Source organism: Dipodomys merriami, unplaced genomic scaffold (assembly GCF_024711535.1).
Source record: "Dipodomys merriami isolate MVZ:Mamm:240054 unplaced genomic scaffold, mDipMer1.0.p SCAF_114, whole genome shotgun sequence".
In the NCBI taxonomy this organism is placed as follows: domain Eukaryota; kingdom Metazoa; phylum Chordata; class Mammalia; order Rodentia; family Heteromyidae; genus Dipodomys; species Dipodomys merriami.
This window is the reverse complement of record NW_027202427.1, coordinates 804789-921581: the sequence shown is the minus strand read 5'-3', so window position 1 is coordinate 921581 and position 116793 is coordinate 804789. Positions and strand designations below refer to the sequence as shown.

The following is a 116793-nucleotide window of genomic DNA, read 5'->3' as shown; positions in this document are numbered from 1 at the left end:
TAATGTCCTCCTTGCCACCCATGCCCTGCTGGTCACCAGGTTCTGTGCACTGTGACCACCAGCAGTAGCTGAAATCCATCTTCACTGCGCTCCTCCTCCAGGGAACAGTGCTGGACAAGACAGACTGTCGTCCCCGCACCCCACCCCCAGGGTTCCAGGGCAGGTACAAGTGCTGCACCTGTGGCAGCCACCTTTGCCACACTTCCAGAAGAGAGCAGAACCCAGAGGGAAAAAGACAGACTGAGTCCTGATGAATAATAAGTCCCTACATCCAGCCATGCCTGAAGACAGACAGGCTCAGGCATCCAAATCACCAGCTTCCTTTTTCTTCTTCTTCTTCTTTTTTTTTTTTTTTTTTGCATGTTTGGATTCAGTTGTGTTGCTCAAAACCAAAATAGTCCTCATGAAACCAGTGTTGGCTTGAGAATTCGGAAGCATCACTTATACAAAAGAATAATAATATAGAACAGTTCCCGTCGCGCTCTTCCTTCAGTTCTCTCTTCCTCTCCCTCCTCTTCTTTCTCTCTTCCCTCCTTCCTGTTTTCTTCCCCTCCCTCCCTCTCCATAGCTCTCCAGACTTGTTTTACCTGCCTACAAGAAGCCATCGCTAGCTGTCAATTCAATTTCCCAGCTGACCATCTGCTGTCTGGATTTTCTCCACAACGCTGCCTGCTCTCCACCTGCCCCCTGTACTCCAACCCCTCGTTGCATCTCTGTGACAGGGAGTCTCTTATCCCCAACTATTCCATCAGCAAGGGTGCAAATGAGAAACTCAGCCTGGCAATTTCTAGCACAGTCTTTAGGGCAGTGGAGCTTCAGCTAAGGGATACGATTCTGTGGAATTGAGACAGCTACAGACAGGGCCTCCATGTCCTTCCAAAACTCCTGGGTCCTAGTCTTTCCAAGGACTCCCAGGCCTCCTCATGCCCTGGGGTGGGGGTCCTGCAGCACAGCAGCCCCCAGCTGTAGACTGCTATCTTCCTCAGAGTGGGAAAATTTGGATGGAAAAGCTCCTCTCCCATGCCCCACTGCCTGCTGGCACGTAATCCCTCTCCCAAGCAGAGTCTGATGCCATGTTAGCTAAGCCCCAGGCCCCCAGCCTCGGCAGAAAACAGTTTCTGGAGCACATCGAATGCATTGCTCATTCGTCCTTGTGTTTATTTTCATGGAGACCTATTTCTGGCAGGCAATATTGGTCAAAAAATTTCCTTTTGAAATACATTTATTTAATCTAAAAAAGGAAAATATTTAAGTAAATAAAAATAGACAGGGTATGCAGATTTTTTTTTGCCAACCCTTGTGGCTGGTTTGCAAATGACTGAAGTTTAAGTAGCTTAATTTAGAGAGATATTTCACCCATGTGTTCATTGACTCAACAAATATTTATTGAGCACATGCTATGTACCAGACACGGGAGAGGGCGAAACCAACAAAGAGACACCATAGTCTGTGGTTGGAGCTTTAATGGGGCTTGGATATCACATTAAAGAATTGAGATTTGACCTTGAAGGGCACTGGGATCCTCTGAATTCTCAGGATCTGCTGAATTCTCAGGCACCAGAGGAGAGGAAGGTAGGAGGTAAGAAAGGCGGGACTGGCCAAGTGTGCAAGATGAAGAGAAGAAGGAAAGACTGAAAGTCGATGATGGCCTGGCTGGCGAAGGTGAGGAAGGCCTGGCTCCTAGCTGAGCTCCCAACACACAATATGTGTTCTGGTTTTATTGATTATTTATTTTGTTCCAATACAGCCTAGGCACTGTTCTTTCTTCTCAAGGCTGATGCTCTCTGACTTGAACCACACTTCCATTTCTGGTTAATTTTCTGGTTAATTGACAATGAGAGTCTCATGGACTTTCCTGCTTGGATTGGCTTTGAACCATGATCCTCAGATCTTAGTCTCCTGAGTAACTAGAATTACAGGTGTGAGCCACTGGTGCCCTGGCTTGATAAATATTAACCACAATCCTCTCTGGAAATTGAGGAAATTAGGAGTAGACTTGGAGAAAATGTAATGAGTAGTAGCAGCAGTAGTGGAGGCTATCAAAGTAAAGTGAGTTTTATATAATACTTTGCTGAATCCTTTGACACTTGATTATAGGCCCCTTGGAGGGGCCTAACGTACCTGAGGGTTTCCAGCTCTTCAGTGGCAAAGTCAGAAAGATGATGAGTGCTTAGGATGCCAATCACGAACACATGGGAAGACTGAGGCACAGAGAGGTGAAGTCACTGACTTATTAGAGACCCACAGAAAGAGAGGAGCAGAGTTGGGATTCCAGCTTAGGCCTGGCCACCTCCAAATGCAGGCTGGGGGGTGGGGCAGTAGCTTGTTAATGCGCCCCAGTCACCAGACTGCTGGACACAGAGCTCAGGGTAGGCCTACCCAGGATCTGCCCTTCAACCCTGGTCAAGGCCCCCAGTGCAGGACCCCCATCCACTGTCCAGGCAGACTTGGTCTCCATGACAACCCATGATTCCATCTTCCAGGCTCTCCAGAAATAATAACCAGGAGAAACCCCTCCCAACAGAAAGGCAGCTTTGACCTTAGCCACAGCTCGCCCAGGCCCGGAATTCCCACAGTAGGGAAAGACTCTGAAGTAATGTGGGTAAGCACTTGAAAAACCACAATAAACCTCCAGGAAGATAATGGGCCAGGAGCTCTTCTCATTATCCCCATCCCTGAGTCACACCGGGACAGCACTGTGGGCAGAGGCCTCGTGGTGGAATGCTCAAATGTTCGTGCATGTAGGACCTGCAGGGATCAATCACTAAACACTGCCACAGAAGATGGGGCGCCCTGAGCCTCTGGTTCCTTCACCCTCCTCCCCAGTGGCAGCTTGACAGTTCCCCAAGGCAAGCAGTACTGGGTGGGGAGCATGCCCCGTTTGGAGCTGGTCAGATCTTGAGCACGTGAGGCTACCTTTCTGGGCCTCAGTTTCCTCATCTGTAAAATGGGAATGATGGTTGTGAATTTGCCCCCAGATGGCTTCGGGAAAGGCTGCTTGTGCTCAGGAATGTGGTACACACTCACTCTGCTACTCCCGCTTTGGTGACTAATTGGACCGCTGAGCCTCAGAGCCCGGCAAACAGTGGGCTCCATTCTTGATGGTCTTTGCATTTCTGTCCTCCGGGATACACTGCCTACGTCCAGCCCTCACATGCTGTCAGCACCCTGTAAGATCTGCCCCCCCTCCCCCCAAGCCCTCACCGACCCTGTTCCCTCTGCCAGGATACCATTCCTGCTTCCTCTTCCTGAATCTGTAGCATCAGCTTGGCTGCCACCAGGATGTCCCCAACCCTCGGGGCTTGTCCCAGTTCCCTGGCTGTTCCTCTTCATATTTTTCCTAGCACATTGAGGCTCACATTGGCTTACCTGGATTTTCCTCCTCTCTCTCTTCTGCTTGACCTTAAGCTCTGGGAGGCCAGGACTCGGACGGCCTCTGTGTCCATCAGTTAGCAGGGTGTGTGGAGCAGGGCAGTTGGGAGATGTGAAAATCCTGGACTTTGCCAACCCTGTGCACTGCCAGGTCCTGGAGAATAAGAGTTCTATCTTGGGTGAGGTCACTGCCTACTGCTCAGGACGGAGCCGAGTGTCACCTGTCACCCGTGGACACCCAGTGACCACCCAGACCCGGTGTGAATGGCACTGAGGGGGGCGAGGGGCTACGCTGGAGGAAAACAAGGCCTACCTGGGAGGGACAGAGAGGCTGCTGGTACTGTGGGAAGAGCTGTTTGCGGGTAGAACCCCCAACCTTATGCTTTACAGAGGAAGGCCAGCTTGGGAAGATGCGCAGCGCATCTGCTTAGTGCCGGAGCCCTTCCCCAGGAATCTGCATGACTGCCCTCCCAGGGGCTCCAGCAAACCAGTGGCGCTCCCCCGCTTCCCAGGGGACACTGAGGCTCTGGCCACATACTGTGGGTGAGCTGCGGAGCCTCTGTGAGTGTGGGATCTGGCCATACAGGATCAGCACAGGCTCACACCCAGAGCTCATGCCACACCACAGGGATCCATACTTGGAATGATCTCCTGCAAGCCCTCGGGGCAGGATGAGCCTCTTCTCCTTCTGAACAGAGGCCCATGCCCAGGAGCACACCCAGGGGTACCAACCCGAGATGTGGAACCAGGCAGCTTTGCATGGGCTCCGACCATTTTGCTAGAATAAGGAAAGTGCCTGCACATGTCAACATTGTCACAGGGACGCGGCGACGGCTTCCCTCCTGTTTATGGAGAACAGCTTGAGCGTGAGTGCTACAGTCAGCTAGGAAAGGGTTGGCATTTGGTCCTGACCAGCCTGACCACAGTGCAGTCTACTACCTGAACCAGGACAGCTGGGAGCCTGGGCTTCCTAGCCGGGAGCGCTTGCTGGGCCTGGGCGCAGCCATGACGGCCCGGGCCAGATGCTGGCAGGTGGAAGCTTTGGGTGGCTCTGAAGACCTGGTGTGGCACGGACACCTGTCAGGGCAGAAGTGAGCACACGTCTCTATCTTAGGAAATCGGGACCAGGAAGCGCGCCCTACTCTCATTATCCACCACCAGAATGGCATTAATCACAATATCATCATTTATACGAATAACAGACTCAGCATTTTTATTCCTAACGGAAGCTATTGACATTCCTAGAATAGCCACCAGCAAGGGAAGCCCACCCTCCACAGTTCCATTAGAAACAATTTGCAATCAGTGGGCCGGCTTGGGGCCAGAGATGTGGTCTTTTCTGGGTCTCTTGAATAAGAGGAACGAAGCCTTCGACTGGAGGCTGGAACTGGGGAGGAGGGCGCCAGGAGACAAATTCAAACCTTCATGGGAGTCAGGAGCTGGTGGCTCAAGCCTGTAAACCTAGCTTCTTAGGAGGCTGAGATCTGAGGATCATGGTTTGATGTCAACTGTGGGGAAGGGAGGGGACAAGTGGACAAGTGGACAAGTGGACAAGTCGGGGGAAAAAAAACCATGAAATGCTTATCTCCAGTTAACCACCAAAAAGCCAGAGTGGAGCTGTGATTCAAGTGGTAGAGTACTCAGGCCCTGAGTTTAAGCGCCAAGCACTTGTACTCACACACAAAATCGTAATGGCAGAGAAACCCCTTGGAAGTCTCCCCTCTTCCTACTCCCTCTCTTTTCTTATTTTGTTCTCCTTCAATTTTCTTCTTTAAAAATATCATCTGTGCAAGCACTGCAGGCATGAGCACCACCTCAATGTTTAACACAAGTTGCCTACTGCACTTCACCCTCTGCCAGCCCTCTCCCTGCCCAGAGATATCCCCCCTTTCCAGTTCACTGCCCACTCTTTTGGAATGTTCTTTCCATTTGCACGTTTATGCACATCTGGAAAGCGGTGATGCTGTTTTTGGTGTTTGTGTGCTGATACAAAAGTGTCATTGGGCTGGAACCGTGATCCTCATATTTCAGCCTCCAGCATAGCGAGGATTACAGGTGCAAGGCACCGGTGCTCCGTGTGCTCCTTCAAGTAGCTGTTCTCAGGTATTTCCTAGAGATACAAAGCAAGCTCACACAGCCCTCACACACTAAATTCTTAGGCTGTGATACAAAGGGTTTTAGGTCCTGATCTGCATTCATCTCACAGCTTCTTATGATGGGATGTAGAGCCAGAGAAGGGCTCCCCTAAAGGTGGCCAAGGCAGGACTTGAACCTCCCTTTCCAGCTCCTGGCTCTCCTTGTCCTCAGACACGGCCTATCCTGAAATGTCCCTGTGGGGTTTGGTGTATGTGGCAGTTAGCTCACTCTGCTCCGCCTCCTCCCCCAGCCTCCCTGCGATGCTCCTGGGGGAATGGATGCAGAAGCCAGGAGCCTGAAATCATCATCAGGCTTCACACTCTGGCCTGTCCAACTCCAGTCCCCCAGGGCTGTGCTCACTGGAGCTGCAGCCAGAGCTGATATGGAGTCAAGTGTCCTATTTGGGACTCTGTCCAAACCCCACAGACACCCGCAGGCCGTGGAATCTGGACCTGGAGGAAGGCCCAGCTGTGAAATGCTTTCTCCAGCTTCTGAAAGAGACAGGGCAGGGGTTTGAAGATGCCACAAAGAGGGGCCAGAGGGGGATGGGGCCTGGGTGAGGCACAGGCAGTCTGAAAAGGAGGCCCTGCGGCAGAAGCAGACGGGAGCAACGTTGAAATAAACGTGAAACCCTTGCAGCCTCCTGGAGCACTGCGCGGCCCAGTGAGAAGGGGCACACAGCGCAGCCTCTGCTCCTCCCTCCGGCCGACGTGCGACTCCCATGGTCCTCTGGGCTGGTGAGGTGAGCTGTCTCCTGGTTTTAGGGTAGTTCAAGGAGACACATTGTCAAGTGCTGGCCACAGAGCCTGGCCCAGGGCCATCACCATAACCCGGAGCTTCTGCAGCACTATTGGGGCTTGTTCTGGGGGCATGGCCCTTTAGGGAAGGAGGGAAGAGGAGGGAGGAAAGGGAGGTTGTTGGGGTTTCGGGGAGTGTGGGGCACTCAGGAGCTCCCCAGTCCTCTATAACTATGTCACCTCCTCCCCAGTGGGTGGCTCCCAGTGTCAGTACTGATACCTGATGGGGGCAGGGGCATCTGTAAGTTGGGATTGAATTGAGGCTGAAGCCGCAGCGCAGGCAGGTGGAGACAGCAGCACTCAGAAGGTAACAGATGGCCACAAATGAGGGGTGAATGAACCTGCTAAATGATAAGCCGGGAAATTGAGCATCTCGCTTCCCATCTGCAGGAGCCGTTCCCTGTGGAAGGAAGCATGTGCTCAGGCGGGAGTGTGGGGCCGTCCGTGTGCACAGACAGGCCCGTGTGCACACATGAGTACGTGCCTAAGGGGGTGCGCACAGCACAGAGGCACACCTGTGCCGCTGACCACACACACCTCCCATCAGAAACACACTCACAGCTGTCCCCCCCCCCCCCGCTCTTGCACACTGCTCTTAGGCATTCTCTCATGAAGGCCAGCTCACAGTGTGCACACCCAGAGGACTGGCACCCCAGCAGGAAGCTTTGCACCCCAGCATTTGCTCTCACAGACCCATGTGAGGAAGCCACATGTGCTTTCTCCTATGGAAATGCCCATACTGGAATTGCTACTTCACCTGCCTGGAACCCAGCAGTGCAGACTCTGACCTCTGTGCAAGCATCCCCGGGCCTCCCCAGGAGGGCCCCCCACCTTTCCTTTTGCTGGATCGAGCTCAACCATGGGTCAGTGCTGGCCTTGGTAGAGCTGTGTGCTACTCCTTAAAGCAAGAGCTTTGAGAGCGGCTCCTGCCGGGCGCCGGTGGCTCATGCCTGTCATCCTAGATACTCAGGAGGCTGAGATCTGGGGATTGCAACTCAACACCAGCCCAGGCAGGAAAGTAGGTGAGACTCTTATCTCCAATGAACCATCAGAAAGCCAGAAGTGGCGCTGTGGCTCAAGTGGTAGAGCGCTCACCTTGAGCTGAAGAGCTGAGGGACAGCGCCCAGGCCCAGAGTTCAAGCCCCACAACTGACAAACAAAAAAAAAGAGTGGCTCCCGGCCACTCCCTGTGCTCTTTGCCTCTGTCCCGGTGACCAGCAGCACCTGTGCGTCCATGCTGAGTCCTGGGCTGCACTCAGCTGGGAACAAAGCCGTACGTGACCTTCAGACTCACATTCTGAGGGAGATGCTTGTGACTGCAGCGAAACTCAGTCCCAGCTGACAGAACCGCGGCACACACTCCACCCCCACCTGCGCCCCACTCAGTCACAGGCCAGTGGCACAGGTGAGTCTCCAGCCTCCCATAAACACCAGGGAGGCTGGGCCAACAGACATGGGATGGGCTTGTCAGCCAGGAGGCAGACCTCAGCCTTACTGGGGGGCACGTCCTAGGGAGTCCAGAGTCAGGAAACTTGGGGCTGGCCCTCCATGGCCCTATGACATTCCCCAGCCTGTCCATTTCTGGGAGCAGGGACGGCTCTGAGCCCGGGAAGGGACGCTGGGAAGAATGGCCAACAAGCTGGGAGCAACGAGGGCTTGTGGACGGCCTCATCCTGGCCCGGGGTCAGGCACAGGACCATGGCACGGATGACACCACGCCTCCGAGGAGGAGGGGGGAGGGGGAGCGCCTTGGCAGTAGCTGCAAACCTTACCCTGCATCTTGGGGTGTCTCCTGAACTGGCAGCTCCCACAGGGCTGTCAGAACAGGACCCAGCTCTGGGCTGCAGAGGCAGGCCAAGACAGACAGACAGACAGAGAGAACACGCAATGCTGGCCTGAAGAACAAAACCCCCAGGGGGGCTTTCTAGCATCTGTCCGCCACATTGTTGCCAGCACCTCGCCCGGCCCCTGCTGTCTCTGGTCTCCTCTCCTTCCGAGATGGGGTCCTGCACGTGTATTGTCATTTCAGGACCTGGTGCTGGTCCCCCTGCTGCTTTGGCTCATGACGCCTGGTCCCAACAGCTGCCCCTGGGGGCTGGAGGGAGATCAGAGGGCTGCTGGCCTCCCCTGCCTCTTCAAAGTCGCCCCCTGGTGAAAACACGGGCTGCAGATGTCTGACTCTCCGTGCGGCCAGCCTTTCATGTCCGCACTCACACCAGCTCTCCTGGGGTGTGCTTGTTCTGCTCAGGAACACGGTGGGAGCGGAGTGGGGGGCAGCAGCGGTGAGGCCAGGGGCTTCCCGCAGGGCCCAGATGCCTGTGGGTTGAGCCAGAGGCCCACACTCAGCGCCAAGTTCACGAGCCTTCTCCTCGCGCCTGCACTCCAGCCCCTCTCCCCTGCCGCCACCCCACAAGTGTTACGACTCATCTGTGAAGAGCACACTCCTTCGACTCACTTGCTCATTCATTCATTCAACCCAATGTGGTTCTCTTCCTACTCCGTCACCTAGCAGCTCTGTTAACCATGAGTTAGAGCAGCTCCCCGTGTGCTCAGAGCTGCAGCCCTGCAGGGGCCAGTGCCTGCCTCTACCATGTCCTTCGGGACCCTGCCAGGTCTGCCCGCAAGCTACTCCACCCCATGTTCTGTGAGGCTCAGCCACTATCTCAGCCACTCTGGGCCCTGTTTGTCCTGGTCTCCAACTCTGGGCAGCTTCTTGCTTCAGTGCTGTTTTTTGTGCCTGGAACTGTGTACCCACAGTCCACCCTCCCCCCATGGTCACATGAATTACCCTTGTCTGCTCACTTTGTGTGTGTGTGTGTGCGTGCGTGCGTGCGTGTGTGTGCGTGTGTGTGTGTGTGTGTGTGTGTGTGTGTGTGTGTGTGTGTCATGGGGCTTGAACTTGGGGCCTGAGTGCTGTCCCTCAAGGCTAGCTCTGCACCACTTTGAGCCACAGCACCACTTCCAGTTTTCTGCTGGTTAAGTGGAGATAAGTGTCTCACTTTCCTGCCCAGGCTGGAAACCTGGGCAGGACCATGATCCTCAGACCTCAGCCTCCCGAGTAGCTAGGATTACAGGTGTGAGCCACCAACCAGGGGCTTGCCTGCTCACTTCTGATTGCTGTAGGGGAAAGGGTGGCAGAATAGGGAAGTAATCTACTCATCCTAGCAGGAGTGGGGGGGGGCAGTTCTTGTCCTGTCTACCCAGAAGAAGAGAGGTCTGAGCTCTAGAGAAAAGGAGGCCTCCATGGCCAGCTATTTGGCTGATCTCTTGAGAGGGAGAGAGGGAGGGAGTTAGAGAGCCAGAGCAGACAGAAACTCCCAGGGTACAAGGCTCGGAGTCCATGGGCTTGGACAGGAGGTCTTCAGGACAGTCTAGGTCCCAAGCTTCACTGGTTGGTGGTGGACACTCCACAGAGTGGAGCACTTTTGAGAGAGTCTTGTGTGAGGGCTGGGAGGAGCAGGAACTTTGGGCGCTTGACTTCAGGGGCTGGATAACCAGTAGCAATGGATGGTGAACTTTTTACTCCATGTTAGGAAAATGGAGGAGAAAGGAAGGAGACAGGCTAGGACTGTTTTGTTGCTGGCGAGGGGCACAGACCTTCCCACGGGGGGGTGGGAGGTTGTGTGAGGGACTGGATTTGGGGTCAGGCTTCTATGGGTCTTAACAAGGAAGCAGAAAATAAAAAATGGGCCTTGGTCTCAGAGCCCTTGGCAGGCACAGAATGGAATGCTGTATCTGGGTTGGGGGCCAAGGGTGGGCGCTAGGCTGTCATCTCTCCAGAGCCAAGGGCCTCATCCTTGTAATGCTCCCCTCCACCCCCGCCCCCTCCCCCAGGTGAGATGGCTTTCAGCTAAGCGCAGGTGGGAGCCATCTGCCTGCAGACAAGCACGTGAGCGTGCAACTGGTGTCTTGCTTGACCTGAGGGTAAAGGGCGGGGGTCAATCCTTCACTCAGTGTGCACTGCAGAGTGTAGGCCTAGTGCGCTGCTACTTAATCTTTCCAGGACTTCCATGAGAGAGAGTAGGGCAGGTTGCTAGCAGGACAGATGGGGAAACAGACAAGATTTAAATGAGAGAGGTACCTAAGACCGGCAACTGTGGATCTAAGCAGGCCACGGGAGGAGCTAGACTCAGAGCAGGGCTAGGGTAGCTCTGGGACTGCAGAGACACAGCATGGACCCCACAGAGGACAGTGGCGGGGCTTTGACAAGGAATGTGGCTGACCCACAGGGACCCAGCAGAAAGGGAACTGGAGAAAGCAGCCACCGTGGGACGGGTGGAGGCCTGGGTCCGGGTGGAGGCTGACTTGCTGGGCTTCACACGGGCCCAGGGCTGGCGAAGGAGAGTAGATAGCTTCACACGGGCCCAGGGCTGGTGAAGGAGAGTAGATAGCTTCACACGGGCCCAGGGCTGGCGAAGGAGAGTAGATAGCTTCACACGGGCCCAGGGCTGGCGAAGGAGAGTAGATAGCTTCACACGGGCCCAGGGCTGGTGAAGGAGAGTAGATAGCTTCACACGGGCCCAGGGCTGGTGAAGGAGAGTAGATAGCTTCACACGGGCCCAGGGCTGGTGAAGGAGAGTAGATAGCTTCACACGGGCCCAGGGCTGGTGAAGGAGAGTAGACGGCTCCACCAGAGAGGGAGGCAGACACTCAGTAGATGGAGGGTCCATCGTAATTACTGTCATACAGCCTGGCTATGTGATTTGAAGACCCAGCAAAATAATGGCCAGGCCACTGCTCAGAAGCATGTCAGGACTGGTAGAAGAGCGGATCACGTGTCCATGATGCCAACCTTGTTGCCAGGAGACCGATGAAGAAACCCTAGCACTAATGCCTGGGCTTTGAGGTTCTGCCCCTTGGTCAAGGTGGAACCTCAGAGAAATCACCATGCAGACATACAGAAGGACAACCTAGAACTTTCGTGTGTGCGTGCGTGCGTGTGTGTGTGGGTGGGGGGGGTGTGGGTGTGTGTGCACGCGCGCACGTTTCAGGATTCACACTCTGGTTTGGTTTTTTTACTCAAGGCTGATGCTCTACCACTTGAGCTGCACCTCTACTTCTCTGATATGCAGAAGGGATTCAGGACATCTAACCCATGGTAGAAGCAGAGGTGACAACAAAGGGGTGAGGCTGCACAGGGCGGTGCCTGCCTGTAATCCCAGCTATGTGGCAGGATTACCAGTTCTAGGCCAACCTGGGTAGAATTAGGGAAACCCTATCTCAAAACAAAGACAAAAACAAAAGGGGTTGAGACTTGGTTCAAGAGGCATGGTGAGCACATGCTAGATTTGAGGTCAATCCCTAGCACTCAAAAAAAAAAGGAGGGGGGAGTTATGAGAGGAATAGAGCGGCAGGTCAGCTCCCGCCCATTGCCACCCCCGAAGGCGCTGTCCGCGGTGCTGACTGCGTCATCCCTGGGCCCCGGGTCTCAGGGATGCCGGAGTGGAGGGAGACTGTTGAAATAGCTTGCCCTTTGCCTCCTGCCCCTGTGGACCTGGTGAGGATCAGGGTGTGGAGATTCAGAAGTGCTGTGCTGAGCTGGAGAGCGGGTAGGAGAGCCTCGCGTGAGACAGTCGTAGGGTGGTGTGGACGCCCTCCATCCGGCCCGCAGGCACCGGGGCAGCGGGCCCCTACCCTGTGCTCACTGCACCGGGAACGACCGTGGCGTCTCCCTGCCACGTAGGGCAGCAGCCTCACTGGCAGGCTGCGTGAGAGAAGAGCCCTGACGTCATGGCTGAAATCACTGGATTTTACGTCCCTGGGGAGCAGCCTGAAACCCACACTGGGTGGGATTTGGATGAAAAGTTCCAGAAGCTTCTTCACCTGTGGACTGGGGAGGCTCTGGGGGAATCATCCACATGGTTGCTCAGCACTCCTCTGCAGGAGGACTCTGGTGTCCACAGTGGGACCCGGCCGGAATACACAACCTCTGCTGTCTGGCTTGGCCCCCGCCCCACCCCAGACACTTTCTGTTAAAGCTGGAGTTTGGGGTGACCAGGGTCTGCAGCTCTGACAGCCCACGGCCTGTGCCACACAGGCTGAGGCCCGCGGGAAGTGACAGAGGTGGCAGCATGCCACGCTCACGACTGCGTTAGAAGACACTAACTCCCTCCTCTCACCTCTCTTCTCCCACATCTCTGTCTGTCAGTCTCTCTGTGTCTGTCTGTCTGTCTTCCTCTGTGTGCATGTGGTCTCCACTCGATCTAGGGAGAGCTGGCTTCCATATGCATGAAGTCCCTGTGGTGAGGAACAAATCTCAAAGCACCACACAAGCCACAGAGTAGAGGCTTCTCCAGCCTCAGCCAAGCCTGAAGCTTCGGCCGGGTGGGGGGTGCGGTGGGGGTCCTGAACCACCACCGCCCAGCTGAACCATCTGATTCCCAACCCCAGAAACAATTAGATAAAGTGGCTGCATTCAGGGGTAACTAGCTCAGTTTCTCACATGGCGGTCAATGTTTCCTGGGGTCACTTTCCAGGCAAACTGTTCAAACTAGAATCCTCATTTCACAGACAGTGTCTAGAAAAACTCAAATGGACCCTTTGTCTGGGAAACCTGGGTTTGAACCCAGAGCACAAAAAGGGCCTGCTTAAGAGCTAGCGTGGTAGTGTGGCAGGCCCTCCGGGCTCCGGCCTGCCAGGGTTGGCTAGAAGGCGGGGTCTTGCTCCCACTCAGCACCCAGCTCCGGACCTGTCCACAGATGCTCCGTGTTTATCAAGCTCCCTCTGCGTCTTGCCCTTACGATTGGTGCTTGGCTTTGCAAACCTCACACTCCTGCGTTGAATTGAGGTGAAGATCATCAACTCTCATCTAAGCTTCTCATATTCCAGCCCCGCTTCTAGAAGTCACTAGCAGGGTGACATTGGGCAAGAGGTTGAACCATTTCCTGCCTCAGCATTTCCCTCTGCACCATGGGTATAATAATGGCACCTGCCCCACAGCATTATGGGAGGGTTAAATGAATGGATGCGTCCTTTATCCCATTCCCGGTGCACAGCGAGTTTACACACAGGCGGCTTTACTACGGCTATTTTTCTGGGTGTTTTCTCCCAGAGGGACATCTCCCTGAGGCCATTACTGGCACTCAGTTCCCAGAGCCCCCCCCCCCCAGGACTCGTGTGAGAATCCATCCTTGCCTTCAGGAGTGGGGAAGATGGGTGCGGGGAGGCGGGGGACGAGGAGTTGGCTCTCTAAACTTCAATGCAAGCTTTTCTTTTTCTCCCCAAGCATGAATCCTGGCTGCCTTCCCAGCAGGTGCGCAGTAAATACACATCAAAGGATGGGTTGGAAAAATGCCAAGATGAACATTGCTACTTTGAAAGCAGGGGTGCGTTTCCCATAAAATATCACACTTCCTGGGGCACTCACACATTTCCTGTCCTCTTCTCCTCTTCCTTCGAGCTGCCGGCCGACCCCTAACCTGGCTGTGTTGTTTTCTCCACACTGACGGGGCAGGTGAGGCAAACCTTACATCCAACCTCCCAGGTTGGTTAGGAATCCTGGTTCATTTAGTCCCTGATTATGCTAATTAAGTAGGTTTTTTTTTTCTTAAAAGTGTCAATTATTACCTCCAGTTTGACAGTTTCTACTGTCATTAGCAGTCACAGCTGCCTGCATTGTTACCTGATTAGTTACCTGAACTGTGGAAAGACAATTGCTATAGTGTGTGCCCTCTGCAGTGGAGGGAGAGGGGGTGCGGAGGGCGTGCACCCTGAGCTTTCCTCCGTGAGCTGGAGAGCGGGAGCCGAGGCCCTTGCTGGCAGCTCTGGGGTTCTGGTCCTGTGTGCACAAAAGCAACTGTGGCTGGAGCCAGATGCCAACGGACTGACGCCAGACAGCTGCGGACTATGTTCCCAAACCAGAGGCGTCCTGGTGGCAGGAGGCGCGTTGGGGGCGGGGCACGGTGCTCCCCGCGAGGGAAGCCTGGCCACAGAGCCGGCCTGGCTGCTTTCCATGGTCCTGAAGTGCCCTGTGCCGGCCTCCCTGGGCTCTGAGATTCTAGACACTCACAACCCATTATTCCCGCAGCTCGAGGGCATTTCTTTGTCTTGTTGGTTGTAAAGACATTTTATCTTTTGATTAGCATTTTTGGGGTCTTTTTTTTCTCCTACTGTCACGTACCCGTCGGGCCCGTGACGTTAATAATTCGGGAAAGAGCTCGTAAACCTTTGACGGTTCCAGCCTGCCTCTGACAGGTACACACTCTATTTTTGTCTGAGAGAGGCTGGGAGGGGCTCGGGTGCCGGATGTGGCTGCTGTGATCGGTTTGCTGCTGCTGAGTGGCGGGTGCACTGGGGGAGAGCGTGGAGGCGGCCCAGCGCTGCTCCACCGCAGGGAGCCAGGGGCTGACCAGTGCCACCAGACAGGGGTGAGGGGAAGGTGGAGTCTGGGCCCCGAGTCTCAGCCTCCCTCTCTCCTCATCTCAGCTACAATCACAGCCCTCGTTCAGAACCTCTTTCTCTAGGCCAGGGGCTGGCATAAAAGCTGTAGTCTCACCCCCACTGCCACTTAGAAATCCAAGGGGAAGAGCCAACACAGTGGCTCGTGCCTATAATGCCAGCCACTTGGGAGGCAGAGAACAAGAGGACTGCAGTTCAAGGGCAGCCTGGGCAGAAAAGTCCGAGGGAAGCTGGGTGCAGTAATGCTCACTTGTGAGCCCAGTGATGTTGGGAAGCTGATCAACAGGTGGACTGAGGCTGAGACATGCAGTGAGACCCTAACCTGAAACAGTGAAAACCAGGGCCAGAGCTTTGGCTTAGAGGTATTGCCCTGGTCTAGAAAAGCATGAGACCCTGAGTTCAAACCCCAGCTCAGCAAAATGGACAAAAAAAGAACCCTTAAATGGGGGAGGGGGGAAATCACTGCTCACTGTCCTGCTTTGCAGATGAGGATTCCAAGACTTCAAGACATCAAGGCCTGTCCTAAAGCACATGTGTGGCTGAGCTGGGATCTAAGCTTGAGAGTCTGCAAACTCCTCCACAGCCACATTTGGCCACTGGGTCTACAAAGAGAGGAAGGAGCACGTCAGCCTGCTGAGCAGCTGTGCTGGGATGAGGGGATGGGCTGTCCTGAGGTCCAGACTGCTTTCTGCTACTCCTAGCAGTGGCCTACAAGAGCTCCGGGTCCTGGCCAGCACCATCAGGAACTATCCGGAGGGTGAGTAAGTAAGAGGTGCTCGCGGGCAGCCACTCCCCAGGCCTCATATCCAGGCCCACATCCCCTCAGGAGGGCTGAGGGCTGGAACACCCAGGTGAGGTCCCAGGTCCTGTGGGACCGCTGCTCGCTGCCGGGGGAGGTGGGGTGAGAGGTGAGGAGGAGGCAGGAGGATTTGCACTAAGGTCAAGAGGCAGCACGAGGCCCTCGGCCTGCCCGGAGTCTCTGTGGAGCCTCACCTCCCAGGGCTGGTGCTGGGTAAAGCACCTCGCAGCCTTGTGGTGCCACAATGATGGCGCAGGCGCACGTGAGACGCGGCCGCCCCGATCCAGCGGCCTCCGTGGCTTGATTTCCAGCAGCTGCAGCAGGAGAGTGGCTGGGTCGTAAATAGCCGGAAACCAACCACGAAGGGTGGTTGATTGCTTCGGAAGGCTCCTTGCCTGGAAGTCGGGGCCTCCATCACTGAGGCTGACAGAGCTGTGGGTGCACTGGGGATCTGGTCTCCCTCCCCAGCTAGGGATCTAGGGTCCAGTACCCTCTTTTAGACCTCTGTGGGTGGGGGCGAGCAGAGGGCCTGGCTGTTGAAGGACATACCTCTCAGCCCGATGTGTGTGTGTGTGTGTGTGTGTGTGTGTGTGTGTGTGTGTGTGTGTGTGTGTGTGTCTGTTAGTTGTGGGGCCTGAACTCTGGGCCTGGGTGCTGTCCCTCAGCTCTTCAGCTCAAGGCTATCACTCTACCACTTGAGCCACAGCGCCACTTCCAGTTTTCTGGTGGATCATTGGAGATAGGAGTCTCACGGACTTTCCTGCCAGGCTTTGAACTGCCATCCTCAGATCTCAGCCTCCTGACTAGATATGATTACAGGCGTGAGCCACAAGCACCTGGCCATATATATATAATTTTTTTTTTGGTTGGTCATGGGGCTTGAACTCTGGGCCTGAGCTCCATCCCTCAGCGCTCTATCACTTGAGCCACAGCGCTACTTTCAGTTTTCTATTGGTTTATTAGAGATAAGAGTTAAGAGTTAGTAGGGGAAAAACAAAGGAGGAGACAACAATGCTTGATAAGAAATGTACTCATTAACTTTCTCATGTAACTGTAACCTCTCCTCTGTACAGTATTCTCACAATAAAAAACTTATTTAAAAAAAAAGAGTTAAAAGTTTCATGGACTTTCCTACCCAGGCTGGTTTTGAACCATAATCCTCACATCTCAGCCTCCTAAGTAGCTAGGATGACAGGCTTGAGCCACTGGCAGCCGCTGGCCCAACATTTTTATGTATCTAAAGATGGAATGGGAGGACTGACTCCACCTTATTCCCGCAGGTCCAGCAAAACACCGGTGCGTGCTCTCCTGCTTGTGTGAGGGCCAGTCACTCCAACCTTGGCTTACCTGAAAGCCCCTGACCCTGGGTGGAGCATTCCATTCTGGGCCTGGCCTAGGACACTGTCCTTGGCTCTCCAGAGACCATAACCTGTTTTTAATTTTCTTCCTCAATCCAGCCCCTTGGGAGGGTGCCCCTTGCCCGCAATACATTCTCCTAGCCTGCTGAAGATCAAGTCCAGCCTATTCTTTTTCCATTCTCCTCCATTTTCCTCACAGACGTCACACAGGGTCCTGGGACACAGCATTCCTGCCAACCTGGGCCCCTGTCACAGCTTTCTGGGGCCGGAGCCCTGTGCCTCTTCTTCCCAATGCCCGCTGACAGAAAACCACGACGCAGTTCCCACGGTGTCACTGCTCCTTAGAGCAGGCTTTGTTACGAACCTGCCTGGGATCTGGAGATTAGCAGTCCCCGGGGGGAGCAGCTCCTTCCTCAGAAGGAAAGTGGCTGGGTTGAGGGCAGAGCCAGCGCTCTATGGCCAGGTCCCAAGCCTGCTGGCCTGCCTCTGCTCCCTGCTGCCCTGCAGCCCCCCGCCCCCCCCCGCCCAGCAAGCGCCAAGGAGGGGCTCAGTGAGCACTGTCTCCCTGAACCTCATGAATGAGGAAGCAAAGGCTGGGAAGAAACCAAGGTGTCTTCAGGAGGCCACACAGCTTGGAAGTGGGGCGCGCGAGGGGGGTCATTCCAGCCTACACCATTTTGGCCAGCAAAGTGCATCCCCACGCCCGGTAATCCCTGCTCTGAACAAAGTCAGGAAGGGGGGCAGGCGGCTTTGCCCTGGCGTGGCGTGCGTGGTGAGCCTCCCTGCGGCCGAGGGCCGCGCGCCTGCAGCACAAACCTCCCTCTGTCCGTGCTGGTGAGAGGTGAGGCAGAAAATGGGGTGGAAGGCCCAAGCAGGGGCGGGGGGGGCAGGGCATGACAGCCCCATGGCTGCGGGCCCGCGGGCAGGCGGCACTGGAAGTGGGTTGGCGTCCAGGGTGGTGCTGACCCAGTTTGCGGTTGTTTTCTCTCTGAGCCTTGCCCCGAGCCTGCTGCCTTCCTGCCAGGACTGGGCCAGGGGCTGCCCCCCTCCCTCCCTCCCCCTCTCCTTCCCTCCCTCCCTCAGGGGAGCTGGGGACAGGGGCGCTCCTCTCTCTCTCTGTCTCTTGGCCGCTGCTGGAGAGAGCAAGTGCCCGGTTCCTTGGGCCAGGCCAAGGAGACCTGCCGGAGAGATTCCCACATGCCCGTCTGTGCAAGAACCAGGAGCCGCTCTGCCAGTCCGCCCTGGGAAGTGTTCGGAAGCTGGGGCTTCCAATTTGTTTATTTGTATGTAAATATCTAGAGGACGGATGTACCTCCCAGTGCTCGCTGGAGATCTTGGTACAACTAGTAAATAGATTCCTTGCCATGTTTTGGGGGAACTGGGATTTATTTTCCATTAAAGAGAAGGCTCAGAGAGGTTAGGCGACTTCCCGGGAGCTGCACAGTGAGCCTTGTAGGATTTCCCTGGGCTCCTGTTCCCCACTCTGGTCTCCTCCAGGGCCTGCTCCTTTCCAGTCCCACAGGAAGCTTGATAAGAAACCCAGATTGCTGGGAGACTCCGGGTTGGCAGATCAGGGATGGGGTCTTGTGAGCCTCAAGTCTTTAGAAATCTCTGGGGGAACTGGGAGCTCTGTTTAAGGGGGAGCCCGACCTGAATACGAGAGGAAGCACTTGGGGAGGGGGTGTGAGGAGCCAGGACTGGGGGGCCGAGCCCTTGGGGATGAGCTCCGAGGGCTCTAGGCCTCTGGAAAGCACCCCTGCTTCATCCCGGAGTGAGGGTGCAGCTTAAGCCACAGCCCGCCTGGGCCTGGGCCTCCACGGGAGCATGGTGGGGTCGTCTGCAGCTGCAGCTTGAGCGCTCCGCCCTGGGGCTGGGCTGCTCATGTCCCGGTTCCAGTCCCAGACTCCTAGAGAACTCCTCCTAAGCCATGCAAGTCCTCTCTTCCTCATCTGCACACTCACTCTGGCTCCGGGAGGCCAGAACACCAGGCTGGGCCCGGTGGGAACCTGCAAGCAAACCTTCCACGGGCTCTGACGAAGCCCCTCCTCCACGCTGGGAGCTAGGGTGGCTGGCCAGCGGCCGGGCAGAGCAGCCCGCAGGATCCCCGGTCACCCACAAGACGTCAGTCCTGGCCCCACACAGCTGACCACGGGAGGGCTCGGCACCCGCCTCTCCTCTCGGCTGTGGACATCCACCGTTCCCGTGGTGGCTCGGGTGTCCTTGGCCACTGGCACTCAGCCCGCGTTCCTCGGCTGGGTTGGAAACAGTCTCACGTGATCCGATCCCTCAAGACAAAGGAAAGATTTCAGGCACGGACAACACCCAACGGCTGCACGAGCAAAGTCAGCCTGTTTACACGCGGGCACACGTGTGGGGGTTGCAAGTGCTTAGTCCCTGCATGCGCTCATCCATCACACGCATGGCACAGACATGCGTGGTGTTGCGTGTGCTGCACGTACAGGTGTATGTTGTATATGTTATGTGCACTGCAACGTGTGCTACCACGGCACATAGGTGGTGCGTGTATGTGTGAAGTACATTGTGTGCACGGGTGTTGCATGACACCTGCATGTGTCACGCATGTGTATGTGTACACCTGTGTGTGCACACGCCTTCCCATTTCCAAGCCTGCCTGGCTCATTAGCGAGTGTCTGGAGGAAGCCCCCGCCCCCTCTCCACGCCCTCCGAGCTCATCTCCCTGTGTGACACACAGTGTGGCCCCAGCGAGGTGTGGGCCTGGTGTGGCCAGCTGCGGAGAAGACTGGGCTCTGCCCTCGCCCTCGCCCTGTCGGCAGCTGCATCGGGGCAGAGGGGCAGGTCCGGGGATGTCAAGGCTGTTCAGATGCTCCCGTGTGGACTTGGAGGAAACTGAGGCCTGAGTTGTACGGCCAGCCAGGGGTTGCCCCACATCCGCGTGTCTCAGACGCCACCACGCAGACCTCGCCAAAGGGGCCCAGACGGGACACCGTGGGCCGTGCCCGGCTCTGGGCCGCCGCCCCTCCTGTGGCCTGTGGGGTGGCGGGCTCACTTATGGGCACTCTTACTGGTTCTCCCCTGGGAGCAGTGGCGGAGCTGGGGAGGGGTCTGAGCAGAGGGAAGGGGAAGAGAAGGGGGAGAGACGCAGACTCGCAGCCCTGCTGCAGAGCGGCAGACCCGCCGGGCCGCTGCGCGGCCCGCCTCCTGCCTCTCCTCATCCCATCTGCCCTCCACTGCCTTCCCTCCTTCTTCCCACCACAGCAAGGGCCCCGTGAGCCCCCCCCCCCCACCTCCCTCACCATTTGCTGGCCAGCGTCTGCCCGGACCCCGAGCAGCCTGCCGGGCAAGAGGGGAGGAAGGTGGATCTTGGGGATGGCGGTGCCCCAGCTTCAGCCTGGCTTGCTGTGAGCCCTGGAAGAGACAAGGCAGGACCCCTCGGAGCCCTCGCAGCGGCTGCTGTGCCGTTCTCACGGAAAAGGCTTCCTGTCACGAGCCCTGTTCAGCCCTGTGTTCAGGCTCAGTGGCACAGGGCTTGCCTACAGTCACGCACCAGGCTGGTGCAGAGCTGAGACCCGAGGCTTCTCATACACATCTGCTTCCCAGGGCCCCAGTGTCTCCATCTTAAAGTGAGAGACTCAGAGCAGAAACGAAATCACAGTGTCAGCCAGCTGTGTGGCCGCTGTGTCTGAGACTCCTGGCTGGGCTGGGCAGGTGTGCATTACTGAGGCCGGGACCTGGCCATGTGTGCCCTAGGCTGGGGAATTCCGAGTTCAGGCACAAGAGTTCTGTGCTAGCCGGCCTCTCAGGAACCCGCTGGTTCCTGGCGATGTGGAGCTACGCTGCGTTCACGGCCTGCTCCCGCTGTGTTCCGCGGGCCTCACCGTGCCTGACTTGGGGGCAGCTTCCGCGGGGCCTCTTTGGGAAGGGTGGAGCCAGCTGCGGCAGCCTCCTGCTGCTGGTCCTCTGCGGGTCCTCTCGCAGTGAGCCACTGTTGCCTAGCAACGGGATGGGGTTGGGGGACGGGGGAGGATGTGCTGAATCCTGGGATCTGGGTGAACTTCTATCCAGGTCCCACCTCCACAGCATGGGTTCCGGAGGCAGAGCTGCCGCGCCGGTCAGTGAAGGTCTATGGGGCTGGAGCTCAACACCTGGTTAAGCAAAGGCTTCGCGGCCAGACCTTGATGGACATCCCCTGAGGTCTGGGCTTGCTGCTTGAGCATCAGCTTCATAAATCATCCCAGGCCCATCCTGAGGAAGGTTATGAAGACAGGAAGACTGAGATGCACGGGGGACTGGCCTGTAGTCTGCTCTGTCCACCTCGACGGGCAGAGAATGGCCCAGATGTTCACCCGGCTCCCCAGATGGGTGGCCAGGGGCAAGGCTAGTCCCTGACAATCTCACCCCTGCGTGCTTAGCCGGGCTAAGCATTGAGTCTGCATTTGTTCTTTCAATTCCTTACGACAACCCCAACTGGCAGGAACGGAGGCCCGGAAAGGTTAAGTGACTTGCAAAGGGTCAACACAGCCAGGATGTGGCAGAGTCAGGATTTGAACCCAGGCATGTGTTCTTGGCCTCTGGGGACGTGTAGCCTCCGGTCTCAGGACCTGCTCGTTGCCTTGTCCCCAGCCCCTCAGATCCGCTCTAGAACATCAGGGAAAACATTCTGAGGGCTGCATTTCCCTCTGTCCCTGGAGGCCTGCCACTAGAGCCCCTCCTTCCCCGAACAGAGAAGTTGGAGGCTTTGCAGGCGGCAGCGCAGGACGGAGCCGGCCGGCGGGCAGAGGCCTGGGCTCTCTGGCTGCTGGTGGATCCCGTGTGTTTAGTCTTCTTGGGTCTGCTAAACAGGCCATGAGATACGGAGGGGGGTGCTCAGATGACTTGGGGTGTGGGGAGGGAGGGTGCAGAGACAGGAGGGCGTGGAGGAGGGCAAGGCAGACGGAGAGAAGGATTAGAAGGGAGCAGAGGGGAGAGGATGTGAACCGCGGGGGGGGGGGGGAGGGTGGCCAGATGGGGTGGGGTGCACGGCCGCGAGGATGCGGAGATTAGAATGAGTTGTGTAGAGCAAGGGGGACCAAGAGGAGGATTAAAAGGGAGAGGATGAGAAATGCTGACGAGGGTGTGGGAGGGGGTTGGTGGTTAGGGGAGGAGAGGGCCGACTGCCTCCTCCCCAGAGACCCGGTAGGCTTTTGTGTTCTGTTTGTTGAAGAGAGGAGGGAGGGAGCTCCACCCAGGAGGAAGGACCAGCTGTGCAAAGGTACTGTGGTGGGTGGGTGCAGAATGGAACAGGATCTAAGAAAAGAGCCAGGGTTACAGGGGGAAGGTGAGAGTATAAGGTGAGCTCCGGGGATGGCTGGGAAGGTGGCTCAGTGGTAGAGTGCTTGCCTGGCATGCATGAAGCCCTGGGTTCGATTCCTCAGCACCAACCATATACACAGAAAAAGCCAGAAGTGGCGCTGTGGCTCCAGTGGTAGAGCGCTAGCCTTGAGCAAAAGAAGCCTAGATAGAGGCTAGTCTTCCAGCGCCCGGTAATCCATTGTGCCACCTTTCTCCCGGGAGCAATGGGGAGCCTTTGTGGTTGGGGACCAGGGGGTGATGTTCTGACTTGTATTTTCACCTGCTGGATAAAAAATGGGCCAGAGAGACCCAGAGTGGCAGCTGGGCTCCTGGGGGGCGGGCCTGGGCCCTGATCTAGGTGCGGGATGAGAGGGGAGTTGGGAGGGAGGCAGGGGAGGTGCAGGGGAGGCCCACGGGCAGCAGACAGAGCCTTGCGTGGCACGGTGGGTCAGGGCAGCCCTGACAGCTGTTGGGACATCTGCCTCGGTGCCCTGGCGCCGTCTCCCTCCTGTATGGTGTTGGGAAATGCCGACCCCCAGCCCAGCCCAGCCTAGAATTGGCATTTGGAAATGCGCTTCCAGGTTAATCCCATTATCAGCCTCCCGGCAGGCAGTGGCCTGGGGTAAGGCCGCCATCTCCGTAGCAGGCCCCGTGTCCTTCTGCAGAAGTGGGTTCAAAGCTGACTGTGGCTGCCCCAGAGGTCCAGGGCAGAGCTCCATCCTGCCTAGGGCGCCCACCAGAGGTGCGTGCTGTCTGCGTGCACACGTGTGCCCATGGGGAACACATGTGTGAGCCGGGCTTATGTGCAGGGGCCATTTTGAGGAGCTTCTCCTTGGGACCATGCGCCTCGCACAGGCTCTAAAGCCACTGTCCATCCCCACCCTAGGTGATCGTATTTCATTCAGAGGAGGGGAGGCCTGCCAAAGTCCTAGGGGTGGGAGGGGGAGGGCAGCCCTGCCCGCTGTGTGCACCCCTTCTTGGTCTAGTGGCTCCTGAGTGGCAGCAGACGGGTGGTGATTGGGGGGAACAGGAGCCCCCCCCCCAACACAGCCTGGAGAGGGGGCTGGGCGATGCGGTCTCTGCCATAATCAAGGCGCAATCAGCGCTAATCAGCGTGTTCTTGAAATAGACCCAACTGGATGGGGGAGCGAGCAGCCGCCTGGGTTTGTATAGCAGCAATCAGAGGGAGGCAATTTTAGATCTGCGGGAACAACGGCTCTTTGTCCCAGCCCAGGGACTCTGCCCAGTGCGCCTGGGAGCCCAGCATCGTCCCCAGGGCGAAGCTACAGCTGCCCAGGCCTGGAGGGGGCGCTGGAGGGGGCGCTGGAGCAGTGCGTCCAGCTGTCTCCAGGGGGCGCTACGGCACCTTGGCCGAGCACCTACTGTATGCAGAAGGCAGGTGGAGATGTGAACATGTGCCTCAGTCTCCTCACCTACCCATTGGACCAGGTTCCCCGCCCCCCCCCGGCCCCCTTCCATGGGTGCAAGGACACCAGGACTTGGCCCACTGAGAGCCATGAGCAAGGAGCCTCCTCGCTGTTTCTTTCTCTCTTCCATCATGCCCAAGGAGCCTCAGACAGAAAGCCACAGAATGGCCCACAAAGCCACCCTGCCTCAGCTCCTTTCCAGCATTCCCAGGGAGGCTGGCTTCCAGGCTTCTAGAACATTCCCATGGGGTCCCTGACCAGACCTCCCACCCCTCACGCTCCCTCTTGCCATTTCTATCAACCACGGCGGTCCTATTTCATTCTCCACAACCTGTGCTTGTCACCAACCTTTTGGTGGCCAAGAGAGGATTAAACAAAAATAAACCCCAAACTCCATTGATTTTGTGCTATCATGTATGAAAGCAATAGATGTGCTTCATGAACAATTAGATGGTGCGGGAAACAAAAACAAAAAAAGGAGAAAACAAAAAGCAGCCCCGGGTGGCGGCAGTGGTGGCCGCTGAGCTGTGTCTGCCCACACTTGCGGACGTGGCTGCACCCGCGGGTGAGAGGTAGACTCAGCCCGAGAGTGAGGCAGAGGCCGGGGCACGGCCAGCGGTACCGAGGAGGGGCTGGGCTATTCCGGGGGGCACGGTCCAGTGCCAACGGGCTGCCCTGTGCTCTGCATGCTCCATCAGCATCTGTTACCACACACCAAGCTCAGAACTGTGGTAAGACTATTTCCAATGCTCTCTTTCCTGTTCATTTCATAAAATAAATGCCATGGGAATAACCATAGCTAAACAGGATGAATGCTAGTCCTCCTCCTCCTCCTCCTCCTCCTCCTCCTCCTCCTCCTCCTCCTCCTCCTCCTCCTCTTCCTCCTCCTCCTCCTCCTCCTCCTCCTCCTCCTCCTCCTCCTCCTCCTCCTCCTCTTCTTCTTCTTCTTCTTCTTCTTCCTCCTTCCTCCTCTTCTTTCTTCTCACAGGACCTTGTACTTGCTAAGCAGGTGCTCTACCACTTGAACCACCTCCCCTTAGCCTTTTTTTTGCATTATCTATTTTCCAGGAAGGATCTTTCAACTTTTGTTGAGGCCGGCCTCAGATGGTTAGCCACCTACCTCTGCCTCCCAAATAGCTGGGATTTAGGCACCTGGCACCAGGCCTGACTTATTTGTTGAGATAGTTCTTGCTACATGTTTGCCTGCTAATTACAGGGGTGTCTGCCAGGATAGGGTGGTGTCTCGGCATCATGTTTTGCCCCTCCCAGGAGGACATTCTAGACCCTTAATCTCCCAGAGGGTCTCTGCTCCAGGGAAGGCCTCACGGGCCTGGGTTTAGCAGCAGTGCCACCTGGTGGCCTATTAGCTGCCACCTAGGCAAGTGTTAGCCCAGAACCCTGGGTGCGAGAGCAGTGAGATGGGCACTGGAAGCTTGGGCGAAGCTGGGTGTGAGGGGCGACACTGGGGACTCTAGGTTGGATAAGTCAGCTTTGAACCGAACATTGGTCCGCACGGGGCCGGCCAGCTTCTCTTTGCTTCCGGGAGCCTGTGTGTGGTACATCTGGAGCTGGGGGCCGGGCCACAGTCTCAGCAGTTGAATGGAGGCCTGTACATCCACAGGCCCAGTGCCCGCTGGCTTCCCCCCCACTGAACCTCCTACCCCTGGAGGCTCCAACTCCTGCTCTGGTACAGCCACTCCATCTCCTTGGGAAGACGTTCAATAGGTAGGTGGAGCACATTTCCAGGATAGGAAACGCTGTGCTGTCTGGACCTGGGAAAGAATGTCCAGGAAACTGAGGACCCTTACCTGCCTAGGAAAGCCAAGTTCACAGAGTCCTTGGCCCAGGCCAACACACTCACCAGTCAGTGGTAGAGCTGATGGCTGGGCCTTCCCATGCTGCCAGTTGGACACTCATGTTTGCTGGACTCCCGTTTTGCCTGCCTCCAAGAGCACCTCCCTTGTTCTACCACCGCTCAGGCTTTTCCTCTGCCCCACAAAACCTCCTACCTGGAGGTGCAGCTGATGCTTCCCATCCAGCAAACCTTGTTCCAAGCCCTCCTCCATCACCCCGCAGGAGCCCCCATAGGTCTGACTAGAGTTTCACTGGTCAACTTGTTTAGTTTGTAAGTTTAGTCTCCTCAGATGGACCATGGGGTTACAAGCACCTCTTAGATTTGCTGTGGGTCTGAGGAGGTCAGTCAGGCACAAATCCAGAACACAGTAACTGCCCAATAAACAGTTACTTGGCTCAACCCTGGGCACTCAATTCCCTAAGTACCTGGTCCTTCCTACACTCTGCCTTGTGGTGTCTTCAGTGTGGTTTTGGCTCCTGAGCTTGAGTGAATGCTCTGAGAGTGGTGTGTGTGTGTGTGTGTGTGTGTGTGTGTGTGTGTGTGTGTGTGTTTGCATGCATGGTCCTCTTAGTATCCTACAGAGCAGGCCTTAGACCTTGCTCAAAAGGAAAAGGCAGAGAAATTGCATCTGCCACAAAGCCTTTTCCTGGCTGAGTAATGATGGCCCATTGCTTGGTAATGGGGTGAGATGGGGCAAGGATCTGGTTACAAGGAGAGAGTACACTGGAGTTCTAGGGGGTCTTCACCCAGCTACCTTCCTCTGGGTCTCATTTTGGTGCAGGGAGGCAGGCAGACTAGTTCAGAGCCATCACAGAGCTGGGGAAGGCTAGGAGCAGGAAGGCAGGATGGGTCCATCTCATGCACTTACCTGCATCCCGATGGCTTTGGAAACCTCTCCTCCTTACTAAGAAAAGCCTGTCCTATTCCAAGTCCAGTGATGCTTGGTATTTAGTAAAAGCCAGCTGAATGCATGGAAGGACTCATGTTCCCAAGGCTGCAGTTCTCAGCAGAATATTTCATCTCTAGTGTCTAGTCTCCTCCACCACTGCATAGGAAAACTACTTGGGACAGGTAGGCGTTGTCCAAGGTTCCCTCCTTTCTCTGCTTAAATGCATTGTCTAATAGAGCTAGGTTGCAGAGCCTGGGTTTTGCCAGCAGGGGCCGCCAGCACACACTACAGTCCAGTGGTCTAGTGGTCTAGTAGGCAAATTCATTCCTCATGTCGGCTCTGAAATCTGCAAATTATACTTTCTGGGAAACACGGAGACCGATATTTCTGTGTTAGCCTCTTTTTTTGTTGCAGGCACCTACTTAATACACAAGGACTTTGTAAGGCCACGAAAGGTTCACACAGACTGAGATAGGGGATTTCAAGAAAGGAGCTGACCAGACAGACAAGAGCAGATGGTGTGAGATAATTTTACTGTACAGGACCAAACACACTTGTGGTCTTGAACAGACATTCAGAAACCTCACATACAAAGTTAGAGATGGTGTGTGCGTGCGTGTGTGTGTGTGTGTGTGTGTGTGTGTGTGTGTGTGTGTGTGTGTTCATCCTAAACAATGCCACAGATACTCTGGAACCTCAGGCACTATTCATTCAGGATGAGGATATTCAGGGAGAATCTACATCTTCACCATTGCCACTCAGAGCTCAAAAGACCTTCAGAATTACCCTGCATCAGGTAACGGGAGCTGTGAAAGCTGAGGCTGGCAGGGCAGACCCTGAATCCCTCACCTGGGCTGACAGCCTTCCCACTCATCTCTTCTACTGTTCCTGGGGTCCACCTACCAGAACAGGTACCTGAACTTCACAGAAGCCATCTCTGCCTCTATAAGGTGGCAGTTCCTTGGAACACAGGAGAAAGAAAGGCTTAATGATTAAGGAATACAGGCCAGGTGGGTCTTGATTCTTTCTGGTCCCACTGTTGACTAGATGTGTGACTGGGAAAATTGGCTTCTCAGTGGCTTAATAGAACTGATCTGTAAGATGGGAGAAGTATAAACAAATATAGTCATAAATAAGGTGGGGCCATATATTGTAAAGACCTGCTGTGAGGCGTGAAGAGAATAGTTCATGAAGCATCAAAGAAGACACTGGCTTTCATGAAGTGGCTTGCAAATGCCATATGAACAGCAAACACATGAAGGAAAGGAAGCAGAGTGCATCTCCAAAATACAGTAGCTTCCAATGGGTTTCTAACTGATAGTGTTCATTGGAGATGACAGCCTCTAAATATGAACCACAGTGGCTTGGCAGGCATGCCATGGGAATATTAGATCCCCCTCCCCCCCAAAAAAAACCCAAGCTGGGCAGTGATGGCTCATGCCTGTAATTCTAGCTACTCAGGAGGCTGAGATCTAAGGTGGCAGTTCAAAGCAAGCCTGGGAAGGAAAGGCCATGAGACTCATCTCCAATTAACCACCAGAAAACTGGGAGTAGCACTGTATCTCAAGTGGTAGAGCGCTAGCCTTGAGCTGAAGAGCTGAGGGACAGAGCCCAGGCCCAGAGTTCAAGCCCTATAACTGGAAAGAAAAAACAAAACAAAACAAAACAACCCCAATGAATGCTACCCTGCTAGGCATAACCAGGCTGGAGTTTGCTCATTTAAAAATGAGTAAGCAGACAATCTTGTACCCTTTGGATCCCCAATAAAGGTGTTCATAGTGCAAAACAGTACAGCCTTTTTTCATTTTTTAATAATACTGTAAATATCTCAGAAAGGATGTATTGTTTCTAATGAATATCAAAAAATTCATCACAATGACACATTTCCCTGCCCCACGCAGCCCACCCCAGCTCCCCCCTAAAGTTACCCAAATCCTAGTAGGAAATTAAAAAAACAACAACAAAAAAGACCAAAAACAAAACCCAGAACCACAGCTTCCCTCCTCCTCCCCCGTGAGTAGTGTTAAAGTGTCAAGGGTTAAGGGCCACATGTACGACACAGCGTCCTTTGAAGACCTCAGGAGCCCGTCCGTCCCTCTGTCCAGGAGGGAGTCGGTGGTGAGGACCCATAGCAGCAGTGGGCAGGCCCCTGGGGTGGGAGGATAGCTGGCAGGGACCAACCACCAGGCAGGACATCTCAGGGAGACGCTGGCCTTCCCTACCTGAAATCAACTGGGCAGACCCAGGCTGGGGCACCCTGTGCAGCAAGCACAGGCTTCCCGTGGACTGAGGACGGGGAGGACACGGGATGGATGGGACACACACGACCGTGACAGGACAATGCAGCCTTGGCTTGGAGAAGGCTCACAGTTCTATCACACGAAATGAGAACCAGAAAGAGGAGGAGCACGAGCAGGCCCGGCCCAGCCTAGCACGAAGGAGCCAAATACAGGCTGAATGGAAAAGCCAATGAGGAGGGAAGAGAGCTTGGCCAGAGAGGTCTGAGGCCAGGCTGGAGGTGCCATTCAGCTGCCCATGAACCCCAAGTCCCCCCGGGGAAGAGCTGGGAGGGGGGACCCAGCTTTCCCCACTCTGGTGGAAGTCGAGGCTTCCTGGGCCCTGATGACAGAGACATGGCCGGCTCCATGCAGGGGCAGGCAGGATGGGAGAGAGGAGGCAGGCAGGGGGCTCCAAGAAGAATAAGAGGTGGCTAGGGGACGGAGCGAAGGGACCTTAGACTGAAACCAGGCCGGGGCCTTGTCCCTGCATTTCCTGAGCCAGGGCAGCTGCAAGGAGGGAAGCTGGCCATCTCTCAGTCCCCCAGGCCACCCCAACCTCTGCCCAGGAAGGAGGGGCCAGCATCCAGGGAGGTCAGCCAGGAGGGCCAGATGCAAGGAGACCCTGCCTCAAGAGCTGGGGCTGGCCGACCGGGCAACAGAAGCGAGGTCAAACTGGTTTCGGGGAAAGCACACATGGCCACAGGCAGGTCATTCTGTGACAGACTGGCTTGAAAAGAAGCAGGTGGGGGTGGGGCCAGCGGGGGAGGGAGGCTGAGAGGATGCTCTGGTGCCTTTAAGAAGCAGCCAAGGTCATGGGAGTTCCCAAGGTCGAAGGCTAGAGCCTCAGGGAGATCACCCATTCCAGTCCCTCCTCCAAGTCGGGAGGCAGGGAAACTGAGTCAAGGGAGGGGCAGGGCAGGGCTGGGCTCACTGAGTGATCTCAGAGGCCAGAGGTGGGTGGGCATTTTCCTTTGCTGCCTGGGACCTGGCTGTAGGGAAAAGGAGGGGGTTCAGCAGAAAAGCTGCCCCTGGGCGCAGGGCACGCAGGGCACGGGGAAGGGCAGCTGCGGGTGGCTGGAGACGGAAGAGGAAGGCGCGGCTCCCAGCCCACCCGCCACAGCCCAAGGCCAGATGCTGGACAATATGACACAGGAGCCCTAGAAAATGTGGGTTAGGACCACGCCGGGACAGGGACCCGCTGGCTGGTCATCGCACGGAATCTCCTCGCTGTGAAAGCTGTCCACGGTCACTGGGGGGGGGGGGGGGTGAGGTGAGGGTGTGGCTTCAAACCAGAGTGTACAGTGGCTGGCTGGAAATTAACATGTTAATAACATCCTGTGCAAAGGAGAAGCCCCTACCATTAGGTGAGATTTCAGTTCTTCATTTACACACGTGGGGGGGATGGGGAGGGGGACGGAGGGGAAGGGAGGGGGAGGGGGCAGGGGCATCCAGGAGGCGGGCAGCAGCTCAGAAGTGCGTCTCCTTCTCTGTGATGGTGGAGATGGTGCCGTCGCCCTTGACCTTGGCCTCACAGTCATTAACCAGCATCGTCCTCGGGCCCGCCCCCAGCTTGCCCCGCATCTTCAGATCTGCACTGGGGATTGTCAGCTTCCGGAGTTTCTGAGGGTGGAGAGGAGAATGAGTGAGTGGGCTGGGCTGGCTGGGGATGGGAGGGGGACCATGCAGCCTGGGGCACAGTCTGGGTCTCCCTGCCAAGCTGTGCCGCTGGCCCTCACCTCAGGCAGCGTGGGGCGCAGGGCCCCGTGGGGCCCCCCTCAACCACTGGCCCTCACCTCGGGCAGCGTGGGGCGCAGGGCCCTGCAGGGCCCCCCTCAACCACTGGCCCTCACCTTGGGCAGCGTGGGGCACAGGGCCCCGTGGGGCCCCCTCAGCCGCTGGCCTCACCTCGGGCAGCGTGCCCTCTGTCTTCCACAGCTTGACGCAGACCCAGAGCGGGATGCACAGCATGGAGGACAGGGCCATGAGCCAGCCGATGCCGTAGCCCCAGGCGGGGTAGGTGTACAGGTTGTTGTACTTCAGGGGCCTGTACTTGACCAGGAAGAAGATGAAGATGCCCTGTGCCGAGAGAGGAGAGCCGGGCGGAGTCTCAGGGCTGGCCTCAGCCCTGGCCGGACAGGCCCAGGCTTCCCCACCAGGCTGCCCTACGCGACTGGGACCCGAGCCTCAGCCTCACGGAGACCAGCCTCACCCCAGCCCCTGCCCTGAGAATGTAGTATTTCCCTAGCTACTTCTGGCAGCTGGCTTTGATCAATGACCTTTAACGGACTCAGTCAGTCTCCGTGCCAACAAGTGCACCAAGCACTGAGGGTGTTTTCACCCTCCCTTCCTTTCTCCCTCCCTCCCTTTGGTACCAGACTGAACTCAGCACCCGAAGCTTACAAGGCAGGTGCTGCACCACCTGAGCTATACCTCCAGCCCCCTTTTGCATTGGTCAGTTTTGAGGATGGGTCTTCCTTTATGCCGAGGCTTCCATCTTTCTATTGTGCGACCCTGCCTCACTATGGATTAGTACGCACCCCTGAGCCTAGCCACCATGCACCTCTGTAGCTGGGGCAACAGGCATGCACCATGGCACTCAGCCAGTTGTTAAGATGGAGTCTCTTGAACTTTTTGCCCAGGCTGACCTCATACTGCAACCCACACAATCAGGCTCATAGGAAAGAGCTGCCCCATCTGGCTTCCTTTCTTTTCTGTCTTTTGAATTAACCATAGTTTCACCAAGACCTCTCTGTGACCTGGCCCCAGCTCTGTCGTCTTCTCAGTGATACTTTTTCTCACTCCTAGAACCTTGGTCCCCACGGACGGAGGAATGCAGCTCATGTGTGTGTGTGTGTGTGTGTGTGCGTGTGCGCGTGCGCGCATGTGAGCGCCCACATGCACAGAAGCTGAGACCCTGAGAAGATTCGTTCACGATCACCCTTAAAAATGGCAGCAGAGCTGGGACCCGAGTGACCCTTGTTGGGCGTCGGGGGCCTGGGGAACAGGGGTCCCGGAAGGGCCTGTCTCCACCCGGGGGGGGGGGGGCTGTGGCTCAGAGGAGGGGGCAGGGGCTAGAGGTGGTCCTGAAGGACTCACCGCACAGATTCCGGGGGTCACCACCTTCCAGCACCACTTGATGAGTGACAGCGGCCGGTAGCCAATCATGTCCTCGATGTTATCATAGAACCGGTTGCTTCCTGTGCCGTGGAGGAAAACACAGGCAGGAGACTGAGCGGAGGTGGCCAAGCTCCCGGGCCCCTTCCCGACCCCAGGATCTTCTTCAACACCCCAACTTGCCGCAGCTGAGCCCAGGGCTGTGGTTTGGGTCGGAGGGTTCTGGTAGGTCGGCCTGGAAAGGCTTGCTCGCCTGGGCGGAGCTATGGGGTGAGGGGCATTAGCAGGCCATGACAGCACGGGGGGCCGTGGAAAGGGGCCCAGAAGTCCCTGAGGAGAGGAGGGAGGGGCTACGGGCTAGAGGTCCCCCCAGCCCCCCCCCCCCAGGTCCCAGGAGCCCGGCCGCCTGACCCCCGCTCACCGTACACCCAGCCGATGCACACGCACTCGAAGATGGCCACGAAGAGGAGGCACATCCCGCTGGCCGCGTATGAGTCGAAGAGCTGAAAGATGTACATGCCGCCCTGCGGGGTGGACAGGCAGATGGACACATGGGACAGCCTCGGGGAGGGCCCCTGCTCTGCTCTGTGGTTACCGTCGGCCGGGGGCCGAGCTCTGCAGAGCCACACCCGGGTGCCCTGGTCCCGGGCCTCTGGGGTGGCCTGGGGACAGTGGCAGTGGTCTCCCATCACACGCCTGTCCCCGGCCAGCTGCCCAAGGTCGAGAGGCTATGTGGGAACCTCTCTCCTGGACAGATGGCTGTGGGCCTCCAGCCTCCGGCCTCCCCTCCCCAGTCCTTCAGCATACCAGCCTCCTGAGAGCCCTTCCTGCCACACCACTCTCTAGTGTGCAATCACCACTGCTCCCCTCAGCCTGGCAGTCAGGTCATCGTCTTCCTCCCTTCCTGTTCACCCCTGCTCACCAGCCACCTGCAGCAGATGCGGGGCGGGTGAACCTCGCACGGAGAGTTCCTTCCGAGCCCACAGGAATGCTACCGTCTCCAAGAGGCCCTCCCCAGAAGACTTGCTCTTTCTTTGTGTCTTTAGAGTGCAATGTCTAGCCTCTTAAAAAAAAACAAAAACCCCAAGTGGCCCTGGCAGCTGGCCTGCTAGCTCCACGCTCCCTCTGGGCAGGGCAGGCATAGAGTAGGTGCACAATTAATCTTTGGGAGGTGAAGATGGCCCTCTGTACTAACCTCAGCTTGAACACATTTGCACATAAACACAGCATCTATACCAGCACCTGTGCTATATAGCCTTGTGTCTTTGTCCAAGAACTTCCCACACAGCATGGTACAGGGACTGGTGCTACTGCATTTCCGCTGTGTTCCATGGTGAGCCATCCAGAGATGGTGTGAGTTCATGGGAGGACCTTGGTTGTATGTAAATGCTGCACTATGCCGTGTGAAGGCGGGAGCGTCTGCAGCCTTGGTGTGCAGGATGTCTTGACTGACTGTATGTGGAGGTGTGTATACAGGTGTCTGGGCTCTGTGAGGGATCTGGCAGCTGTGAGCTTGGCTGATGGGCTGAGCCAGGAAGGGTGTCTAGGAGGATGGTGTCTAGGAATTGGGGGTGGGGGAGGAGGGGGGAGCTGAGCTGCAGACACAAGAAGAGCCAGGATCTGTACTGGAAATCTCCATCACACACCAATGGGAGGAATGAAATGAAAGCAGCAGGAAGGATCTGATGGTGGGCTAGGCTGCCTGGCCCCTCGTGAGCCTGCCAGGGGGGCTTACTTGGAACACCCCCTGCCCCATCTTCTATTCTGCATGGGCAGCATGGCCTGGGATCGTGGAATAACGGCCACAGAGAACACAGGTGAGAAAAGGGGGCGTGGCGTGACTTCGGCTGCCGACCAGAGGGCGCAGGCCCCTTGGGGTCCCACAGACCTGATCCACGGCTGTTGGGGACACAACTCTGAGGCCCGGTCTACAGACTTTCTGGAAGACACTAAAAACCCACATTTTCTTTTTTTCTTTTCCTTTTTTTTTGTCGGTCGTGGGGCTTGAACTCTGGGCCTGGACGCTGTCCCTCAGTTCTCCAGCTCAAGGGGAGCGCTCTACCACTTGAGCCACAGTGCCACTTTTGGTTTTCCGGTGGTTTATTGGAGATAAGAGTCTCACGGACTTTTCTGCCCGGGCTGCCTTTGAACCGCGATCCTCAGATCTCAGCCTCCTGAGTAGCTAGGATGAAAGGCGTGAGCCACCGGCGCCTGCCTAAAATCCACACTTTCATGGGAACTTTTTCTCTAAGTGTTGGCAACTTTTTCACCTTCTTAAAAAGCACAGTGGGTGGAAGTGGCGCTGTAGCTCAAGTGGTAGAGCGCTGGCCTTGAGCTGAAGAGCTGAGGGACAGTTCCCAGGCCCAGAGTTCAAGCCCCACGACCGACAAAAAAAAAAAAAAAAAAAAAAAAAAAAGCACAGTGGGTGACACGCAGCGGGCCCTGGGCCGTGCGGGACTTTGCCTGTGAGAACTGCCGTGGGCACAGAGTCTTGAGCACCGGGGCTCAGCTGGCATACCCCTGGTTTGGCTGAGTTAAAACTCATCACTGCTGGGCACCAGGGGCTGAGACCCATCATCCTAACTGCTCAGGAGGCTGAGATCTGAGGATCGCATTTCCTGCCAGCCTGGGCAGGAAAGTCAGAGAGACCCTCCTTCCTAAGTAACCACCCAAACAGCCAGAAGTGGTGCTGTGGTTCAAGCGGTAGAGCACTAACTTTGAGCACAAAAACTCATGGATAGTGCTTAGGCCCTGAGTTCAAGCCGTAAGACGGGCACAAAAACGAACGAACTCAAAGTAGGCACAGACTCCATGATCCTGGTTGGCAATCAAGAGGATCAGAGCTCAAGGCCAGCACAGGCAGACAGTGAGATCCCATCTCAGAGAACATAAACCGGGGTGTGTGTGTGGTGTACACACCTGCCATGCTGTTTGGAAAGCGTGTGGTCCAGGTGGACCCCAGAAGATCCTAGCTGAAAATCCACTCAGAAAGGGCTGAGGATGTGCCTCAAAGGGTAAGGCACCTGTCCAGGAAGCACAAGGCTCTGAGTTAAACCTCAGGGCTATAAAATACACACCAATGTTCATCCTACGAACGTTGTGCATTAGAGATAGAACAAAGAAACCTTTATGCAGCGCTTCACTGGCTTGTAGTGTTTGGTCAACACGGGGCCCGGGATGGGATGGAAGTCTCCCGGGACTGTGCGCCCAGCGACCTTGTAGTGGTCAGTACTTGTGATGTTTGCACAACAACAAAACTGCCTAATGTGAGCCTCAGAACGCATCTCTGCCGTTAAGGGATGAAGCCTGTCCGGGTATTGCTTTAACCGCTTCCTCCGTCCTAATCCCCTCTGATCCTGCCTGGAGTGATTAAAGGCAGGCACTGGGCGATCCAGCCAGCAATTACCAGCAAGGCCGAGGCTGACGTGTGTGGTGTGCGGCCCATGCCTGGGTCCTGATCCCTGGGGGCTTGGCTGGCACACCTCTGTGACAAGTGACACATTTGGCTTTCTGAGTTAAAGCTCAAAGCTGTGGGGCGCTGGTGGCTCACGTCTGTAATCCTAGCTATTCAGGGGGCTGAGATCTCTGGGGATCTTGGTTCCAAGCCAGCTTGGATGGGGAAGTTTGAGAGACTCCTATCTCCAATTAACCACTACAAAAGCAGTCAAGGGAGCTGTGACTCAAGTGCTAGAACGCCAGCCTTGAGTGGAAAAGCCCAGCTAGAGAATGAGGCCCTTGAGTTCAGGCCTCTCAGTACTGACACACACAAAGCACACCGATTATCTCTGTGTACACGAGGAGAGGTGACAAATGTCACCTTCACAAGACACCTAGGTGAGGGAGGATGAGGTGGGGTAGCTGCAGGGGAGAGAAGCAAGGTTTTAAGGTGGGGTGTGTGTGTGGAGAACCATTCCTAGCCTGCAGGGACAAGGGGAGGGGTGCACACGGAGGGCTGGGGTTGAACAGATCCTCGATGCCACACAGGGACGCAGTTCAGGGCCCTCGACACCCGTCAGTTCCCTTGGGACCATGGTGCCCGTGTCCTGGTCCCCTGGGCGCCCCCAGCAGCTTCCTGTGGCCCAGCACGGGCAGAGGTTGGATCCTGTGCTCAAGGCCACAGATGGTGTGCACGTGACCCTTGCTGGAGGAGCGAGCTGAGCAGCAGAGAAGGTTCTAGACCCGCCTGGGGTCACTCAGCCAGGCAGTTCCCGGGCAGGGGGTTGACGTGGGAGCCTGGCGTGGCGCTGGCCCTGTCACTCACCTCGGTCAGCATCACCAGGCCCAGGAAGTAGGAGACCACGGACAGCGCCAGGATGAGCAGCTCCCGCCGGTAGCCCCTCCGGAACACCTTGGGGTACATGTCTACCACGGCGGTCACCAGGCTTTCCACACACACAAACTGGTGGGGAGACACGGGTGGGCGGCCTTGGCTGAGTGAACCCAGGGAACAGATACAGACACCCCGCGGGCAGGGCGGGCCTGTCTCCTCCTCCACGCAGTGAGCAGTGAGCGTGGGACCGCCGCTGACCCCCGGGGGCAAGGCCGCTCAGGGAGGGGATGAACCGGGTCACGCAGCACGTGGCGTGCACGTGGGAACTGTGGTCTAGCGCCCCAGGCTCCGCCCCTTCTCCCCGAGTGCCTGCTGCAGGTTCCGGGGTTACCAAGGCCCAGCCGCGGCCCGGGCATCTCATCATCCAGGAGCTCAGAGCGAGGGGGGGGGATGGTCAGTGTTCCCAGCCTCTGCCCGGTGGAGGGCAACTGAGGGGCAGCAACATCCACCTCCGTTGCCCCGGGACAAGGAGGCCCAGAGCCTGGCTGTGATTCAGGCCATCCGCTGCACAGGCTGGACTGTGAGCCGGCGCTGCGCAGCCGCACTGTCTGGTGCCTGGTTGGGAGGTTCCCTTCCTGGACCCCTAGGAATTGCTTTCGGCTGCCCAGGAGGGTGACATCTGCCCTTTATGTGTACACGAGGTGCACAAGGCAGAGGGGCAGTGGCCGCTCAGGGTCACGCAGCTGGTGAGATGCATGGAACCGGGCCTCTCCAGCCCTGCCTGACTCAGTGCCCGGCTGCCCACTGTCCCCAGCCAGGGCTGGCCCGGCCAGCCTCGAGAATGGCGAGGAGGACGCTGGGAGGACCCTGCGGTGGGGTGAGGGGCGGCTGGCCTGCAGGGAGGTCCCGGCAGCGCACAGCACCTCGAGTCCTTTAAAATGAGGGGGGCAACACAAAGGACCCCAGCCCAGAGGATGATGGGGACCGCGTGCAGCCTGGGGCCCCTGGGCCAGACAGCCGCGCCGTCTCCCGTCCGGCATGGCTGCTGACCCCGCTCCCTGCAGGGCTCCGGCCTGGCAGCCAAGGGAAGATTATCAGCAAAAACACCTGGTGTGCCGCTCGGCTTAGCAGTTTCCGGGGAACGAACGGCTCAGGGAAAGAAATCCCCTGCGGCCCGCGGCCCGTGACAGACACATCCGTCACGGGGCTCGAGGCAGCAGCCCTGCCCGGCTGGGCCCTGAAAGTCTTAGCCCTCAGCTGGGAGTGCTCGGGGTGGCTTCCCAAGCCTGGGCCGTCTCTGCCCCTGCACCCCCCCCCCCCCCCCCCCGCACACCACACACCGCACAGCACCAGCTGCCAGGCCACAGAGGAGGAGGCGGGGGCACGGGGCAGAGGGCGTGGCGATGCCCAAGTCACCAAGAGCTGGCCACACGGGCACAGCAGGTGGCAGAGGAAGCCATGGCACACAGGCAGGGGTGGGGTGCTGAGGGAGCGTCATGGGAACCCCCGCTCCGGCCACACACAGGCCGAGAGAGGAAGGGGCTGCCTCTGCCTGTGTGCAGACATTGAAAACGGCCCAGGCGGGGAGGTCTCCGGGAAGGGGTGGAGGGCCCTGAGCTGATGTGTGTGGCGACCGGCTGGAGGCTGGGGGCAGGCAGGGGGGGGACCTGCTGACTGGAACCGGAGGGGGCATCAGACCACGGGCAGGGTCTCCCCCACCTCTCCCTCCTCCCAACCCTCCCCCCTCCCCTCCCCACCTCTGCCCATCCCCCACTCCACGTCCCCACCACACTCCTGTCCCCTCACAGCCTCTCCCCCATACCCCTCCTGTTGCCTCTCCTCCATCCCCTTACCCATCACCTTACCTGACTGTCCAGGCCCAGGAAGATGAGCATCATGAAGAACAGGGTGGCCCACAGCGGAGACAGAGGCATCATGGTGACAGCCTTGGGGTAGGCGATGAAGGCCAGGCCGGGGCCTGGGGAGGAGAGAGATGCTCACTACAATCCAACATGGGGCTCCAAACAGGGGCCTGGGTACCAGTCTCTGTAGCACAGCCTTGGGAGCCTCACGGTTCAAATCCTGCTTCTACTCAGTGGCCCAAACCTCTGTTTCCTTTGCTAAAGAGTAGTGACAAAAGGTTGTTTTGGGAATTCAGCAGGTCTTTACTTTAAGAGCAGCTTTATTGCTCTTCACGTGGCTTATGCCTGTAATCCTAGCTGCTTTGAGATCTGAGGATCGAGATTTGAAGCCAGCCTGGGCAGGAAAGTCCAGGAGGATCTTACCTCCAACTGACCTTCCAAAAGCGTGGAAGTAGAGCCATGGCTCAAGTGGTAGACACTAGCCTTGAGAGAAAAAGCTAAGGGATCATGCCCAGGCCTTGAGTTCAAGCCCCGGTATAGGTGCGCATACACGCACTCACGCACACACACACTCAAGCAGTTTTATTAAGGCAGAATGACAACGTGCATACAGCAAGCACCAGTTGGCGCACACCATTGTTCAGAGAACCTTGCAGGTACGCAGCGCTGCCATCAGGAGGCAGGGCACTGTGCCATCTCTTCCCTGCTTCTCCACCCCACTCCCCAGTTCCCAGCACAAGAATCTTGGGATTTTTTTTTTCTTCCCCACCCTTTGATTAGTTTTGCCCATTCTGCTCAAGATGGAAGTTCTGGGGTACTGCATGCTTATGCGCTGCACTTTCTAGGAAACTGATTTCAAAGGCAGTCCATTTCCTAATCTCATAGCGATGGATACGAAGGCCAGACAGAGGCTCCAGAGCCTTGCCAACACTGGCTGCTGGCAGCCTTTGGAGTCTGGCCCTCATGGCAAGTGTGTGGTGTCACCATTTTGGTTTCACTCTGCATTCCTTATGGTGGTGAGTGTCAATCCATGCCGAGTGTCCATTTGTATGTCTTCCTGTAGGCCTCTGCCTGCTCTCTATTGGGTCATCTTTTTATCCACTTGGGAGAGTTCTTCATACACGTGGAATAGAAGACCTTTTATTTTTAGCAGAGGAGGTGTCATGTGTTTCTCTCAGGCTGTGTAGTTTTCCTTTTCCTGTTTTTATGGTCTTGTGGAGAGCAGAAGTTTAAATGGAGCCAATTGTTGCCAGCATACAAAAATACTGTGGACTTTTACTTGTTGATCTTGTAGCCTGTAACCTCTATTTTTGTAGATTTTTCCCCAGGGTTTTATATGGTCCATCTCGTGGTATGGATATGATGGTTTTTAGTCCTTCCTCTCTAATCTTACAGCCTTTTATTTTTCATGTTTTATTGCATTCTCTAGGATTTCTAATACTGTGAGGAATACAAGCAGAGCCTGAAGACCTTGTGTTTTCGTTTTAGAAGAAAACCTTTGAAATTAGCATTGGTACAAAGCCATGAACTAAACCACAGCTCTTATTTAGAACCGGACAGCTTTCCTCCTCTGTCCCAAGATCCAGGTCAGGACCCCGCACTGCTCTTTCTGGTCACATCGCTTTGGTCTCCCCTAAGCTACAGTACCTCCTCAATCTCATCTTTCATGAATGTCTCAGTTTGGATGAATACTGGTCATTGTTTTACAGGAAAGTCTCAATGTGGGTCTGATCTTTTTTGTGTATGACTGAAATCATGTATTTTTTTTTTTTTTACCAAAATAATCACAGGGACACACCAGCCATCTCCACCGTAAAGTGACTGCTTCTCATGTAACTGTCAACGTCTTTCTTGGTGGTGGGAGTACATTGAGATGGTGAGAATATCCTGTTCCACGCGAACTTTGAGCCCCCGATCCCTGTGCCAGGGGAGGCCAGGTGGCATGGTGCTCAGGACCTCAGGACTCGGCTAGCATTGTGCCCAGTGGGATCTGGTTTCTTCTTTGCTGCCCGTCCTCTCCCCTCCCCCCCCGGGCATACATTTCCACTGTGATACATTTACACCTGTAGGAGTGATCTGGGTGTGGTATATTCTTTGGGTTCCAATACCATTGCTATTTATTTTGCTGCCCAAATGGTTCCAGGTTTGATTTCTGGTCTTGTCTTTAGGTTGATTTCTTGTCCTCTTGACATGCCTCCAGCCTTTTTTTTTTTCTTTTTTAATTCTGAGCACGTCATATTTCCTGGCACCACTAGGAATGGCATCGTGGTGTGTTGCCTGAGCCCCAGAATCAGTGGCATCTCTGGGGAGCACTGGTGTCCTTGCTTGGAGAATAGTGTTCAGAACAAGAGCTGGGAGCTGGGTATGTCCACACGGTGGGGTTTCCCGGCTGCTGGGTCTTCCCTGCACACGAGGTGAGGGAGCGTGTGTGCTTGTCCACACGCATGCCAACATCTGTACACGTATTAAACCATGAGCGCCTGCATGCAGACCCCTCACGCGCTGGCAGGGGACTGATACCTCTAGCTCAACATTTAGAAAGTCTGCCTTACTTGTTTCTAACTGCTTTCACAGCAGAAGTGCCGTAACTACCCTAGCTACCTGCTTATTCAACACTGATACTCGCAAACACAATATTGTAGAATTGGTCATCTATGTCCCTGCTTTAGCACAGTTCTAGTTCAGCTACTTTTTAAAAAAAATCTCTAGTCTCAGAACCCAGTCAACATCTGGCTCTTGGATGTTTCTTAGGTCAGCCGGGCACCGGTGGCTCACCCCTGTGGTCCTAGCTAGCCAGGAGGTTGAGCTCCAGAGGCCCACAGTTTGAAGCTAGCCTAGGCAGTGAAGTCCTTGAGACTCAATTTCTAACTGCCAGACTAGAGGTGTTGTTCAAATGGTAGAGCACCTGCCTAGGAGACTGCAAAGCTCTTGAGTTCAAGTCCTGGTTCCATCAAAAGTAAACCAAGTTTCTGAAGTGAGTTTTTCTTCCCCAGGCCCCTCAGAGTGGGTATATGATTCATTTGTCTTTAGCAACACTAATTAGGTTCCTTTATACTAGTTGTGGGGTTGCACCCACAAAAGTGATGGTTATTTAATATGGGCGATATGTGAAATCTTTAAGAATCAAAGCTTAAAAAAGTATTCCTAAGGGCTGGGAAGGTGGTTCCGTGGTAGAGTGCTTGCCTTGCATGCCTGAGGCCCTGGATCCGATTCCTCAGCACCACATAAGCAGAAAAAGCCAGAAGTGATGCTGTGGCTCAAGTGGCAGAGCGCTAGCCTTGAGCTGAAGAGCTGAAGGACAGCGCCCAGGCCCAGAGTTCAGGCCCCACGATCATCATCATCATCATCAACAACAACAACAAAATGCTCCTACTACTTCTCAGCTCCCTTCCTCCCTCCTTCCTACCATTGTCATAGTTCATTCTCTCTGAATTTCTTTTGCACAAACCAGTGTTTTCTTACATCCCCTTCTTCCTCACAGGAGAAATAGAATTGCTTTTTTGACCCCTGCCTACACCCTCTGAGATAGGGTCTTGTGGTAGAATCCGAGCTAGTTTCTAATTCTCCAGGCCTCTTCCTCAGCCTCCTTGGTTCTGGACTTGCAGGGGTACACCATCACATCTGGCTGAACACATATGCTGCATTGAAAAAAACCCAAACACACAAAAACCGCCACTACCCCGCATTACTCTTATTCTTAGTTGTACTTGGGTGTCAACTTTTTTCCTGGAGGCTCTTTTGAGATCTACATCTTATATGCTGAAATGGGGTTTCCATGGCTGCGATTTGCAAGGCGACCTAGGCTCCGTGGCAAGGTTCTTGTCTCCTCATGAGCGTTACGACGGCGAGGTGGCTGCCTGCTCTCTGTCTGTGGCTGCCTGCTCTCTCTCTGTGGCTGCCTGCTCTCTCTCTCTGTGGCTGCCTGCTCTCTCTCTCTCTGTGGCTGCCTGCTCTCTGTCTGTGGCTGCCTGCTCTCTGTCTGTGGCTGCCTGCTCTCTGTCTGTGGCTGCCTGCTCTCTCTCTCTCTCTCTCTCTCTCTCTCTCTCTCTCTCTGTGGCTGCCTGCTCTCTCTCTCTCTGTGGCTGCCTGCTCTCTGTCTGTGGCTGCCTGCTCTCTGTCTGTGGCTGCCTGCTCTCTCTCTCTCTCTCTGTGGCTGCCTGCTCTCTGTGGTACCCCCGCCTCTGTCCTGTGTCAGATGCTTGATCCTTCTTTCCACTGGAAGCCCAGAGCTCGTGGAGCTCTTCAGGGTGTCTTTGAGTCAATCCCTGGGGTTCACTTTCCCCAGTCCCCGAGCAGATCTCTGGATTAAGATCCAGCTCCTTACCCCTGAAGCGTCCTTGCATGACAGTTCTAAATACTAGCACCATAAGCATTGTTTCTTCTTTGCTTGTGATCCCTTTCTGTGTGGGGGGTCATTTTCAGTGTTTTCTTCCGTCGTTTTGTTCTCGTGGCTGCCTTCCTGTCTTTCTTCAAGGTCCCCGGAAGGCTTTCCGCTGGCCCCTGCCATGCGGTCTCCCTGTGCCAGAGTCCGTGTTCCGTGCTTTCCTGGTCATGCGTTCCCCTGAGTTCAGTCAGTCCTCCTCATTTCTTCCCGTTCATTTTCTACCTCTAGTTACCTTGTTTTTTAAAAATGTCAGTCCTGGGGTTTGAACTCAGGGCCCAGTACCTGCTAGGTAACCACTCTACCCCCTGCAGCATGCTCTCCGTCTTTTGTGACGTCAGGTCTCATGTTGTTTTCTTTGTCCTGGTGACCCAGATGGTGACTATCCTACATACACCTTCTGTGTAGCCATGTACCACAGGGCCTTGAGCACGCTAGGCAGGCACTCTACCACTTGAGCCATGTTCCCAGCCTTGTGTTTTTTTTTTTTTTTTGTCGGTCGTGGGACTTGAACTCTGGGCCTGGGCGCTGTTCCTCAGCTCTTCAGCTCAAGGCGAGTGCTCTACCACTTGAGCTACAGCGCCACTTCCGGTTTTCTGGTGGTTTATTGGAGATAGGAGTCTCACGGTCTCTCCTGCCGGGGCTGGCTTTGAACCGCGATCCTCAGATCTCAGCCTCCTGAATAGCTAGGATTACAGGCGTGAACCACCAGCGCCCGGCCCCAGCCTTGTGTTTTATAGGGATCTTTTGGTTTGTTTTCTGTTGGTCATGGGGCTTGAACTCTGGGCCTGGGTGCTGTCCCTGAGTTCTTCAGCTCAAGGCAAGTACTCTATCACTTGAGCCACAGCACCATTTCCAGTTTTCTGGTGGTTAATTGGAGAGTCTCGTATCTTTACAATAAAAATATAATAATAATAATAATAATGAGTCTGCAGACTTTCCTGCCTGGGCTGGCTTTGAACCGTGATCCTCAGATTTCAGCCTCCTAAGTACCTAGGATTATCAGGCGTGAGCCCCCAGCTCCCGGCTGTTTTGTAGTGTTTTGTGTGCCATCCTCAGGCTCACTAACAACCTGAGCTGGCCTTGAACTTGTGAGCCGAGCCTCCTGCCTTGCCCTCCCCGCACCTGGGATTACAGGTATGCACACAATGCTCCACTAGACTTTTTTTTTCTTATGCCAGACCTGGGGCTTGAACTCAGGGCCTGGGTACTGTCCTTGAGCTTTCACACTCAAGGCTAGCACTCCACCACCTTGAGCCACAGCTCCACTTCTGACTTTTGGCAGTCAATTGGAGAGAAGAGCCTCATGGGCTTTCCTGGCTGGGTTGGACCACGATCCTCAGGTCTCGGCCTCCTAAGTAGATAGGATTACAGGTGTGAGCCACCAGCGCTGGCACCACCGGGCTTTTTTGTAAGTGAAAGCCCTGCACACACTCACCTGAGCTTAGGGTGTAAGCCCACCTACCATGGAAATGCATGTAGTTCTTCACATGTGTTGTATGTTCCCCAACCCCCTCACCGTGTCAGGCCGGGCCTTGCACACCCACTCTGCCCTAGCACACAAGTCACCCTGCACTTCAGTCTGTGATACCCACAGTGACTCTGCACCTACAGCAGTGAAGGGAGGCAGGCTCTCCAAGCAGAAGAGCGGCATGCACAAAGGCCCTGTGGTAGAACTGAGACAGACTCTTGAGGTGGGCCGCGCGGGGATGGAGAGAGGATGGGGGGGTGGGGGAGGGCAGGCCCTGGGAGCTCAGCACCGTGGGTCCCGTGGACTCTGTTTGGAGAGACCAAGGACAGGAATGGTCATCCGAGAAGGACAGGTGGGTGGAGAAGGCAGAAGGGGGCAGAGAGCTGGTGAGAGACCCCCTGCAGCCCCTCCGTGAGCGGGGCTGGGGAAAGGAGGGGCCTGAGGAGCTGGCTCAGGAGTGAGGCCAGGTCCCCATTTCCTGCTGGGATGCTGGACCCCGGCGGGGCGGGGGGGGGGTCAGGGCATTCCGGCCACGCTGTGCTCACCCTGGTCACCCCCCCGCCCCGCCCGGGCACCTGCCACGCTGTGCTCACCCTGGTCTCCCCTCCCCCCCCACCCGGGCACCTGCCACGCTGTGCTCACCCTGGTCACCCCCCCCCCGCCCCGCCCGGGCACCTGCCACGCTGTGCTCACCCTGGTCTCCCCTCCCCCCCCGCCCGGGCACCTGCCACGCTGTGCTCACCCTGGTCTCCCCTCCCCCCCCGCCCGGGCACCTGCCACGCTGTGCTCACCCTGGTCGCCCCGCCCCGCCCCGCCCGGGCACCTGCCACGCTGTGCTCACCCTGGTCGCCTCGCCCCGCCCGGGCACCTGCCACGCTGTGCTCACCCTGGTCGCCCCGCCCCGCCCCGCCCGGGCACCGGCCACGCTGTGCTCACCCTGGTCTCCCCCCCCCCCGCCCGGGCACCTGCCACGCTGTGCTCACCCTGGTCGCCCCCCCCCCCACCCGGGCACCTGCCACGCTGTGCTCACCCTGGTCTCTCCGCCCCGCCCGGGCACCTGCCACGCTGTGCTCACCCTGGTCTCCCCTCCCCCCCCGCCCGGGCACCTGCCACGCTGTGCTCACCCTGGTCGCCTCGCCCCGCCCGGGCACCTGCCACGCTGTGCTCACCCTGGTCGCCCCGCCCCGCCCCGCCCGGGCACCGGCCACGCTGTGCTCACCCTGGTCTCCCCCCCCCCGCCCGGGCACCTGCCACGCTGTGCTCACCCTGGTCGCCCCCCCCCCCGCCCGGGCACCTGCCACGCTGTGCTCACCCTGGTCTCTCCGCCCCGCCCGGGCACCTGCCACGCTGTGCTCACCCTGGTCTCCCCTCCCCCCCCGCCCGGGCACCTGCCACGCTGTGCTCACCCTGGTTGCCCCGCCCCGCCCGGGCACCTGCCACGCTGTGCTCACCCTGGTCGCCCCGCCCCGCCCGGGCACCTGCCACGCTGTGCTTACCCTGGTCGCCCCCCCCCCCGCCCGGGCACCTGCCACGCTGTGCTCACCCTGGTCTCCCCTCCCCCCCCGCCCGGGCACCTGCCACGCTGTGCTCACCCTGGTTGCCCCGCCCCGCCCGGGCACCTGCCATGCTGTGCCCATCCTGGTCTCCCCTCCCCCCCCGCCTGGGCACCTGCCACGCTGTGCTTACCCTGGTCGCCCCGCCCCGCCCGGGCACCTACCTGACTCGGCCACCTCTGCAATGGGCACACCCTGCTCATATGCCATGAAGCCCAGGACGGAGAAGATGGCGAAGCCGGCCACGAAGCTGGTGCCGCTGTTCAGGCAGCACAGCATGATGCAGTCCCTGGGGGAAGCGGCGAGAGGGAGGCGAGAGGGAGGCGGGTCAGAGCCCGGAGCTGGCCGGACAGGGGGTGTGACCCCCATCCTGCGGGAGCGCCCCCCTCCCCCGTCCTCACCCCTCCTAGGGAGGCAGCTTCCACTAAGGGCATGGACTTGCTCTTGCTGCCCGGAGCTAAAGTCATCTTCTCTAGCCAGCCCGGGGCTCCTCTTCCTCCTGCCTCCGACCCACAATGCACTGCGCTTTCCTCCGTGGTCAAAGCCATGCGGAGACTCTCATCTCTCTTCTCCCTACACCATGCTTTTATTCAGGTCACACTGAGGCCGCTGGAGATGGACACCCAGTGGCCTCCAATGACCCCGAGGGGAGCTGGAGCTGCGGGAGCTGTGTCTGGGCCCCGGCTGTCCCTGAAGGATGTGCTTTGGCCTGTGCCCACGGGCTCCTGCTCACCGTCAACAGGAAGCCGGGCTAACAGGCTGCCCTGGGCCTCCAGCGACATGCGATCATCCAGCCGGCCTCATCCCTGTCTATCTTCCTTGGGGAGGGGGGTTAATCTCCCACCCCACTGACTTTGGGCTGAGCCACATGATGGGTCTTGGACAAGGAGACATTAGCAGATATGACACAGAGTGCCTTCAGTTGAGCCCGCCTAACTGCATTTGTCCTTTATAATCTCTGATTTTCCACAGGAGGGAAGAGCCCTCCAGGAGAGCCGCTGTCCCCAGAATGTGCTCACTGGAGCAGATTTGAGCTCAGCACCGAGCCCGGGGAAAAGCTTTCCCGGCTGACCAGCGATCTTGGGAGCAGTGAAAACAAGTAATTGCTTGCATTGGTTTTCAGCCCCGAAGCCTGGCACTGTCTGTGACAGAGCATTATCGTGGCACAAATGCCTGATACAGATCCCCTGAATGGGCTCCTCGACACTGTGAGCATGCACTGGTAGATCCAAGGATGCCATCTGCAAATCTGCTTCAAGGGAACTCAGCTCAGGCCAGGCAAGGGCCAAGCTGGGGAGGAATCTGCCCCTGTGCCCTTCCTCAAGTTTCAGGCCACGTGGCCATGAGTTATTCAACTGAAGAGATAGGAGGAGCTGGGGGAAAGCATTTTCTTCATGCTTTGGTTGTTCTAGAATTTTCTTCTCTTCCTTCTTCTCCTCCTTCTTTTATTCCAGTGCAGGGAATTGAACCTACAGCCTTGCAGTGCAAGGCAAAAACTCTGCTTTAGCCATGACACCAGTCTTTGTTTTTATTTCATGTTCTTGAGATAATGTCTCCCCATTTTTGCTCAGGGAGGCCTTGTGCCTTCTGAGTGGCTGGAATTACAGGCATGCACTACCATGCTTGGCTCCTGTATGGTTCTTGAGATCTACCCTAAAGCCTGAAGATGGGGGGGGGGGCAGACTCCAGATCTCAGCCAACTGCTAGCAAAGTTGGAGGTGTAAGTCTAGTAAACTCAGATACCCTCTGGGGGCTAAACAAAGCCAACCCCCTTCCCCCTTCCCCCCACCCCCACCCGTAAGAAGACTTGCAGAGCCTGAAGAGCAGAGTTGTCAAAGACAAACATTTTAGTTTCCACCCAGTCTCCTATGTGGGTCTCTTGAGTGACTTCCCCACGCCTCAGGGACAGAGCCACAGAAAGGCCCCCCGAGGGCCTGAGCATGGCCCCCACAGGGCCCATCTGTGAAGTGGGGTGCCCATCCCCCCCTTCCCCAAGGCCTTATGGGACGGCACTGGAGAGGGCTTATGTAAGGAGTGCTTTGAAGTCAGCAGGAGCCGGGAGGTCAGGCGGGATTTGCGCCCCCTACACTCAGCCTGGCTGGGCTGGAATGATTTGGAAACAGAACAGAAAACAGCCTCTGTGTTTGCAGTGTCACCAGGGCATCTGCTTTCTTCCTGACCAGAGACACAGAGTGAGAGGCGGGAAGGGGAGGCTGCGCTGGGTGGAGGAGCAGGGGCTGTGGGGAAGGCGGGCTCCGGCCCCCCAGCTGTGAAGGCTCTGACCACATCTGGCATGGGGTGGGGTTGGGGGCAGAAGGCCGGCTTGGTGGTGGTGACCCCTGTGGCAGGTGTGGATGAGGTTGATGCGCAGCCCGTGAGCTGCGGTGGAGTGAGCGGCCGTGGGGGGGGGGGGAGCCGGGGCACAGAGGTGGGGCTCACCTGTAGCAGTTGTTGTTGTAGTTGTTGTAACTCCCCAGAGCGGTCAGGCAGCCCAGGCAGATGGCGTAGGAGAAGAAGATCTGCGTGCCCGCGTCCACCCACACCTGCGGGACGGAGGGGAGACATGGGCGCGGAGAAGAAGGAACTGTTTCCCCAAGTGGAAACGATGAATTTCAGAACAACAGTAAGTGCTTGGGTGTTTAGGCCTCGGGCTCCAGCTGTGTGGCCTGCGACAAGCTCCTTAGCCTGTCCCTGCAGGTCAGGGAAGGAACTTTCCCGCAGGACGCGGGGCGGGCCGGTGCCTGCTCAGCCCTGAGCGCCAGTCCTGCTCAACCCCTGGGGGCGCTCCTCTGCATCCCGGCTTCCACCGGGAGTTCGCCCACTCCCCTCAGTCTGACAAAGACGGAGGAGGACAGCGTGACACACTCCACGGGCTCAGGATGGCCTTTCTAGCACTGTCCCTGGGGCTGGCTCTGAGCCCAGCCCCCACAGTACTGAGGAGAATGTCTGCCGCAGACAGCAGGTGAAGCTGTGCTTAGGCAGAAGCAGGGCTGGGGGCGTGTCAGGTACAGACTCCCGTGCCGGGCACCTTGAGCCTTCCTACAGCACTGAACTCAGTGCTCTCGGCGGTCCTAGGCAGCCACCTTTGATAGCCGTGGAGACAGAGGTGAGTCCCACGGCCAAGATCACACGGCTGGGCAGGGGTGAGGACAAATCTACAGCGATGCAGCCTATCCGGTCCTGGAGTTTTGGGGAGCAGCCTCGGCCTCCAGTGCTGAGCCTCGCCCCCACAGCAGGCCTCCCTTCCGAGAGCAGATCCAACAGCCTCTGCTCGGTTGCCAGCAGTAGCAGGGCAACAGTGGCTGTTTTTTTTTTTAACTTCTCTGGCTCTGCCTCAGTTTCCCCACTGCTCCCCACCACCTCCCCTTCCCACAGGGCCACATGCGACGCCCGGGGCACAGGACTGTCCACTGGTGTTTTGAACACCAGTGTCAAGCGCGCGGCTGACCGAGTTGGTCTTAGGATGTTCCATCTCTAGTCTATCAGCCCCCTGCCCCCTTTTTTCCTTAAATCATTTGGATTGCTGTCATTTCAAGTGGGAAAACGTTAACTGACAGCAAATTGTTTTTCACTGATACCATCTCTTCGATGGCATAGGAACCCTTCATAATCAAACCTGATGCGTGGACCAGCACTTATATTGAGCACCTTCTGTGTACAGAACCCCAGGCCAGCCTCGGAAGGGGATCCTGCAGGGCTGTGCACAGCATTCCACCCCTGTCCTCGGGAGAAATGCTCACGACATCCACACACAGGGTGACTGGTCCCTAGGAGAGGCGGGCGGGCTGCAGAGGAGCCCTGTGTGCAAGGGTGGCCAGTGAGGCTGCCACACAATCACAAGATTGCACAGGAGGGAAATGTGGCCATTAGGTCTGGAGGCTCACAGGTGGTGTGTGTGTGCGTGTGTGTGGTGTGTGTGTGTGTGTGTGTGTGTGTGTGTGGTGTGTGTGTGTGTGTGTTCATGCATCCTCAATTTCCCCCTTCCCATTCCCCTATCTGGATGGGGAAGAGGCTGTCATTCTATTCCAGCAGTTACCATGAAAAGTTACAAAGCACCCCTCCTGGCCTCTGGCTGTCTCTGCCATTCCTATCGGGAAGTCCACCTGGCTGGAAGTGAAACCCTCAGCTCTCTCCTCCTTCCCAGAGCATCCCCGATGGGCTGCTCAATTGCATTCTGGCACAAGGGCCGCAGGACATAAGGCCGATGCAGCCTCACCCGAGCCCCTCATAAAGCACTTGCTGTTTTTGTCTGCATGCCCAGTAAGGAAGATAAAAAAGCTATCGGCGGAGCAATCGTGTTATGAGAATTTGTCTTACCCACCCTGGGTGGGTGATGAACAAGTTCACCTGTCCAAGACGCAAGTTCAAAGACCACGGCACTCCTATATTTACCACATGCCACTCACAAGGAGGAAGCAACCGAGTGACCGTCACTGATGAAAGAGTAAGGAAAGTGTGGTGTTTACACAGAATGGAATACTAGTCAGCCAGGAAAAAAACCGAAACCACGTCCCGTGCGATAACATGGATGGAACTGGAGTGTTAAGGCACAGGAAGACAGGCCCCATGAGCTTGCCCTGTGTGGGAGAGAAATGGCGACCTCCTAGAGCCTAGGGACCAGAGCTGGGGGCAGCAGGGAGGAGGGTCAGGGGAGAGGGTACACTGAGGCAGGAATGAGACGCTCCAGTGTGAGGCATGCTCAGGAGATGGCTGCAGAGAGTAAATGTGTGCTGTGTAGCTCAGAACGCTAGATGAGAGGAACATGGTGGCTGTGAGGGAGACAGACACGGTTAACCTGATTTAAACACTACTGAAACATGACACGTGCCTCATCAAGAGGCGCAGCGTTTACATTTTTATGTATCTGTTAAGAAATGACATCTAAGAGATGCAAATGTCAAGCTTTCTCTTGTTTCAGGAGAAAAGCATCCCTGAATTGTTGTGTTAGCATTAAGTCCTTCTTCCCTTCCCCCTTCCCCTCCATCTCTTCTCTAGGGACTTTTGTGTCTGTGGTCTATATATGTCCACTTTCCTTTAAATTGTCTCCTTGTTCATCTGTATCCGATTGTATTGGTTTTAGTGTCATCTTTTCCATCTGCTGTTTATATTATAGTATGATGATTACTAATCACTTTTATTATTTTTAATTAGTTACATTTCCTTAAAAAAATCTGTTCTCTTGTAAGCCATCCTTCCCATACCTCCTGTGCTCTTTGTAAATCTCCTTTTTGTCCAATAATCATGTCTGTTCTTTGTTTTGTAGCATCCATCCACCCATCCATCCACCCATCCATCCATCCACCCATCCATCCACCCACCCACCCACCCACCCACCTATCCATCCATCCATACACACATACATCTGTCTATCCATCCATCCACTTATCCACCCACCCACCCACCCACCCACCCACCCACCCATCCATCCATCCATCCACCCATCCATCCATCCATCCATCCACTTACCCACCCACCCACCCATCCATCCACCCATCTATCCATCCACCCACCCACCCACCCATCCATCCATCCATACATACATACATACACACATACAGCTGTCTATCCATCCATCCACTTACCCACCCACCCACCCATCCATCCATCCATCCATCCATCCACCCACCCATCCACCCACCCACCCATCCATCCATCCACCCACCCACCCACCCATCCATCCATCCATCCATACATACATACACACATACATCTGTCTATCCATCCATCCACTTACCCACCCACCCACCCACCCATCCACACATGCATCCATCTTGGCAGTACCGGAGATTGAACTCAGGGCCTTGCACTTGCTAGGCAGTGCTCTAGCACTTGAACCTCCAGGTTTTTCTTTCTTTTTTGGTTATTTTCAAGGCAGCATCCCCCTTTATGCTCATCAGCCTGGGCTGTGATCCTCCTGCTTGTTCTTCCTCTGTAGCTGGGACAATGGGCATGCCCCACTATACCTAGCCATTGGTTGAGATGGAGTCTCCAGAACTTTTATGCTTGGGCTGCTTTTAAACTGCAATCCCCTGATCTCTGCATCCCAAGTAACTTGGATTACAGGTGTGAGACACCATGCCCACCCTATGATACTTTTTTTTTTTTTGGTCGGGGGCTTGAACTCTGGGCCTGGGCGCTGTCCCTCAGCTCTTCAACTCAAGGCTTGTGCTTTACCACTGGAGCCACAGCACCACTTCCAGTTTTCTGGTGGTTTATTGGAGATAAGAGTTTCACGGACTTTCTGTCTGGGCTGGCTTTGAACTGTGATCCTCAGATCTCAGTCTCCTGAATAGCTAGGATTATAGGCGTGAACCACTGGTGCCCGGCGATACTTTTCCTTACAGTAGCTGAGTGTGAGACCCAACCACAGTCCTCTGCCGCTCTGGTGGGAGGGGCTTTTGTCTTGTGGAGGGATGGAGGCATCTAGGATAGAGGTTCCAGCCTTGTTCTAGGGTCCACCTCGTGTGATCAACAAAAAGTCCTTTACATTACAGCTGCACACATGCACTGACTCCCTTCTGCCACTTCTGTCTAAATGGCTCTGTTCTGTTCCTGTAGTACCTCGGTCTGACTCAAGTTTGGATTCTGCCTCCAGATATTTCTTTTCAATGCACAGCCCTCTTGCAGGGGAGCGTCAGCTGGCTCATCTCCCAGGTCCCAGGACCTGACTTCTGCCTGAACATGGCTTACTTGGGGCCGGTAGCCCGCAGGGACCCCTCCCCTTCCCCTTCCCTTCACCCGCCCACAGCAGGGGCTCCCGCCAGTGTCCCTGCGCTCTGTTTGGCTACACGGGGCCACACCTGGCCATGCACCATTCATGGCGTGTGTCTGAGCAGCTGTCGGTAGGTCTTAGGTTTTACTGTCCACAAGGCTCTGTGTGGGTGGGGATGTTGTAAGAAATTATTTTCTTTATCTATCCTGTCCTTGTTTCTGTAAAGAACAGAGTTGGAAGGCAAAGTTAAAAAGATCACTGTTGACAGGGGTAAGGGAGGGCTCTCGGGACGTGAGCGACCGGGGAGGGTGATGGGAGGGCGACGGGTCCCGTGCAAGCCGGTCCAGCTGTGAATGAAGGGGGCGCTGCGGAGGCGGGGGGTGGTGAGTGTTCGTCCAGAGGAGGCAAGAATAGGAGGCCGCACCAGGAGGTCAGGCCCCGGGGGAGTCCACAGATGACTCCGGAAGTCTGGGCTAAAGACAGAGACTTGAAAAAAAAATCACCAGGATTTCAGCAGTCACTTAACGTCTTGCTGACTCCAGATCCAAAACTTTCCCACTGGTGTCTCGCTTCTCCTCTCCATATTTAGAAATGTGTGTGGAGCAGCCGTTCTGTGGAGACACTGTGGGGTGGCTGCAGCACCGCCTGACAACAACAGGCCGGATCCGATTTCATCAATATGTCTGCTGAGAAGATCGCGGCGCTGCGCACGGAGCCTGTGCGGCGGGCGGGAGTTCCCCCCGGGCGCGGCGGACATCCTTACACATGCCTGCAGGTGCAGAAATGCAACGGGCCGGTGGCAGCCTGGCCACTTGGACTAAAGGAATGAACGGAGTCATCAAGATGAGCGGGCACAGGATAGCCCGGACTGGCACGAGGCTACTCCTTTCCACCGCGCCTGCGGTCTGCGGCGGCGAAACCGTGGCCCCTGCACAGCGTCCATCGCCGTCTCCAGGCAGCAGCTCCGGGGAGGTGAGTGCAGGAAGCCTTAGGCTCCGCTCCTGTCACTGATTACAGCCAGGCTCTGCCGTCTCAACCCGACGGAAAGCCCAGGACACACGGTGTCCTACGTGCTAGAGCGGCCGGCGCGGTCACCCACGTCCGGGAAGGCCGCAGCCCGAGTTGTGCCGGCCGGCCGGGCACCTCTTCCTTCTGGTAGGAATTCTGCAGCGCAAGGCTTCACCCCTGTCACCCCATGGTCCACGGTGACATGTCAAACCCATGCATGGTCCTCCCCCAGAGCGTGTTAGCGGCTCCTGTGACACCAGGTCACACAGCTTGTCAGGGAGGCAGATCAGAACCCTCGGCGTCTGGTTCTGTGTTTCAGAGAAACAGAGCTACCCCATTCCTGAGGGCGGGACACAAAGGGAGCCACGCCCAGCAGACAGCACGTCCCCTGCCCCATTAGACACCAACCCCACTGGTGCTGGGTCGGGGCACAGTGGCCCCCCCGAGGCCTGCAGGACAAATGGGGGTGCTCTGGCAGTGCCAGGGGTGGGCCACATTCAGAGGTCCACGGGATAGATCTGGGGGGGAACAGGCATGGGGCCCCTGTGGTGAGGGGGGACCCACTCTCCAGCGCTCAGGCAACCATACCTGATGTGGGGCCATGGGTTCCACCGGGCCCCAGCGCACAGTAGGGGCACAGCGCTATGGATTGGGACATCACTGGCTGGCCTGGATGGATGGCCGAGATCACCTCCTCCTCATCCACACTTGGCGAGTGTCAGGACCCTGTCCCAGCCCGCAGGGAGAGGGCGCCCCGGGTCAGAGGCAGGTGGCGCCAGGGCATGTACACCCTCTCCCCTCACCCCTTCCCTGAGCACACCAGGGAGAGGTCCCAGCCCTTCCCTGTCCAGGACAGAAACTTCCTGCGCCATCCTGTCTCTGACTGGGAGCTCAGGGAGCAGCGCCTCACACCCCATTTTCTCTTCTACACTGAAGGTGATATCAAGTCATACACACACACACACACACACACACACACACACACACACACACACACACACACACACACACACACACACACACACACACACACACACACACACACCAAAAAGAAAAAGCATGAGGAAAAAAACCCAAAAGGCTCTGCCTTCCCTCCCTCCCTCCCTCCCTCCCTCCCTCCCTCCCTCCCTCCCTCCCTCCCTCCCTCCCTCCCTCCCACACTGATTGCTGCCAGGCCCCAGCCCGGCTCTGGAAGTCAGGGGGCATCGAGATCGAGGAAGGCTCTTCACTCAGCTCCTCCCTTCCAGGGCCGACACTCCAGTGGGAGGGACAGACAGCAGCAGAGGCAGAGACGCTGTGGAAGCGTGCCCTGTGGAGGGCCGGGTTGTGAGGAGGAGTGTGAGCGGGAAAAGGAGGCGTGTTCTTTTCTCTAGTAACTGAGGCAGCACAGAGCAGCTCTGGGAGAAGGTACTGGTAGGAGGTCAAGTCCTGTTACGTACGCCTGTAATCCCAGCTATTTGGGACGCAGACATTAGGAGGACTGTAACCCAAGGCTGTTCTGGGGGGAAAAAGTGAGACCCAAATAACTAAAGCAATGAAAAGAAGGGCTAGGCTATGGTTCAAGCGGTGGAGTGTGGGCCCGGGTGCCACAAAGATCAACGCGTCTGCAACGTGTCTCCCGAGATGAGACATCAGAGCCGAGGACTGTACCGGCGCCGACGCGGCACCGTGGGCAGCCTGGCACCCCGGCTGCACCTTGAGGTGGGCTGCACGAGTCCTGGGGTCTCCGACAGAGGCAGGCGAGTCTGCAGGGAAGGGCAGGTGCGGGTGACAAGGGTCACCAAGCCACAGGCCAGCCTCAGCACAGCCTGGGGCTGCGGGGACCGTGGGCAGGGCCCCCTCTGTCCTGGCTGGCATGGCGGGGCAGCCCAGGCCTGTCCCCGTAGCTGTGGAACGATGCACCCATCCACCCACGTGCCGTCAGCTTAGGAAGAAGTGAATCTTTGAACGCCCCGGAGCCCTGGCCCGCTCCTGGGGGCAATGCGGAGGGCCATGCGGAGCAAGGCTGCTTTCTCAGATGCCGCCCTCTGAGCCACACGGGAGCTGCGTGGAAAGCGCAAAAGCTCTGGGGTCACGGGACCTCCACCTACCTGCTGTGCAATGCTAGGCAGGTCTCTTCACCTCTCTGAGCCTTCTTTGTCCCAGGATGGAAAGCTAACACTGAGGTACCTGGTATCACCTCCTTAATCCTGGACTTCCGGTGGCTGACGGTTCTCCACGGTGACTCGAAGGAAAACGAGCTGTGACATCCAAGCTCTATTTCCAGCCTTCCTCTCCTCCAGGGGAGGCAGACAGGTTTCTGGGACCCCCTTCCTCCCCCCGCCCCCCTGCTTGCAGGGCCATGGGTTCAGGCTTTGGTGCTGGGTGAAGGGAAGAACTACCATTACCTGCTCCTAGGAGCCTCGATTCCCAATGCCTGGCCAGAGCCTGCGTTCACACCTAACAATGCACGGGACACTCGGCTTTTGGTGTTGAGGAGCCGGGACAGAGCTTGAACTCAAGACCCAATGTCTTGTCTTTAACATTTTACACACACACACACACACACACACACACACACACACACACACACACACACACACACACACACACACACACACACACACACACACACACACACACACACACTATTTTTGCAAGCACAGACGTCGATTGAAGCAAAAACATAACTTATATGGCCCGGTAGAAAATGGCATGAATTAAGCTCTTTCTTTTCACCTATTTTTTTTTTAATTGGGAAGGATTCTCACAAGATTAAAAGTAGGTTAAGAGAAGAATAAAACAGCTGTGCTTCCAGTGGGTACCTGACAAGGGCTTCTGTCCAAGTGAATAATTACATGAAAATCACTTCCTTCCCACCTCTTTCTCAGCCCTCTCGGGGTTGCTAGGCGCCCTTGCTCCCTTCCTCCGCTAATGCCACATACAGAAGCTGCTCAATACAGTACGGCCATTATGAGTACAGGGGGGTGGGGGAGGGCTTGGATGCTCCCCCCACCAGCAGCCTGGGAGGGGGAAGGGGGCTTGGGTGGGGGGAGACACTTTGGGGATATTTAAATGCTAATGCGGGCGGGCTGCGGGGGGACCGGGTGGTGGGAAGGGGCTGGGCGCCCCTCTGGAAACATGCTCTGCTGCCTCGCTCGGAGGTGCCAAGCCCTTCCCCGGGCAGCCGGCCCTGCGCGGCCCTGCCAGTAAAATGCCAGTGGTGGGCAGGCCTCTGCCGTGGGCGGCGGGGGCGGGCAGCTCTGTGCAGGAGAGTTTGGGTGTGCAGGCTGACCTCGGCGACCCCTTTGTGTGCAGCAGGGTTTGGGGAGTACGGTGGCTGGGCCTCTGCCCGGGAGGCTGGATGGCCGTGTCCCAGGCAGAGAACAAGCCGTGGATGGGTGGCTGCTGGCCCTGGGCCGGTGGCAATGACCTTGGGGCCGTACTTGGCAGAATGCCTGCCCCCCACCCCCACCCAGCAGGAGCCACGGAGACCCACTTAGCAGAATGCTTGACGGGGTGATTTAGGGCAAGGCCCCGGGCCCCGGGCTACCCTGTGTGCAGGGTGCTGGTATTCTGCACGGCACTGTCTGCTGGGTGAAGCGTATTGGCGGCTGCCCGGCCCCTCTGGCACCCACTCTTTGAGTGCTAAGGGACCCCAGCAGCAGCAGCACGGTGGCCCTACCTGCTTCCAAATAACCCTGGGACAGAGTCTTACCCAGCCATGGCTGAGAGCCACTGAGGCAGGGAGGTACTGAGCTGGCACCAGGAATGGGCTGCAGAAACCTTACCGTCGGGCAGTGCCAGGCCAGGCTCCAGCTCCAGCTCCCAAGCTAGGCCTCATGCCTGCTCACTCTCCCAGGTGAGCAAATGAGCTGGGAGACAGAACTCCAACCCCTGCCCACACCAGCTGGGCAGGGCGGGGAGCTGGGGGGGGGAACTCCTTGGTATCTGCCCAGAGATAAAGAAATGACCTTCTGCCATACCACGTTCACCGTGTGTGATCTACCCAACTCTGATGGATGCTCCCTGGGAGATGAGAGCTCAACTGGTTCTGTTGCTACCTTCTAATCCTTTGCACACTGCCTAGCACACCTATAAGAGCCCAGAAGTTATTGCTGCCCAGCCTCCAGCACCTAGGGAAGAGCTATTAAGATTCACGTAGAGCTCAACCACCAGGCTCAGTGGGGACCTTGCTGAACTGAGGAGGACAGGACATCTGGACTCCATTCCAGCTTGCCCTCCGAGATCCCTGTGGGTTCTTCCGAAGGTCTTTCTTATCTCCTAGCCTCACTTTCCCAGTCTGTAAAAGACGGAAACTGAATTAACAAGGGGGTATGAAAAATGTGGCCTCCACCTCCATCCTGCCCATGGCAGACATTGCTAATCAACCACAGAATTCCTCTGCCCTCAGTCCACCTATGATGAGAGAGGACCCCCATCCATCAGCCAGAGCTGGTATATGAGACAACAACCAGCTCAGATCCTTAGGAAAGGGTGTGATCTGGGGCCAGGGCATCCCAGATGCTCCTGGAGAAGCCCTTGAATGTGGACTACACAGTACCTCAGCATTCATGCTTTCCCCATCTCTGAGGGGCCCATGGACTAGAGAGCCTTTACGTAAAGAGAAGGGAAATGATGCCTTGGTCTTGGAGATGTGTATTCTCTGTGAGCGTTTGGTTGTCACTGGCCTGGAAGGCTGGGAGTAGAGGAGTTTCCAGGGAAGAGTGGCGTGGCAAAGGCCCTGTGGCCAGTCTGGTGTGGCCCAGTAGGAATGCTTCTCAAATCAGGGGCTGAGCTGGGGAGTGGTGGGACAGACCTACTGGAGCCCGACGGAATGCACAGGCAGACAGCTCACTGTGTATCGCCACATGTTTGACTAGAACCTTCTCCACATTCCAGTCATGGCCACTGCCACAGGGCTACAGGAAGATGCTTTTCGTCTGCTTCTAATTCTGACAGCGAATGGAGGTGTGTTCACATTCCTGGGCAGGAGCTTCATGGGGGACCAGGGCAGCCAGAGGAAGAGCAGCATCCATGGGACCCCCTTCTATCTGGGCCCCAAGCCCAGAGGCCTTTGCAGCGGCTCTAGTGACAAGGGGCGACTCCTCCCGCTGCTGCCCGGCCCCCAGCCCTGGCTTCCTTTCTGAATATGTCCTTCATCATTTCACGTTTACTTCTACTAGATAAGTAGAACTCGTACAACAGAAATTGTACTGGAGAGGAAGGCCAAATCAAGTTGACACCTGTGTGTGTGTGTGTGTGTGTGTGTGTGTGTGTGTGTGTGTGTGTGTGTGTGTAAAAACAGTTAAAACCCTTCTTGAATCTACTCCAGTGATTTGTGGGTATCGGCTCTCTGGCTGTCCACTGGTCCCCCCAATACCCGAATCCAGAGCCCCTCGGGTTCTATGTGGAAAGCAGTGTAGCATCTGCACAGGAGCCACGCACAAAGGTAGCTGCTCTGCTGGATTCCTGGGGGCGTTGAGCCCATCCCTGTCTGGAGCACACACACCCCATTTTTGCTGAATATTTGCTCTCCACACCAGCTCGATCTGACACGCAGCACTCGCGGTCTGGAGGGGCCCAGCTGCGCATGCCACATTTCCATCCACCACAGGTCTCCTGACCCTGCTGCCCGCCCTGAGCCTGTCAGCCCTGGGCTTCTGGCTGCTCAACGTCTCCTATAGAATGAGGTCACAGTCCTGCCCGGAGCCCGCCCCTTCACCTTTGGGGGGGAAGGGGAGGAGGGTCTGCCATCACCTCCCCGAGCCGGTGAGCAGGGCCCCCACCCCAGCACTTCCACCCATCTTGTTGCTCCGCTGTTGGTGACCTGCTTGTCTCCGCTCATGTCCTGTTCCCTGGCCCTGTCAGTCACGCCAGTGTGCAAGGCTGGATCGTCACCTGTGCACACACACGCCTGCCTCAGCTCATCTGAAGGGACGGGACGGCAGCCTTCCGCAGCACCCGAGCAGCCCGTCAGAGTAGCAGAGTCTGGGGCTAGAGGTGGAGGTAGAGGCGGCCTCCACCCCTCAAGCTCCCCCCTGTGCTCCTGACCACAGCCGGGCATGGAGTAAAGGAAAACGGGTGGGGGGCGGAGGGGGGATTGCTCTGAGGAGACGCGGCAGGGCGGCGGCCGCAGCTCTCCCTCCCACTGTGGCATGGGAGCAGAGCGTGGCCATGTCAAAAAGAAATCAAGGGACAAAGGGAATCCACTCATTTGGGTCGGGGTCTGAACACTGGCTTGGGCAGGGCAGGGATTTCCTCCGTTTACCACTACAGACACAAGCTTGGATTGTTGAACACGAAGTAGCCACGGGGGTGTCTCCCATTGGCATAGCTGGGTCCCCTCCAGCAGGCCTTGGCTCCCGCTGCCGCCTTGGGGTCTTGTGTGGGTGGGGGGCCCCCACAGACGGATCCCCATTTCTGTCTCTGATTTGCTTTCCTGCCCTTTACTTCTTGGTACCTACATCTACAGACGTGAGCGGCGATCTAGCTTTGTCCTCGACGTGGCTGCCCAGCCTGGCAGCCCATCCTGAGTCCTGCAACCACCACCGGGCGCGCAGAATGCCGGAGCAGATCTCCAGCTCCCTTCGCAGGAGCAGAGCACGGTGCGGGGATGAAGGGAGGACGGGGAGCGAGGCACAGCAGGTTCACACCCGCATCCCCCGGCCTTGGCTGGCCTCACCCTACCTTCCCTGGCCTCACCCTGCCTTCCCTGGCCTCACCCTGCCTTCCCTGGCCTCACCCTGCCTTCCCTGGCCTCACCCTGCCTTCCCTGGCCTCACCCTGCACGGTGCGAAGGCTCTCCTTTCCATTCTGCCTCGGACGCCCTGGCTAACACAGCCCAGTGCTAGAGCTCCTCGGCTGTGCTTCTGCCCGCTTCTCCTCCAGCCCTGCTGCCCGTTTGGAGGTTTCAACCATGGTCACAGTACCTGGGTCCTGGCAGGAGCAGGGAGATGCTGACTGCCTTTGCTAACCACCGCCACCCTGCGGCACGTGAGCTGCCGCCACCATGGGAGTCAGAGCTGAGGACGATGCCGCCCCTCGGGACTGTGGGCGGGGATGGAGCGGCGTCTGGCCCGACTCCTGGGGGCTCATCACAGCCACGTTCCTCCCACAGCCTATGGAGCCCCTGAGAAATATTAACTTGCGGACACCCTCACTTTCCCTTTCAGATGATGTACAGTATTAAAACACCAGTGGCTCACACCTGTAATCCTTGCTACTCAGGAGGCTGGGAAGAAAGGTCTATGAGACTCCATCTCCAAAATAACCAGTGAAGAGCTAGACTGGAGGTAGAGTACTCGAAGGGTAGATGCTGGTCAAGCACATAAGCCAAGTAAGAAGAAGGCCCTGAGTTCAAATCCTGACACTGGCAAAAAAAAAAACAACCCAGCACACAGACACAGACACACACATACACACGCATACACGCACACATGATCACAGATAAATAAATAATGTCTTTTCCCTGAACCCTATTTTCCTCAAAGAATGTTTAAAGAATAGTTCCAGGCCCTGCTGCCTTTTGTCACTCAGACACGCAACTCCCAAGAGGAATTCCCGTCAGCCTAAAAAACTGCCAAAGACATGACTTGGTGAGTAAGGCCGAGCCGCTGATGGTAGGGCTGGTGACGGGGGCAGCTTTCCTTGGTATTAATTAGCTACTTGGACAATCAATACAACACATTCATCATCAGCAGGTAAAGAACAAAATGCTGAGGGCTAAAATTATGTTTATGGGAGAAGCAGAAAACACATAACGATGACGTACTTGATACTTTGAGTTCACAGGCTAGCTTAAAAAGAATATGTAAAACAACAACAACAACGTTTCCAGGTGTCAGAAATGCCAGCAGTCAAAGCTGAAAGTTGAGGCGGAGGAGGAACAGCCTTAGTTCCTTCCTATGATTAGAGTTAAGATTCCAGCTCCTGGGCTACTAAATGTGAGTGGGATTATTGCAGAGAGCTGGGAGGTTGGAGAGCCCCGTCCTGCAGCTCAGGATGCGTGTGGAAGTGCGGTATGGATGTGACGCACGGCCCCAGCCACGTGAGAACCCACGTTGAAAATGTAACTTAATAAAACCGAACAAACCAACTACCACCCTGGAATTCCAGCTAAACTAATACTCACTAAGATGGTGACATACAAGGGACAGTGAAGTACAAGGGATACTGAAATAGAGGTCTTTTGACATGCACAGAACAGGGAGTTTGTTTTCTCCAGCCTTTTTGTGGAGGAACTACTAAAGACACACTTCACTAAAAAGGAAATTTAATTCTACAAGAGAAATAAGAACAACAGGACACCGTGGCAGCAGGACCTACGCTTTAAAAAGTATCAGCTCTGAGAAAGTAACAGGGCAGACTCGAAGAGCAGCTGAAGACATGGTTGATGGTGGGCGTGTGGACTAAAGGGAGGGTTGAGCCCTGGGACATTTTCTTGTGCAGAAGAGGGAGCAGACATATAGAGTCAGGGCTCTGTCTCTCTTGTTTGCCCTGGCATCAGGGGATCTGCTTTGAGAATTCCTCCCACCCCGGCCCCTCGCCCCATAAACCACTACTATCTAACAGAATTTTCTGCCATGATAATCCTATTCTCAATCCATGCTCTCTGGCAACATGGCGGTGGCCCGCCACCCATGGCCACGGAGAGCCTGGGGCCAGCTTCAATTCAAGGAGATACAGCTTGTGTCCTACTTAAGGAGGACGTCATTTTGGAGGGTGGGCGATTCTCTCGGGAAGCCGTGTGGATGGATTATCTCAGCCTCCAGCCTCTATGTCTCTGGGCCACACAGGGCTCTTGTGGCTATTTTTCAGATAGGTCTTAGTTTGTCTGGAATGTTCTGCTGGGCTCCTCAGACTTCCATGGGTACCAGGCATTCCTGGGGAGGGGGAGGTGCTGGGGTTCCACTCAGCAGAGGTGGCGAGCGCCCAGGGACCGCACCGCCACCGTCGCCGCCACCGCCGCTGCTGGCCTGACAGCAGTCGAGCACAGGGCTCTGAGTGAAGCAGGAGCCTGGCTACAGAGGCTCCATCTTCGTGACATTCTAGAAAAGTCTCAACTATGGAGACAGGAGGAAGATGGGGTGGGGAGACCAAACACAGGGGATCTGAAGGGCAGAAGCTATCACCTGGAAGGGAACACGTGTCACTACGCATCTGTCAAAACCCACAGCGCAACCGAAGTGCACTGCGGCCTTCACTTAGTAACAAGGTTTCCATCTTAGCCCTCTGGCTGCAACAGTAACAGGGAAAGGAGATGGAATCCTGAGGCGTCTTCTCTTTCTGATCATTTTTTGCAAACCGCTCACAAAACAAAATGTATGAATGGACCCCCCCATCCTAGATACAGAAGCCTGTGCCACTGCACCCCCCACCCGGGGCGGCCAAGCCATAATGGCTCCTGGGGATCTTGCCGTGGGTGTGTTTAGAGAGGTGGAGCCTGGCCGGGAGCTGGGGCTGCAGAGCAGCTGGAGTCGGGCAGGGCTGGTCACTCTTGTTTATTGAGCATGAGGCTGATCGAGTGATGGGTGGTCAGCTCCCCAGAGTCCCACCTGGCAGGCTATCTCCCCAGGAAAACAGGACCTCGGTGGAGTCAAGAACCCCCTATCAGGGCTGGGTATGGCAGCACACTCCTGTAATCCTAGATATTCTGCAGATGGAGGTAGTAGGATTGTGGTTTGAGGCTGGTCGGGGCAAAGTGAGCACAATGATGCTGTGTCAAACACAAAAGGGCAGGGGGTGTAGCTCAACTTGGGTCCAGTTCCCAGTAGGTGAAAGGGTGGGGGGGGGGAGGGAAAAGGAAGGAAGGGAAGAGGAAGAGGTGAGGGAAGAGGTGAGAAGGAAGGAGGGGGTAGGATTCTCTCTGAGGTGGCGCCCAGAGCCTGCCTGGCAGCCAGGAGCCAGCACCCAACTCCGGTGAGCAGCAACGCCCCCAAATCAAACAAACCCAAGGAAACCTTCGGGTGGAGGTTTGGTTCCAGGGTGTGCAATAGTTTCCAAGGTGAATCTGGTGTCTGTCAGTCACCTTCCCCGGGGGCGATTCTGGTGAGAAAGTCCAGCTGCCAGGACGCGGGGCTTCCCCGGGTCCCGCTCAGCACTGCCAGCAGGTGGCAGCAATCTCATAGGCTGGTCTGCCAGGCTGGGGGGGGGGGGGGGGTTGAACTTGGTCTTGCCTTCCCACTTCCCCAGACCTGTCCCCTGGTGGTGGTGGTGGTGGGGCGAGGGCAGTGATACTCTCTGAGGTGTGTACCCCAGCTCCGGAATCTGGACACCTCCATCTTGGGGCCCTGGTTCTCTGGGCAGAGGCGGTGGCTGGGGGAACTGGTGTGCGGGTGTCCTGGGAAAGTGGACCCTAAGATTTGGATCTGTGTCAGGCCTTTCTGTTCCTGCCCTGAAAACACACACTTGAAACACAAAGGAGGGGAGAGTGGCAGGGATCTGGGTCAGGGACAATGTGATTTCTTGCAAGATCTCCTTGGCTTCCCAAAGACTGAAAAGACAGAAAGGGGGAGAAAACTGAGGGGAAAGCAGTAGACTGGAGCACTTCACACTTCAGAGAGAACACAGGGCTGACAGTGAGGACAAATAGATGTTTAGAAAGTTATAACAGGCCACGGAATGCAAATTAAGGGGCCACAAAGAGCGCGAGCCGCGGTGTCACTTCAAGTTCTTGACGAGAAACTTAATTTACTAGACCCACAATAACGGTTCTTGGTTCTGAGTTCAACCCCCCCCTTCCAATTCGCACTGTGGGGCCCCAGCGTGTCCTGCTCAGAGCTAGTAAGCCGCAGGCCAAAAACGAGGGGCGCTTCTGGTGTTCCTGGAACCCTACTATGTGCCAGGCCCTGGGCTGGGCAGCAAATCTGAGATGGAGAGGTGCTTTGGTGTGTGCGGGCACAGGAGCCTCGGGGATACCCGGGGTGGTAGCGTTCACACCCGGGGCCCAGCACAGGCTGGAGGGCACCCAGCATGGCGCCCCACCTCTCCTCCTCACCAGACGGCCACACACCCAAGCCACCGCGTCTCAGGGAGCACAGGCAGAGCGCTGACGGTGGACTAGGCTGGGGCTTCCCAACCTGTGCTCGTGGATAACCTGAGGCTCTGTGTCCACCTTGAAAAGCACTCACGGGATCCAGCCCTTCTAAGTCACCACAGGGAAACTGAGGCGCAGAGGGGGAAGAGAAAGACGGGCCCGAGGTCAGGATCAGTGGTGCCACTAGGAGGACCTGCGTGCCGCCTCTCAGGCCAGTGTGATCCCGTGTGATCCAGTGTGATCTCACTGCTCCAAGGGCTGCCCCATGGAACAACAGCGTGCAGGCAAGCGCCCGCCCCAAAGGAAGGCGATGGCGGAGACCGGGGAGAAACAGAACGATCAGGATGGAAACTGAGAATGCTGAGCTGACTGTGTCACCCCTGCCGCCTGCCTCTACCTTCTCTTATCATCAGAACCACCTCTGAGGAACAAAAATGCCCAGTGAAACGAAACCTCCAGGGGGTCGTCTGGAGTCCACTCCGTCACAGGCACCCAGGTAAGCTGGTGATGGGCCAGCACCGGACAGTCTGAAGTGGTTGCATCAAGGACAGGAAGAAAGTGGCGCATGAGCAGAGGGGAGAAGAGGAGGCCCGTCCTGGGGCAAGGTGGGAAGCACAGACCTACAGCAGTGCGGGAGCAGCTAGGGGGCGGGTTTCCGGATGCTGCTGCTTCAGCCGAGAGGCTGCCGCTGCAGGCCGGGCGGGTTTCCCTGTGCTGCAGGCTGCACCTGGCCAGCCCGGTCAGGAGCTAATTTCCTGGGGATTCTGCCTATATTCAGGAGGCCACCTGGGCGTGTCCTGATCTACAAGCATGGTGAACTGAGACCAAAACCAGCACATGTCCACACCTATGCAAATGCTCCTCCTGATTCCTCACACAGCAATCACCCCGGGACCCAGAACACATCTGACGCCTGGCAGGCACCCCAAGACTGCTCTGGTTGTGCTGGGGGTGGGGCAGAGCACAAGGGTTTTCCAACACTCCCCAGAGGCTCCCGGCACCCCTGGGTATGCCTGGTGAGAAGCCCATTTCCATTTCTTGTTTCATGTCCTGGGCTCACCACTGGGCACCCACAAATACACCCTGCTCAGAACACCCCAGGCCTTCACAGGACAAATAGGTGAACCTGTCTCTCAAACTGTTGCTTTCTTTTTTTAATTTCTACAAAGGAAACCATAAGCACCCCGCTGTTCTCCGAGGCACACCACAGGTCTCTGAGGTGGAGTAAGGGCAAAACATTTGTGGCTTCAACTAATCCCCAGCTGAAGCTTAGCGTTTGCCTCCAGGAATACAAGAGTGCACAACAGACCACATTCTCATGAGCAGAAGAAACCAGATACTTGCTCATTACGGGACAGCCACCACCAAATACCATCTGTGCCCATGCTGTGCTGAAGTCACGCTGAGGGCCCCCATCTAGAATCTGAAATGTATTCAGCGCCTTGTCACAGGTGGGCAATCCCACACCCAGAGACTCTGCTTCATGCATGAAACTATCACTACGCCAGACACACAGCCTCTACACTCTGTGTAACAGGTGTTTGTGGAACAAATGAGTTCCGTGTTTATGCATAAGGACAGTTCTTTATGCACATGTGAATAGTTCAGTATCTGAACTACTTCTGGTCCCAAGGATTCTGAGTAAGAGTTTTCAGACCCACAGTGGGGCAGGGTTATGACACTGCCTGGTCACACAGTTGCCCTGCAGAATGCTCTAACTGTGTCCTAATGTATTTTCTCTCCTACACATTCACTCAATGCACACTGTCCTGTAAGGTGGCCTGAGGCCACCGCTTGGCTGGCCGTTGTTGGGCCTCGCTCAGCAGCAGTGACAGGGATCTGCAGGGCGGTATCACCGTGCAGCGGCAGTGGGCTAGTGCCCCTTACCTGCGGGTCGGAGAGGCGGGAGAGGTCTGGGTACAGATAGAACTTGATGCCGTCCGAGGCCCCAGGCAACGTGACCCCCCGGATCAGAAGGATCAGGAGCATGATGTACGGGAAGGTTGCCGTGACGTAGACCACCTGTCCAGGAGAGGAGAAGAAAGATCAGGATGCAGTGAGGGTGCTGGGGAGAGGGGCAAAAGACCTGGGAGCGGTGACGCTGCTGGGCTCACTTCATTTCATCCGGTATCCTCAAGTTCATTCGTACTCAGCACACATCACGGCAGATGGTCCATTTTGACGAGGCTGCCTGGCATTCCGTCGTACATGCACACCCGCCGCCTTTACCTCTTCTTCCTTGTACCCAGTCATCCCTTAGGGACTGGTTTTAGTCCCCCCTTCCCAGCCCTCCTGCCCTTTGTGTGGACATCACAACTAGGTCATTTATACAAGATGATGTAGTGTCTGTGTAGAATCTCTGCACGTCTCCCGCGTACTCTCAATCCTCTCTGGATTGCCCGTACTGCTGAATGCAATGTAAATGCAGGGTAAGTGGGCAGCATGCTGCACTACAGAAGTAGGACAAGAAGAAAGTTTATAGATTCTATCCGTGGATGTGCAGTGGACTTCCCACCCGTGAGGGGCATGTGCGTGCGCCCTGTCAAGCACTTTCAACCACAACCCGAGGATTTCACTTACATAAGCTATCAAAAACAGGCCAGAGAAGTCAAAAGGCTGAAGCAGGGTGTGGGCGGGAATTAGAGTCGTTAATCAACAGACATAAAGTTGCTATCAATATGCTTCAGAGATGGCCACCCGAGTTTATTGACTTTTTCTGGCCAACCCTGTTCCTAGAGTCAACAGAAACATATTGTACAATTAAACATTTATTAAGAGGACAGACCTCAGGGTCAGGTTCTTTACTGCAATCACATGACATTAAAAAACAGGAAGAGGAGGGTGGCAGTAGGGCCTCTTGCCCCCCGGCCGGCCCGTGCTGAGAGCCTGTGCCACACTCCATACTGGCGCTTGCTCAGTGCTTGTCCCATGGCCCACAGAGAGACCCACGCGGCCACACGGGACAGGGAGTTGAGCGATGTCATGAAGCCTCTAACACATGCTGCCTGTGATCACGGCTGGGCTTACTCTGTCTTGTGTGTTCATGTACAGCTGGACAGCACCTTCTAAGTCGATTTCACAATTAAATCAGCGATGGGCCGAGGCCCACAATTTTTGTTCTTACTAAAAACCAACCATCTATCCATCTATCCACCTATTCACTCATCCATTCATCCACCCACCCATCCATCCATCCATCCATCCATCCACCCATTCATCCATCCTTCCACTCATTTGACTTCTTACTAACTCAAATACCCAAACAAGTTTCATACAACAAGCACAGAGCTCTTCCTTGAATGTATAACTAAGAATGGGAAACTGTGCTCCAAGAGACTGCGGGACGGTGGAAGACACCCACCCAGGTAGCCGGGAAGGGCTGGTGACAGGCTGTGGGCCTGGACACAGAGCAGCTCACTATGAGAGCAGTCAGTGAAGCACTTCTCTAGAAGGTGACCCAGGCGCTGGCCTGTGAAGGATGAGTGACTTCAGGATATGGACAAAGTGGAAGGAAGGAAGGGGAAAAGCAAATATTCCTACTACTGCCAGGCCCGGCCGTGTACCTGGTGGCTACGGGCATCAGCTCTTCCCCGGCAGATACCTGCTCTCTTTCCAAACCGGAAAGGTCAGCGCGTGCTCCAGATCACCCAGCTAATGAACGTGGCCAGACATGGGAGAGGCACAGGAGACCTGCCCAATCCAACCACAAAGCAATGTAGCCATCCTGCACATGTATTAGCCGCACAGCTGCAACCTCTTTCTCTCCTTTTAGGAGTGAGTCTCTTCAAGAAGTTGAGTCTTTATACAGGACAGAGCAGAGATTTGTTTTTTAAAGCAGAGGCCTGTAAAAAGATGAAAGGAATCTGAGCAGGGGTCCTGTAGACACAACCTGGAGAGCGAGATTAACTTAGCCAGGCACCGTGCCCACTCGGCCATGCCGGCACCCTCCCCAGCCTGCTCAGCCCCCAACTCCCTGACACCTGTGCCGGTGTCACCGCCAGGTCCACCCCATAATCAGTACAACCCTGCCGCTAACACGCAATGTCCTTTACATCACAACCCAGACACGGTGGCCGTGTGTCACAGCCATAAGAACACAGGGGGGTTCAGAATCCTAAGTGATAACACGGCAGCCATCAGCCAGGGCTGGTGGTTGGGCCAGACAGCCAAGAGGGTGTGAAGCCTTTCCCACAGCTTCCTCCACATCACCTCCCACCAATCTCCAAATACTTTCTTGATCCCTTTCCTCCATCAGCCGGCTCAAGTCTACAAACCTCAGGTTGAAGCTTTCACTTGGGAATTTACATTTGTTCCTGTTGTCACAGAGGCCAACTGCCCACGATGCCAGCAGCTGATCAGTGCCAGGCGTGTGACCTTTCACCAGCCTGGCCATGGGAGTCCCCTCCCCACTCCACACACACACAGTGGAAGGGCAGTTTACGCACATTACATGACCACATAGAACCTAAGAAAAAGGCTTACTAAACGACTAACGATGATTTGAAGCAATTCACTGAGTGGAATTCTAAACAGACCTCCTGTGTCCACATCACATTGAGAAGAACCTCCCTCCACTGAGAGCCGTGTTTTTCTACCCCTTTCATAAAACTACAAAGGAAATAACTGTAAAAGAAAGATAATATTCAAATGAGCTGTCCTAAGCCTGCTGTGAAGATGAGTGTGACTTCCAAAATGGAACTGCTGGCTGGCAGGCAGGCAGGCATTGCCTCCAAAAAAAAGTCATTTGTAAGCCTCGAGTCAGGGTACAAAAGGTGTGTTAGGAGCTCATTATGCAACCCACACAGCTGTGATATCAAAGTATGCTGAGTACAGCTCCCTTGGCTATCCCAGCTCTTCTAAAAGCCCTCTTAAGACTTCTTTCCTTGGCCACACCAGACATTTGAACATCGTGCTTGACTTTTCCTGAGAACACCTAGAGATGGTCAAAACCACGTAGACGTGATCATCAAGAGATCACACACACTGCCGCCCACATCACTAATTGATCACAGCATTCCTTGCAGCTGAGCCTGAGACCAACTCAGAGCCCTCCACCTAGTACTCCAGGCAGCCCATATAATGGCTAGATGCTATCCTGCATCTAGTCCACACTTCAAGTATCTGTTTTCAAAGTTTCCTGCAGGTCAAGGAACAAAAGACCCAGGTTTTTTCCCCAAGGACGTCGTGCTGAGTGTGTGCGTGTATACATTCGACTCTGGGGCCATGACACCACCCACACAGGGTCACCTGGGAGAAGGAGGCTGCCGGCACAGGAAAAGTGCTTCCTCGGTCTCTGAGGGTCTGTATAAGTGGGTGGGAGGATAAACAGCCCAAGGGCAAAAAGGACAAACTGGAGCAGACATCGCCAGGCAAAAATCACGGCAAGGGACACAGAACATTGTCCCCTGGTGGTCGCCTACAGCCCCAGGCCTCTTCCCCCAGCTGTCCTCCAATGCCACCATGTCGAATGTAACTGGGACCTCCAATTATACTCTGAGTTTGCATTCCCCCCACAATCCTCGTTCTCCCTGGCCAGTGACAGCCTCATGCTCTCCACACTGCACCCCAAGCTTCAGATTCTACCCTGGCCTGTCTCTTCCTTGCTCCTCCCAGGCTAATCCTCCAGGCCCCACATTCAAAGTGGCCGCAGGTCATGGGAGCATTGGTCTGGGAGTCGATGACCCGGGGATCAGACCCTGGCTGTGCCCGCACACATGCGCTGTGTGACTTGGCCGGTCTCCATCCTTCCCCCAGCCACCAGGTCCCTCGCGGCTGGGGAACATGCCAGGCTCATCCAGTCCCCTGCCTTTTCCCAGCCTTTCTTTGTCCACCAAGTCCATCGCCAGCTCTGCGGCCACCCACAGCGTTCCCCCAAACCCTGAGATGCTTGGTCAGATGCCCTGTCCCGCTCTGGGAAGCCATCGCCCACTGTCTGTGCTAGCCCCCAGGGCTCGGAGGGGGCAGTGTGAACTTCCTGTCCCACCACGGCAGGGGCCTCTTCCCACAAACCACCCTGGGGGCTCGAGGCGTGTGTCTGAGGTGACCCCTCAGCCCGCCTCCACCACCCGCATCGCACCTCCCCCTGCACTCACAGCTCTACCTGTATGCTCATGGGCTTTCTGTGGCCTTTACGGTGTGCTCACACCATACTTGCTGCTGTGACAGACCACACCAAGCAGCAGGCCGAGTGGAGCCCAGCTAGAATGCAGAAGTTAATGAAGGCCTTGGGGCTGTGTCCTCATGGAAAGCTGGGGCCATGTGAGCTCCCCTCACTCCAGAAATGGAATCTGGTTGAAGCAGGTGTGGCCCAGGGGACATGGTCAGACCAGAGACTAGGGCAGGGAAGTTCCCGTGCAAGAGGTTCTCTGGCCAAGTCCAGCATCCCTTGGAGGACCAGGATGTGTCAGGAACAGGGAGGAGACTGCTGCGACTCAGGCATTCTATTTGGGATGGCCACCATAAGGTCCTTCACAAGGTCAGGTCAAACATGGCCTCCCCGGCCTGCTGCCAGGGCGGCTCTGACCTGGGACAGGGCGTGGGGGGTAGGAGGGCCTCCTCTGTCAGACTTCTCAGGCCCAGGCAAGGAGACACCCCACTCCCTTTCAGCAGGTCAAGTCTTTCTGAATACAAAGGTTAGCACAATTGGTGGTAATTATGCTGTATCCTGTCTTAATTGACTCTAATTGCTCATTTGCATCCCAATACAGGAATTGTGGGGTGTTTTCCTCCTACTTCCCGGACACAGCTATTTATTTCGTAGCAGGGGAGGTTGTCTGGTGGTTGAAAATGCCACAAGAGCTGGAGGAAGGCGGCCCCTACCCTGCACTGTTCGGGATGGCAGGATCCACTAGAAAGCAGTGTTGCTCAAAGGGCATTTGGAAAGGAGAGAGGCCTGGAGGGAACCCAGGAGCCCTGGGCCAGCAGACCCACCATGAGGGCAGCCTCCACACCCTCTCTGGGCTGGTGTTTTATGCAGACAGGAGTCACAAACCCAGACTTCAACCACTGTTAGACTACGTAAGTTTCCAACCATACCCCACCTACGTGTACATGCCTTTGTGCTATTTACTTAATACCTTCTATGAGGCGGCATGCTTCCCAATAAGTAACACGTGATGAGAAACTGAACCGCCACGGTGAAGTGAAATCTGTGAAGCCAGGTGATGACAGAAGCTCGCTCATACAGCGAAAACAGTGGGAGAAAGTTCAAAGTTCTGGCGGCGGCGGCGGCACTGGCTCTAGGTTGGGCTCTGTTTTCGAGCGCAGCAAGTTACAAGTCCCCAAGAGTCACTAAAGGTGAGCTGGCACCTCGCAGGGACCTGACGCTTCAGGAGGCGCGGAGTGGAGGGGGTACCGCCTCAGATGGGGCCTGACACTTTCATCTGCACCCATCACTGAAACAGTTTTATCTTTACCCATCTATCACTGAAATCATTCTCTGGACTGCTAGAAATCTTCCTTCAGCGTTGGCAGCAAAGAGTACATTTGTAGGGGGAGGGGAGTCACGGCTGCCTGGAGTCAAGCTCAGCTTTCAGAGTTCTCTAGGACAGAACACTGGCATCCGCCATCTGGAAGGCCACGGAGCTCTCCAGGGTCCTGACACCAGCCACATAAATATACACTGTTACCACGTCTGCTTCACAGAGGTCAGAATATCCATAAGTTAACTATTGGCCCACGGTTGTAGCAGCCAGACAAAGGCAGGATGAAGCTCGGATTGTCTGATTCCAGAGCCTGACCCCAACCACAGTGTGGACCCTGGAAAGTCCAAGTCCCACTCTCATCCACTTGATGCCATGTCTTCCTGGGTTCCCTGCCGGCAGAACTTGGCTGTTGTTCCATCCTTTACCCACAAACGCCTTTCCTCCTCCTTTACCAAATGCATCCTCAGGATCTTTAGGACTAAGATACCGTTTGCCTCTCTTTGGCCTTAGCACAAGCCACCTAGATCAAATGAACACTCCTCCTATAGCAATCCTACGGCAAGCTGAGCAGTGACAGCACACAGACACAGACCTCAGGGAACTCAAGTTCAAATCCAGCCTCTGGTACTTTCCATGCATGTGACTTGCTTTTGGCAAATAATTGCCATTCTAGGTCTCGATGCTGTTTTCTGTAAAATGCGACTGATAACACAGTAGATTGATGACGCTGTCCCTTGGAACTTTCCATTCTTATTCTACGCCATGCGGTTCACAGTTCCATGGGGCCAGCATGCGGACTCGGTGAGCCAGTGTCCACCAGGCACCAGGCACGTCAGCCCTTTGCGAACAGCAGCTCCCTTCCTCCTCTTAGTGAGCTATATTATACACTGGAATACAGTTCTCTGCATGTGAGTCGGCTTTCTGACAGCGTGACAAAATACCTAAGATGAACAAGATAGGAGGAAGAAAGGTTTCCTCAGGCTCATGGTTTCAGGGACTGTGCTATGGGCTTGTGGCAGCTGGGTACATCCCAGCAGAGTGTGTGACAGAGACTCGATCACCACATGGCAGCCAGGAAACCAAGGTCCTCTAGGCTCCACCTTGCAAAGTTTCCACCCTCTCCCAGGCTGCGACAGGCCGGCAACCAAGCCTTTAACACATGGGCTCTCAGGGATGGTGAAAATCCAAACAGTAGCAGCTGGTTACAAGCCTAACTATTGCTTTCCTTGTGTCCTTCAAGGCAAAGGGCCATGCTCATCTTTACAAGCTCTGAAACACCTCTTCCAAAGACCTACATGCAGCAAAAAAAAAAAAAAGAACAATTAAAAAAAATCCAGACCTTGATAGTCTAGTGAGAACAAATGAACAATCAGGACACAGTCCCATGTGCTGGCAAGGGACCGTTGGTGTGGACGGGCTACGTTCTCATTCTGGCCTCTCCGTCCCAGAGTGTGTGTGTGTCAGCCACTTACTGAGCCCACGGGGGCCAGGCCCTGTGCTGGGTTCCGGGAGTGGGCTGGAGTGGATAAATGAGCCGGGATCCTGTCCTTGCAGGCGACTGGGCTGACTGGGCGGCAGGTGAGAGGCCAGGAACCCGCAGCGACGTGGGAGGCACAGTCCTGGCGGAAGAGCTGTGCCGGGGCCCTGCACCCTGAGCTGACTTCGAAGAGCAAGCAGACGCCCCTGCGGGTCTGGAGTCCTGACCGAGAGCATGTTCTGTGAACACATTCATTACAGCCAGGACTCAGGACACACTTCGGCCTGGTGAAAGTCACCCAGAGAGAGGAGCTCCAGGGTACCAGGGTGACAAGATATGTAAATAGCAAGCATGCTCAGGAAGAAGGCTGAGGTCAGTTTAAATCCCTGCCCACAGACTCTCTAAAAAACAAATCACGGCTAGAGGAGGCTAGTGTCTAAGCCTATTTCATGGTGAATTAAGATTAGCTGGGGATTCAATGCTATTGATTTTTTACTAAGCATCTATATAAAGGCCTCAAAAAATGAAAACAACTCCAGAAATGAGCCTGAGCAAAACGAATAACCCATGCTGAGCGTCTGCAGGCTTGCAGTGGAGCTATTACGTACTGCCTGGAATACATACCGGGTACCCTGGCTAATGACGACTTAAGTCCATCCATCTCCTTGGGCCAGAAGGCAGGCGTCCCCATGGCAGCCAGAGTGTCACTAGTGTACACGTTCCCTGGTGTGGATTCATCAGCAGGGGGGATTGTGGTCCCCTGACTCTCTTGTAGGCACACGTGTGGACGTGGGGTGCGGGCAGAGGCAGTGCTCAGAGACCACGGCTGCAGCCAGAAGGGGCAAAGCACGGCGGGCCTCTCTGAGTGCCTCTGCCTCGAGACCGGCGGCATCCATCAGTGGTTCCGGAACTTTCCTGGGGGATGCCAAGCCACACAGCTTCTGCACAGGCCACCTCTCCCAGCGGTGGTACATTCCTTTGAGAACCTCTGTGTCTGTGGCAGGAGGAAGCCATGTTCACCTGCTGTTCTTGCAATCTGCCTTCTGCTCCAATCTGTCGACCCAGCCATGATCCCAGAGGACACAAGGCCCTTTCCAGTCCAGCCTAATGGACGCCGTGTCGACCTGTAGCCTACCTCTCTGCAGATAGAAACATTCCTTCATTAGGCTTTTCTTATTTTCTTCTTTTTAGTCTCTTTCAAGGGTTCATTTCTTCATGCATTCTTTTTAATCAATTAATCAATCAATCGCGTATCCAACATGGACTGCCATTTGTCGTGCACCAGATTGTGTTCACACCAGAACCAGCCCCGCCCTCTAGATCTCCCAGACGCAGCTGCCGTGAACAGACTGCCACACTGTTTCCTAGAAGGCAGAACTTGTACCATCCTATGGCTTCCACGTGTCCCCTGAAAGTTCATGATCTGGAAACGCAATCCCCTGAATCACAGGTGAATAGTGCTTCAAGGTAGGCGCTTTGGAGGTGACCAGGACCAGTGGGCGTCTTGAGGTTGGGCCCTGCAATGCAGTCATGGCTGTGTAGGATGAAGACAGCCAGGCTGGCAGGCCGCCAGGCCTCTGCACACTGTGCCCTCCAGCATGTCAGGACACAGCAAGGAGATCCTCACCAGAGACCAGGCACCACGTTCTTAAACCTCCCGGCCTCCGGAATCATGAGCCATGGTCTTCACATAGTTGCAGGAAGGGGCTTCACCTTCGCACGTCCATTCGTGTGTACAAAGCATCTTGATCATAGTTAGCCCTTCCATCCTCCTCCCTCCATGCCCGTCCCATCCCTACTCATCGCCCCGAGTTCCCTTGATTCATTTTCACTTACTGAGTCTGGTGACTGTATCTGTCCACTTCGGTCATCCACCTCCCTCTCTGAGCCCACAGGCTCAGTCAGCTTCCTGGGATTCATTGTGTGAAACTGTTCATTATTCACCATGGAAACCCTCCCCACATGTACCATGCTTTTGTTAGTTTACCTGTATGGCCTTGTACTTTCGTGCGTTTATATTTTAGATTTAAATTCCACATATGAGAGGAAACATCTGCCTTTTGTGTCTCTGAGCCTGACTCACTTCACTCATTAGGATTTTTTTCCCAGGTCCATTCATTTCCCTGCCAATGATGTAACGTTTTTCTTCCTGATAGATAAAATTCCATTACACATATCATATATATATATATACACACACACATATATATATATTAAATACACACATACATGTATATAACTACCCTCAAAGAATCAAAAACCCAATTAATAAATGGTCAAGGGAGTTTATACAGATGCATCTCAGAAAAAGTAAAAGTGGGCAGTAAACACATGAAGAAATATTCAATATCTCTGGCCATAAAGGAACTGCAAATCAAAACAACACTGAGATTCCTTCTTACTGCAGTAAGATTGGCCATCATGAAGAATACAAACAACCAATGCTGGCAGAGGTGTGGGGATGGGGGGGGGCGCGCGGGGAGAAGCAACCTGCCCTGTTCCACTATCGAAGGGGATGCAAACTCCTGCAACCACTCCGGAAGTCAGAATGGAAATTCCCTTAAAACTAAAAATGGAACCACCCTACAATCTAGCGAGCCCATTCCTGGGCATGCATCTCAAAGATAGCAAATCAGGTTTCAATGGAGGCCCCTGTGAACCTCTATTCCTTATCTGTGACCCCTCTCGGGCACTTTATCCCCTCTCCTCACCCTTTCCTGGGATCTCCTCTTCCTCCTGGGTCTTAGGAGCCACCAATATGCCCATGTTCCTCATGCCCTCACCAGGCTCTAGCATTTCAAGCCACACCCAGAGAACAACAATTCCACATGCCCAGGCCCACGGCCATTACTTTCTCCCTACACCCTGACTTCCTTCTCAGGGAGCATCCCCAAGCTACAACCCCACCTGTCCCCTTTGACTCAGGCTTCCCCCTCTTCTCTTTGCATGAATTGAAGCTTTGGAAGGGAGAAAGGCACAGTCAGGTTCTCCGCCCGGAAGATGGGGCGCCCTCGCGAGGATGGCCACTCCCAGTCCCGCCGTCCTCCACCTCCCGCCTTGTCTTCCTCAGGCCTCCCTCCCACCTTTTTCTCTCTGCTTCTCAGAGGACCCTTCAGCTTCCACTTGGCAGATTCCTCCTTTGCACCCCTTAAATGCTGGAACGCCCCAAGCCTAATCCTCACCCCTCCACCCTTCTCTCCTGCATTCTCTGCCTGGGTGCTCCACCTGCTCCCAGAGCGTCGCTTCCATCATTTCTCTGATTTAAAAATTACGACACTTGGGCTGGGAAGGTGACTCAGTGGTACAGTGCTTGCCTCGCATGCATGGGTTCAATTCCTCGGCACCACATACACAGAAAAAGTGAGAAGCAGCACTGAGGCGCAAGTAGTGAGTCAAAGAAGCTCAGGAGCAGTGCCCAGGCCCTGAGTTCAAGCCCCAGGATTGGCAAAAAATAAACTTATGACACTTTTTTGTTACTATAACAACATATTGGAGGCAGGCTTACTTGATGAAGAGAAGAGGCTTATTTAACTCGCAGTTCGGGAGAGCAGGGCATGACACCTGCACCAGCTCAGTTCTGGGGAGAGCCTCATGGCATCATAGCTTTGTCGCCAGAGTGAGAGGTCACATGACAAAACAGGAAGCTGGGGAGGCTTGATCTCACTCAGTCCCTTCCCCAGTGGTCTAAACACCTCACCCCAGACTCCGTGTAAACCACAGCGGTGGCTCAGCTGCTCACCTCTGCAATCAGGAAGTCCTGCAGGGGACCGTGCCAGAAGGCAAGGGACAAGGGTCACAGCTCTCCACTGCCATCTCTACAGCTCAGCTCGGGGCTTCATTGGTAAAACTGTAAATTAAGCTTATATCAGTAGTTTTTTTCAATACCCAGGATGTTTTGAAAAGATCACACTATGGGAAGGCATATAAATAGATGGCATGAGGTTTGATAGTATGGAGCAAACTGAAATCATTAGAGACAAGATTATGGATTCCTTCAAAGGAAACAAAGAACTTGATGAGACCGCACTGCACCACATTATGTTACTACAATACCTGAAAGTGGACCAGGTAACACCTTGAACAACACACCTGAGACAGTAAGAGAATTTCTTCAAAGCAACTCAGAGTTCCTTCTGAGTCAAGTGCAATGGCTCTTGCTTGTGAACACAGCTACCCAAGAGGCCGAGACTGAGAAGACTATGTGGTTCCACACCAGCTTGGGCAAAAAAAAAAAAAAAAGATTGCCCATCTCTACTAATAAACCACACATGGTGGTATGCACCTCAGCGTGCACACCGAAGTATGCAGCAGACTGCAGATACAAGAACTGTGACCCTGTTCAAAACATGACTGAAGCGAAGGAAGGGCTGGGAGTGCGGCTCACATGGTAGCATGCCAGTTCTGCAAGTAAGTTCAAACCCTGGAACTACCAAAGTAATAAGAAGAAGAAGAAGAAGAGTCGAATGTGACTGCTTCTGTCGCACAAGAACAATGGCACCAAGGCAAATGAATGGTGCTGCTTCTTTGGCAGACTACTTAGAACTGCTCCCATTTCTGGCAAACGTTCTTCCTAACTAAAAGCTTGTGCACCTTCGGGTTCATAAAATTATGACATAATTTGCATCAGATGAATTGAGCTCCTCGCTTGGGGGTAGACACAGTGAAAGTCACATGATATGTCCGGACCCCTCCCCCACCCTGGAACTATCTGCACGGTGCCCTGATTTTTACACAATACCAAGGGGCTTATGGCACCCTGATGCAGCTACCCAGGAAAGGGCCAATAACACGCACACAGGGACCATGCCACCCGCCCCTCTCCTGAGCTCAGATGACCCAATCTGCTCCCCAAACACCCACCCTGTTAGTTTTCCAGGCATTTCAAACTGGATGAGTCCCTGAAGACATGGGTGACGTCCCTCCACCCAAGACAAAACCCCATCTCCTTCCTTATCACCCCACATCCCCAGTGCCCCGGCGGGGCAGCCCGGCTTCCTCGGGGCCCCTTCCCCTCCTCCCCTCTGTGCCTGCAGGGCCGGGCTGGCTCTCACTGCAGCACAGCGCTCAGCCCTGCCATCTCCCCAGTTCTTACCGGCCCCCCGAGCCTGGCTCTCTTATGGCCACAGCTGGCTGGACTCCACAGGTGGCCCTGTTAGCGACCCGCTTTTCACCAGCGCATGAAGTACTCAGTGAAACAGTGAGGCTCCACCGTGCTTCACGGGATCGTGGCTTTTCTCTGAATTTTAGCTGACATTAAAATGAGGTTAAAAAATACATGGATGCATACGTCGCTGTGTTCAAGCCCTAGCATGAAAAACAAGGCGGGGCACAGCAGCATGCAGCTGGCTTTCCAGCTACGCAGGAGGCAGAGATCTGGAGGATCAGAGCTCCAGGCAAGATTTCATGAGACTTCATCTCCACAGAAAAAGCCGAGCATGGTGGTATGTACTGTCACCCCAGGTCTGCGGGAAGTGTCAGGACCATGACCCTGCTCTGGGTACACGCAACGCCTTTCATTTCTGACCTCATCCATCTTCTTCCTGCCTCCATGACTCCCCTACCCCACAGGCTGCCCAGCAACCAAGCCTTATTAATGATGGCGTCTCCAGGACATGCCCAGAACCCCACAGGTGTTTAATAAATGAGGTTGGACTCATTGGGAGGCCCGTGGCTCCATAAACTAAGGTGATATTACACACTGAAGTGGGGCAGAAACAGCTGGGCTGGCTGTGGGACTCAGCCAGGTGTCTGGGCCTCTCTGGGCCTCAGTGCACACCTCTGTGTGAAGAGATGGTCACATATGGGTTTGGTGGCTTGATGCAATCTGGTGTTCCATGGAGGCAGAGGCCCAGCCTCTAAGGACCAGCCTGGGGACCCAGCCAGCACTGGGACATGTGCTGGACAGCCCCACACCCCAACCCCACCTCCTCTCCCTCTCCTCCTTCCCTCCATCATCCCCTTCCTTCCTTCCTCCCTCCTTCCCTCCTTCCATCCTTCCTTCTTTCATGGTAGTCATGAGGTTTGAACTCAGGGGTTCATGCTTCCTAGGCAGGTGCTCTACCAATTGAGCCACACCTCCACCCCTTTTACTCTGGTTATTTTTGAGCTAGGATCCTACTTTTGAACCTGTTACTCTCCCTATTTCAGCCTCCTGTATGGCTGGAATGACAGGGAAGGGAGGACAGAAGGAAGGAAGGAAGGAAGGAAGGTAGGAAGAGAGGGAGGGAGGGAGGGAAGGAAGGAGGGAGGGAGGGAGGAAGGGAGGGAAGGAGGGAAGAAAGAAAAAAGGAAGGCAGACAGGAGGATGTGCTACCTGACTACTGTCCACATTATCTTTTGCTGGATCCTCTCTCTCTCTCTCTCTCTCTCTCTCTCTCTCTCTCTCTCTCTCTCTCTCTCTCTCTCTCTCTCTCTCTCTCTCCCCCCTCTCTCTCTCATGCTTCTGAATACCAGTAATTGTTCACACCCCACTTTCCTGGGCACCATGGCCTTCTGGGACAATGGGAAGGGATTGGAACTATCTGTGGTGTGTTTGATTCCATTCTGTGGGCAAACTTGTAGAGTTGCCATCTGCAGACCATACATCTACCCAAACATTGACCCATCTGGCTACCCACACATCCATCTACCCACTCATCCTCCTACTAACTACCCATCTTCCTACCCACACCTCCACCTACCCACACCTCCACCTACCCACACCTCCACCTACTACCCATCCTCCTCCCCATCCATCCACCCATCCACCACCCATCCACTTACCCACACCTCCACCCATCCATCTATTGTGCACTCATCCATTCACCCTTAATTTCTCATTTAAGTACCAAGTACAGGCACTCTGCCTTTCAGGGCCCATTGCTAAGTGGGCAGACCAGATATAGATGAATAGCTACATTTGAGAACCTGACTTAAGTGCATATCAGCTACTGCAAGAAGATGGCTCCAGACAGCAGTAGAAAGCCTAGGTCAGCCATGTCCAGAGCTGCCGGGCAGAGCGAGGCTGCTGCGTACACACAGCTGCTGCTGTGGGGGAGAGCTGGGCCTCCTTCCCCAGGCACAGCCGCCCTCCCCACACCTCCAGTACCTACGGCAGCTGCTCCTCGCTTCCCCATTAGGCAACTTCCCGATAGACACACTCTGAAGCTGCCTCCCTGATGGTTCAGTCACTACGGCCTCCTGATGCCATCGAGACCAGAGGACCGGAGATGAGGACGCTGCTGTTTCACATTTAACTTGGGTGCATTCTTAAAATAGCCACTGGAAATCTGGGTGTGGCAGCTCATGCCGGTAGTCCCGGCCGAGATTGGGAGGACTGTGATCGAAGGCCCCTCCTACAAAAAGTTAGCAAGGCGCCTCCATCTCAATCATCAGCTGAGCTTGGTGGCGTGTGCCTGTTATCCTAGCTGTACAGGAAACACACGTAGGAGGGTTACAGCCCAGGCCGGGAGCTGTGGCTCAGGTGGCAGAAGCGAGCCCAGCTCCCCTTGTCTGTGGCTCAGCTTTTCGGGCAATGCTTCCTCGTTCAGAGAGCAAGGCCTCTTTGCTCTGTCCCTTCCTGCCACGGCCAGGGGTGGCAGCCCATACACAAGAGACCCACGCTCACCCGACCGGACTCATCTGGACGTGCCCTGTGCCGGCCGAGGGGATGTCTGGCAGGGGTTAATGGCCTCCACCGCCCTCAGGCCGACTCAGGATCCTGCCAGATTTCTCTAGAGCTGCCAGGCTCTGGCCGGGCAGAACAGCTTCCCCCAGCAGCCCACTGGGACTTTGGGGGGCCTTTGTGCTCTAATAAAGACGGCACGACTTAGCTGCAAAGCTCCCCTTCCTTCCAAGCCCCTTTGCTGCCAGGGTTCCTGCTGAAGGTGAGGCCCTGCCGCTCAAGGCCAGGGGAGGGCTGTGAGGTCTCCACCTGCCGCTCAAGGCCAGGGGAGGGCTGTGAGGTCTCCATCTACCACTCTTCCCAGCCCTGCACAAAACCCTTGTGTGTGGGGGGGCTCAGGTTCTGGGGCTCTGGGGCAGGACTCTGCCCCTGACAGAATACAGACATCAGGTCTGGTGCTGAGAGAGGTGGGCAGTCCCTGCCACTGCCAAGGCTGGGGCTGCCCGCTTCCCTTCCACTCCTCTCCCTTCCACGCTCCTGCCTTCCTCCCCCCTCCCCCCCCACTCTATCTCCTTGAAGCCATGACACAGGGTGCACCTGAAGAGTAGATTTGGCCAGCGTGGTAGAGGTGGTAGTGAACGTGGTGGCGGGAAGGATGCTTTGGCCACCGTGGGCTGTGTCTCGGGGCCAGCTGCACCTGTGACCCACCTCAGCCTGCCACACAGCGCACACCCTCAACCCAGCAGACCTGGGAACTGCCACGCGCCTGCAGTCACGCAGGATTCGAGGTACGTGGTGCTTGTGGGTCTGAGCCCCTGAGAAACACTGTGTCCGCGAGCCTCACCCCAGCTCCTGCTGACAGCATCCCATGACTGACGGCTCAGCCCCCCGAGGACCTCCATCCTCCATCCTCCACCCTCCACCCTCCACTCTCCACCCTCCACCCTCCATCCTCCACCCTCCACCCTCCATCCTCCACCCTCCACCCTCTACCCTCCATCCTCCATCCTCAGAGCAACAGGGCAGACATGGTGCCTCCCCGGGATGCGCGAGGATGGAGGGGGAAGAGGGGGAAGGGGGGGAGAGGGGGGAGGGGGAGGGGAGGCAGCGGCCCTCGTGCTCTGCTCCCTCATCCCACAGCCCACAAGCTCTGTTTAAGAGTCCTCTGGTCACCTCCAAGCCTCTCCCTGTGGGCGAATGAGGCGAGGGGAAGAAGAAAAGTCAATTCAAGGCCCTTTGCAGCTGTTTCTGGGGGAGTGTGTCTGTCTGTGTGTGGGGCTTTTCCCTGGCCGTGGTGTCCCGCAGCTTTGAAAGGAGTAAACACAGAGCCCCGAGGGAGTGAAAAGGCACGATTCTTCTCCAAACCCAGCTAATCCTGCAGCTTCCTTTGCAGGGGCAGTGCGGGGAGGCGGAGAAGGAACCAGAATTGTTTTTGCAGTGCTCCTGCTCCTGGAGACCAGGAAACGAGGGGAAAAATCCATAAATCATCCACGGAGGAGAGGCCAGAAGACGGAACTGGCCAGGAGGGAGAGCGCAGGGCGAGCGCCAGCAGGGGCGGCGTGGGGAGACACCCATCTGCTGGGCAGGGCTGGCCGTCACCGGGGGTCCAGGGTGCAAGACAGCCGCGTGGCGCATTCCCCACCCAGAAGGCTCCTCCTGCCCACCCTGCCACAGAGACGCCCTGGCTTCTCAGGGCCACCGACCCGCCCACAACAAGCAGGACACCAGACCACACTGCCCTGCCTCAAGGCGTTCAGCAGAAAGCCCATGAGGCCCAGGTACTGCCAGGTCTTGTCTGGTCTCCAGCCTCGATATCCCTCAGTCATCCACCCAAAAGAGGCTCCAGCCCAGGGCCTTGCATACAGTAGGTACACAATAAATCTACTGGATGAGTGAATGAACAGAGCAGAGAATGAGCAGACGTCCTGGATCCTGAGGATCTGGACGGAGATGTTACTTTGGGGGGACACGCGGAGACGGGCTGAGGACCCCATGTAAGCCGCCGCTCATTTCTCCGTGCTGGAAGGGGCCTATGCTGGGGGAGACAGCCACCGCCATATTCCCTTCTTGTTAAATGGGAAGTATTCAAATTATCTGAACGGATCAGATTATCTGTTTCTGGTCCACAAACGAATGTGAATGGCCAGATGGTGAACACAGGTGGCGAAGCTAACGCCATCCAGCGTGCCTGGACCAGAAACGTTTCCGGTTTCAGGTTTTTTTTTTTTTTCCTCTCTCTGATTTTGGGGAAGAATTAAGTCTAAGCACAAACTTCACTTACATTTCAGCTATATCTTGCATGTATGGCCTTCTAGGTAATCGTATACAATGATTTTTAAATGATGTTGTGTATGAAACAGAATTCTGTGCACAAAAATTTCCATGTGTGGCATTGTGCCAGCCTCAAAAAGCTTTAGATTTTGGATTATTTGGGGGTCTCAGAGTTTTGGATTAGGGATGTTCGACCTGTGTATTAGGTTTTGTGGCCGTGCAGTCTCTACCGTAATCACTCAATGATTCCACAAAAGACGAAGAAAGGAACCAAAGATTAACACATGAGCGAATGTACATGGCTGCGTTCCAAAAAATCTTTACCCACAAACCCAGGCTGTGCGCCAGGTCCAGCCCTAAAGCTAACCTCTGGGATAGACTGAGGCCTGGCAAAGCTCAACAGGAGGCACGCACTCATAAAAACGGTCTTCCTGCCAGGCGTCAATGGCTCAGCCTAGGATCGCAGCTACTCAGGAGATCTAGAGGACTGCGGCTCAACACCAGCCTAGGCAGAAAAGTCCTCAGAAAACCTGACCAGAAAAATAAATCCAGGCTTGAAGGTATGGTTCAACAGGTAGAACTTCCAGCTTTAAGAAAGCCAGCCAAGGGAGTGTGAGGCCTTGAGTTCAGGTCCTGGTACGGAAGGAAGGTAGGAAGGTAGGGAGGTAGGGAGGGAGGGAGGCAGGGAGGGAGGGAGGGAGAGAGGGAGGGAGGTAAGGAGGGAGGGAAGGAGGGAGGGAGGGAGGGAAGGAAGGAGGGAGGGAAGGAAGGGAAGGAAAAGGACAGAAAAGGACAGGAAGACAGGCTTTTCTGCCTTAACAAATATGCCTAGAGCACAAAAACACAGAAAACCACAGCATTGCTGTCCATTCTATGGTATGATTGTTTTTAATGGAATAGAAATAGAAGCCCCTCAAATTAATTTGAGATGGTTGCCTGGCAGAATAGCAGACGTCTCTAGGGCAATCACAAAGCACCTGCGCGTGCTCCGCTTCCTTGCTAGCCACCTCCATGCCCCTGTGCTGCAGATTCAGTGAGCGTGCACCACCCAGAACCAGGGCTGTGTGGCCACCAGCACCTCATCTCACTCCCACGCCTGCTCCCTGAGGAGGGTCCTTGAATAAGATCCTCCATCCTGCCGGGCCTGAGCCCCCATCAGTAAATTGGGGGCCCTGAGCTCTGGTCTCGGCGCTTGTTTCTGGGCTGGGTGAGCGGGCGTGTGAGTACGAAGGAGGAACTGACCCTCACAAATGAGTATTAACTCTACCCAGATGGCTGCTGTGACCGCCATCCTCTGAGGAGCGGGGACATGAGCGTGGGCCACCCGCCTCTCATTCCCACCCCTTCCCACGGCAAGCCCAAGCATCCACCCCCACTTATAGAAGGAGACATTAACATCCAGAGGTACCGAGTGACACGGCCCCGCCACACTAACGCAGGGCTGACCTCAAGCCCGGATCTGGGTTGGAGCTCTCCCATCATACTCTTCGTTAGCGAGAGAGGCAGCAAGGATGGAGTAGGGACCTCGTTTCTGCCATGTCCCCATTCTTCCCTCCAAAGGAGGGGAGTGTCATGTCACAGTCTCCTCTTCTGCCCACCCCAGAGTGGAGGCCCAAAGTCCCTAAGTTCCTGTTTTCTAGGAGACTTCATTTCCAGTGCCCGCCCCAGTAGCTGTCTCTCCTTGACAGGCAGGCAAGGAACGATGGGCCAGGGTGACCCTTGCTTAAGAAAAAACGCGAAGTGGGGAGGATGATCCTGAGGGGACCGAGGGGAACTGTAGGACCATGGCCAACCAGGACACCACTGGAAGGAGGTGTCCAGCTGCTCAGCTTGGCTCGGCCATGTGCTGGCTATTTGATGGGATACAAGTCCAGTCTGGCCACACCTTACTCTCTAAAAGATGCTAGAATCAGCGACACCAAATCTGATTGCTCAACATTTGCAGCTAATTCTTTCCCGTTTGTATCTATTTTTAGTCAAATATGGCATCACACTGGACTTGGCCCTCAGCTCCACCCTGGAACATGAGTGAACACGAAATGCTTGCTGACCAGAAAGTCTGGGTGTCTCCCTGCTTCTCAGCCTCCCCTGTGCCCAGGGGGGCTCAGCCGGCAGAGGACTGTGGAGGCCACCTGGTCCACTCAGGCTGCAAGATGGGAGCTGTTGCTCCCCCTAAGCAGCCCACAGTGCTCGAGAACGATGTTGTGAGATCTGGGACCCCGTAGGGACACCAGCATCCCTTGACCTGGCCCCACCAGAGCCTTGACTTCGAGACAGCAGAATCATCACAGTCGTTTAGCACATACCGGCTTGTGAGGCACTTCAGCGCCACCTTGCCTGGTATGATTTTATTATTATTATTAGTGTGTGTGTGTGTGTGTGTGTGTGTGTGTGTGTGTGTGTGTGTGTGTGTGTGTGTGTGTGTGTGTGTGTGTGTGTGTGCGTACACTGGGGCTTGAGCTCAGGGCCTCCTGCTCTCGCTTGGCTTTGTCACTCAAGGCTAGTGTGCTGTCACTTGAGTCACACCTCCACTTCTGGCTTTTTTGCTGGTTCATTGGAGATAAGTCTCATGGATGTACCTACCCAGGCTGGGTTTGAACCTTGATCCTCAGATCTCAGCTGGGATTACAGGTGTGAGCCACTAGTGCCTGGCTACCTTATGTGATTCTTGACTCACTAAGACAGACAGGGCAAGACCTTCTTCTTTCACTGAGGGTCAGAGGTAAAATGGAACAGACTTAAAGTATGGTCAATGTCTGGTGGAGGTAATTGTGGGCTCTGTATGGACGTTCCCTTCCAGTGCTCTTCTACTTGCCAACTGAAGAGCTTCCTTCACCACAGGAACCCCTGGGAGCTTGCTCAAGGACAGGCCAAGCCTCTTGCTCAAAGATCGACCTCTTACCTTCCCCGTGGACTTGGTCCCCTTCCAGATGCAGAAGTAGCAGATGGTCCAGGCCGCCAGGAGACACAGGGCCAGCTCCCAGCGGAGGCTCCCGATGTGCTCGATCCCGGCGGAGATGGCCAGCACCCGGCGCCTGCAGAGGGAGGGTGCACAGTCACCGGGCTGGACCTGGGTCTGACCAGCCTCACCTGCAGCATAGCAAGGGCAGCAGAGGAGCGGGGACCAGCCACCGTTCACCCCCTCATCCAGCTGTTCCCCACGTGTCAAACCGAGAAGGAGGGAGGTAAGGCACAGACATGAGACACAGGGGCTTAGGGAAGACAGAAGCACCCCACTTATCCTGGGGTGCTGGGAGACACACACTATGGGTCCTCAGGCGGAGACCACACACCCTCACTTTGCTGAACCAATAGTGGAACACGGACCACTTCACACAGAAACTTCCAGGTCCCCTTTCTGCAGCACGTGTCATGGTGGGCCTCTCGAAGTCAGAGCTCCCAAGGGCGCCAGTGTCTGCTCCCACAGGAGCAGAGCAAGAACTGAACATCACAGCGTCAGTGATGAGCTCCCCGGGGTGAGGCTTCTGAACCTGACTGCTCCAGAGGCCCCGGGGCAGCTTCCTGGAGGACGCGCTAGGTGAGCGCTTGAAGGATGAAGGAGCTAAGAGAAGGAAGAGATGGCTCTGGATCGAGGAACAGTCAGAGCTCAACCCCAGAGAGAGCATGTGAGGCACAGCATGCTGGGGCTCAGCTGGGTGACGGGAATGGCAGGAAGGCTGGGCAGAGGAGGTGCGCAGGAAGCCTGGGGTGGCCTGACAAGGGCCAAGGCATCCCAGAGGACACAGGCCCCAGAGAACAGCACCCAGGCGTGGCCACCGTGGCCCTCCCTCGTGGCCCATCAGTTCCTCAGACTTGACTGTGCAGGCCTGGCTCCCAGATTCCCTTACCCGAGTCAAACTTGCCATGCTCCATCCATATTTTGTCGAACTGTGGCACCGAGACAATCTTCTCCAGACTTTCTCTACGAACCCCATTCAGGCTGCCAACCCCCCCCCCACTGCTATCAGACAGTGCCAGCCGCCTTGTTGCCTTGAAAATGCCCACCAAGTATGAAAGGCACCCTCAGTGTGTCTCCTGGGCATCTGCAGAGGCCGGCTTCTGCACCCATAGCCCATGACACCAATTAGCGCTGGTCAGCAGGCTCCCTCCAGTCCTGTCCCCACCCCTGCAGACATCAGGCAGGCCCTGAAACGAAACCAGACTGTGTGCAGCCACAGTCTCACTGGAAAGGAAACCGGCTCTGGGATTCAGTGCCAGGACACGTGGGGGCAGCCAACACTCAGTCACAAAGCGCCTACTCTGTGCCACAAAGTGCCTACTCTGTGCTAGCCAGTGCGTTAGAAGCCAGATAAAAGGTAAATCTTCTACTAGGTCAAGCTGGACAGAAAGGCAGGCAACCAAGGCGACAATGCTTCTAGTGCTTAGCATTCTCCAGCTTTAGTTCCTTTTGAAACTTCAAGCTTTATTCATGAAAAATCCACCATCATCACCACACACATTGCCTGTTGCAGAGCAGGGGCTCTGGAGGGCTTCCCAGGAATAGACACACTGAGCCCTGAGCTTTGCAGGGTGGGCGTCTGGGCGCTACATTCTGACAGGTGGCCCCGAGGGTTTCTTATGCACAGTGAGGCTGAATCACCACAGAGGTTGCTCTGGTCGTCCAGGATGAAGTACAGCAGCCGCGTGTGGGGTTTGGAACCTTGGCTTTTTGTTGGCAGGAATTTGGGAAGGGGATCTCCACCTGTCTCCTGGTTTAACTCCATTCCCATACATACAGCACAGCTTCCAGGCAGCTCTCCTGGCTGGCCCAGAGCAGTCAGCACAGGCTGGGTTCTGCTGCGGTAACAAGCACCCCCAGAGGCCTACTGCACGAGTTCTCTGAGAAGTGACCACAGGGAGGAGTCTCATGCCCACAAATACGACCGCTCCCAGAATTCTCTGGGAAATTTCTCTTGTCCCTAGGGAGCTGGAAGATGCCTGCTGCCTTCTAGCCACCACCCATAATATCCACGAAGACAGTTCATCAGCTGGTGAGGGAGAAGACCCTGGGTCTCTGCAGATGGAAATAACCTGGTGTGCCAGACTTGAACACGTCCTGGAAGGCGCTCACGAGGCCCTCGGCCTGCAGGGATGACAGGCGTGTGTACAAACACAAGCATTCCTTCCCGCTGGTGGAACTGCTTGCTGAAGTGGGGGTGGGAAGCCAGGAAGTGCACAGGGCCTGTGGGAGGGAGGGAAGGAGGGAGGTGATGGGGCGGGGGCCTGCCAGGAGGGCTCTGGCTCCGCTCCTCCACCTCCACATTTTGGATGCTGTGCATTCTGAGTGGGGCTGTCTGCGCCAGCTCCGCTCAATTGAACAATCTCGTTCCCAGAATGGGAGAGCGGACTCCCCGCGGCCAGGGCGGGTGAATCGCTCTTTTGGAAAACATCCTCGCCCTCTTTTCTTGCAGGTTTAGCCATGCGGTGTCTAGGAATAGCACCGGGGCTCAGGGCTCAGCAGACCGGCCATGGCGTCTCTGGGAGCCTGGGGGCTGGGTCACCCCCCCCCATCCCCGCTGCAGACCTGGGGGGGGGCACAGCTCTTCCTGGGAAAAAGCTCTCTTAATGGCCCTCCCCCATGAAGCTCGGGACAGAAGAAAAGTCTGAATAAGGAAGAACTTGCTGCCAACACGCTGGCCAGCCAGAGCCCAGCGCCGGACCTCCCGACGCTTCTCAGGGAATGGGGGACGTTGCACACTGGCTGGTGCCCTGGCGGGGCGAGGGGTGCACACACTAGAGCAATGTGCACCGCACACCTACTATGTGCCAGGCACTAAAGCAGAAGCTTCATGAGCCATCGTCGCATATCTGTGGCAACTTCCACCCCAAAGCTGAAACCTGACGGCAGGGAGATACTATGTCAGGCAGCTCCAGGCCTTGGCACACCCCAACATGGTTTGGGCTCAAATTCAGACTCAGCTCCTGGAAAGTTGCTCCACCTTTGATAAGCGAAGTCACCTGTCTGGGCCTCAGCTTCTCATCCATCAGTGGAATGGTGGTCCCTGCCCCCCCTTTCTTTCCTTCCATGAGGTCCACTGAGGCATGGAGGGCTGGGAACCATTACCATGCCAAGGGTGGGGAACAGGTGCAGCTGGGTCAAGGGTAAGTCTAAGGTCACAGCGCTTGGGGTGGGAGCACAGCCACCACCTCCCCCTCCTTCCGGCAGTGAGGCTGCAGTGCAAGCACAAGGTGCCGGGATGGAGAGCACCTGTCAATCACGCACCACCTGTCAATCATGCACCACCTGTCAGCCATGCATCGACGGCAGTCTTCAATGGCCACATGACCATTGGAGCACCCCAGGCCTTACGGGAGAGAGTGGCCCCCCCGTGAGGCACAGCAGGGGAGCCTCACGGAGGGGGGGTGAGGGGGGAGTCTGGTCAGGGTCAGAGCACGGAGCTGGGGGAGCCCTGAAATGCAGGAGGAAGGTTCACAAAGATGATGGGGCATGTGGGGAACAAAGCACCCCAGGGAGAAGGCTGGGGAACACCAGACACATCTGGGCCGTGCAGCCGAGCTGGGGGAAGGGGGGCTGCATCCCGAGGGGATGGGCGGGAGGTCGCAGGGGAGGCGGCTTGGGAAGCACTGTTCATTCCCAGCAGGGTGAATGGATGGGTGAGGGCCGGCAAGGAGCAGCACAGGGACTGGCAGCAGCAAGGATGGCTGGACCGGAGAGGAGAAGATGGAGACAGAAGGTGACCCCCTGGGCAGGAAGAGGGGGAGCGCTGGTAAACACCCCCCCCCACGACTTACAATGTCTATACACAAATGGGGTATGCACCGCCAGCAAACCACACGGCTGTACACCAGCATTTTCCCAGGATGCAGTCTGTGGGCATGGAGGGCGGATGGACGGTATGCCCCGAGTCTCAGGGGGCAGCACCAAGGCCCTGGCGGGAGGGGGGGATGGTAGGGGGGAATCCAAGGATCTTGCCTAAGATGGAATCTGGAAACAAGTGATGTCCACACCCCTCTGTGCCTAGCCACAGGCCCAGGAGCTTTCCAGAACTTTGGACCCTAGATATCTCCTATCTCTGAGGGTCTAAGGCAAGCGGTTAGGACCCTGAATCAGATCCTCCAGCTCCCTCCTAGCCCTCACCAGTCTCCCCCACACAAAGAGGCTGGGCCCTGGACAGAAGGAAAGGGCTTTCCAGCACCCACCAGAGACAGCAAACTTGCGTGGCCCCCCGTGGGGCAGAGCCCCCAGCCGGGCCTGGGAGACCCACTTCATCCTCATGCCCCACATGGAACCTACAAACACATCCCTCCTTTTAACCTGCCATGAGGAGAAGGTCTGCCAGAGGCGCGGAGAGCCCTAAAAGCTTGGCATGGAGGGGCTGAGCTATAAATAGCCATGCTGATCTCCAGAGCAGCCAGATCCAACAACAACAGAAAGGCCTAGCACCAAACGGGGTGTGCGCTCCCTGCCCTGCTGCCCAGACAGCCCACTCGCACTGTCCTGGGGAGACAGGAGCTCCAGCCCCCAACTCTAGGGTCTGAGGCAGAGGCCTTGAAACCAGGCTGGCATGTAGGGTGGGTTCCCTCCTCGGCGTGTGAGCCAGCCTGCTGTGCCCGCGTGGGGCACTGGCTCCTGAGGATGGCAGCCGTAGCCCTCAGGGAGGCTCATGCCTGTAATCCTAGCTACTCAGGAGGTGGAGATCTGAGAACTACAGTTTGAAGCCAGCCCTGCAGGAAAGTTTACAGGACTCTTATCTCTAACGAACCATCGAAAAATCAAAAGTGGAGCTGTGGTTCCTGTGACAGACTGTCAGCCCTGAGTGAAAACGCTAAGGGACAGTGCCCAGGCCCTGAGTACCAGCACGCACTTGTGCACACATACACACACACCAAGGACTAGGCAGCGGTGGTGGTCACACCATTCAGGAGGTTGAGACAGGAGGACGGTGAGTGGAAGGCCAGCCTCCACTATACTGAAAGGCTGTCTCAAAAGTATCAATAAAATAAAACAAAACAAAAAAAGAGGACAAAGGACAAAAAAGGACAAGGACAGCTTACGTGTCCCACCTGCGCACCAGGGACAGGCACAGAATGTCATGGAAGCTTCCACTTCCTGTGACAGAGAGGGAAACCGTGACCGGGGTGAGAGGTGACCTGCCCCGGGACCAGGGTGGAAGTGGAAGGCTCATGCACTCATACCCAGAAGCAGAGCTCAGACCCCGCGCCTCGGCCTTGTGTTGGGGTCTGATGGACTTGCGAGCAGAGTTAGGACCCCAGGATCTAAATTGGCCCAAGGGGTCTGCAATTGCTTCTCTCTCCGCCCACCCCCTCCCTGCCCTGTGGTTCCCTCCTAGGAAATGCTCTCCCCAGCTCTCCCAAGCCGTTTGCACTCTGCCAGCCTCAAGTCCCAGCCCCCATGGCCTCTCCGGCCTGCTCAGCCCCTCTCACTTTGGAGTTCTGCAAGCTTTGGGGAGGGTCCAGGAGAAAATGCCATGGGCCCCACACCCCTCCGCTCCTCTCACTCTCCTGACAGCGTCCCTCAATGAGTGGCGTGGCTTCCCTCCAATGAGGGCACAGCAGGTGAGATGGCCGGGCTCCCTGAACCCACGGGACACCACACTGGGACCGCCTCTGACAAAACACCACACACTTCCAGAGAATTCTCAAGCAGTCTTAGAACGCTGAAGGCCGAGGAGCCCTGAAACAGACACCTGGGAGCCTGGTGTAACCCTTACTTGGCACCTTCATTTGCCAGCGCTCCTGCCCTGGAAGGCAAAGCCAAGCCACAGCGAGAGCCGCTTCCTACCCACAAGGACGGCGATACACACAGCCACACACTTTGCCAGGGGTATGGACAAATGAAAGCTGCCTAGATTGCTGGGAGAAATGGAAACTAGTTCAGACACTTTGGCAACCCGTTTGACACTTTTGTAAAAACTTAAGACAGAGAGCCTAGGAATTGCTCCTTTTTTTTTTTTTTTTTTTTTTAAAGGCAATACTACCAGGGAATTGAACTCAGGGCTCCATACACATTGGGCTTGATTGCTCATATTTGATGCTCTACCACCTGGGCCACACCTCCAGTTCAGTATTTGGCTGGTTGATTGGAAATGGAGTCTCTTGTGGGCTTTTCTGTCTGGGCTAGCTTGCTTTGAACCTTGTCCCTTCTAGTCTCAACCTCTTGAGTAGCTAAGATTACAGGCATAAGCAATTGGTACCCAGCTAAAACCTAGAAAATTCCCCTCCTGGGTATATACCCAAGAAAGTAGAAACAAAGGAAACAAAAACTTGTCCATGTATGTCCCAAACAGCATTTTTCCTCCTCACAGCCCCAAATGGAAACCAAGTGTCCGTCAGCAGATGCACAGCAAACATCGCCATGTATCCAGGCATGTACTCTTGTACAGCTACACAAAGGAAGGTGTCTCAGGGTGGCCGTTCCTGATCTTAAACCCCAAAGGTGCGAAAACCTGAAACCCTTTGTGAGTCAACGTGACAGGTCACAGAAAAAAAACATGCAGACACACTCAAGGGTGGTACAAAATTATCTCCAAGAACTCACGTGTAACACAAGTGACTTCTGTTCTCAAGACACCCCTTTTTATACATATATGCAAAAATTCAAAAACGGGGGGGACCCCACACACAAAAAAGCAAAGCACTTTCCATCTCGAGTCACAGGTGAGGACAGTCACGCGTGCTCATTCAGGCTTGCATTTCACCGGTGAACCTTGAAACCGCCAGACTATATGAGAGAAGCCAACCATGAAAGACCCAAATTGTATGATTCCATTTCTGCACTCTGTCTAGACGAGGCAGATCTGCAGAGACAGAAAGAGCAGCTGCCCGGGAGAACGGCGATGAACTGCAAATGGGCACACAGGCTCTTATTCGGGTGATGGAAATGTTCTAAGCCTGAGCTGAGATGGCATCTCCCAGGGTAAATCTGCTCAAAAAGACTAAAGTGTACACTTCAAAGGGTGCGTTCTATGGCATGTAAATGACACCTCAGTAATCCTATTAAAGTTGTCTGGGGAGAAGCACACTTCTGCTTCTCCAAAGCAACACCAGCATTCATCCATGACCTAAAAATACTCATAGAAAATTCCAGAAATATGCCAGGCACTGGAGGTTCATACCTGTATTCCTAGCTACTTAGGAGGCTGAGATCTGAGGATCCCAGTTTGAAGCCAGCTAGGGCAGAAATGTCCATGAATCTCCAATTAACCAGCAAAAAGCTAGAAGTGGGGCTGTGGCTTAAGCGTAGAGCTCCAGCCTTGGGTGAAAATGCTAAGGGACAGCACCCAGGCCCCGAGTTAAAGCCCTAGTACCAGCACAAAGAAAGAACGGAAAGAAGAGGAGAGGAGAGGAAGGGAGAGGAGGGGAGAGGGGAGGGGAGGAGAGGGGAAGAGAGGGGAGGAGAGAGAAGAGGAGAGAAGAAGGGAAGGGAGGAGAGAGGAGAGGAGAGAGGAGAGGGGAGGGGAGAGGGGAGAGGAGAGAAGAGGGGAAGAGAGGGGAGGGGAGAGGAGAGGAGAGAGGAGAGGGGAGGGGAGGGGAGGGGAGACGAGGGGAGACGAGGGGAGACGAGGGGAGAGGAGAGGAAAGGAAAGGAGAGGAGAGGAGAAAATTCCAGAAATAAAAACTACTGTTTTACACTGCATACCATTCCGAGTAGCACAGGGAGTCTGGCACCGCCCCCTACCCCCACCCCCCTTCACCCACCTTTCTCTTCACATCCCACCCATCACAAATCCACACTCCGCGTCTGTGCAGTCGCTCTGACTTCACCAAATAGTGGGGAGAGAGCAGGGACCCGAGCAGCCTTTCCAGCCGATTGCCATAGCATCTAGTTTACTGCTAGTTATTGCTGTGAAACTCGTGCTGTGCTGAATATATAAATTAAGGGTCACACAGATGTGATGTACAGGAACAAAGAGTAAAGATGGGGCGTGGTGATCTGTGGTTTGGGGCAGCCACCAGGGGTCCTAGAATGTCCCCTGGGTTGGGTGGGGGTGCTAAACTTCCCAGCACTGTGCACAAGGTGTACTTTTTATTTCACAACCGGCACTCAACAGAACCACGACCCACATAGATATTTACTTTGTCCACATTCACAAAGCTGACCTTGAACCCCAGGCTCCCGGTTAGGCTCCTTGCCAGCTCTGCTCCTCTGGGGCTTTAAAAGCCTGGATCTCAGCAGGCACAGAGGGCAGCAAGGCTGGGGGATGGGAACACTGGGAAAGGGCCCCCAAATTGTGCCTCCCTGGAAAAGTGGATAGAGGTCATGTGGGTCAAAGGGCAAAGTGCACCAGGGAAAGGCAAGGGGGGGGCTACCCCACTTCTGGGGGCTGACCACAGGTTCACCACGCAGCCTCAGCACACACACAGGACAGACTCCACGCAGCATGGAAGGTCCCAGCAACCTGTGGGCTCAGGTCCCAGGCACGTGGATTCCTACTCTCTCCTCCTCAGCTGGACTGGGCAGTCCCGTGCAGATCCACGGGGTCCCCGACCCAAGTATTCCCAGGTTCCACAGTCTGCAGGGTGACCCCATGCCCCATGCCCTGTGCCCTGTGCCCAGCACAGTCCACCTGAGCTTTACGGGAGCTGGGCGTCGGGGAGGGGCTCTGGGATGGAGGGACAGAATGGCCGAGAGGGTCCTATGCTGACCATACACATCACAGCCTTCCAGACAGCAGTGCACCTTCAAGTATGTTATAAGGACACTCCCCTCAGCTGGCAGTGGGACTGCATCTGATACACGCACCTGAGTTGAAAACGCCCCAGGTGAAGGATGCACCAACCTCATCTACTCTACAGGCCATGCTCACCCTCCCCTCGTAACATGGCCACAGCACAGGCTGCCCCATCCATCCTCCCCGCCCAGCATCAGGAAGGACCATACGCTAGCCTGGGCTATCACCAGATCCAAATTTGAAACCCAAAGCACAGTGCTACTGGACACTTCTCATATTCACACCGTCACAGAGTTAAAAACTGTCAGTTGAGGCCAGGCACTGTGATTCATGCCTATAATCCCAGCTGCTCAGAGGTGGAAATCAGGAGCCAGGTACACAAGCCAGGTACGGCGACTCAAACCTGTGATCTCAGCTAGGTAGGAGGTTCACGGTCTGAGCCTGGGGCAAAAAACATGAGACCCTACTGAAAAATGATGAAAAAGTAAAAAGGGGGGCTGGAGGTATGGCTCAAGGGGTAGAGGATCTGCCTAGAAAGTGTGAGGCTGAGTTTAAATCCAGTAACACACACACACACACACACACACACACACACACACACGATCAGAAGGACCCCCTCAAGGCCCTGCAAGGAAATGGGAGACGTCCCCCATCCCTGGGGGTCCCCCCATCCTGGACCTCTGGACCTGCTACCCCAGGGGAACAGCGACAGGCAGGAACACACGGGGCAATCTGGAGGTTTGCACATGCGTTCTTGTGGTCCTATTTAAAACCATCTGGACCACAGACAACACACACTGCTTAGATGACAGCCGTTTCCATGGTTCTGCTCCTCGCTGAAGTAACCATCATCCACGGATGCCTCCTGCCTCCATCCACAGAGCAGAGACCCATCTTCTGCTCAACTCTCTACTCAGCATGGTACAAATCAAGGCCTGGGTCACTTCCTAAGGGGCCTCTTGAAACCCAGGGGAGACAAACCCGCCGGCCCCTGCGGCCTCTGTGAGCCAGCCCCAGCCTTGGCTCCTTCCTTCCACGAGCAAGCAGAGGCCCCTGGGCTAGAAGGCAACTGCCCCCAGGGCCTCGGCGCACAGGACTAGGGGCAGGGGGCAGCAGTTTCAGATCAACCGGATTCCGCACTAAGACCGCTGACCACATTTCAGGCCAGCCTGGAAGCGCGTGGAATAGCAGAGCGATGCAGGAGGGACCGGAGGCCAGGCTGAAGGCTGCCTTGGGCCCAGGCTCTCTGGGCCTGGCCCCTGGACAGGAACCTCAGACTCCCAACACCCCAGCGGCCGATCTAAGATACAAATCTGGAGAGATTCCTTCCCCGTGTGTCTCCCAGGTGGGTGGATTCCAAGAAGGAACATGCTCAGAGGACTGCGTGCTGGGGCGGGGGACCCCGTCGGGCTTGCTGGGCTCACTGGGCTCAGCAGGGCACAGGTGGGATGCTAGGCGCTCACAGGTTGCTCCTTCCCCGTACGCAGTGGAGGACAAGGGATGCCCGCCTGGCTGGCCTCAGGTACAAACACCCAATGGCCAGGAGGGCACCGGAAGTGTGGGCATGGGGACTCAGTGCTGCTGCTGCAGACAAGGACAAAGGGCCAGGGTGAACAAGCAGAGGCAGCAGGTTGGAACCTCGCTGCTGGCCCCCGGGCCTCACCACACCACGTACTTACACAGAGTTTCCGTGCCTACAAGCAGCCCCCGCCCCGCTCAGTCAGGACTCTCAGTGTGGGCCTCTGGCCCCATCGGCCATATGTTACTTTGTTCTTTCTGGGGTGGGGTGACTTGGGGTACATGGCTTCCTATGGGGTAGGAGAGAGACCCTGGGACCCCCAACCCTTCACCGTCCCTGGTGGTGAAGAAGTGTTACACACTCACTGGTGAGCGAGCAGGAGATTGTGTTGCATCAGCCTCTCCACAGCCATCCATGAGGGTCCAGGGCTGAGGAAGACACCAACATGGAGGGCTGGGATGAGAGAAGCCTCCAGGTTCAGATGGAAATCCTTTTCTTTGTTGCTTTTGCCTTCTCTCTTTTACTTAAAGATACTTCCTACATGCATGCCAAATTAATTTAAAAGAGGACACAGCTAATTTTGCAATAAAAGAACCAAAGTGTGTGACCGGGAGCCAGAGCCGAAGCGGGAGCTGAGCTGAGCTGAGCCACGGTCGGCGCTCACAGCCAGCATGGGAGGGAAAGAAAAACCACGACCCAAAGTCCTGGAAACACACAGGAGGAGACTGGATTGTTTATGGACCCTCCTGGGGACAGGAAAACGTATTTATAAGTGATATGTAATCTGTTGTGCAAATACATGCCTATTGAGTTTTAATTGCTTACAACATTTGCTATTTTTGCAATCTGTTAAATAGTCAACAATTAGAGTAAAAAGGTCACAGTCCTCCAAGAACAAAATGCCCACTGGGTTTACTCTGGTGACTCTCCCAATCTGCATGTGGGGCCCGCCTGGCCTCGGGGCTGTGGATGGTGAGCAGAAGACCTTTTTTCTCAGAGACATGAGCTCTCGCCCTGGGCAGCACAAGTAGCCAGCAGCGGCGCGACCCAGGGCAGTGCTGGGCGGTGGCAGCACCGGCAGTCTGGCTCTGGGCTCTGGGTCCATGGGCCAGGCTGATTCTCCGGCATCTCTAGGATAATAATGTCTAGTGAAGACAAGACGGAGAGTTTTCTTCTGCTCAGATCACTGGGTTGACTTAAGGGGAAGCTAATTGCTAACAAACATTTGATAAATAAACCAAGATAAGTGAAACCAAGGCTGTAAGTGGGATTTGTCACACAATTATAAGAACAATCATTACCACAGAGCAAGCTTATTCAGTAATTCCACAGGGCCTATATGTATTCTTCTTATTATTATTATATGATTACATTCCCAGGGGTAAAGTTATAGAATTCAAATACACCAACAACAAACTCACACTCTTAGCTGGGCTGCTTGTAATCCTAGATACTCAGGAGGCTGAGATCTGGAGAATCATGGCTCAAAGCCAGCCCAGAAAGAAGAGTCCCCAACACACCCATCTCTGATTAGTCAGCAAAAAGTAAGACTGGAGGGATGGCTTGAGTGGTAGGGCACCAGCTGTGAGCAAGAAAGCCCAGCAAGGCCAGGAGACCTTTGTCCAAGCTCTGGTACCGACACGCATAAGAGACAAAACAGTGTGGCACCAATGGCTCACGTGTGCATTCGAAAGAGACTGAGATCTGAAAATCATGGTTCAAAGCCAGCCCAGGCAGGAAAGTCCATGAGACGCTTATCTCTAGTTAACCAGCAAAAAAACAGAAGTAGAGCTGTGGCTCAAGTAGTACAGCACCAGCCTTGAGCAAAAAGGCTCAGCTCGCAGACCCAGAGTTCAGTGTCAGGAGAAGCACCAAAGCAACAGACAAACAAACAAACAACAACAACAACAACAAAGCACTCTAGGGTTGACATGTTTTAGGATGCCAGGACATGTATTTCTATGCCTATGTTGCTGTGGGCTGAACATCCCTGATATGAAAATCTCACCTCTGAAATGCTCCAAAAATCCAGGTTTTTTGAGCATCAACCTAACACATTGGATAATTTCATACTTGACCCTCATGGGTCATAATCAAAACTCTGTCTCCCTGAAAACACTAAAACAACCCCAGGCTGTATATAGAAGGGTGTGAGGACCATAAAATCTGTGCTTAGGCATGGGTCCCAGGGCCAAGCCCAAGCGTGTCACCATGTCATGCAAATACCTTCAAATCCAAAACAATCCAAAATACTTCTGGTGCCCAGCATTTCAGATAAGGAACACTAAACCCACACAAGCGGCCCTCTACGCCTCGCCTTTCCCCTTATTTTAATTCCAGATAACTAAGAGTTCCCATATCAACACATTTCCTGCTTCGCTCATTTTACAGCTTTGCATAATTTACCATATTGAAGATGTATTTTTTTTAACCATCACAAATGGTGCCTTCTCGGGCAGGCCTGGCTGGCTATAACTAGCATGGCCACATCACAGAAGAAACTTCCTGCCGTGGGATTTTGGAGACAAAGAAAAGTGCAGGTCAGCCGGGCGCCGGTGGCTCATGCCTGGAATCCTAGCTACTCAGGAGGCTGAGATCTGAGGATTGTGGTTCAAAGCCAGCCCAGGCAGGAAAGACCCCCAAGACTCCTATCTCCAATAAACCACTGGAAAACCAGAAGTGGTGCTGTAGCTCAAGTGGTAGTACACTTGAGCTGAAGAACTGAGGGACAGCGCCCAGGCCCAGAGTACAAGCCCCACGACCAACCAAAAAAAAAAGGAAAAGAAAAGTGCAGGCCAGGGATTGATGATGGCCTCGGAATCAGCTTCTAGGTCCAGGCAAATGTCGGGGCGGAGGGTCCCACAAACACATTCCAGAGTATGGGAAGACATCTGACAGCGGTGGTGTGATGGGGGCCAACTGTGCGTCTCAGGGAACGATTCTTTACTGGCCTCAGAGTGCAGCACAGCAGGTAAATGAAAATGCAGCGCTGCCCTCCCCGGCAGCCCAGAGCTCAGGGCACCCCACCCCAGCCTCCCAAACCTGGACCACACAGCGAGCCCCCCACCTGGACCCTGGGGGCTCCACCTTGTCCCCAGAACTGACTCTCTGTTCCACAGGACGCTTTCAAAGGCAAACAGAATCATTACCAACCCCTCAACACATGCAAGCCTCTGGTGTGCCTTGGCACCGGGTGTGGTGACCTGTGTCTGTCATCCCAGATACTCGGTGGGAAGATACAGACCAAGACTGTCTCTGAGCAAAACCAGGAGACCTTATCCAAAAAGGGGTGGGAATATAGCTCAAAAGGGCTAGACTTGCCTGCCTAGCAAGCATGAGATGCATGAGGCTCCGAGTTCAAATCTCCGGTGCCACAAAAGAATAAAAAAGGAATGCTTTCCATCTGAAGCAGGATGGATGGACAGAGCCACGGGGTAGCTAAGAGTGGTTTGTGACTTGAGATTAACGGACTGTTTAGTTTGGGGATTTTCCAGCTAATACTTGAGTGCAGTTGGGCATAAGTGGCTGGAAGGACAGTAGGCAGGGAGGGGGTCCTGCCAGTGAACAGATGCTCCAGCCTCACCTCCCTCCTCAGCAAAGCCCCTTCTGCCCCTCAGGTGCCCCAGCAGTGCAGGCAAAATCTATCCAACTCCAAAGGCCAGTTCTGCACAGGCCTGGGCAGCCTGTAGGCTCATTTCAGGAAGAACTCAGGCACCATTCATAACCCCCACTTTCTCAGCTGGTTATTGCATCTAATCCTCAGAGTAACCCAGAGGGGGTGGCAAAGCAGGGAACAGAGTGAACCCCATTGTGATCTGGATCATACACATCCCCCAAAAGCCAACGGCTAAAAGCTTGGCCTGTGTTATTCCTAGGAGACATTGGAACTTCAGGGAGGCGGGGCTTGGTGGGAGGAAGTTGGGTCCTGGGGCGTACCTTTGCAGAGGACAGGGAAACTATGTGTGTGTATGTGTGTGTATGTGTGTGTGTGGGGGGGGGATAGCTCCTCCTTGTCTCCACTTCCTGGGGCCATGAAGTGAGGTGGGCAGCCTGTACCCCATGTTCCCTCCGTGATGCGTTGTGCTACCACAGGACCAAAGCCATGCAGACCTGTGGAACCATGATTCATAATAAACCCTTCCTCCTTTGTGTTGTTCCAGCTGAGATGTGTTGTCACCACCATGGAAAGTGAACACTAGCCAAGTCTCAAACACTGGGAGAAGGAATCACAGACATCTGACTCATGCACTCCATCCTTCCCACCACCGCTGAGGGGACGACCTCACTTAGCCGGGTCTTCAGTTTGTAGATGGGGGTCCGGAACCCTTCATTCATTCACTCTCCCATTCAGTCATTCAACAAGTAAGTATGTGTGTTCAACAGAAGAGCCACAGTTCCTGCCTGTGTGCAAATTGAATTTAGCTCAGCCAGGCATCAGTGGCTCATGCCTGTAATCCTAGCTACTCGGGAGGCTGAGGTTTGAGGATTGAAGTTTGAAGCCAGCCTGGGCAGAAAAATCTCCGAGACTCTTATCTTCAGTTAACCACCAGAAAATAGGAAGTAGTAGAGCATGAGCCTAGACCAAAAATGCTCAGGGATGGTGCCCAGGCCCTGAATTCAAGCCCCATGACACACAATGTGTGTGTGTGTGTGTGTGTGTGTGTGTGTGTGTGTGTGTGTGTGTGTGTGTGTGTGTGTGTATCATCTCAGGAAGATGGAGTATTAAGTTAACAGACAAGAGGATGTAGGGTAAGATCAGAACTCTGCAGACATTCCAGCAGGGTGGTGGGTGGTAGGTGGTGTGTGCTGGGCTGCTGCCCACACTAGGGTGCTCAGGAGGGCTTCCCAGGTGGGATTGGAGTTATGCCTCAGTGATAACAGGATCCGATGGTTGGGTTGCTTGGCTAAGGTCGATTAGGAGTCAGGGAGGACACAGGCTCTCAAGAGGGGGACAATGCCCCTCAGAAAGAACCAGGGTCCACCAGCCCCTCCGATCCCAAATTCCATTTCCAAAGAGAAAATGTCCATGTGACTAAAGAACACACAGACAAAACCAAACAAAGAAACCTCCTTCCACCAAGATAATTTGGACGGAGACCTCATCCTTCTGAGTAAGTAACGGAGCTACACACCCCACGATTTGAACTCGGGCTGGCACACAACACTGGCTGCACACGTGTTCTTGGGGTGGGAGGCTGTGTGTGCCTTTGCCTCTAATGCAGTGAATTCGGGGTTGTCCACAGAACCCTGAACCTGCTTGGACATAGGGGATAGGGAAGGAAGAGAAGACAAGTCAAAACCCCATGAGATATCACCAAATCATCCAGCCCCAAACAGTGTGAATCTCACAGCGGACACAGGCTCAAGTGTAGGATGGCAGACGTAGACAGATGAACACATGGATCGGATTCCTAACAAGTTGGTAAGGGAGACCAGGATGATCTGATTTTCAAATGTGGCATTAGACAGATTGGCTGCCCGAACCCCCACAGGCCCCGGGGGCCAGAGAGAGCCCAAGCCTGACCGGGGCCCAAGCCTGCCTCACGGGCTAAGCCAGGGCATCAGATCAGGGGCCCAGCGCCAGAGCCAGGGCGTGGCAGCAGGTCACAGGCAGGAGCGTAGCACCTCGTTGCTGTTTTGTGGCTATTGATGTCTCACGTCTGCTTCTAGAAATTGGAGCATCACTTTCGGCCTCTAAGGAGGTGTGTGACCATGTATGATGGCCCTGGAGATGGGGACTGCATGGGGCAACGGGACACCCACAGATGAGCCAGCAAACCACCACACACACACAGCAAACGGACCGAGAAATGCACCAATGCCGGGACGGCGGCCATACGGGACGAGAGCCAGGTGAGTTCTACTCAGAGCCCCAGAAATCAGCTCCGGCTTGAATTTCAGAGTACTTAGCAGAGTGCTACTGGGAAAGCGAGGAAGCACTGGGGGAAGATTCCAGTTCACTCAGTGGGAAAGTCAGTTGGGAGCTTTGGGCCTGAGGGTAATCTCAGGGAAGTGCTGAGCTCCTGGGTCTCCTTAAACTTCAGTGGCCCAAAATTTTCACAGGCTGCTTTGAACATCTCCTACCCTCTCTGTTTTTCTGGGCTGGCCTCTGGGGAAAGATGGCCTGGAGCTGGCTGACTAAAGCATCAGAGGAAGGCTTGGGTTCACACCAGTATTTGAGTATTCCAGGATCAGAATTCTCTGCACAAGCAGGACACATGCAACACCAGCTGAAAACCAGAACCACGTGTTCACTCCCCTGGGCACAGCCATGTGGAATGAGCAGTTAGCTGGCAAAGAGGTCCTTACACATGAGGATGCAGACAGAGTGGCCCTTCCTGCCACTTGGTGACCACCAAGTGGCCACGTGTGGCCGCTGTGATATTGTCTACTTTGCAGACCTCATTTCCATAGCAGTACGTCATACAACCATGTAAAACACATGGTCAAACCACCATGCAAAAGAGATTTAAAAATAAATAAGAGTGGAGATCAAGCTATACCATGTCCATGGACAGAGACGTCCAGTCATACAATGCCACTTTGTTTCAAACTAACTTAAAAGTTTACTAGATTTCTAGCCCAAATCTCTATTTTTATTCCCCCCTCTCCCTCCTTCCTTCCTTCTCTCCTTTTCTCCTTCTTTCCTTCCTTATTCCCTCCCTCCCTTCCTCCCTTCTCTCCTGACTTTCTTTCATCAAAGTACTAAAGTTGGAGCTCAGAGCCTTGCACTTGCCAGCCATGTTCTGCACCACTGGGCCACACCCCGCATCCTTTTATGCACTGGTTACTGTGAGACACGGTCTTGCTTTTTACCTGGGCTCATGCCTGAACCACAGTCCATTTATTTTAGGTTCCTGTCATAGCTGGAATGACAGGTTTGTGCAACCACACCTACCTTTCCCCACTGAAATGGGGTCTCATGCACTTTTTTGCCTAGACTGGCCTAGAACTATGATCAACCTGATCTCAACTTCCTACATAGCTGGGTGACAGGTGCACACCCCTGGTGCCAGCTATTGGCCAAGAAGAGATCTCACATGCCTGGGCTTGCCTTGGACTTGTTTGATTCTTTATGCTAGTAGTTGTTTAGCCCAACAGGTTGATTCTTGAATTCATTCATGATGAATTCAATTCTTAGTATTCATAGTGAATACTAAGACCATCTTGGAATAGAATAAGAGTATTATCTCAACAGTTCAAGTGTTAGAATAAAACTATGTGGCATAATCATGATGTGTGTGTGTGTGTGTGTGAGAGAGAGAGAGAGAGAGAGAGAGAGAGAGAGAGAGAGAGAGAGAGAGAGAGAGAGAGAGAGAGAGAGAAACAGAGACAGAGAGAGAGGAGAGAGAGACAGAGAGAGAGAGAGAGAGAAACAGAGACAGAGAGAGGAGAGAGAGACAGAGAGAGAGAGAGAGAGAGAGAGAGAGAGAGAGAGAGACAACAAGGAAACAGAAGAGAGAACCCCAGACTGACTTATGCTTTTTAGTGGAGAAAGAACAAAAAGTCATAAACTGGGGAAATTGGTTGTTTATATAAAAATTAATCTCATATAACCTCACATCATATAGAAAGCAAAATGCCAAATTAGATTCAATATAGGAAAAAAAAAACCACTTTAAAACTCTCCAAAGAAAGCACAGGAAATTTTTGACAACTTCAGGACAGGAAAACACATCTTAAGATGCCAACTGTGCACACCAAAAAGAAGAGACTAGAAAATCCTATTTCAGTAAAATGGAAAATTCTGTGCATACAAGCAAATGAGAAAGAAAAGCCTTATGCTGGGAAAAGATATTCACAGGCTGGTAGTACTAAGAATGTGTCAAGAATTCCTTCATACCAGAAAAGACAAATGATCCACATGGGAAAGGACAGACACAAGTGTGAAATCACAGAAGCAGATGCTAAATAGTGGCCCAACGGGGCAGGGGTCCAAACTCACACAAAAGTAGCAAAGGGCAGGTTTAAAATGCTGAAATCACACTTCCCACCACTGCACGGCAGAATGGACCCACCCAGGTGCTGCACAGAAAGCAATGTAGCTGAAATTCTCACCCTTAGAGTGAGAATTAGAGCATGCGCGTTACACTCTGATAAAACTGACCACATGTACCTACCCTACACCCTAGCAGCTCCAGGGCTGGCTATGCTGTGCTTTGGGTGTATCCCCTGCATTTCATGGCTGGAAACCAGAGTTCTCAATGCAATGGCAGTGAAAGGTGGAACCTCTAAGAAGTGATGTTATCAGAGCAGTAAAGTCAGAGAAAGAAATAAAAGGGATGCAAATGGTAAACAAAAAGGTCAAATTATTTCAGCAGATATGATCTTTTGCTGTTTATGTGTTTGTGCTGAGGCTCAAAGTCAGGACCTGGGTTCTGTCCTTGAGCTTTATCTGCTCAAGGTTAATGCTCTACACTTGAGCCACAGCTCTACTTCTGCTTTTCCAGTAGCTAATTGGAGATTAAGAGTCTTACAGACTTTCCTGACCAGGCTAGCTTTGAATTCCAATCTTCAGATCTCAGCCTCCTGAACAGCTAGGATTATAGGTGCAAGCCTCCTGAGCTTGGCAAAGGATGTGATCTTCAAGGACTCTAAAGACTCCACTAATACACTCCTGCCTCAGAAAACATCAGCTGCTTTTCTACATGCCCATAACTACAGGCAGAGAAGGAAATCAGGAAATTAATCCCATTCTCAACAGCCAGGTGAAATTGTGGTGAAAACCATTATGCTAATGAAATCAATCTACAGATTCCATGCAATCCCCACTAAAACCCCAAGGACATTCTTCATAATAATAGGAAACTCAACCTCAAAATTTCCATGGAGGAAAAAGATCAACATTGAGGTTATCACAATACCTGACTTCAAATTATTCCACAGAGCCAGAGTAATGAAAATAGTATGGTACCAGCACAAACCATAGAAACAGACCAGGGGGACAGCATCAAAGATCCAGAAATCAACCTGAAAGGCTACAATCATCTGATATTTGACAAGTGAGCTGAAGACATATGTTGGAGAAAAGACAACCTCTTTAACAAATGGTATTTGGAAAGCTGGTTGTAGATTTAGGTGAGAGCCCTGTCTCTCACTCTGTACAAAATTTAAACAGATCCATTTAAAATGGATTAAAGATCTAGATTTGAAATGACTACAGGAAACACCTGGAGATGCAGGCACAGGAAAGCCTAAGACCGACTGCTCCAGAATATAAGGGTAAAATGGACAAACGGGATTGCATCAAATCAAAAGCTCTACACACCAAAGGAAACCTACAAAATGGAAGAAAATATTTGCAAGCCATTCATCATGCCAAGGATGAACTCCCCAGAAGCTATAGGTTTAAAAAATATATATATTAAAAGAACAAATCAATACCAGGCAAATGATACTGTTCTCGAGAGAAATACAAATGATGCATAAAGAAAAGTAGAACAGTGGTCATCACAAAGAAAATGCAAATAAAAACAACTCTAAGAGGTCAACCTCAGAATGGCAGCCACCAAGTAAACAAACAATAACAAAGGCTGGTGAGAATGTGGGGAAGGAGCCACAGCCGGGGGAAATGTGAGCTACTGGACTGCTATGGAAGTCGGGAGATGGAGGCTCATGGGGAAACTCACAGTGGAGCTACCCTGTGATTCTGCCTTGTCCTTCTCAGGACATCTAGGAGAAGGATTATTTCTAGATCTTTCCTACAATCTCTCTCGTATGAAAAATCAACATAGAAGAAGATACCTGCAGTTGCCAAGATATGGAACCAACAACTAAGGATTAAAGAAAAGGTATACATGTACAACATCTGTACAATAAAGTTATTAGTCAGATCTTTTAAAAAAATCGAATTACGTTGTTTGCAGGAAGATGGAGGGGACTGGAGATCATCACATTGTGGCGGGGGCAGGGGGGAGGGGAGAGGAGCCAAGCTTGGAAAGACAAATATCTCTTATTGTCACTTATATGTAGGATCTAGACTTGAAAACGAGTGAGATGACATGTGTGCAAAAGGGGGTGTGTTTGTATTACGTAAGTAGATGATGTATTTATACTTGGGTATATGAAAATAGCATAATGAGACGCAGCACAATAAAAAGAGATGAAGCCAGGTGCTGGTAGCTCATACCTGTAATCTTAGCTACTCAGGAGGCTGAGATCTGAGGATCGCAGTTCAAAGCCAGCCCAGGCAGGAAAGCCTATGAGACTCTTATCTCCAATAAACCACCAGAAAACTGGAAGTGGTGCTGTGGCTCAAGTGGTAGAGCTCTCACCTTGAGCTGAAGAGCTGAGGGACAACACCCAAGCCCAAAGTTCAAGCCCCATGTCTGACGGGAAGGATGAAGTCTGGGTGTCTGGGTGCTCTGCTCCCATGAACGGATCAATGTTGCCTCCGTGGGAGCCACAGGAGGATCTGCCCCCAGCAGCAGGCTGGGTTTGGTGTGCTCTTGCCCCTTGCCCTCCAGCATAGAATGCCGAAGCTGCAGACCCTCACCCAAGGTGGGCCTCCATCTGCAATGCATCTACCTGTAGAGCAACAGGAAATAAACCTTTGTTCTTTGTAAGTTACCCAGGCTCAGGTGCTTTGTTACAACAAAAAAGCATAAAGATAGGAGCACAGCCTAGAAAACTTCCCTAGGCTTAAGAAAGTGTGAATGGGAGCTGGGAAGGTGGCTCAGTGGCAGAGTGCTTGCCTGGCATGCATGAAGCCCATAAACAGAAAAAGCTGGAAGTGGCGCTGTGGCTCAAGTGGTAGAGCGCTCGCCTTGAGCTGAAGAGCTGAGAGACAGCGCCCAGGCCCACAGTTCAGGCCCCACAACCCACCAAAAAAAAAAGTGTGGATGAGGCATGCACTTATGGAGTGTAATCAGAAACAGCAACAGTCTAACACAGGAAAAGAGGTACAATGTGTTCTCTTTCAAGAGAACAGGGATACAAAGGAGCGAAGCCATAGTAGGAGGCAGGAGGCGGGAAAATGAAAGAACCAAAGCTACATGTATCAATGTTGACATCTCCCTGCAAGGTAGACTCCTGGCTGTGGATATGATTGGGTGGAACCAATATGGAACAAAGAAACAAAGCTGTTAAAAATTAGAAGTAATGGATACAATTGGGAGAAGATTGAAAAATAGAGAAGGAAGACTTCTGATCTGTCTAGAGTGAATATATAAGCAGAGACACATGAAGACAGACATAGGAAAGGTAGATCTAAACTCAGTACCACTTCTGGGGAGGAAAAGCATAAAAATCTCCCATTAAAACACTGCCTGCCCCAAAGGCATTATAATTTATTACCCATCTGCTTCTTCCATGGAGCCAGGACTTTCCAGACTGTGGGTAAGAGACTGCCTCCCTGCTACTCCCGGCAAGGGGCTGTCTGACAGTGACTGAAATTCCAGAGTCAGGGCCGCCCCCGATGTCATGTGCGCTGTGTTCTGTATGATTCCAGGGCTCCTGAGGCACTCGATGACGATGACACTCCCTGGTTATGCAGCAACTGTACACAGCGGCTCTGTCAGGCTCGAGATCCTTCAGAACTCTGATAAAATGATGCCCATTTCTGGGGAAAAGCCCCCCCCCAATTGCTGTTTCTACTTTTCAGGGATTCAGCTGGACATCTGACGATGACCAGAGGTCTGACCCACACAAACCCTACGCGGTACAGGGACTCACAGCCTTCTGCCAACCGTGCAGTGGGACTGGCTTCGCCTCCCTGCCTGCACCCAGAAACAACTACCTCCTGCCTCCACATGCCGCCACAGCCACCGAGAGCAAGCGAATTCATCCCCTCCAGGGGCTTCTGCTTTCCAGGCTAAATATAGTAGCAACTTCGCTTAGTGCATGCACACTATACCTTCCCTTTTATTCCAAATGAATTTTTAACCTGTCTCGCCTTTTACCAAGCACTTCCTGCCATAATAAGCAACCAATGAGGCAGGCCAATGCGTTTTCAAACAACCAGAAAGTGTTTCCTCTGGGGACTGCCAGAGGATCCCACACTTGCTTTCCAGAGCAGACAAACGAACGAAGGCCTGCAGGCAGCAGGAAGCCATGGGGGGGGGGTGCTTGGAGGAAGGGCAGGGCTCGGTCCAGGGACAGGGGTTGACCCTGGGGCAGGGCTCCTCCACTTACTCCCAGAACTCCATGACCGGGGAGGTGGCATTCTGCAGGGCCACCTGGCTGAAGTTGCTCGCATTCAGCTTCTGAAACTCCACACAGTTTTCTGCAGGGAGAAGAAAACAAAGGCACAAGGCCATTAGCCTCTCTAATGGGGTTAGTGGGGGAACAAGGGGGTCTGTGCAGGCCTGGACACCCCTGAACCGGCCCCAGAGCGAGGCTTGCTCTGCCCAGCACCGGCCAAATGTGGCCCACAGGGGAAGTGACATGCTTGAGACCCCACATAGGAAGGGCCAGCATGATGGGGGATGGCGCAGGCCCAGTGCACCAGGGAATCCTCTGGCTCCTCCTTGTTCCCTCACAGGAGCTGGGTGTCAGGTGGCTGGCGCCTCCTCTCAGAAGCCCAGTCACAAGTCGAGCTCCAGTAAAAGCATCTTAATGTTCATCTGTCCAAAACCATAAGCCTGCCTCCTCCAGGGAGCCTCTGGATTTCCCGCCTCTGAATCCCAGCAAGTTAGAATCCAAAGGCCCTTCAACGAGTCACCTTCTCCAACTCCCTCAATTCTAAAGAGAATTTACTCCAAGGGTCAGAAATAGCCAGGGGAGCCCGTCCACACCCTTTCCCTAAAGGCAGCAGCTAACAGCAGAGCTGAGCTCCATTTTCTTAGCTGTGATCAGCGCTGTTCCTGGCAGCCACCGAGGGAAAGGTCCTGCAGAGGGCCCAGAGGCAGGGCCTCTGCCCAACTCACTCACCCACACCCCCAGCCCTGCAGCCGGCAGGGGGGAGGGAGGGAGGGACAGGAGGGACAGCCACTTCCTTCCTCCATATGCACAAAGCCTCGACTCCACCTAATGGCCTCAGAGGGCAAGAGCCACCTCAGCAATCCCGCTGTCCACGTCCCCTCCGCTCCCCAAGGCTGACTGAGCACCCCTGAAAGAGCTCATCTTAGGTGGCATCTAATAACTTGAAACTGTAAGTATTCCTCAAGTTCTCTGCTTCTGGTAAAACAATTTCTCAGACATCCACAGCTGACCAGTTATCTTTATTACAGTGACACTGAATCGTTCACAAATGAACAGTAGCCACACAGCCTTCGTGACTAGAGCAGCCCCACAGCTCGAAAAGCAAAATTAACCTGACAAGTGAAACACCAACTAAATGAGAGGACTGCCACAGGCTTGCCTCCCGTGGCTGGGTAGGGACATGACATGGCTTTCCTCACAGGCACCTCGGGCCTTGCAGGGGCGCAGCGGGTCTGCGGAGCACAGCTGGCTGGCTAGTGCTTCCTGTGCATTTCGAGACTCGACTCCACCACATCTCTGCTGGCCTCACTTCACGACCCTCATCCCTGTGGCTAGTGACGTTCTCAACTGGACTACACTTGGTACTGACACACCATTTCTTTCCCTTTTTGTTTCCAACGCTGGAGATTGAGCCCAGGTCTTGTGCATACTAGGCAGGCACTCTACCACTAAGCCACACCCTCAGCTACTCATAGGCACCATTAAAGACTTAAATCTCTCTGCTCTCTCCATTGGGCCCTGCCATTCTATCTGTCATGAACCCATCTGAAATTATAAACACACACGAAGCAGAATCTCCTAACCATTCTGTTAGATGGTGGCATACCAAAGGCCCAGAACATGTACACATTTCTAAAGCATGGTCAACACACACACACACTCACACACACACACCACAAACACACACACACACCACAAACACACACACAAACACATACATACACACACACAAACACATACATACACACACACAAATGGAACTCTAAATTTTAGTTTGATAAATATCTCTATGAGGTCCCTTGCCAAATGAAAGCTAACAAGCAGGAACCTTAAAAGAGAGAACCAGATCATATAACATGTGACTAGTGGTAGAGCAGGGCGAAGGTAAGCAGGGCTAGAAGCTAGCCTGGAGCCATTCTAGTTCTAAGTCTGTTGCTTCTCCTTCTGATAGCCAGTGCTGTACCCAGTCTCACTGTATCTCAACCCTCAGGGTGACCAACCACCCCAGACACTATCTAGCCACAGGTCCATAATATGGATAGAGAAGAGGTTAACTGCTCCAAGGAATTCTACAATCCATCAGGAATATCTGCTATAAGAGGTTAACTGCCCCAAGGAATACTACAATCCATTAGTAATGTCTGCTATATGAGGCTAACTGCCCCCAGGGAATAGTACAATCCATTAGTAATGTCTGCTATAAGCACAGCCATCTCAAAAATAGGCTGGTCAGATGTTCACCTTTCTCGGATTAAAAAGCTCAATCCCAATGGGATGACCAACTGAAAAGCAAAAATATATCAAATTTTTAAAAAAACACAAAATGATTCCATTTGTGGAGGGAGGCACTGAATGTAAATGTCTGGTTGGATGGGACAGTGGCAACTTGGGGACAGATGTGTCACCCAGGCAACAGCTGCTGCTCAGCCACAGGCAATACTGCCAAGCGGGATGCTGTCAGATCTCTTCAATGTTTAAGGAGAAGCTACAGATCTGGGTTTTTCACTTGAAGTCTTCTGACTGCTAAATGTATCTGGCAACCAAATACAAGCCTTCAATTCATTAGTTCACCTCTGACTAGTTTAAGCCTTCCATTTCGCAGAGGAAAAGTGGGGTTTGGAGAGGCAGGGCTGGAATTGGAACCATGATGCCCTGCATATCAGCCTTCTTCACTTCCTCACATCCTAATCATACCCCAGGGCTCACCTCGTCTTTCCATAAACAGCAGACGGGCAGCATTGCTCTCCCTGGATCTTGGTCTCTGGGCAGTGCCCAGCTTCAGCTAGAATTCACAGAATATGCCCAGCCCAGGTACAGAAGTGACTGCTCAGCTTCCGGGGGCCACTCTTAGGAAACTGGACTCAGGACAAGAGCCCAGAAGCCAAGGCTGCACCCCAACCCCAAGCCACCCAGCAGACCCAGTAGAGAGACACTCCCTGGAAGCCATACCTGTGTTCCACTCGTGCCCACAGGTGGCCCAGGGGAGCTCGGTGGTGAAGCACTTGCTCAGGTAGAAGATGGCCCAGGCCAGGATGATGATATAGTATACGTTGAGGTGGGCCTCGATCACCTGTGTGGCATAGCCGATGCCTGAAAACGCAACAGGGAGGGGAGCCTGAGTCCCGAATGTTTCCACACAGTCTGGACTACTCCTCTCTGCGGCAGAATGTGCAGATGTCATTTGCTCAGTGAATCAACGCTTACCTTCAAATAAAGGGCAGACCTTCCTCCAGCATGTGATGCCACCTTCGCTAGTGAACTGCCCCAGGGCCGTTTCCAGGAAGAACACGGGAATTCCACAGCAAATAAAAAACACCACATAGGGAATCAGGAAGGCCCCTGCCAGGACAGAAAGAAGGAGATCAGCATGCTCCACCTCCCGAGGATCAGTGAGGGAAGTCAGGCAAGACCAAATGTGTTCTCAGAGCTTGAGTTCAAGTTGAGCCAGGAGAGAGTCAGACAGGTCCTGTTCTTTGGTATCTGTCACCTGAAGCAAGCCAGCTTCAGATCTTCAGCCTCAACCTCTCCCACCCCACCCTTTTTTTTTCTTTTTCTATTTTGTGCCTTTCCTGGGGCTTAAACCCAGGATCTAGGCACTGTCCTGTAGCTATCTGAGGCTGGAGCTCTACCACTTGAGACACGGCTCCATTTCTGGCTTTTTGTTGGTTAACTGCAGCTTACATTTGGATTTGTCTACTTGGTCTGGCTTCAAACTGTGATCCTCAGATCTCAGCCTTCTGAGTAGCTAGGATTACAGGCGTGAGCCACCAGAATCCAGCTTGTAAATGAGGCTTTCCTTCTTAAGTGCTGGGAACTGTTCATCTCCCAGAATGACCTGGAGGTAAGATGATAATGTAAACATGGGTTTTGTTTGTTGCATTCTGCCTTCTAGCACAGGTACACCCCAGGCCTGCGCTGAGCGCTATACCCTTCCTTGCCCTTCCTTGCCATTTTAAAGTCACTGCCATGGCCAGGTGAGAGGGGCCCCCTCTGCTTATTTGAGAGTGACCTGCAGAAAGACCTTTTTCCTAAAGAAAAGCATTCAGGGAATTAGACAATGGAGTGCTGCTTAAACACAGGGCCAGATGCAGAGCTGAGCTGTAAGAAGTGTGCAGAAGAATCCATCCGTCTGAATGCTCCTACTGGGAACAAAATCCCCACCACCTGAGCCTTCTACAAAACAAATCAAATGAAATAGCCGAGGTGAACAGGAGCATAGCTCTTGTCCCCAAGGGGACTTCTCCCAACCCCTCATCCTTTCTGTCCTGTCTAAGACCAAAACCAAGTCGGCCTTAGATCTCTGAGCCTCAACGTCTGTAAATGAGGTTTGGGGTTTTTTTCCCCCTTTTTTCTTTCTCTATTTTGTGCCTTTCTTGGGGCTTAAACCTAAGACCTGTCTTCTAGCTATCTGCTCAAGGCTGGTGCTCTACCACTTGAGTCACAACTCCACTTCTGGGAGCACACTGCCTCCCTCCAGCTGATGGCACAAATGAAGGCTGCTTCGGAGATGGCTTTTTGCTAAATGAAGCCTCTACCTACAAGAATTGGTAGTGCCAAGATGATCCATCGAGATAGTGGGGGGAGAGGCCCTCCAGATGAGGTTTCAAAAGGGTAATCTTAGTTTTATCCAGACTGATGTGAGATTTCACCTGGGGAAAGTTCTTTCTTGTTGGGGTGGATGCAGGGAGCCACGCTGTTCTGTGAAGGCAACAGTGGCTAAAGCACCAAACCATATGAGAAGGTGCAAAGGGGGTGAAAGGGAAAGCAGGTGTCTGCTTGTGGAATCTAAATGCAACAGATGACCGCGAGGCTCTGCAGTGCACCCATGAACCCTGGAGACTCTAATGTGACTGCCCGGGGCAGGCATGGCTGCCCTTGAATCCCTAAACTAACCAAATCAGGCTGTGTGTTTGCTGAGGGAGACTTGGCAAACTAGAAAGAAGAGAGGGAGAGACAGAGAGACAGAGACAGAGTGCAACAATGACTCACTTTTAAACTTTACACTACAACCCTCCCCCCCACACACACCCCAATCTATGGCCGAATTTGTAACCAACCCAAATTACTTTCTGCTTCTTTGGAATGCTTTTGACTTCGGTCTAACAACTTCTTGGATAAACAAAGATGTTAAAACACCCCCCCACACCCCTACCCCCACCCCAGGACGACCCTGTAGGGTGTTCACAAGTTTCCAAGAGCATCTGGAAGCTCATAAAGGCCCTGTCTCCCCGAGAGGCCGGCCTCCGGCCCAGGGCACATTTCCAGTCCCCTGTGCTCCCCTGGCCAAACCAGCGGCCGCTTCATTGCGCCCCCCGCGCCCCCCCACCGCGCGCACAGCAAGCCCCAGGCCGGTGCTGCCAGCCAGCTGCCCGGCCACCTCCCACCGGAAGACACGGCGCCATGGAGCCCCGCCGGGCCCCCTCCCACGGCCCTGCTGGCTGACCGGGACCTGTGGGGGGGGCACGGGGTGGGGGGGGTGACGGGACTCCAACCGGCCTCCCTGGCAATCCGGCCTCTAAGAGGTGACCCGAAACGAGTCCCCGTCCCGTGCTCCCCCCCGGCCCCAGTCCGAGCAGCTCAGGGACGATTATGGGGTGACCCTAGTGGTGAGAATTCCTCCCCCAGACCCTATTTACACACGCACACACACACACACACACACACACACACGCACACACGCACACACGCGGGCTCTGGGGACAGATGTCAGACTGGGCAGGCGGGCGACCTGCAAAACTTCTGCCGGCGGGGTGGGGACGGGGCCTCTCCGCGCACCCCCGCCCCGGGCCTTAGTCTGCGGACCAGGGGGGAACCTGCCTGCGGAGGGGTCCCCTCGCGGCGCTCCGGAGCCGCTCTCCACCGGCAGGGCTCAGCCGTCCCCGCCACACGCCCGGGGCGTCAAGGTCTCGTGCGCCCCGCGGGGCCTCGCCGCGTGCCGCGCGCCCGGGCAGGTGGCTCGCTCAGGTGCGCGGCCGGCCGTGCGCGCGTGCGCACGGGCCGCCCCCCGCCCCCCGCCCCGCAGGCGCGGCCGGGTCCGTGCGCGCGCACCCCGCGGCCCGGGTCGGGCGCCCCGCGGCGGGCCGGCGGGCGGGCTGACTGACGGCGGCGGCGGCGGGCTCACCTCCTCCGTTCTTGTAGCACAGGTACGGGAAGCGCCACACGTTGCCCAGCCCGATGATCTCCCCGGCCACGCTGAGCACGAACTCCACCTTGTTGTTCCAGTGCCCGCGCTCGTGCACCGCCTTCTCGCGCGCGGGCCCCGCGCCCCCGCCGCCCGCCGCCTCGGACCCCCGCGCCTCCTCGGCCGCCGTCCCTTTGCCCGGGGCCAGCGCCTTCTCCGCAGTCATGGCCGCTGCCTGCCGCGTGCGCCGCCCGGTCTGCGCCGCCGCCCCGGCCCGCAGGCTTTTCAGGAGCGCGGGCGGCGCGGGCGGGCGGGGGAGCAGGGGGTGGAGCTGGGGCCGGGACGGCGGCCCGGCGCGCGGGGACGGCCCGGTCCAGACTCGGCCCGGCCCGGCCCGGCCCGAGGGGCGGGGGGCGTCCGGCCCGCCCGCCGCGCGCCGGCCCGGCAGGCCTAGGCGCCCCACACACACTCCCGCGCGCGCTTGGGCCTCAGTTTCCCATCTACCGAGAGGCGGGCCGGGCTTCTCTTACTTGTAGCACCACAAGCACCTGTGGGTCTCCCGAGCCGGCCCGTTCCAAGAAGCGCCCGGGTGAGGCCAGCCGGCCCCGCCTCCCTGCCCCCAGCTCGGCTCACACCTGGACTCACACCTGCCACACCTGGACCAGGACTCCGCCAGGACTCCGAGACTCTGGCCCATCGTCACCTCAGCCATCCCCGGCTCATTTTCCTCGTTCACAAAAGGTAATTTCAGGAGTGGTTTCCTCACTTGGTGTGTGTGTGTGTGTGTGTGTGTGTGTGTGTGTGTGTGTGTGTGTGTGTACGCACATGTGAATGTTATTACCGATGTCACACGGTATGTGCACACACACCTGTGCATCTGTCTGTTCCCCTCGACTGTCAGGGTGACACACGCTGGCCTGTCATAATAGCCACAGAGCCCAGCCCATGCCCGAGGTATATAGTAGGTGCTCAGTCAATATTTGTAGAGGGCTGGAGTTGAAGGTCAGGGGTGAGCAATTGCCTGGCATGCACAAGGCTCCGACTTACACACACATACACACACACAACACACACACGTGTGCATGTGCACGCGCGTGTGAACACACACACACATACCGTGGCTAAATAAAAAGGCAGAGTGCTCTGCTTGCGATAACTCTTCCCCGGTGAAGCGCCCAGCCCGTGGCATTATGGGAGGTGGTGGAACATTTAAGAGAAAGGTCTTCCATCTTTGAGGGGTGCTGAGTGAGCTGAGCCCCTCCTTTTCCTCTTCCTGTCCCCTTAAAGTGAGCAGCCTCTTTCCAGCTCTGCAGTGCTGCCTTGTGTGTGGTGCTGCCCAGGCCCAAGACAAGGAGGCCGCTTGTCATGGGCCGGAACCTGTGAGCTGGGAAGCCTTTCTAAGCTCTCCTCCTGGTGAGTTACAGGGAAGAGGACTGGTGGTCTGAGAGGCAGAGGGAAGGGAAGGAGGGAGCCAGAGTGGGGTGGAGGCAGGACACAGAGGCCACAGGACCCAGGCTTCCTTGTCCCCCTGGGCCTCCTGCTCTGGCCTCCCCGCCTTCTCCTCCTGTGTCCCCCCTCCCTCCTTTCTGGGGGAGTGAGTGGAGCTGTCCTCATCTCCGACTTCTGCACATGCACGCACTCTGGTGTCACCCCAGCAGCCTTGAAGTCCCCTGGCGTCCACACTGTGGTTCCTGTGTTTCTTCCTGGTCCTCCTGACTGCCAGGCCCTCCTGTGGTAACTCCCTTCTGTCCTGGTAGTACAGGTTGGCCTGGGGTTGTCCACACTGCCCATCCACCTCGCAGTAACCTGGCCATTAGACTGGCCCTTTGTCCATCCAGCTCAAATACTGGTGCTCTCGCCTTTACTTCAGCAAGGACGCTGCCGGCTTATGCTCATCGCGAAGGCCCTGCACGGTGCCCCTGACAACAGGTGCCTGTGCACCCAGGCCTGGTCCTTCTGATCGCTTTCTTCTTTGCGCCTCGCTCCTCATGGGGCATAGGCAATTAAGAATGGGTCTGATCTCAAGGGGTGGGTTCTGGGATGAAGGGTGTTCTGTGAACACTCGCTGCTGTGCTGTTTTTTGGTTTTGTGCTGGTACTGAGCCTTGAACTCGGGGCCTGCCACTCTTACATGGCTTTTTCACGCAAGGCTGGTGCTTCTCCATGTGAACCGCAGATCAGCTGGTGGGTTGAGATAACAGACTCTCGGATTTGTCTCGGCGATCCTCAGATCTCAGCTTCCTACGTTGCTAGGATTACAGGCTTGACCCGCCAGCACCTGGCAGCTGCCGCTTTACTGTGAGAAGGGAATGAGGAGGGCGCTGGCAGCGCCCATCCCCTGCTGAAAACCTTGTTGCAGAAAACCAATCGGCTGGCCATGGCTTCACGCTCCAACCTCCTGGATCCCCGTGATTGCCTTCTAAATCAGTGTAAACTACTGGCATTTCATTTTCTGTTGGGCAAGGTCAGTATGGGCCATCCTCGCATGGAGAGGCCTTGTGTCCAGCGGCTACAAATAGCTCAGTGAACCTGAGAGACACCCTGCAGTTTCCTCTCGCAGTCTCTGCCCATCACTCC

The 116793-nt window shown here is 55.0% G+C and overlaps 1 protein-coding gene across 1 annotated transcript; it reads right to left on the bottom strand.

Annotated features, from left to right (window-relative positions):
* Positions 1 to 28148: 28148 nt before the first annotated feature.
* On the bottom strand, positions 28149 to 114453 carry LOC138822703 (sodium- and chloride-dependent GABA transporter 3-like). The gene is made up of 14 exons (XM_070015565.1): positions 114218 to 114453; positions 111301 to 111435; positions 111046 to 111186; positions 108088 to 108178; positions 85685 to 85817; positions 65895 to 66029; positions 47710 to 47813; positions 45435 to 45559; positions 37869 to 37981; positions 35995 to 36132; positions 32155 to 32257; positions 31716 to 31816; positions 30525 to 30695; positions 28149 to 30239 (listed from the first exon to the last, which is right to left on the bottom strand). The coding sequence occupies exons 1-14, from the start codon at positions 114441 to 114443 to the stop codon at positions 30087 to 30089; spliced, it is 1869 nt and encodes a 622-aa protein (XP_069871666.1). The 5' UTR covers positions 114444 to 114453; the 3' UTR covers positions 28149 to 30086.
* Between the last annotated feature and the right edge of the window lie 2340 nt (positions 114454 to 116793).

Excerpts from the sequence above, each read along its gene's own strand:
- LOC138822703 (XM_070015565.1), bottom strand. The coding sequence starts at position 114,443 with ATGACTGCGGAGAAGGCGCTGGCCCCGGGCAAAGGGACGGCGGCCGAG. Across the intron at positions 111,436-114,217 it reads GTGCTACAAGAACGGAGGAG|GGGCCTTCCTGATTCCCTAT; the intron begins GTGAGCCCGCCG and ends CTGTCCTGGCAG. Across the intron at positions 45,560-47,709 it reads TACAACAACAACTGCTACAG|GGACTGCATCATGCTGTGCT; the intron begins GTGAGCCCCACC and ends CGCTTCCCCCAG.